Genomic DNA, 121,896 nt, shown 5'->3' on the forward strand with positions numbered 1-121,896 from the left:
GTAAAGCAGCTGAATACTGTTTAATGCTCAATGTATTAAATCCTATTGCTCATAAACCAAACAGTTGTGAATAACAATATGTGTATTGTATTTTTATATTATATATACATTAGAACTAATGCTTAGATTTCAGATTATATTGTTTTCTTTATTTATTTTATTTTATTTTAACCTAATTCAAAATACCTACCAAGAATTTTGGCATGTGACTGAATTCTAAGCAACAATGGAAATGAAGAGAAGGGTTGATCATAAGGATGACCACTAGATGTTGCTAGTTGTCTAGTTTATAAATCTAAGCAGCCATTTTCTCAAAAGTTTGCTTCCCCCTTATCTTCACCAATGTTTTCCAAACACAATATCTAATCCCATGCTGACTGTCAGTAAAATTGGAGTTTATAAAAAGCTAAAATTTGTGACATCCAAGTTTTAAAAAAAATCCTTCTAACTCCCCACTCTTTTTTTCTTTATATTCTAAAAGGTAAGAGATAGTTTATACCTTCCAAACCTAGAATTTAGTTATAATATCTAAAAAGTTATTCTTAATATAATTAAAAATGCATAAGCTGCCTCTTTCCATGCCCATATTAATTTAGATATTTTTACTGTAAGGACTACAAGTGATTCAGTTATGGTAAAATTTGGTCCAACAGGGCACATTTATTCTGGAGCTAGACTGAAAGAGTAACTGTCAAATTTTCAATTACAGACTGTTTCTTTTGCGATATAACCTAGGAGCTGGGGAAGGGCTGGAGCAGAACACTAGGATTCGGGGAAAGAATTTTCGGTTATGTCTGAAATCTGCAGAACTGGATGGGCAAAATTCTGGTAAGGCAGTTTTAATTATTGTTTCCATTAGTCGGGCAGGTTTTCATGTTTAATGTTTTTTGTTGTTGTTGTAGTTTTGTTTTTGTTTTTTTTTTTCTGTTCAAGAGCAATGAAGGAAGCAAAAGTAGTGAGACCCAAGAAAGGAACAGAGAGACTTCACATTACCTCCAGGTCAGTCAAAGGGCATGTTGCAAAGGATCTCTTATCTGAGGACCCCATGGAGAGGGCAGGCCAACTGTGGGAGAGCCATAAAGGTGCCCAGCAAGTGTTGTTGCAAAAACATTCGATGATATCTAGAAGTCACACTTCGTTTTTTGATCATGCATTGTAATGACATATCTATGATTGAACTTCTAATTCTTTTCCTATCCATGCCATACAATGTAAGATATATCAAAGAATTCGTAAAACCTGTAGAATAAGGTGCTTTGTGGAGAAAACTTAAATCAGGCAACACTGTCCTATAAGTTAGCAAAGTCACTATGAAGGGCTGTTAATCTCTAGTAATAAGAATCCACTGTGATAGATCCTTTAGAAAAAGATTTCTTATCAACATTGTAGGAATGAGGGCTGCACTCCACAAAGGAAACCCAGGGTTTTTTTGCAAATTTTGCTTCATAATATTCAAATCTTAAAAAAAAAATTGTAGGAGTAAATGCAGACTTACTGAGTTTTCTCTGAGTCTCACCTTCCCTAATTGTCAAGGAGATGATTTGATAGTATCTGCCACTGAACCAAGTGCAGGCAAACTTCTTATCAGGCAAGAATGTAGGGATACACTATTTCTAACACACATCGAACTCACTCTGGATAGTTGATGGCTTTAGATTATGTCACTTATTAACACCCAGTTTTTTTTTTTGTTTTTTGTTTTTATAATCTAGGCATTGTTTATTTATTTATTTATTTATTTATTTATTTATTTATTTATTTATTTATGACTGTGTTGGGTCTTCGTTTCTGTGCGAGGGCTTTCTCTAGTTGCGGCAAGTGGGGGCCACTCTTCATCGCGGTGCGCGGGCCTCTCACTATCACGGCCTCTCTTGTTGCGGACGGAGCACAGGCTCCAGACGCGCAGGCTCAGCAATTGCGGCTCACGGGCCTAGTCGCTCCATGGCACGTGGGATCTTCCCAGACCAGGGCTCGAACCCGTGTCCCCTGCATTGGCAGGCAGATTCTCAACCACTGCGCCACCAAGGAAGCCCTAACACCCAGTTTTGATAGCACACACATTTCTGGTGTTATATGTTAAGAAGCAGCTTTATGTTGTGTTTATATACTGAATGTTAGGGAGTGATCTTCTAGTTAACCTTGTTTCACTCTTGTGCATTGCCTCATTTGTCATGTCATACTGCTAGCTGTTTTTATTCAAGAGTGCTGTGATCATGTATAGTTCTGTAATCTAAATATTCATATATGAAGATATTTACTCCCAATTACATAGCTGGTTCACTTCATTGTACAGCAGAAACTAAAACAACATTGTAAAGCAACTATACCCCAATTAAAAAAAAAAGAGTTATAAGCAGAAATTGGTAATAAGTGAACTTTTAGAAAATGTCCTTGTAATATTTTGCTTTGGGAGGGAGGGTACATGACTGCTTTTTCACACAGTATTTTCTGCCTATTTTAATTTATAAACACAATATAATATTTTCTGGGTTTTGCTTCCTCAACAATTATTATATTAATAAATTAAAAAATTTAATGATATTTCTGGAGGAAAAATATGAGACCGAAAATGTGTTTTTACATCAAGTAGAAATGATGATTTGAAGTAATAAGAATCTAATGTTACTCATCATTTAAAATGTTGTCAGTAACTGTCAGGGACAAGCTATACACAGTCCATCAGTTCTTCAATAGGCCAACAAAATTACTGGAAGATGCCTATGAATGCTAACCTAAGGGGGAGGATCTTATTAATATTTAGGCAACAGTAAAGTCACTCTAACTGAAAATCAATTTTATTTATGCATGTAATTTTACAGTCTTATAAATGAGGGAGGAACACCATTTGTGGTTATTATATATATGTAAAACCTTTTATGCTTAAAACACAGGAAAAAGCTTACGTAGTATTAGATATGCATCTGGAATGATCTGAAATGCTTTCAAAGTGTATCATATACATAATGGCTAGAATCAGATTTGGGGTATATGCTTATGTGTTTTTCTGTTAGAATGTTAACACTTGTGAGAACTGAGGAAAAAATACAGCATTTAATCTAATAACATCTTAAAAAAACCTGGTTTTATAAAAGTGTAGTAAACCTATGTTTTCCATAATCAAACTTAGACCATGTCTGCTTTCTACAATAAGCCTTACTTTTGGCCAACAAATGCTCAGTTTTAAGCACAAAATTGTTTCTGATCAACTCTGTAAAAACCATTTCTAAAATTATATCTATACAAAGAGTTAGTTTTGGTAGATTTGAAATTTCAGTTAACTAAACCCCTCCTTCTCCTTCCTTCAAGATGTTGTGACTACATCTTTAATTTTGTTTGTAAAGAAAGGAATAGATGAGTACCTGTCAATACTTTGTTGAAGAGAATTGATAATGGTACATCATACTATAGTAGCATTATTACTACAATAATAATTTACATTTTCATTATAAGAATCTCAATTCTTAGAAAAATGTAAAGTTCAACACACCAAATACTTTACCTATTTTTAAATAAAAAAATTGTCCTTTTATACCTCAAAATAGTTAAAATGCATTTTGATTTTTTATTGCTGTTGGGAAAGATGAATGGCAGCTACTTTTTGTTATAGTTTTGTTGTATACATATAATTTTGTTTTGTTATACACACTAAAATTTAGCTGATCCCTTGATCAAAATTGTCTGTTGGTCTGAGAATATCTCATTATGTCAGAATCAACTGAAACAAGGAATGGTAATTCAAATAGATAAGAATTCATAATTGTAAAAACAATGACAGCCATTACTACAATTTATACTTTTCTATGTAAAACTGATGATTTTTTGAAGGATGGTGCTTTGTTTAGTTAAATTTAATCTATCAACATGGTAGAACAGTTTCTTCATATTTTATGCTTAATTTTGTATCATAAAATTACTGTCAATAATTTGTGAATAATTGAACTTGATATTCATAAAATTTAATTTTTAAAATATACACTTAAAGATAGCCCAGTTTAGAACATCCATTATTTGGGGGTAAGTTGGATATTATGTTTCTATTGATTTTCATAGGTATTTCAGAATATTTTTTACTATAGATACACATAGCTGATTTTATCATTTCTGAGTGTATTTCCATGACTAAAGATAGGGACCTAAGGATCTGAAATAGTTCATAAAAATCAAGCTAATCTGAAAATTGAGTCTCGATTCTAGATATGGGCTAACTAATAATTTTCTCATCATTCCGTATAATTCTTTATCTAAGAGGTTCTATATACCTTGTGGTTCAAAGCACATTTCTGGCAGTTCTGCAGAGTCCTGTTACCTTGTGCAGTTTCACAGACCACTTTTAAGGAAAACTAGGAAATATACTAAACGAAAACTTGATTTGTGGTGTTGTTAAGTCCTAGGATATAAAGACCACAGGGTGGTGATATGATATAGGAAGAAACTATATGGCAGTTTGGTTTTTAGAAAGTGTTGTAATTTTTTATTTTCTTTTGTTTTTTAACAGTGTTCTCAGTTGAATAGATTCTTTGTAATAGGATTTTAGTTGGGTATTTTATTATTCAAATGAATCTAAGACTACATCAACTGTTAGCTGATAAACACAAGCTATCTCCAGATTCATGGAGAAGGAAGAGCTCAGAAAGGCCATTCACAAATTAAGAACTTCTGGGCATACTTCGACTTGCATATGCATAGATCTATTTCAAATTAGCATAAGATTTTGAGAACTGAGCTAAAAGTACATCGGATTTCCCGGATCCCAGACTGACTGCTAAATAGGGAACATATCCAGTAGCACTGTGGCATTGCAAAGGCTTCAAAAACCGAGCTGACATTGAAACCATAGCCTACAGAAGATGGGTAGAAATTCACAGTGTGAACTTTACTGGGTAGATTCTCTGCTAAAACAAAAATGTCAACATTCTCCAGGAGATTTAAACAATGCCCAGAGTCTCGTAATGTAACAATCAAGATGTCCAGGACACAATCCAAAATTACTTGGCTTACAAAGAGAGATGAAAATGTCAATTTTCATGGAAAAAGACAATTTACAGAAGCTTAGGATGAGATGATATAGATGTTGGAGTTGTTTGACAGAAACTTTAAAGCAGCTATCATAAAATTGCTCAAACATGTAATCATGAATATTCTTGAAACAAATAGAAATTTTTTAAAGTATTAAAGCAATAGAAGATATGTATAAATAGAAATTTTAACACAGAAATATATAATAATAAAAATAAAATACATGGTAGATGAACTCAGTAGCTGAATGGAATTGAGAGAAGAAAGATAGAGCAATGGAAATTAACCATATGAACAATAGAAAAGAGATTGAAAATTCTATATATCTCTTCCAGAAAATAGAAGAGAGGTAAACACTTTCCAACCCATTTTATAAGTCTATTATTACCCTGATAGTAAAACAAACAAACACACAGAGCAATATTTCTCATAAATTTTGATAGAAAAATCATCAATAAAATATTGGCAAATCAAGTTCAGCAATATATAAAATGAGTAATGCACTGCTATAAAGCGGAGTTTATCCTAATCATACAAAACTGATTTAAAAATCAGTGGATGTAGTCTGCATTTTTAACAATATAAAAAGTAAAATCTGTAAGATTATATCAATGCAAAATAAGCACTTGACAAAATACAAATTCTATCCATGGTTAAAAACTCTCAGAAAACTAGGAAGAGTTGGGAATTTCCTAAATCTGACTAAAAGACATTACAGAAACCCTACAGTTAATATCATACTTAATGATGAAAAGTTGAAAGATTTCCTCCTATGACTGGGGACAAGGTAAGGAAGTTCACTCTCACCACTCCCATTCAAAATTGTACAGAATGCTTAGTGCAATAGAGCAAGAAAAAGAAACAAAAGGCATACTTTTCAGAAAAAGAAATGAAACATTTCTCTTCACAGACAACATGCTTGTCTACATAGAAAATCTCAGAGAATCTACAAACAAATCTAAGAATTAAGTCAGCTTAGTAAGATTGCAGTATACAAGTCTGCACATCAAAATTAATCTTATGTCTATATATTAGCAAAGTACAATTGGAAACAAAAATTAGGAAAAAAAATTAATATGACTGAAAATATTTTATCCCAGATAAAATATTAAGATACAATTCTAACAAACATGTATAAGTCTTCATACTGAAAATTTTAAATTCTAACCAAAAAAAATCAAAGAATTAGAAAACATAGAGTCATGCTGTGTTTATTGTTGAAAGACTCATTTTTGTAAACACGTAAATTCTCCCCAATTTATATAAAAATTTAACACAATGCAATTGAAATCTCAGCAGGATTTTTAATATATAGACAAGTTGATTCACAAATTTATATGGAATAGCAAAGAGAATGTCAAGGGAAGTTGAATAACTAAACAATTTTGGAAAAGAAGAAGAATATATTTAAAGGAATAACATTACCTAGTTTTAAGACTTAGTATTACAAAGTTACAGTTATTAGGACAGTGTGATATAGGTGAAAGGGTAGACAGAGGATGGAACAGAGATTCCAGAAATAGACCCACTGACTCTAGAATAGACCCAATAAAGCCAGCTGACTTTTGACAAAAGAGCCAAAGAAATACTGTGGTCAAAGGATAGTCTTTTAAACAAATGTGTTGGGAAAATTGAACATCTGTATGTTAAAAATCAAACCTTGACATGACAACTTATATAAATATTAACTCAAAGAAAACCATAGACTTAAAAGTAAAATGTAAAATTATAAAACTTTCAAAAGAAAAAATGTAGGAGAAAATCTTTGTAACCTGGAGGTAGGCAACAAGTTCTTAGACTTGACACCAAAATCATAATTCATAAAAGAAAATAATAATAAATTGGATCTCATCAAAATTAAAAAGGTTTACCTTCCAAAAGACAGAATTAAGAAGATGAAAAGGAAGACTAGGAAGAAATGTTGGCAAATCATGTATCTAAAATGTACTTATACCCATCATATATAATAAACTCTCTAAGCTCAACATTTAGAAAACAAACAACCCAACTGAAAATGGGTATAGAACTTGAGACTATTCCATCCAAAGAGGGATATAAGGATGGGAAATAAGCACATAAAACAATATTCAATACAATTTGCCATTAAGAAAATGAAAATAAAAACTATGGTAAATACCACTATACATTTATTAGGATGGTTAAAATATTACTGACAATATCAAGTGTGGATGAGGATGTAGAGGAAGTGGAACTCTGTGGTGAGAATACCAAATAACATAGTTACTGTTATGGGTTGAATTGTGTCTTAACCCCCAGTACCTCTGAAGTTGACCTTATTTGAAATAGGGTTATTGCAAATGTAATTAGTTAAAACCAGGTCTTACTGGACTAGGGTGAGCCCTTAACCCAATATGACTGGTATCGGTATAAGAAGAAGAAATTTGGACACAATTATGCACACATGGAGAAAATCAAGTGAACATGAGAGATGAGGTGATGCATCTATAAGCCAAGGAACACAAAAGATTGCCAGCAAACCTCCAGAAGCTAGGAGAGAGAGGCATGAAACAGATTCTTCTTCACAGCTTCAGAAGGAACCAACCCTGTTGACACCTTGATCGTGAACTTCCAGCCTTCAGAATTGTGAGACAATTAATTTCTGTTGTTTAAGCCACGCAATTGGTGGCACTTTGTTACAATAGCCCTCGTAAACTAAAACAGCCACTCTAGAAACACTTGGACAATTTCTTATAAAATTACACAGATACTTGCCATTGATACTACAATCCCACTCCTGGGCATCTACCATAGAGAAATGAAAATGTATGTTTACACATACATTATGATTGTTTATAACAATCATATAATGGATGATTATTTATAACAGTTCAATCTATAATTGCCAAAACCTGGAAAGAACCCAAATATCTTTCAGTGGGTGAATGGATAAACAAACTGGCACATCCATACAATGGAATACTACTCAGCAAAAAAATAATAAAACACAAGCAGAACAAAAAAACTCAACAACAACAAAACTCCTCAAAGAATTTAGTGAACTACAAAGCCTGAGCGAAAGAGCCAGTATCAAAATATCATGCTGTCTATAGGATTTTCTCAGAAAAATAAAACTATAGTCATGAAGTACAGATCAGTGGTTGCCAGAGATAGAGATGGGGGAAGTGGTCATTATAAAGGGATATCATGAAAGAGTCCTGGGGGTGATGAAAATCTTTTGTGTCCTGACTATAGTTAGTGTTTATATTACTTTATACACGTCTCAAAATTTATAGAACTGTGCACCAAAAGGAAAAAAAGTCAATTTTACTGTATTGTAATTTAAAGATAAAATAGTCTGAGCTGATCTGTATGATTTACAGTAGCATTTAAAAAGGACATATCAAGTCCTCTTGGATTAAAAGAAAAATAGAATAGTGGTGTTGAAGCAAATAATCAATAAACAATCTATAATAAGAAGTAGAAGAGAGTTTTATTTGAGCCAAACTGAGCACCATAGCCTGGGAGATACAGATTCAAGAAGCACCTAAATTGTGCTCCACGGGACCACAAAATGGGGAGGCTTATAAAGGCAAAAATGCAAAGTTACATGAATTGTCAAGAATTAGGATTAGAAGTAAGGGTACTTGTTAAGCAAGGATTGGTTGGGGTCCAAAATTGTTACATAAATACAACAGGAGACCTTGGAACCATAAGGTTGCAGCTGGCAGCTGCTAGCAGATGTTGTTTTGAAAACAGCTGGTGGTGTCCATGAGTTTGACAGAGTTCAGAAAATTTAAGTTCTCAGTGATGCAAGAACATGTCTGAAACCATATCCACAATGGCCACCTGCCTCCATTTTGAATGCCTGGACCACTCTTACTCCATTTTGATTTTTAAATGCATTCTTTTCTTTAATGGTTAAAGCAGATGTACAATGCATGTTTGACAGGCCATACGGCAGGCTGCCTAGCTAACATAAAGTTCAAGCCAAATCATGTATAAGCCAGAATGACTTCCCCATACCTCAGTACACGAAAATTTCTTCCATCAGTGTTATGGACTTGATTTAAAATGAAAGAGGATGTAATCACCAGAACATGTTGGTTGAAAATGCATACAATTTGTATTCATAGACTCCTCATAGATTAAATTATTTTTTAAAAAGTATAATTTCCCAGCTATTAGTATAAAATAAAAAGCTTATTTTTTTCTCTTGGCTAAGTTTTTTAAAGTATGTTTTTTCTTTATTTTTTAATAAATATAATGATATTAATATCTTGGATCAAACTATAAAGAACATGATTTAGTTGATTAAAAGACCATGGGGTGAAAAATAAGAGTAAAATGATCAGAATACAACTTATGTGAATCTGCATAAAATTGACTTGGGAGAGAATTTTGAAATCAAGGATATATATTCAGATTTCATAAACTGAAAAATGGGTATGCTTGATTATAAATAATAAAATGCATGGCAAAAGTCACTATTTCATTTGCCATTTGCATCAACATGAATAGACTTTGGAGGGCATTATGCTAGATGAAATAAGTCAGACAGAGAAAGACAAATACTGTATAATATCACTTATATGTGAATCTAAAAAATACAGCAAACTAATGAATAAAATAAAAAAGAAGCAGACTAACAGACATAGAGAACAAACTGGTGGTTACTGGTGGGGATAGGGAAGGGGAAGGGGCAATATAGAGGTAGGGGATTAAAAAAAGGGTTATTACAGAATTATATGAAATAATGTGTGTGAAATTTTTGAAAATTGTAAAGCAGTATAGAACTTGAAATATCTTTAATTCAATTTTTTAAAAAGTTAAAAAAACTAAAATGAAAAATTTGTTTTTAAAAGTCACTATTTCAAAAGTCAAAGAGAAAGAGAAAAAATTAAAAATTGTTTGTCATAGAAAATGAAGTTTGTATAGAAAAATGCAAAGTGACATTATAACTTGAGTAGAAAATGAAAATTGGCAAAAACAGTCAAATCACAGCAAATAAGATAAAATTTGTCAATAAACACATGAAAATTTATTCAACCTCACTTGTAGTCAGGGAAATGTAAATTATAAGTAAACAAGCAATGGGGTGACATTTTTTCACCAATCAGATATCCCAAATTGGCAAATAATACAAACAATAAATTCATAGGTGATGATACCCAAATTTTAATACATATAAATAAGTACATATATGAAAACATGTCCAACCACACCAATGGAAAATGCAAATTTAAGAAACCCAATGAAATACCATTAATTCACCCACCAGAAAGAATAAAGTTAAAAGAAATAACTAGTTGGGGAAAAATTGTGATGCATTACACTCGTCTATTCAGGTAATATGTAGATAATATTAAGAAACAAACATAAACTATTTTAGCTAGGAATTCTGAAGTGAAACTCATTCTAAAATATCCAAAGCTAAAGCTGTAAGAAAGAGAATATTTATTACAACCCTGTGGTGCCAAAAATTGGATACAACATTAAATGTTCATTAAGTACAGCCCCAGTCACAAAAATATCTTTAAAATATGTATTTCATGGCCTATTTTCCTGCAATATATGCATACATACATACACACACACACACACACACACACACACACACACACACATATGTATTTTCATTTGAGAAGCAGGTCACTAATACCTTTATAGATTTACTAAAGTTGAACGTTTTTTTAATAGTCTCCTACAGAATTCAAAGTTAAGGTAGACTGAAAACGAGAGGGAAACTTGTTTTGAATTATACATTACAAAGATCACTGTGGGTGCTCATAGTGAGGTAATATTACCACTTCTTTTCAACCCATCCTTGGCTAGAACAAATAAATAAGGTACATCTACATGAGCCATGACACTGTGCTGTCAAGTATGAATTAATGGAGGTGGCTGTTTATGAGATGGGCAATAAGTAGACAAATATTTCTTATCCTTGTGCTAAAAACTTATCAAATGTGTACCTATTGTTGACAAATGTTCTTGGGTTACCCTTGCAATAACTTTTTTTTGTAAGTAGTATGTTTTTTTTCTCTTAAAGCTGTTTAATCATACTGGTAACAACTCTTGGAAGTAGTAATTGGAAACACCTAATTATACTGCACTGCTAGCTCTTCTTCCATCATCGCTTATGGCTTCAAGGAGTTTCCTATTTCAGATTGGTAGATAAAGAAAAATGGGCTGAGTTAATTGACCTTTCTGCAAGATATGATGATAACAGTCAAAAGTGGACTTCTGCAGCAACTCAATACATGCAGGGCTATTATAGGCTTAGACACTTCAGGATTAAAGTCTTGGGTCATTCCACAAGGACAAGAATTTTGAATAGGTTTAGAAGAGGTAAGTCACAATTTTCCCCCAACCAGTTCCAATAATGGCTACTATTGAGGATAGGTTTATTTTCTTCCTTGTTTGATTATTTATATATTTGTATCTTTTAAGTGGCTTCTTTTCCATTCCCTATAATTTAATATAAATTTGACCCTAAAATTTTACTGTTGGGTTGTAGAATGTCCAAGGGAAATTTGATTGAACCTAGAAGGGAAGGGAAATGATCATGATGGATACAGAGAGTAAATGACAAAACTTGGGTTCCCCACTTTCTGGATAGAGGAAGAACCTGTATTCATTTGTAGGAAGGATGGTGCCATCACATTTGATGGAACATGCGGTTGATTTTATTGTTGGCATTTGAAAATTAAATAAGGCTAGAAGGATGTTTACATATGCTGAGTTAACAGAAGTGTGGACTGTAACAATTTGCCTATTGTTAGTTCATCATAATCTTTAATCCCTTGGACTGACAGGGAAGACATTTCCTTGATTTACGTGTGAAGGAAAGTTCTGGATACAATTGCAGGATTTGTAAGGTGGAGAAGAAGAAGAAGCAGCCCTAATTCTTCTCTGACAGACGTGGGCAGATATCTGGGCAGGTTGCAGATGAGGTCTGTGTCAGACTCTGGGAATTATCCTATGAAAAACCTGCTTCAAAAATAATTAATTAATTAATTAAATTTAAAAAAGAAGGTATCTGAGAGTATTAAAAATATAGACAAATACTCTATGTTTCAGTCTCCTTATCTGCTGGATTCAGTGGCAGCTTTCCTTGAGCTTTGTTCCTCCAGCCCTAACAATAATTCTGCAATCACCTAATTTTTAGTGTTATATTTCTGCCTGCAACATCTAGAGTGATTACTGTTTTGCTGACCAATTTCTGATTGACAGACACACGTTCCAGATTATACTCTGCCACAAGCATGCAGCCCACATTTTTAGAGAACAGTACCCACTTGTATATGTATGTATAACTTTATGTTATGTAAAAATATCTATTTATGCTATTTAAAATGTTAATTGTTTTTATTCAGCACAGTTTTCGTCTCAGTTAAATGTTGAGATAATCAGTTTTAAATCATAAATCTTAACTTCAATGTCAGTTATGTTATAGTGTTTTAACAAAATCCCCTGTTAGAAACAAATAATGATCAAATTAATACTAGTTTATGATAAGATAATAAATAGATGTTAAGTGAAGAGTTATTCAAAATTATTCTTACACAGAATGGTTTCAATATAAGTATGAAAGAAAGAAAACAGAACAATTGGTATTGTTGTGTAACTCTGGTGTAAGACAGCCTCATAGTTTTTCAAGTGATGGGTCACAGTGCACAGTATGTAAGATTTGCAATAAAAATAAGGTTTCTTATATCTTGCTGCTCTTCATCCCTCCAGTCTAGCACCCATCCACATGATACAAGATGACTTTCACTCATCCAGCATTTACATTTACATTCCAATTGACAGGAATGAAGAAGTGGTCCCTAAAATCTTGAAAGACACGTTTGGAAATTCTACACGTGACTCTGCTCATGTCCCACTCCACGTGTCACAGGGCCATATCTATCTGAAAGGGATGCTGGAAAATGTAATCTTTGTTCAAGGTGTGTGTATGGAGGGGGAAATGATGCAGTGGGTATTATGTGTAAAACTTTATTGAGTTATATTGCTGTGAGATAATGGGGAAGTGAACATGGAGGACAGCTAGAGGTCTTTGCCACCGACTGTACTCCTATCCACTCAAATATTTGTGTCTATCCTTTCCCCACAAGTCTAACACTCTTGCCATTTCCCTCTCCAAGGAAGCCAACCTCAAAATCCTTCTACAACCTGGTTAACCAGTGTTCACAGTTTTTGGGTGCTGTGTGGTCCTGTCAATATGATCCAGGTGAACTCCTCATAGTAGAATTAATGATAAATTAAAAATTTTTTTTTCTCTTCCTACTATGTAATACAACGTATACAATAGAAAGAGCATAACTAATTTAAAACTTTCCTTCTGAAAATGAAAGCATGGAAAGGTCCCAAATTACCTGAGTTTTGGTCACTTTCTATTATAAATTCAAGGCAGAGAGTGCTTCCTATAGCAGAGTTGTAGTCTCTTATACCTCTGCTTACAGGTTGGCTACATTCAGTTTAAATTCCTGTCTCTCTTAGGACTTTGAATCAAAAAAATACCAAAATTCTGAAAATTTCAGTCATGTCTTCTAATGTTGCAACTTTTCTTTGAGCAAGGTTTTTAGTCTATTGTATACCTGTCAATAGTTTATACAAATATTTTGCCAGTGCAGAGCAAGGATCACTAGGTTTCCAGTCTGAAACACCTCAATCTTTCTCACCTTCCCACAAATGCTTATACAAAGTAAAAGCCACAAATTTTGGACTCTTCTTCCTTCCTTCTTTTTTCTTTTTTTTTTTTTAAGAATCATATCAAACATGACCCTCTTTTAATATTAAATACTTGATGATACCTACTTTATAACTAGATATTGAAAGTCACAGAAAATATAAACTACCTACATACAAATTAAAAAACAACAGGATGCTCCAATTGAAACATGAAAGAGAAATGGAAGTAAACGAATATTAATGAAATAACATATTTTAATATATAAATGGTCAACCGCACTATTCCTATAAGTGGAATAATCTAAATAAGGCAGCTACAAGTGTAGACTCACTTGTATGTTTTTAAATGAGGAAAAAAAAAAAAAAGAATGGTTTTCCCATTAATGATGTCATTCTCCAACATGATAAACTATTAATCACCTAACAAAATATCGCAGCAGTCTTCCCTGGAGTTACCTCATAGTGATATTTCTAGAAATTCAGTGAATATTAAAAATGCAAAAATATTCTGTTTAGAAATAAAATGGAATTAAGACCTAGGCTCAGATAATTATAAACAGATTTCTCAACCACATAAGTTGTCAGCAGGACATAGATTGATGACTTTTTTGTTTGTGGTTAACATTCCTCTAATTTGTCTGGAAGACTTTCACCTTGGTCTCCCCCACCCCTCAACGCACACACACTAAATGTTATTAGTGCCCTGTCCTAGAGAAGATTAGCATCTAAGTGAGGAATGAAGTCCTTTCAAAACTATGTGGCTCTAATGTGAGAAGTACTGCCTGACTCTCCTTTCCTGCTGTGTTTTTCCTCTGTGTTCCCATAGTACTCTGCTGATGATAGCATTCATTGTATAAGCCATGTTCACTTATCTGCTTATCAGTATTTCTACACAGACTGAGCTCCAGGTAGCAGGAACAACGTCTTTTTCAATTTTACAGTCATAGTGTCTAGCACAATGCCTAGCTCTTAATAACACTCAGAAAGTGTCAGCTGACTTATTGGAAAACCTAATGAATAAGAAGAATTTACAACATACTGTGTTAGAAGTGAAGTTGGTCATGTCCTCATGTGGGTGTTCCTCAACTAACTCATCCTGTCCAGGTTCTGGTGTTCATCTTTGTAGACACAGAAAGTTAATTTTGTTTCTGTGCACAACATTGGCAGAACTCCAGCAATTCATTTATATTAACCAAGTCAAAGAGAAACTCATTTAAATGAAGGAAGAGTTTTCGTTACTTACAATAGATAACATGGCTGCATACTCATGCTCTCTGGACATGGCATTTTGTCCCTGCAGAGGAAGCTACTGAAGAAACCAAATTGCTCAACAAACATAAAATCTGGGCAGAAGGAGTCAACCATTTGGGCTTAGGGGCTTGGATAATTAAGTTAACTGTTTGGTCTTAGAGGCTTGGGTCGTTCCGATGCATCAAGTCTTTGAAGATACATTAATAAGAGACATTTCTTATTACATTTCTCTGGTCTTATTTGGAATAAGAGACACGCTATTATTTTCTTCCTTTTCCAAAGGTATTTTATGGAATTATACTATGGATGGAATGGGAAAAGTTCCATTTTCTGTTAACATAATACTTCAAAGTAGCATAAACTTTCTTTTTTGTTTTTGACATAATTATATAGTGTACACTTTTGTGGAGTTTCATTCTTTTGCATGAAGCTATTCAGTTTTTCAAACACCATTTTTTGAAGAGGTGGTCTTTTCCCCATTGTACAATCTTGCCTCTTTTATCATAGATTAAGTGACATATGAGTATGGGTTTATTTGTGGGTTCTCTAGTTTGTTACATTGATCTCGGTATCAGTTTTGGGGCCAGTACCATATAGTTTTGATGACTGTAGCTCTGTGGTATAGTTTGAAAACAGGGAGCACCTTTGTTCTTCTTTCTCAAGGTTGCTTTGTCTACCTGGGATCTTTTCTGGTTCCATACAAATTTTAGGATTATTTGTTATAGTTCTGTGAAAAATGCCTTGGGTATTTTAATAGGGACTGCATTGAATCTGTAGATTGCCTTGGGTAGGATAGTCGTTCTGACAATATTGATTCTTCCAATCTCAGAACACCATATATCTTTCCATCTGTTTGTGTCATCTTCAATTTCTTTCATCAGCATCTTATAGTTTTCAGAGCACAGGTCTTGTTACCTCCTTAGGTAGGCTTATGCCTAGGTATTTTATTCTTTTTGATGTGATGGTAAATGGGATTGTTTCCTTAATTTCTCTCTCTGATCTTTTGTTGTTAGAGTATAGAAATGCAACATGAAAGATGATGTTTTTTGCAACACTTTGTAGTAGCAAAAACTGTTATATGGTATTATTGAATATCATAAAGAGCAGCATAAATCATGGCATATATTAAAGAATGCTGACAATCCAGGAAGTTGTACTGTGTATATCTGATATCATTTATTTACCTGCAAGATATATATATATCATGTATGTGTTATATATATATTTTATATATATATATATATATAACACATACATATACAAGAAAGGACTACAAACTGATATATATATATATATATATATATATATATATATATATATATATATATATATATATATATATATTATTAAGATTCCTCTGGGCGAGCATAGTGGAGTAATACTACAATAACTTTTAATTCAATCCTTATTGAAACAATTAAGGCCATCTGAATGAGGCACACTACTGCAGTGTGGAGGATGAATTAGTGGAGATGGCTATTTATGAGGTGAGAATAACTGGGAAAATCTTTCCTATGAAATTGAATGTGGACATCTTGTTGACAAATATACCTGGGTTTCCCTAGTGATAACTCTAATTTGTATTTTTTTTTCCTCTAAAGTCATTTAGTCATAGTGGAAACCACCATGGGAAAGAAGAAGTTCGAACCACCTATTCCTGCTGCATGACTACTTCTCCTCCAGCCCATACCTCCGACCTCATGGAGAGTCTCCCATTTCCGGTTGATGTAGAAAGAGGGGAAAACATCTTTCCACATTGACTGAGTACCTGATAGTTTTGCATGTTGTGCTGGCAAAAACCAGAAACAGACCTCTGTAATCCTCAGGTGTGGACCTGATGGAAAATAGGGGTGGAAAATATTCCAGTGAGAAGAACTTTAAATAATGCATCTGCTTCTTCACTTTGCTTGGAGGGAGAGATGGCCAGAGGTACAGATCTACACTAGTTCATTGTCAGTGGTCAGACACTTGAAAAGGACAGTGGTGGTGAAGGTGGGTTGGGGGAAATCATGCAAAGATTTCAACAATTTAAGTTTCCTCTAAACAAAGCTGATTTGAATATTACTCCGGTTGAAAGATCAAACAGCAAAAAGCAGACATTTCTAAGCCCCCAACAGGGTAATACTCCCTCAGAGTATCACCAGCCTTCCTGGTGGCAAGTGATTTGTAGTACTTTCCTTCCAACATGGAAGGTGCAGGAGTTAATACTCATTGAAATAGAACCATATTCTGTAAGTGCATTTGCTTTCCCCAATTAAAATCTTCTGCCATACCAACTTTGTAGACTTGCTGAATGCTCTAATTATTGTTATAACGTTTCACATTGCATTGTTTCTGATCAAGGTGTTCGTTTTACCAGTACATATCCAGGGGATTCACTGCCTTTACTACACACCCATCACCGGAAGTAACAGACATGATATAAGAGTGAAAGAGCTTATATCCCATTTAAACCTTATCTCATACAGTTAGGGTGATATCCGAGGAGTTACGGTATATAACATGAACCAATTTTAATACGTGGAGACTTTTCTCCCATCAGAATTCTCAACCTGTGAACCAAGCAGTGGAGAATGAAAGTGACTCACTTTTAACTTAACCACTTAACTTTTCCTCTAGTGGGCCACACACACATTCTCCTGTTCTCATGCCTTCAATTTTGTGCTCTACTGATTTAAATGTCTTTGGTCTTTTAAAACTATATTGAACCAAAAGAAGTACTGCTACCCAGTCATTTTGGGCTCCTATATTTTTTAATCACCAAAAAAACCAGATTTTGTATTTCGTAGGTGACTGATGTTCATTATCCAAGGGAGGTAGGATTGCTGGTGTACACAGGGAATGAGGAGAAATCGGTCTGTTTTCCAAGTGACTATCTAGTTAACTTTTTAGTACTTTTATAACTAGTGATAAAAATTAATAGGAGAGTTCTGCAAACCAAAATGGGCAGGACTACTATAGTTCAGAGACTTCAAGAATACAGGTTTGAGTTATTCCACAAGTTAAACAACCAAGACCAGAACTTTGAATGAATATGGAAAAATCAGGTTTTAACTTTCCCATGACCACCTGTAATAATGGCTACTATAGAAACCAGGCAATTTTTTCCTTTCTTGATTATTTATATATTTGTATATTTTAACTGGTTTCTTCCCTATTCTCTCTCGTATTATTTTGTGCAAATTTGACCTAAAATACTAGTGGTTATGTTATAGAATGTCGAAGGAGGAGTTTGATTGAACTTGAAGGGGAAGGCTCATTAATCAGAAATGGGTACAGAGATTGAATGACAAAACTTGGGTTGCCTACCTTCTGGAGAGAGGAAGAACCTATATTCTTTTGTAAGAAGGTTGGGGCCATCATGTTTGATGGAACAGGATGTTGTTTTTATGGGTATTTGAAAGGATAGGATTATGTTTACATATGCTGAGTTGACAAGTGTATGGACTGTACAAATATGTTCCCCGATTTTAGTTCATCATCATCTTTAATCCCTTCGACAGGGGAAGACATTTCCTTGATTCACGTGTGAAGGAAGTTCTGGATACAATTACCTCATGAAGAGGTACTCATGCAGGATTTGTAAGGTGGAAGAGAAGAAGCAGCAGCCCTCCTTCTTCTCTTACAGATGTGGGCAGATATTCGGGCAGGTTGCTGATGAGGTCTGCATCGGACTCTTGGAATTCTCCGATGAAAAACTTATTTCAATATCAAAAGTTACCTTAGGTCATAGGGGGCATTTTTATATTTGCAGCCTCCTGATCATTGGACCTTGAGGTTGTGCTTCCTGGACCCTGACTAATGGCCTCCAAAGATGTCCACACCCTAATCCATGAAACCTGTGAATATATTACCTCGTATACCATAAAAATTAAGATTGCAGATGGAAGTAAGGGGACAGATATCCAGACGGGGAGATTATTCTGGATTATCCCAGTGGGTCCAATCTAACCACATGATGTTTTAAAATCAGAGAACCTTTCCTGGCTGGGTTAGAGAGAGATGTGAGGACAGAGGAAGGATCAGAGAGATGCACAATGAAAAGGACTCCACCTGCCATTGCTGGACTTGAAAATGCTGGACACAACTATTAAAGAAATGATATTGAAATAGTTAGATATTTGCACTTGTAAGACAAATCACACGACTGTGAAAACTACTAATGAAACCTGATAAATGAGTATTTTCCTAATAACTGAAATATCATGGGAAGCATTGCCTTTGGTGACATCATTTTCCAAAATGATAAAAATATACAATTCTGAACAAAAGTATACACATTTTTCCCTTGAAATGTGTGGTCATTATACTTTTGGAAAATTAAGCACATTTTTAAGGTACAAAAATATTTTATATGTATAGACAATTACTCTCTAGACTAAGGAAACATGAAAAGGAAATCAAAAGAAATATAAAATAAATAAATGTATTTTAATATGTCAGTGCTGAAGCACAATCACACCACTTACTTTAAATAAAATCATCTTAATATGACAGCTATAAATGCAGACCCATATACCCATATATATGTTTTTACTAGAAGTAAAAATGCCATCAATGGCTTTTCTATCAGCGATTTCTTTTTTCCAACATTATAAAAACTCATCACTCAACACCATATTGTAACAACCTTCTCTTGAATTACCTCATAGTGGCACATATAGAAAAACAAATGAATATTTAATGTACAACAGATCATTTCTATTTAATGGAATTAAGATCTAGGCCCATCCACTCTGGAAAACAGTATGGAAGTTTCTCAGAAAACTAAAAATAGAATTACCATATGATCTAGCAATCCCACTTCTGGGCATATATCCAGGCAAAGCTGTAATTCAAAAAGATATATACACCCCTATGTTCATAGCAGCACTATTCACAATAGCAAAGATATGGAAACAACCTAAATGTCCATTGACAGAGCAATGGATAAAGAAGATGTGATACATACATACAATGGAGTACTACTCAGCCATAAAAAAGAACAAAATAATGCTATTTGCAGCAACATGGATGCAACTAGAGTTTATCATACTAAGTGAAGTAAGTCAGAAAGAGAAAGACGAATACCATATGATATCACTTATATGTGGAATCTAAAATATGACACAAATGAACCTACCTATGAAGCAGAAACAGAATCATAGACATAGAGAACAGACTAGTGGTTGCCAACAGGGACAGGTTTGGGGGAGGGATGGAGTGGGAGGTTGGGGTTAGCAGATGTAAGCTTTTATATATATATAATGGATTAAAAACAAGGTCCTACTGTATAGCACTGAGAACCATATCCAATATCCTATGATAAACCATAATGAAAAAGAATATATAAAAAAATATGGTATATATATGTATAACTGAATCACTTTGCTGTACAGCAGTAATTAACACAACATTGTAAATCAATTATACTTCAATTTAAAAAAAAAAGAGCTAGGCTCAGAATTGCCTATTTTCAGCTACATGAGTACTTAGCTGAGTATGGATGTAGGATAATTTTTTTGTGTGTGTGATTTCCCTCTATGTCTCTGGAAGTCTTTCACCCTTCCCTCCATACTAAATGACATTAGCATCCCACCCTAGGGAAGAGAAGCACCCTCAGCAAGGACCCCTTCCTTTCAAGCCTATGTAGATATAAATTGGGAATTACTATTGACTTTCCTCTCTTACTAAGATGCTTTTACTCTGTATTGTCAGAAGACTCTGAACTCACATGTATGTAAGCATTTACAACATGAGCCTTGTTCATTTATCTACTTTCCTAAACTGGACTAAGTTCCACCATAGTAAGAACTGTGTCTTTTTCAATTTTTTGTTCCCAGTCACATACACAGTACCTAGCTCATATTAAACACTCAATAAATTTTTGCTTAATTACTGGAAATTGAACAGATGGAAACATTTAAAAACCAATGGATGGAAGTGATCTTGGCCAGTTCCTCAGGCAAAGACTCCTTAGTCCTTGCCCAGGATTTGCTGTTCCTCTTTATGGACACAAAGTTTACTTTGTTTTTATGCCCAGTATTGATTGAACTTAGGCACTTGGTTCACATTAATCAAGCCAAACAAAACAAAACTTTATTTTAAACACAGGATTGATTTATATATTTACAACAGATAAGCCAGCGTGGCTGTATATTCATGCTCTTTAGATGTGACCTTTTGTCCCTGCAGAGAACTCTCCAGAGGAAGTCAAACTCCTCCACGAACAGAGAACCTGGGCAAATAAATAGCTTGAACCCACAGGCTTTTATCATTAAACTAAGGTATTCTGATGCATTCTCATTTCCTTAATGATCAATTAATAAGAAGACTATGACATTTCCCTCTGGCCTTTTTAGAACAGGAGACATACTGATTTCTTTTTTCAAAATTATTCTAAATACAGCTTCTTCTGTTAACACAATTCTTCAAAGTATCATAAGCTTTCTTTTTATTTTTGGCATGTCTTAATTAATTATATATTGTACACTTTTGAGGTGGTGGGACTTTCCAAAATTTTAGGATGACCTCCCCAAATAGAGATCTGATGTATATAAGTTATTTATCATTGGAGGGGGACCTTCAAGATGGTGAGGAGTAAGACCAGGAGATCAGCTTCCTCTCCACAAATACATCAGAAATACATCTACACGTGGAACAACTCCTACAGAACACTTACTGAATGCTGGCAGAAGACCTCAGACTTCCCAAAAGGCAAGAAACTCCCCACGTACCTGGGTAGGGCAAAAGAAAAAAGAAAAAACGGAGACAAAAGAATAGGGACGGGACCTGCACCTGTGGGAGGGAGCTGTGAAGGAGGAAATGTTTCCACACCTTAGGAAGCCCATTCACTGGGGGAGATGGGGGTGGGCGGGTGAGACGCTTCGGAGCCACGGAGGAGAGCACAGCAACAGTGGGGCAGACGGTAAAGCGGACAGTTTCCCGCACGGAGGATCAGTGCTGACCAGCACTCACCAGCCCGAGAGGCTTGTCTGCTCCCCCGCCAGGGCAGGCGGGGTCTGGGAGCTGAGGCTCAGGCTTCGGAGGTCGGATCCCAGGGAGAGGACTGGGGTTGGCTGCGTGAACACAGCCTGAAGGGGGCTAGTGTGCCACAGCTAGCCAGGAGGGAGTCCTGGAGAAAGTCTGGAACTGCCTAAGGGGCAAGAGACCATTGTTTCGGGGTCTGCAAGGAGAGGGGATTCAGAGCACCGCCTAAATGAGCTCCAGAGACAGGTGCAAGCCGTGGCTATCAGCACGGACCCCAGAGACGGGCATGAGACGCTAAGGCTGCTGCTGCCGCCACCAAGAAGCCTGTGAGCAAGCAGGTCACTATCCACACCTCCCCTCCCAGGAGGCTGTGCAGCCCACCACTGCCAGGGTCCCGTGATCCAGGGACAACTTCCCCGGGAGAACACATGGCGCACCTCAGGCTATTGCAACATCATGGCGGCCTCTGACGCCACAGGTTTGCCCCACATTCCAATTATAACTACCATAGCCCTCCCTTCCCCCGGCCTGAATGATCAAGAGCTCCTTAATCAGCCGCTGCTTTAACCCCATCCTGTCTGGGAGGAAAGAGATGCTGAGGGCGACCTATATACAGAGGTGGGGCCAAAAGCAAAGCTGACCCCCAGGAGCTGTGCAAACAAAGAAGAGAAAGGGAAATCTCTCCCAGCAGCCTCAGAAGCAGCAGATTAAACCTCCACAATCAACTTGATGTGCCTGCATCTGTGGAATACCTGAATAGACAACGAATCATCCCAAAATTGTGGTGGTGGACTTTGGGAACAACTATAGACTTGAGGTTTGCTTTCTGCAACTAATTTGTTCCTGGTTTTATGTTTACCTTAGTTTAGCATTTAGAGCTTGTTATCATTGGTACATTTGTTTATTGATTTGGTTGCTCTCTCCCTTTATATATATATAAATTTTTTTTTCCTTTTCTCTTTTTGTGAGTGTGTATGTGTATGCTTCTTTGTGTGGTTTTTGTCTGTATAGCTTTGCTTTTACCATTTGTCCTAGGGTTCTGTCTGTCGGGTATTTTTGTTGTTGTTTTTTAGGATAGTTTTTAGCACTTGTTATCATTGCTGGATTTCTTTTTTGGTTTGTTTGCTCTCTTCTTTCTTTCTTTCTTTTTTTTATTTTTGATAATTTTTTAAATTTTAATAACTATTTATTTTTAATACTTTTCTTTCTTTCTTTCTTTTTTTCCTTTTCTTCTGAGCCATGTGGCTGACAGGGTCTTGATGCTCCGGCCAGGTGTCAGGCCTGAGCCTCTGAGGTGGGAGAGCTGAGTTCAGGATATTGGTCCACCAGAGACCTCCTGGCACCATCTAATATCAAATGGTGAAAGCTCTCCCAGAGATCTCCATTTCAATGCTAAGACCAAGTTCCACTCAACGACGAGCAAGCTACAGTGCTGGACACCTTATGCCAAACAACTAGCAAGACAGGAACACAACCCCACCCATTAGCAGAGAGACTGCCTAAAATCATAATAAGTTCACAGACAGCCCAGAACACACCACCAGACATGGTTCTGCCCACCAGAAAGACAAGATGCAGCATCATCCAGCAGAACACAGGCACTAGTCTCCTCCACCAGGAAGCCTACAAAACCCACTGAACCAACCTTAGCCACTGGGGGCAGATGCCAAAAACAATGGGAAGTACGAACCTGCAGCCTGCGAAAAGGATACCCCAAACACAGTAAGTTAAACAAAATGAGAAGACAGAGAAATACACAGCAGATGAAGGAGCAAGGTAACCCACCAGACCAAACAAATGAAGAGGACATAGGCAGTCTACCTGAAAAAGAATTCAGAGTAATGATAGTAGAGATGATCAAAAATCTTGGAAATAGAATGGAGAAAATGCAAGAAATGTTTAACAAGGACCTAGAAGAACTAAAGAACAAACAAACAATGATAAACAACTCAATAAATGAAATTTAAAATACTCTAGAAGGAATCAATAGCAGAATAAATGAAGCAGAAGAACAGATAAGTGACCTGGAAGATAAAATAGTGGAAATAACTGCCACAGAGCAGAATAAAGAAAAAAGAATGAAAAGAATTGAGGACAGTCTCAGAGACCTCTGGGACAACATTAAACACACCAACATTCTAATTATAGCTGTTCCAGAGGGAGAAGAGAAAAAGAAAGGGTCTGAGAAAATATTTGAAGAGACTATAGTTGAAAACTTCCCTAACATGGGAAAGGAAATACTCAATCAAGTCCAAGAAGCACAGAGAGTCCCATACAGGTTAAATCCAAGGAGAAACATGACAAGACACATAGTAATCAAACTATGAAAAATTAAATAAAAAGAAAAAATATTAAAATCAGCAAGGGAAAAGCAACAAATAACATACAAGGGGATCCCCATAAGGTTAACAGGTGATCTTTCAGCAGAAACTCTGCAAGCCAGAAGGGAGTGGCAGGATACATTCAAAGTGATGAAAGGGAAAAACCTACAACCAAGATAACTCTACCCAGCAAGGATCTCATTCAGATTCAATGGAGAAATTAAAACCTCTACAGACAAGCAAAAGCTAAGAGAATTCAGCACCACCAAACCAGCTTTACAACAAATGCTAAAGGAACTTCTCTAGGCAAGAAACACAAGAGAAGGAAAAGACCTACAAAAACAAACCCCAAACAATTAAGAAAATGGTAATAGGAACATATATATCGATAATTACCTTAAATGTAAATGGATTAAATGCTCCAACCAAAAGACATAGACTGGCTGAATGGATACAAAAACAAGACCCATATATATGCTGTCTACAAGAGACCCACTTCAGACCTAGGGACACATACAGACTGAAACTGAGGGGATGGAAAAAAATATTCCATGCAAATGGAAATCAAAAGAAAGCTGGAGTAGCAATTCTCTTATCAGACAAAATAGACTTTAAAATGAAGACTATTACAAGAGACAAAGAAGGACACTGCATAATGATCAAGGGATCAATCCAAGAAGAAGATATAACAATTGTAAATATTTATGCACCCAACATAGGAGCACTTCAATACATAGGCAAATGCTAAGAGCCACAAAAGGGGAAATCAACAGTAGCACAATCATGGTAGGGGACTTTAACACCCCATTTTCACCAATGGACAGATCATCCAAAGTGAAAATAAATAAGGAAACAAAAACTTTAAATGATACATTAAAATGATGGACTTAATTGATATTTATAGGACATTCCATGCAAAAACAACAGAATACACTTTCTTCTCAAGTGCTCATGGAATACTCTCCAGGATAGATCATATCTCGGATCACAAATCAAGCCTTGGTAAATTTAAGAATATTGAAATAGTATCAAGTATCTTTTCCGACCACAACGCTATGAGACGAGATATCTATTACAGGAAAAAATCTGTAAAAAATACAAACACATGGAGGCTGAATAATACACTACTAAATAACCAAGAGATCACTGAAGAAATCAAAGAGGAAATCAAAAAATACCTAGACACAAATGACAGCAAAAACACGATGACCCAAAACTTATGGGATGCAGCAAAAGCAGTTCTAAGAGGGAAGTTTATAGCAATACAGTCCTACCTCAAGAAACAAGAAACATCTCAGATAAACAACCTAACCTTACACCTAAAGCAATTAGAGAAAGAAGAACAAAAAAAACGCCAAAGTTAGCACAAGGAAAGAAATCATAAAGATCAGATCAGAAATAAATGAAAAAGAAATGAAGGAAACAATAGCAAAGATCAATAAAATTAAAAGCTGGTTCTTTGAGAAGATAAACAAAATTGATAAACCATTAGCCAGACTCATCAAGAAAAAAAGGGAGAAGACTCAAATGAATAGAATTAGATATGAAAAAGGAGAAGTAACAACTGACACTGCAGAAATACAAAGGATCATGAGAGATTACTACAATCAACTATATGCCAATAAAATGGACAACCTGGAAGAAATGGACAAATTCTTAGAAAAGCACAACCCTCCGAGACTGAACCAGGAAGAAATAGAAAATGTAGACAGACTAATCACAAGCACTGAAATTGAAACTATGTTTAAAAATCTTCCAACAAACAAAGGCCCGGTACCAGATGGCTTCACAGGCGAAATCTATCAAACATTTAGGGAAGAACTAACACCGATCTTTCTCAAACTCTTCCAAAATATAGCAGAGGGAGGAACACTCCCAAACTCATTCTACGAGGCCACCATCACCCTGATACAAAAACCAGACAAAGATGTCACAAAGAAAGAAACTACAGGCCAATATTACTGATGAACATAGATGCAAAAATCCTCAATAAAATACTGGCAAACAATATCCAACAGCACATTAAAAGGATCATACACCATGATCAATTGGGGCTTCTCCCAGCAATGCAAAGATTCTTTAATATATGCAAATCAATCAATGTGATACACCATATTAACAAACTGAAGAATAAAAACCATATGATCATCTCAATAGTTGCAGAAAAAGCTTTCAACAAAATTCAACAGTCATTTATGATAAAAACCCTCCAGAAAGTAGGCATAGAGGGAACTTACCTCAACATAATAAAGGCCATAGATGACAAACCCACAGCCAACATCATTCTCAATGGTGAAAAACTGAAACCATTTCCACTAAGGTCAGGAACAAGACAAGGTTGCCCACTCTCACCACTATTATTCAGCATAGTTTTGGAAGCTTTACCTACAGCAATCAGAGAAGAAAAAGAAATAAAGGAATCCAAATTGAAAAAGAAGAAGTAAAACTGTCACTATTTGCAGATGACATGATACTATACATAGAGAATCCTAAAGATGCTACCAAAAAACTACTAGAGCTAATCAATGAATTTGGTAAAGTAGCAGGATACAAAATTAATGCAAGAAATCTCTTGCATTCCCATACACTAATGAAGAAAAATCTGAAAGAGAAATTAAGGAAACACTCCCATTTACCCCTGCAACAAAAAGAATAAAATACCTAGGAATAAACTTACCTAAGGAGACAAAAGACCTGTATGCAGAAAACTATAAGACACTGATGAAAGAAATTAAAGATGATACAAACAGATGGAGAGATACACCATGTTCCTGGATTGGAAGAATCAATATTGTGAAAATGACTATACTACCCAAAGCAATCTACAGCTTCAAAGCAATCCCTATCAAACTACCAATGGCATTTTTCACAGAATTAGAACAAAAAATTTCACAATTTGTATGGAAACACAAAAGACCACGAATAGCCAAAGTGATCTTGAGAAAGAAAAATGGAGCTGGAGGAGTCAAGCTCCTGGACTTCAGAGTATACTACAAAGCTACAGTAATCAAGACAGTATAGTACTGGCACAAAAACAGAAATATAGATCAATGGAACAGGACAGAAAGTCCAGAGATAAGCCCATGCACATATGGTTACCTTATTTTTGATAAAAGAGGCAAGAATATTCAGTGGAGAAAAGATAGCCTCTTCAATAAGTGGTGCTGGGAAAACTGGACAGCTACATGCAAAAGAATGAAATTAGAACACTCCCTAACACCACACACAAAAACTCAAAATGGATTAAAGACCTAAATGTAAGGCCAGACACTATAAAACTCTTAGAGGAAAATATAGGCAGAACACCCTATGACATAAATCACAGCAAAATCCTTTTTGACCCACCTCCTAGAGAAATGGAAATAAAAACACAAATAAACAAATGGGACCTAATGAAACTTAAAAGCTTTCCACAGCAAAGAAACCATAAACAAGACCAAAAGACAACCCTCAGAATGGGAGAAAATATTTGCAAATGAAGCAACTGCCAAAGGATTAATCTCCAAAATATACAAGCAGCTCATGCAGCTCAATATCAAAAAGCAAACAACCCAATCCACAAATGGGCAGAAGACCTAAATAGACATTTCTCCAAAGAAGATATACAGGTTGCCAACAAACACATGAAAGGATGCTCAACATCACTAATCATTAGAGAAATGCAAATCAAAACTACAATGAGGTATCACCTCACACCAGTCAGAATGGCCGTCATCAAAAAAAATCTACAAACAGTAAATGCTGGAGAGGGTGTGGAGATAGGGGAACCCTCTTGCACTGTTGGTGGGAATGTAAACTGATAAAGCCACTATGGAGAATGGTATGGAAGTTCCTTAAAAAACTAAAAAAGGACTACCTTACCACCCAGCAATCCCACTACTGAGCATATACCCTGAGAAAACATAATTCAAAAGGAGTCATGTACCACAATGTTCATTGCAGCTCTATTTACAATAGCTAGGACATGGAAGCAACCTAAATGTCCATCAACAGATGAATGGATAAAGAAGATGTGGCACATATATACAATAGAATATTACTCAGCCATAAAAAGAAACAACATTGAGTTATTTGTAGTGAGGTGGATGGACCTAGAGACTGTCATACAGAGTGAAGTAAGTCAGAAATAGAAGAGCAAATACCATATGCTAACATATATATATGAAACTAAAAAAAAAAAAATGGTTTGGAAGAACCTAGGTGCAGGACAGGAATAAAGACACAGACGTAGAGAATGGACTTGACGACATGGGGAGGGGGAAGGGTGAGCTGGGACGAAGTGAGAGAGTGGCATGGACATTTTTACACTACCAAATGTAAAATAGATAGCTAGTGGGAAGCAGCCACATAGCACAGGGAGATCAGCTCAGTGCTTAGTGACCACCTAGAGGGGTGAGATAGGGAGGATTGGAGGGAGATGCAAGAGAGAGGAAATATGGGGATATATGTATATGTATAGCTGATTCACTTTGTTATACAGCAGAAAGTAGCACACCACTGTAAAGCAATTATACTCCCATAAAGATGTTAAAAAATAAAATAAAATAAAATCCCAAAAAAATAAGAAAAAAAAAGTTATCTATCACTGAGTTTAAGGATCCTTTTCTAATATCACTAATCTTATATGATCAAAGTTATCTACTAAGTCATCAAAAATTACTTGATGACTAACAATTGGTGAAGCATTCTACTGAGTGCTTTCCTTTTCTTCTAACATTCTCCAGTGTTAGACTCCAACAATATTAGCACAGTCTCCTCAAAGGAACTTGAATGATTTTCACATTATGAACACTTGACTGAAGAAAACCTCAGCATTTTGGTCATATGTAGCCTATGGGAGGTCATCCCTTATTTTCTTTGGCTTGACTCTTTTCAGCAAAATATTGTTTTACAAAGTTATGCAGGCCATTCCTTTTCAATCTCACACCTTTCAGTGCTTGTGACATACAGATAGGTTCATTGGTCACAGTCCACATTTCATCTTGTCTTCTAATACTGTCCTACTAAACTTTTTATAAAATTTGCAATACAGTAAAATCCACTCTTTCTCGTGTACAGATAATGGATTTTGACAAATGCATAGAGTCATGTCCCCAACACCACAGTATCATATACAACAATTCTTTCATAGAAATATTACCCCTTGTTACCCTTAGGTAGTCAAACTTTTCTCCAAATCCAATCACTGGCAATGACAGATGTGTTGTTCATCCCATATTTTTGTCTTTTCCATGTCATATGAATGGAATCACACCCCATGTAGCTTTTTAGGTCTTGCCTTTTTTGTTTGTTTGTTTAACAAAATGAACTTGACTCATTTTTGTTGTTTCTGAATCAATAATTTGTTGCTTTTTATTGCTGATTAGAGTTCCATTATGATAAACAATACACACTAGTTTATTCATTCACCTGTTTAACAACTTCTGGATTGTTTTCCATTTTTTGCTATTTTAGCAACTATTAAAGTTGCTATTGATGTATGGGGTTTTTTTTTTTTTGAAATAAGGTAAATTTTCAAATCATTTGGGGAAATATCTAGATAAAAAATCATGTGGTCATATGTAATTCTATGTTTAACTTTATAAGAAACAGACAAACTAGTTTCCAGCAAAGCTCTACTATTTTGCATGTCCGTTAGCAGTGAATGAGAGTTTCTGTTGCTGCCCATTCTGGCCAGCATTTATTACTGTCAGTTTTTTCCCTTCAATATTAACCATTAAAATAGGTGTGTTTTGGTATTTCATTGTGGTTTTAGTTTATAGTTTCCTATTGACAAATTATATTGAGCATCTTTTTATGTGTTCTTTTGTCAACCATATATCTTCTCTGATGAGGTATCTGTTCAAAACTTTTACGCGTGTTTAACTGAATATATTGTTTTCTAAATCTTAAATTTTAAGAGTTCTTTTTTTTTTAAAAGATCTTTATTGAAGTATAATTGCCTTACAATGGTGTGTTAGCTTCTGCTTTATAACCAAGTGAATCAGTTATACATATACAATATGTTCCCATATCTCTTCCCTCTTGCATCTCCCTCCCTCCCACCCTCCCCATCCCACCCCTCTAGGTGGTCACAAAGCACCGAGCTGATCTCCCTGTGCTATGCGGCTGCTTCCCACTAGCTATCTATTTTACATTTGGTAGTGGATATATGTCCATGACACTCTCTCACCCTGTCACATCTCACCCCACCCCCTCCCCATATCCTCGAGTCCATTCTCTAGTAGGTCTGTGTCTTTATTCCCCTCTTGCCACTAGGTTCTTCATGGCCTTTTTTTTTTTTTTTCCTTAGATTCCGTATATATGTGTTAGCATACTGTATTTGTTTTTCTCTTTCTGACTTACTTCACTCTGTATGACAGACTCTAACTCCATCCACCTCATTACAAATACCTCCATTTCATTTCTTTTTATGGCTGAGTAATATTCCATTGTATATATGTGCCACATCTTCTTTATCCATTCATCTGTCGATGGACATTTAGGTTGCTTCCATGTCCTGGCTATTGTAAATAGAGCTGCAATGAACATTTTGGTACATGACTCTTTTTGAACTCTGGTTTTCTCAGGGTATATGCCCAGTAGTGGGATTGCTGGATCATATGGTAGTTCTATTTGTAGTTTTTTAAGGAACCTCCATACTGTTCTCCATAGTGGCTGTATCAATTTACATTCCCACCAACAGTGCAAGAGTGTTCCCTTTCCTCCACACCCTCTACAGCATTTATTGTTTCTAGATTTTTTGATGATGGCCATTCTGACCGGTGTGAGATGATATCTCATTGTAGTTTTGATTTGCATTTCTCTAATGATTAATGATGTTGAGCATTCTTTCATGTGTCTGTTGGCAATCTGTATATCTTCTTTGGAGAAATGTCTATTTAGGTCTTCTGCCCATTTTTGGATTGGGTTGTTTGTTTTTTTGTTATTGAGCTGCATGAGCTGCTTGTAAATCTTGGAGATTAATCCTTTGGCAGTTGCTTCATTTGCAAATATTTTCTCCTGTTCTGATGGTTGTCTTTTGGTCTTGTTTATGGTTTCCTTTGCTGTGCAAAAGCTTTTAAGTTTCATTAGGTCCCATTTGTTTATTTGTGTTCTTATTTCCATTTCTCTGGGTGCTGGGTCAAAAAGACTCTTGCTGTGATGTATGTCATAGAGTGTTCTGCCTATGTTTTCCTCTAAGAGTTTGATAGTGTCTGGCCTTACACTTAGGTGTTTAATCCATTTTGAGTTTATTTTTGTGCATGGTGTCAGGGAGTGTTCTAATTTCATACTTTTACATGTATCTGTCCAATTTTCCCAGCACCACTTATTGAAGAGGCTGTCTTTTCTCCACTGTATATGCTTGCCTCCTTTATCAAAGATAAGGTGACCATATGTGTGTGGGTTTATCTCTGGGCTTTCTATCCTGTTCCATTGATCTATATTTCTGTTTTTGTGCCAGTACCAAACTGTCTTGATTACTGTAGCTTTGTAATATAGTCTGAAGTCAGGGAGCCTGATTCCCCCAGCTCCATTTTTCGTTCTCAAGATTGCTTTGGCTATTCGGGGTCTTTTGTGTTTCCATACAAATTGTGAAATTTTTTGTTCTAGTTCTGTGAAAAATGCCATTGGTAGTTTGATAGGGATTGCATTGAATCTGTAGATTGCTTTGGGTAGTATAGTCATTTTCACAATGTTGATTCTTCCAATCCAGGAACATGGTATATCTCTCCATCTATTTGTATCATCTTTTTTTTTTTTTTTTTTTTTTTAAATTTTATTTATTTATTTATTTATGGCTGTGTTGGGTCTTCGTTTCTGTGTGAGGGCTTTCTCTAGTTGTGGCAAGCGGGGGCCACTCTTCATCACGGTGCGCGGGCCTGCCACGATCGCGGCCTCTCTTGTTGCGGAGCACAGGCTCCAGATGCGCAGGCTCAGTAATTGTGGCTCACGGGCCCAGTTGCTCCACAGCATGTGGGATCCTCCCAGACCAGGGCTCGAACCCATGTCCCCTGCATTGGCAGGCAGACTCTCAACCACTGCGCCACCAGGGAAGCCCCTATTTGTATCATCTTTAATTTCTTTCATCAGTGTCTTATAGTTTTCTGCATACAGATCTTTTGTCTCCTTAGGTAGGTTTATTCCTAGATAAGAGTTCTTTATGTATTCTAGACATAAGACCTACAGTAGCTATGTGATTTGCAAATACTTTCTGTCAGTGACTTATCTTTTTATTCTAACAGTGTCTTTTACTTAGCAAGAATTTTTATTTTGGTAAACCCCAATGTATCTATCTATCTGTCTATTATCTATCTATCTCTCTCTCTCTCTCTCTCTCTCTCTCTCTACATATGTGTGCTTTGTTTTGTTTTGTTTTTAGATTGTGCTTTTTGTGTTATATCTCAAAACATCACTAAAATCAAGGTCATGGAGATGTTTTCTTCTGAAAGTTTTAGTTTTGTAGTTTACATGTAGGTCAATAATCCATTTTGATCTAACTTTTATACAAACTGTGAGGCATATGCCAGGACTTGTATTTTTGCATATGGACATCCATTTATTCCAGCTCCTTTTCCTAAAAATACCCCAACTCAACTGCCTTTGCAGCTTTGTCAAAAATAAGTTGACAGTGTCTGTATGGGTCTATTTCTGGGCTCTCTGTTCTGTTCCACTGACCTATCCTTTAATTAATACTATACTGTCTTGATTAACTGTATAATGTCTTCAAATTGACTAGTCCTCCTACTTCTTTCATTTTTTTTTTGATTTATTTTTATTATTTGAGTTCTTTTGCCTTTCCATATAAATCTTGTAATCAGCTCATCCATGTTTACAATAAAAAAGAAACCTTCCTCGGATGTTAATGTGGGCTGCGTTGAATCTAAATTTCAAATTTAGGAGAACTGACATTTTGGCTAATACTGAATCTTAGACTCAATAAACATATAGCTTATTGCCTATGACTCTTGGATTTGCATTTTTGGTGGTTGCTTTAGGGTTTATACCATGCATAATTAACTTATCCCAGTCAACTTTCAAGTGACTTTTATACCATGTCATGTACAGTATAAGAATCTTAATATATTTCCATTTTCCCCTTCTAGGCATAATATATTTGACTTATATATAAGTTATAAACCTCACAGTACATTGTTACCATTTTTGTTCAAATAGCCAACTATCTTTTCAGGGTTTTACATTTTAAGGAAAAAATCATATTTGTTTGTCCACGCTTGCCATTTACAGTGTTCTTCTCTCTTTTCTGCAGATCCACATCTCCATCAGATATGTTGTTTCTTCTGCCTAAATATCCTTCAACATTTCCAGTACTGTGGATCTGAAGGTGATCAATTCTTTCAGCTAGGGTATGTCTGAAGGATTCTTTATTTTATCTCTTTTAAAAATATTTTTTAGTGGGTGTGTAATTCTAGGTTATTATTTATTTATTTATTTAAAGGTGTTGCACTGTCTTCTTACTTGCATTGTGTGTGTGTGTATAAGGAGAAATCAGCTTATCTTTGTTTTTTTTTTACATATGTCTTTTTATTCTTTCTGCTATTAAGATTTTATCTTAATCACTGGTTTTGAATAATTTCATTATGATATGCCTTGGTGCAGTTTTCTTCATGGTTATTGTATATGGAGCTCATTGAGCTTGTTGGATCTATGGGCTATATTTTTCATCAAATTTGGAAAATTTTCAGCTTTTATTTCGTAAAATAATTTTCTATCTTGCCCCTTCTTCTGGGACTACAATTACATGTATATTATGGCAACTGGAGTTACCCCACAGCTCACTGATGTCCTTTTTTTTTTTTTTTAATTATGTTTTTCTTTGTTTCTTGTAGGTACTTTTGTTGTCATTGTTGTTCTGACTTCAAGTTTACTACTCTTCTGTCAGCCCTATCTAATTGGTTGTTAATATCACCAATAGTTTATCTAATTGGTTGTATATTTATCATTTGTAGTTTTTATCTCTAGGAGTTTGATTTGAGTCTTTTTTATATTTTCTATGTTTCTATGTTTGATGTCATAGTGTGACATCATAGAAAGATACTTGGGCTTTGTCCTTGGTTCCTGACATAGAAATCTTAAAATACTTGGAATTTCTTAAGTGATAAGGTGATAAGATTCTCTTTCATTCTAATGTGATGTTTCTTGGAGGCCTAGATAGTTTAGGATGGGGGATGGTTGCCAGAAAGACCAAGCTTTGGTTAGAAGCTTAGAACATTCAGTCCTATCCAAATGTCAGTTCTTGTGTGATAATTCTAATATAGTTTTCAATTCTGTATTGGTTTTTATTAATTGTTTTATCTCCTAATTTTGGTCATATTTGACTAATTTTGGCATGCAGAAAATTTTTGATTGCATGCCAAACATCTAAAGTTTTTTACTGTTTTGAAGGTTAAGTAAAAATGTATATATTAAATTAAATTAAATATAAAAGCTTTTTCATATTCAAGTCTTACTTATGAAGATATGTTAGACAGTACAACAGCAGTGTTCATTGTAGGGCAAGACCCTTCCATGTACTCTACACAGTGCCCTGTGAGTTATGATATTTTCAAGTCTGCGTTTTGGACACAGACACAATTTCTATCCATATGTAAGCACCAAGCAATAGAATAGAATATAGAATATATAGAATATATATATCATAGAATAATTGTAAAATTACATGAAATAATAATTTTAAAGGGCCTAACAAGTAATCAAAGGTAAACAAATGTTAGTTCTCTTTCCTCCCTACCACTAAGCCACCAAGCCACCAAAAAAAGTGTATTACAGACTGTACTGGATCATAGAGAAGTGTTTAGTTTCATCTTTTAATCTGTCCCAAGAGGAAAAAATGTTTTTATCTTTTACTTTGGGGACACAGGTTAGTGTCACCTGGGAGATACCTTTTACATAGGAATGAAAGTATTGGAGAGTGAGATCACTAAGATGGTGACATAGGCAGTTCCGTCACAAGAAGAACAACTAACATCTATTCAAGAACAAGACAGCAGGGCTTCCCTGGTGGCGCAGTGGTTGAGAATCTGCCTGCCAATGCAGGGGACACGGGTTCGAGCCCTGGTCTGGGAAGATCCCACATGCCACGGAGCAACTGGGCCCGTGAGCCACAACTACTGAGCCTGCGTGTCTGGAGCCTGTGCTCTGCAACAAGAGAGGCCACAAGAGTGAGAGGCCTACGCACCGTGATGAAGAGTGGCCCCTGCTCGCCGCAACTAGAGAAAGCCCTTGCACAGAAACGAAGACCCAACATGGCCAAAAAAATAAAAATAAATAAATTAATAAATTAAAAAAATAAAAAGAACAAGACAGCAGTGAGAGAATCCTAGAACACGGAGGTGAGGTTGAAGCACATCCCTACACGTCAGAGACCAAGACAGATCTAAACAGTGAATTCAGTAAAGTTGAGGGACACAAAAATAACATACAAAAATCAGTAGCATCTCTATTCATTAACAACAAAATTTTAAAAAAAAAGAAATAAAGGAATCAATCGCATTTATAAGAGTATCAAAAAAATAAAATACATAGAAGTAAATTTAACTAAGGAGGTAAAAAATCTCTACTCCAAAAATCAAAAGACGTTGATGAAAGAAATCAAAGAAGACATAAATAAATGGAAAGCTATCCTGTGTTCATGGATTGGAAGAAATGATGCTGTCAAAATGTTGATACTACCAAAAACCATCTATAAATTCAATGTAATCCCTATCAAGATTCCAATGACATTTTTTTCTACAGAAGTAGAAAAAACACTCCTAAAATTTATATGGAGCCACATAATACTGAGAATAGCCAAAAAAGTCCTGAGAAAGAATAACAAAGCAGGAGGTATCACACTTCCTGATTTCAGGCTATAGTCATCAAAACAGTATGGTACTGGCATAAAAACAGAAAAGTGGAACAGAATGGGTAGCCCAGAAATAAGCCCAAACATAATCAGTCAACTAATATCTGACAAGAGAGCCAAGAATACTCAATGGAGAAAAGAAAATGTCTTCAATAAATAGTATTGGGATAACTGAATAAATACATGTGAAAGGATGAAACTGGACCCATATCTTACACACTTACAAAAATTAACTCAAAATGAATTAAAGACTTAAATGTAAGACCTGAAAACATGAAACTCCTAAAAGAAAATATAGGAACAAAGCACACTGATATGAGTCTTGTTAATGATATTTTGAAAATGACACAAAAAGCACAAGCAATAAATTCAAAAATAAACAAGCAAGACTACACCAAACTTAAAACAGAGGAAACCATGAACAAAGTGAAAAGACAACATATTCAATGGGAAAAAAATATTTGCAAACCATGTATCTGATAAGGGGTTAATATCCAAAACATACTAACAACTCATACGACTCAGAGAAAAAATAGATATTTCTCCAAAGAAGATATACAAAAGATCAATAGGTACATAAATAGATGCTCAACATCACAAGTTATTAGGGAAATGCAAATTAAAACTGCAATGAGATATATCACCTCACACCGTTAGAATGTCCATTATCAAAAAGACAAGCGATAACATATGCTGGCGTGGATGTGGAGAAAAGGGAACCCCTGTGCACTGTTGGTGGGACTGTAAATTGGTGCAACCATTACGGAAAAAGGTATGGAGGAGACTCAAAAAATTAAAAATAGAACTCCATATGATCTAGCAATTCTATTTCTGGAAGTATATCCAAAGGGTAACAAAAACACTAACAAAAAGCTATCTGCACCCCCATATTCATAGCAGCATTATTTACAATAGCCAAGACATGGAAATCTAAGCGTCCATTGATTGATGAAAGGTTAAAGAAGTTGTGGTGTACACATACAATGGAATATTATTCAGCCATAAAAAGCAAGGAAATCCTAACATTTGCTACAATATGGATGGACCTTAAGGCATTATGCTAAGTGAAATAAGTCAGAGAAAGACAAATATGATCTCACTTATATGTAGAATCTGAAAAAAAAAAAAACCTTGTAGAAAAAGAGATCATACTTGTGGTTGCCAGAGGAGGCAGCTGGGAGGAGAGGGAGTTGGAGGAAGGTGGTCAGAAAGTACAAACTTCCAGTTATAAGATAAATAGGTACTAGGGGTGTAATGTACAACATGATGACTATAGCTAACACTGCTGTACGATATATTAAAACAAGATATGGAAATATCTGTAGTTATAATACAATTTTCTGTGCAATCTCCCTGGGGACTAATCAATTTAAAAGACCAAATAAGAATGGTAACTCTTACTATGGCCCTTCTCCAACTAGTTACTATTTATTTCATGCTTACTACATTCCAGCACCTTACTTTAGCCCGTTAGAGACATAGTTTTATTCAAACTTTACTATGATCTTAAAATTAATATTGTCATAGTACAGATAATTAAACAGAAGCTGGGAGAGGTTGAGTAATTTGCTTTTTATCACAAAGCTAGTAATAAAGTCTTAATATTCATCTTTCTATCTCTAAAATTCATTTTCTTAATCATTGTTCCAGTTTGCCCTCCTAAACCCCTTATCTACAAAAAAAAAAAAAAAAAACAACTTAATAATGATTTTTTATTTTCAATTGCAAGACTTATTTCAGGCCTTAAAGACCAATTTTACTGTAGGTGACATCTAACACATCTGCTCCTCTCAGTGGTTTATTCAGAAACATAAACTTCACTAAGTACAAAATTTTGAAAAAGTGAATCATGTAAATGTACATTTCAAAATAAACGTTGTACTTGGTAATGAACAAAATTCTTCTAGGCCCAGTATAGACAGTCCAAGGTAAAGTTTATATTGACAATCATCCACTCAAATTTGAAAATTAAGGTTAAAAGTAGAAATAAGTGGAATGAGGTCACCTAGTGCACCAAGTTTCAAATAATGAGAAAATGATTTGTCATCAAAAGGCTTGAAAATATTCCCTGAAATACCTATCTATCATTTGTGTCTTCTCCCCTATGTTTTGTATCATTAGTACTTTGGCTTCTCTTTGACAGCTAGATTAACAATCAAAATAGTTCTCTGATTGTCAAGCAGGAATGTGGAAGGATGTGTTTCATTAACAGAAGGTATGGATTTATGCCTGTGACCAAAGCCAGGCTGAGGAGTAGGCCTAGGAATAACCCAGACCTGGAAGCTGCTGGAATCCTGGTAGACAAGATGAACCCAGAATCAAGAAGTAGATAAATAGTCCAAAGACAGAATATACTAGAGTGAGTACTTGGTTGAAATGAGTTAGCATCTAGAATGAGAAGAAAGATACCAAACTGAAAATTGAGAAAATGCATTCAAGGTTGATTGGAAAGAGAGCTGGTTGGGCTTCAGAACCATCCCTAAGAGAGCTGAGAGGATAGGACAAGATGGCTAATTCAAAACCTCTTTCTCAATTTAAGCAAAGAATCTCCACAAGTAACTTATATGTATTTAACATCATCTACATATATACCCAAACTGAAGTAAATAGTTTCCTTAGCCAATCATTATTTACTTCCTATTTGAGAGGTAAATAAATATAGGACATAGATAATTTGGAACTGAGTTGAATTAAGTGGATTCGTATACAAATATCTGCACACAGAGTGTGTCCCTGATAGAAACTTTCTTGACCGTGATTAGGCCTAAGCTCTCATAGTCCTATGCATTTCCTAGAACCAACATAATGGTTTGTGGGATAAACAGGCTAAATTATATATCCTAAGCCTTAGTCATTTTGCTAACTCCTGCTTCGTGTAGATAGTTAATGATTCCAGATACCTTTCTCTTATTACATTACAGGCATTAACTTCTATGTGCTTGTTATATATTTCCTTGCTGCAATTGAATCTGAGTTTTTGGGGAATTTGCCATACGAAGTAGAGTTAGTATCTCGAGAGGAGTACAGATCTAACTTCTGTTATTCAATTGAGGAATGCCATGCATCTTACCCACAAGCTATGGGTACAGCCAACAGGTTTTATAAGGTAAAATAATGCAATGATATTTTTATACGTGGAATGAATGAAGACACTGAAGGTCTTCTGTTGGGTTTATGACTTAAAAATAGATTAACTTCACATTTATATGCATATGAAATTATAAGTTTAGAGTTTTGTCCCTACCTCCTTGAATTGTTCCTATTAAGTATCCTGAAATGATACTAAATAGTTAATAGCAAATTGGTATAATTGGATTTATAAAAAAGTTTTTTCAGTAGAATTGATGTAATAATTACCAAATTATGTTTGTCTCTGCAAATAGATTAGCATAAATCTTTCTGTATAGCAAACAAGTAAAGTTAAATGACATCTTTAAGTGTCAAAATTTATTCTGAAAATAAATTTCATTTCTAAACAATCAGCTAGATGAGTATTTCACAGTATTCTTCTTCAGGAATTCATGACATTGGTAATTAAATTTATTTTAATTTTATTTTAAAATCTTTTATTGATGCAAATCATATTATTCATTCTATAGTATCTTCAGTCTAGAAAGATGGTTTCCACTATCAGAGGTATTCCCCAGTATGACACAGATGAGGACACAGCAATTCTATATATGTGCGTGGGCCATCAAGATGCCATTGATGTTGCAAAACCAAATTTCAGTGATGTGTAAGATAATTCCTTTATGTGATACAATTAAACTCTCAGTTTCTTTCTGGCATTGTAAAACATAATATGTGTAAGGTTTTGTTTCTTCATATATTCATTACTCATATTGTCCAGAAAATATCAGGAAATAGTCTTTCCATTTTTATTTGCAATTTGTCTAAGTGTCATCTTGTTCATCAGTGAAGTTACACATGAAAAGATGGCTGATTGTTTACAGTTCTTCTGGGAAGAAGTTCCATGCATTCTTTGACAGTATAGTTCATAGTAAAGTAGTTCTTTGTGTCTAATCAAGTTTTTTTTAATGGATGCAATGTTCGATTAATTTCTATTCTTAGATTCTAGATGTTTATATAAGGTAGCTATGCAAATAATGTGGTAAAAGATTCTGGCTGGATTTCAATTTGCAACACCACCCCTTACCTGCAAAACCAAAAATGGTTTAAAGTACATAGTATTAGTATAACTTTTTTTGTATTATCAGTGTTTCCTAGGAGAAGGTCTTATTAAGCAAGATCCATTGTTCAAATGTCAAAAACAGGTTGATCAATGTCTACATACAAGTGAGATATTTTTACATTAAAAAAATAACACTAATAAGTGAAGTCAAGTGACAAAATGTATCAAACCAGAAAATACCCAAATCGCCACAACAATGTTGAAGTAGAAGAAAAGGTTAGAAGGATTACACATTCTGGTTTTAAACTATATTATAAAATTATAGTAATCAAAACAGTAAGGTAATGACATACACAAAGGCAAATAGATCAATGCAAAGAAATAAAGAGCCCAGAAATAAACCCAAACATATATGGTCAACTAATTTACACAAAGGAGGGAAGAATATACATGGGGAAAGGGCAGAACCCTTGATAAATGGTGTTGGGAAAACTGAAGAGCCACATGCCCAAAAAATGAGCTTGGACCATTATTTTACACCATACGCAAAACATAACTCAAGGTTGATTAAAGACTTGAGCATAAGACCTGAAACTGTAAAAGTCCTAAAACAAAACATAGATGGCAGGCTCCTTGATGCTGAATTTGACTCCAAAAGCAAAGGCAACAAAAGCAAATTAAAAAGTGGGACTACATCAAGCTAAAAACTTCTTTACAGCAAAGGAAACCATCAACAAAATGAAAAAGCAACCTAAGGAATGGGAGAAAACATTTGCAAGTCATATATCTGATAAGGAGCTAATATTCAAAATATATAAAGAATTCACACAACTCAGTAGCAAAAAAAAAAAAAAAAAACTGATTAAAAAAAGGGCAGAGGAATTGAATAGACATTTTTCAAAAAGGACATACAACTGGCCAACAGGTACACTAAAAGGTGTTCAGCATCACTAATTATCAAGGAAATGCAAATCAAAAGCATAGTATCACCCCAAAACTGTTAGAATGGCTATCATCAAAACAAAAAAAAAAAGAGAGAGAGAAAGATAACAAGTGTTGGCAAAGATATAGAGAAAAGGGAACCATGGTACGCTGTTGAAGAGAATGTAAATGGGTGCAGCCACTATGGAAAACCGTATGGAGTTTCCTTAAATGATTACAAATAGAACTACTTTATAACCCATCAATTCAAACTACAGTGTATATATCTGAAGGAAACAAAATCACTTTTTTGAACAGATTGAAGACACGTCTGCACCCTCATGTTTACTGCAGCATTATATACAATAGCCAACACGTAGAAACAGCTTAAGTATCCACCAATGGATGAATGGATAAAGAAGATGTGAGATATATAGATATAGATATAGTTATATATGTATCTATCTATCTGTATCTATATAGATATAATTCAGCCATGAAAAAGAAAGAAATCTTGCCGTTTGTGACAACATGGATGGACCTTAGGGCATTATGCTAAGTGAAATAAGTCAGGCAGAGAAAGACAAATGCCATATGATCTTACTTATATGTGGAATCTAAGAATATTGAACTCACAGAAACCAATAATAGATTGGTGATTGTCAGAGGTATGGGTGGGAGGTGGGAAAAGTGGGTGAGGTGGATGAAAGGATAAACTTTTAATTACAAGATAAATAAGCCCTGGGATATAATGCACAGTGACTACAGTTAATAATACTGTATTGTATATTTGAAAGTCACTAAGAGAATAGATCGTAAAATTTCTCATGATAAAAAAATGTTGTAACTATCTAGGTGACGGACAATCACTTCACAATACATACATATATCAAATCGTTATATTGTACACCTTAAGCTAATACAATGTTAAATGTCAATTATATCTCAATAGAACTGGAAAAAAAGAGACACATTTTTAAAGTAAGCAACAAATATGTTAAAAGAAATATGTGATATATATTTACATCTGTATATATAAAGAAATATGGTAATTTAATAAGGAAAATACCAACAGTCCTGTAGAAATCTGTAAAAGATTTGAAAAAGCAATTCACACACAAAAATATGCATGTGGATATTTATGTTTAAAAATGGATGTGATCAAAAATTCAAGACTAGAGTGTTTAAAAGTTTGTGAGAATATATGCATTTTCCATCATTGTTGGAAAAAAATATTGGCAATATTCTTCTAAAATTTAAAATTCCACATACAATATTTTTTATCATTCATATATTATTGTCTCATAGCAAAATACACTCTACAAAACTGTTCACTAATGTAAGATTATTGGGAAAAGAATAAATAGACCAAACTATCATTTAAGTGGTCTTGATATGTGTATTATTATAAATTAATACAAGGTAATTCTATGCTAACTATAAAAAAGAATGCACAGGCTATTATGTACTGATATATTAAGATCAAGTTTTAAAACTCTTTTACAAAATTGTGTATATTTCTATTTGTGTTTATGAAAAGGTTGAATAAATTCATATCACACAACACCCCCCCAGATACACTCACACACACACACACACACACACACACACACACACACATACAATGGAAAAACAGGGAGGGTGAGGGATTTACTTTTCAATATCTACCCTTTGTCTTTTTTACTTCCACATAAAGAATGGAAAAGTCATAGTAGGAAAGGAACCATAATGTTTTTAATAAATTAAGGCAGGTTAAGTTGCTTAATCATTTTTGCTAGGTGGAACAATAAATCAGAGACTTGGCATGCAAAATTTCTTCAGGACAAGTTCTTTACAGGCTTATATACAACTAAGGGAGGGTGTAAAGAATGTAATTTTAATTATTCCCTGTAGCAGCAGAATGACTCACAGTTCTTGGCATAAGAAGACATTTTGTAAGTATGTACCAAATCATTGAAACTACTCTGAAAGATACTAAAAAGCGTACAATTTCCTGTGACTTTGCCTGATATTATATTAAGACTTCCTGCCAAAATTCTTAAATAAGCATGAATGGGATAGTATTTCACAGAGAGTTCTCTCTCTCACGTTGGGATATTTTTCTCTTGGCCACTCAGAAATGTGACCAGAATTATTTAGGGATTCTCTAAGATTTCTTGTGAGATTATTATATTATTATTATAATATGACTGTTAACCATATGGCTAATACTTCCTTGCAATATATTCCTCAAGCATATTATCATAATTCTTATAAAGCAACCTCTATCGTCTTTTGTGTACAAAAGATTGCTGTAACTTGAATAGCCGTTGGAACCTACATTATTTAAAGCTTAGGTTTTCCTAAAGTAATACATTAACTATGAGCATAACCCTCACAATATTCTTATATTTGCTTGTATTCTTATATTTTTTCTCCCCCATTACCCAACACCTTTTTAAGGTGTCGATAGAGACAATGGCATATATTTTTCAAAGGTAAATTTACATCTTTCTCTGTTTAATCAGTTGTTGTTATAAAAATTTGGATATTTTAGATTGTTTCCCCAAGATATCTGGTACTCTTAAAACAATGTTTTGTTAAGTGAAGTTCCAAATTGTGTATTATACCTTATAGTGGTGGCAGAAAGATGAACATAATGTTGACCACACCACATCTCAGTTAATATACTACTTTTCGTAAGTTTCCTGCCCCACAAAAATACTCTTGTTCCATATACCATATATATATACCATATATTTCTTGTTATCAAGATAGTCACCAGCGATCCTTCTTAGGAAATTCTGGTTCCATCTGGCCTGGGAGGATAACAATAACCTAGCCACTGAGGAACAAGTTTTCACAACATATGTGCTCATGTATCATTGTGAAGCAATACCCATGGGCACAACACATGCCAATTCTGGCTCAAAACAGTGTGACTTTGATACCAAAGTGTATGTAAGTTCCTTTTCAATTCATGTTACCCTGGACATGAGGTAACAGAATTATAATAACCCCGTTTTCCAGTGACATTATATCAAGTTTAAGCTTGGGCAATGTTTCTACATGCCGAAGAATGGCAGATTGCCAGCAAATCACTAGGAGCGAGAGGAAAGGCATGGAACAGACTCTTCCTCACAGCCTTCGAAAGGAATCAGTCCTGCCAGCACCTTGATCTTAAGTTTCTAGACTCTAGAATTGTGAGAAAATAAATTCTGTTGTTTAAGCCGCTCAATTTGTGCTATTTTGTTAAGGCAGTCCTCGCAAAATTAATACAATTTCCTAATCCCCAGAACCTGAGAATATGTTACCTTTCATGACAAAAGAGACTTAACAGATGTGATTAATTTAAGGATCTTGAGATAGAGAAATTATCCTGAATTATCAGGTTCAGCCCAGTGTAATCACAAGATCCTTATAAGGGAGATGCAGGAAGCTTAGAGTGAGATGTGATGGTAGATGGGGTGACCGGAGTGAGCGGAGGTTGCAGTGGTGGCAGGAAGGGATCACAAGCTAAGAAATGGAAGTGGCATCTAGAAACCGTAAAAGACAAGGAAATGGATTCTCCCTTCAGATCCTTCAGTGGAATCAGTCCTGCGGACACCTCGAATTTAGGTGAAGCCAATATTTGGACTTCTGACCTCCAGAACGATAATATTTAGAATAAATTTGTGTTGTTTTAAGTTAGTAAGTTTGTAGCAATTTGTTACAGTGCAACAGGAAACTCTGCATGTCCTGGCACAGAGTTGATGATAAGCATACTGCTTCACCAGTTCAGTAATATACAGAGTCCATTTGCTAATTACTTCATCATTTTTCTAGTAACCAAGTGCTACCATTTACTTGGAAGAAAATCCTCTAACGTCTCTGAGTTAACTAGGTCCTGCTGTCTAACACGTCACATCCATTTACCAAGATCACCAGTCCTCTTTAGTGTATAGAGGAGAGTGGTGTTGAAACCACCATGAGTATTGTTTTTACTGAATATTACATCTCCAGAAGATATTTCTTTTTTCTTCCTACCACTACCCTACTCTGTCCCAGTAAAACAAAACCTGGAAAAACACCTATCTTTTTTGTTCCAGGATTCTCTTATATAGTCTTCTGTTTTCATGATCCTTGTCTCACTGAGGTGGGTAATTAAGAATGAGGCAGGTCTGGGGCCAACTCAATCAAAACAAGCCTAGGTTAAGGTTCAAAAGAACCCACATCCCCCAAACCATTGTGCTGAACCCCAAGACTTTCCTAGGAAGCTATATGATTAAGTGCATGAAATGATTTTGTGACAATATAATCTTTTTTAGAAAATTGAACTTAACCGTACAAACTAGTGAGGAAATATGGTTGGAGCAAGAAGACATATGACCGGCAGACAATTTTTAGTATTTAACATAATTTGATACAGTCTACAGATTAGAAGAAAAGTAAATGAAAGTGGTCAAATAATAAGTGTATGTTTTTCCTTTCCTTGTGGTTGACATCAAAGTGTGTTCACTAGTTCTTTTATTTTTCCATAAAATGCTATGTATATGTTCTGTTCCACTGAACAAATGCTACTCTTATAATCAATTCTTTTATTCCTTAAGTCTTTACAGAAAAATTGGAAGCCAATTTACAGGTATGATTGGCTCCATAAATATGTTGCACTGAAATACATATCCAAAGATAGGCATCTATAGATATATGGCTTTCCCCAGTGTAAATTGAGAAATCCTAAAAAATCTAACTGTATATAAAAGACATAAAACAGATAAGAAATATCAGGAAAGTGAAATATAAATGGGGATAGTGATGGGTTGTGGATAATATTTTTATCATGAATGTTTAAAAATTTATATTATATAAATATCACATAATAACATATTTTTGTTCACTTAACCAGCCAGTCTTGAAAATTCTACTTATGCTCAGTAAGGGGATTTGGACTGTATTCTTGAGGGAGAAGACCAGAAACAACTGGAGTCCTTGCTTTCATCTTCAAGAGCCCATTCCGTGGAACCACTGCTAAGAAATAGAGTCATGGCCCCAGAAAACTCTAAAAGGGATCTAAACAATATATGAGGTGAAAGAACTCAAAGGCCTCATTGTCCTTTAGGCTGAAATTCACAAACCTATTCTATCTACTTCCTCATTTCTAACTAATTGACCAATAAAGCTCAACAGGGACTACACAAAAAATCAAATGGTAACATAAAGATACAAGAATTCCCATTTATAAATAACGGCATCATTTCAAAATTCACCTAGTATTACTTTAAATATTTTGTACTAACGTACGCAGAATTCCTTACCATTCCTTAACACTTTTCTGGCAAGCATTTAGTGTTCCAAAAATGGGAGCTCACTTGTTAAAGGGGCTCCATCAGCAGCTTTAAGCGTATGCTTAACAAGGGTTAGAGGTCCCCTGTATAAGTCAATCTAATTTGCTTCTGAAAATTTCTCTCTTTCTTAGTTAGATTTTTGGATTTCAGCAACATTTCTGGACTTGTAATTACTAAAGTTTTGTAGATCATGTGATTCATGTTTAAAGCAGTTAGAAAAGTTATCACTTTCTTTCCAAATCTCTCTCCTAACCATCAAGATTCTATATCATCCACTTAATCTCTATCTAGAATATCTTTTATGCACAAAAGTCTTCTTTTAAGTAGGCTTCAGAATATCCACTTTGTCTGCCATACTGTTTTTCTTAACGTTGGCAGTGTCCTGATAAAGGAAAAAAATTACCCTCCTGACTGTCCCTATAGGAGTTGTTGGTTTCAAGTCTAGCAAGAAAGATTTATGGGGTGGGGCCTTTTGCTCTTGAATAATTCAGAGCTAGCATTCTAAGATAAAAATGCTACCAATAGTACCCAAACACTAAAAACTTGCCTCTTTTATGAATGTTGTTATACCAAGATCTGTCACCACAGTCCCTGAGAATAAAGTACTTGGGAACTCTATTCCAGATGTTCAAATCTTATGGGTTTCAGAAATTCTGCTTCTGCCTATTACAAAGATACTCCGACTGGACTGCCACCTGCATAAACAACTGAAAACTAGGATAAAATATATAAAATTTATTTCCAGACATGGGAAAGTAATCAGAAGAGGGCAGTAATGATTTAGACCCAAGGAAACAAATCTAATGAGCCCTATAATAGCCATGGTTTTCTGCCATTTGGTAAGTTCAGGAAGAAAAACCCCAAAGACTCCAGAGTTTATGTTGACTTGAGGAGAAAAAGATTGGACTTTAGGGAAGTTGAAGCTATCAGAATTTGCAAAGTATAATGCCAGGAAAAAAGGGAAGCATGCATAGAAAGAACTGCAGAAATTTGCACAGAGTTGTCCTCCAATCTTTAAGTTAAATAGCAATCTGCGTATGTATAGAATGCAACTCTAAAAGGCCAAAGAAAAAACAATTACTGGGGGTGCTTAAGCCTTCAAATTCCCCAAGTTCATAGAAGGACAGCATTCACTCAAGTTTCCTCCAACCATATGGAAAAGATCTTGTTGAATAAGAAGAACATTCATTAGACACCCAATAAATGTGTTTTTAGTAGTAAGGATAACTATTCCCAAGTAAAGGTGGCTCTAGAATTGCTCCCAGGAAAACTGGTTTTTTTTTAATTGAAAATAGTTGACATATAATATTAGGTTAGTCTCAGGTGGATTGCATAGTGATTTGACATTTGTATATATTATGAAATGATCACCGCAATAAGTCTAGTAAATATCTGTTCTCATTCAAAGTTATTACAATATTATTGACCATATTTTTATGCTGTATGTTATATCCTCATGGCATATTTATTTTATAACTGGAAGTTTGTACCTCTAATCCCCTTCACCTATTTTGCCCACCGTACCCCCAGCAATCATCTGTTCCCTGTATCTATGAGTCCATGGAAAACAGTATAGAGCTTTCTCAAAAATTAAAAGTAGAACTGACATGTGATCCAGCAATTTCACTTCTGGGTATTTACCCAAAGAAAACAAAAACAATTCAAAAAGATATATGCACTTCAGTGTTTATTTCAGCATTATTTACAATAGCCAAGATATGGAAGCAACCTTAGTGTCCATTGACAGATAAATACACAAAAAAGAAAGACACACACACACACACACACACACAAACACACACACAGAAATATTACTCAGTCATAAAAAAGAATGAAATCTTACTGTTTGCAACAAGATGGATGGACTAGAGGGCATCCTGTTAAGTGAAACGAGTCAGAGGAAGACAAATACTGTATGATCTCACTTTTATATGGATCCTAAAAACAAAACAAATGAACAAAAAAAACAAAATGAAAACACACTCATAGATACAGAAAGCAAATTGGTATCTGCCAGAGAGGAGAGTGTAGGGGGTTGTGTGAAATAGATAAAGGGGATTAAGAGGTTCAAACTTCCCGTTATGAAATAAATAAGTCACAGGGATGTAATATACAGCATAAGGAATATGGCCAATAATATTGTAAAAACTTTGTATGGAAACAGATCGTTACTAGAGTTATCATGGTGACCATTTCATAATGTATTTAAACGGTAAATCACTGTGTTGTACAGCTGAAACTAACAATATTGTACATCAACTATGTTTCATCAAAAATAAAAAGAAATTTGAAAGGAATATCAAAACTGTATCTGTAAAATTCACAAATATTTGGAAATTAAACAATAAAGGAACAAATAATTCATAAATAAAAGAAGATATGACAAAGAACATTTTTAAAAATTTACTAAATGAAAATAAAAATTTGACAGTCCAAAATTAGTGGAATGCTACTAAAGCAGTGCTTCAAAGGAAATTTATATTTTTTAATAGTTATATTGGAAAAAGAAATGGGGTCAAAAGCACTAATCATTTTCAACGTTAAGAATCAAGAAAAAGAAGACAAAAATAAACTCAAAGTACAATGAGAGGAAAAAAATAATGAGCAGAAATCAAGGAAATAGAAAATAGAAAAGAAGAATAAAGATCAACAAAACCAGTATCAAGTTTTTTAAAAATATGAGGAAAATTGATCTAGCTAGACAGATAAACAAAGAAGACATAAATTATCAATATCAAAATTTTATGAAGGAACATCACTACATACCCTATAGATGTTAAAAAGATAATAAGGAAATATTATGAGCAAAATGATGCTAATAAATTTGGCAACCTAAGTAAAATAGATTCATGAAAAGATACCATTTACCAAAACTGATTCGAGCAGATGTAGAAAAATGAATAACACTATTATTTATTAAAAATTTTGAATGCTTGATGTAATAACTTCCTTCAAACAGGATAGATGGCTTTACTGGTTGCCTCTGTCCTTCTAGGCTGCTATAACAAAAATGCCATAGACTGACTGACTTAAACAGCAAGCATTTACTTCTCAGTTTTGGAGGCTGGGAAGTCCAACCTCAGGGTGCTGAGAGATTCAGTGTCTAGTGAGAACCAGCTACCTGGTTCATAGAAGGCCATCTTGTCTCTGTGTCCACACATGGCAAAAGGAGGAAGAAAGAACAAAAGAGCTCTCTGGGGTATCTTTTATAAGGGCACTAATCTTATTCATGACGATTCCACTCTCATGACCTAAACATCTCACAAGGCCCTCTCTTCCTATTATCATCAAATTGGGGGTTAGGATATCAACATATGAATTTGGGGGGAGGGGGACACAAACTTTCAGTCCATAACATTTCATCCCTGGCCTCCCAAATTTATGTCTTTCTTACATGAAAATTGTATTCATTCCATTCCAACAGCCCCAGAAGTCTTAACTCATTTCCACATCGTTCTAAAGTCTAAGTCCAAAGTCTCATTTAAATCCAATATGGATGGGACTCAAGGTACGATTCATCCTGAGGCAACTTCTTCTCTAGCTATGAACCTATGAAACCAAAGAAATGATGTATCTTCTAAGACAGAACAGGCATAAAATAGGTATTCCCATTCCAAAAGGGAGGAATAGGAAAAAGAAAGTGGTAACTGGTCCCAAGTAAGTCCAAAGCCTAAAACCTAAAAGGGCAAACAACATGAAATCGTAAGGCTTTTTGATTTGATTCTTTGCCCTCTGTACTCTCTGGAGGGTCAACATTACCCCAACAGCTCAGGCAGGGGTCCCTGCTTATTGATCACTTATTGAAAATAATTTTTTTGATTTATAGGGCAGAGGTGGTGATGGAAGTTAATCTTGTAGGCATTTTTTTTATCTGCGTAAGTAACAGCATAAAACTGGGGAGCCTGCAAACTGAAACCACTGCCTTTGAGAACAGTGTATTTGCATACTTTTTTCAGAATACATCTGTTAATCTGAATTTGAATTGCACATTAGTGCAGGAGAAAAAGACAATTAGGATGCAGTGTTTGAAGATTTCTTGCCCTCCAAAAATAAATTCTGTCTCTGTCTGCTTCTTACTTATAGATATCCTTAAAATCATTAATTAAGTTTGGGGTTAGGAAAGATTTACAATTCATGTGAATCTGCTTTGACAGTTATATTCTTTGTGTTAACACATTCATAATAAGAGAAATGCAAATTAAGTACATACTGGCATACCATTTCTCTACTCTGAAATTAGCAAAGTGAGAAAACATGAAATCTTTAGTACTGGTAGCAGGGTAAAGCAGTACAAGACTCACAGAAGAATCTGGCCATATATAACAAAGCAACATTTATTCTCACTTTAAAAAAGCCTTTTTATTTTGCTATGATTATAGATTCATAGGAAAGTGCAAAAAAATGTACAGGGAGATCTCAGTCACCCATCACCTAAACTCCCTCAATGTTAAGATTTTACATTATCAAAACCAGGATATTAACATTGTTTCAATCCATACAGCTTGTTCAGATTTCATCAGTTACAGCTGTACCCATTTGTGTACCTGCGTGTGTGTGTATCTCTGCAAATTTATCACATGCGTAGCTTTGTGCAATTACTACCACAATTAATATACTTAACTGTACCATCATCACAAGACTCCATCCTTCTACCTCTTCACATCCCCACTCACCTTATCCCTTCTCCTGCCCAAACCCTTGGCAATGACCAACCCATTCTTCATGACTATACTTATGTTATTTCACAAATATTATCAATATATAAATGGAACCATGTAATATGTTTTCTTTGAGACTGGCTTTTTTACTCAGAATAATTTTCTTGAGACTCATTCAAGTTGCTTGTTCATCAGTAGTTTGTTCCTTTTTATTGCTGAATAGTATTCTTTGACATAGATGTACAGTTTGTTTATACATCTATCCATTAATGCTACTTGGGTTTCTGGCTGTTACAAATAAAGCTGCAATAAATATCTGTGTACAAATTTTCTGCATGAAAATAAGTTATCATTTCCCTGGGATGTATACCTAAGAGGTTAATTGCTGAGTCGTATGGTAAATCCATTTTTAGTATTAAAAGGAATGGTCAAACTATTTTACAGAGTCGTTTTGCCATTTTACATTCCTGTCAGCAACATATGAATGATCCAGTTCTTACATCCTAACTAGCATTTGTGTTATCGCCACTTTTTATTTTAGCCATTTTGATAGGCATGTAATGATATCTTATTGTGTTTTTAATTTCAATTTCCTCAATAGTTAATGATGTTAAACATTTATTCATGTGCTTATTTGACATCCATATCTCTTCTTACCTAAAATGTCCTTTTATGCTTTTTGCCCATTTTTTAAAATTAAAAAAATTTTTTTTGAAGTAGAGTTGATTTACAATGTTGTGTTAATTACTGCTATACAGCAAAGTGATTCAGTTATACATGTATATACATTCTTTTTTTATATATATTCTTTTCTACTATCCTTTATCATAGGATATTGAATGTAACTCCCTGTGCTATACAGCAGGACCTTGTTGTTTATCCATTCTACATATAAAAGCTTACATCTACTCACCCCAACCCCCTCCCCCTTGGCAACCACCAGTCTGTTCTCTATGTCCAGTGATTCTGTTTCCGTTTTATAGATAAGTTCATTTGTGTCATACTTTATATTCCACGACATCATATGGTATTTGTCTTTCTCTTTCTGACTTACTCCACTTAATGTGATAATCTCTAGTTGCATCCATGTTGCTGCCAATGGCATTATTTTGTTCTTTTTTATGGCTGAGTAGTATCCATTGTATATATGTACCACATCTTCTTTATCCATTCATCTGTTGATGGACATTTAGGTTGTTTCCATGTCTTGGCTATTGTAGCTTCTTTTGACCATCTTTAACTGGATGTGTTGTTTATTGTTGAGTTTTGAGAATTCTTTATATAGTCTAGATATAATTCCTTTTTAGATATGTGGTTTGCAGATATTTTCTCTCAGTCTGTAGCTTAGCTTGTCTTCATAATAGAATCTTTCACAGAGAAAAATTTGAAAATTTTATGTTCAATTTTTCAATTTTCCTTTTATGGCTTATTCATTCTCTCAACAGAATCTTTCAGAGAACATTTGTGGGGTTTTTGCTGAGTCCAATTTATCAAATTTCCTTTTATGAATTTTCACTTTTAAGTGCTTTTGAAGTCAAGTCTAAGAACTCTGCCTAGTCCCAGATCCCAAACATTTTATCCTATGTTTTTCTAGAAGCTTTATAGTTTTGTTTTACATTTATGTCCCTGATATACTTTTGAGTAGATTTTTGTAGAAGGTGTGTAGACTAAATCAAGGTTTATTTATTTGTCTGTGGATGTCCAGTTTTTCCAGCACCATTTATTCAAAAAGCTATACCTCCTTTATTTAATTGCTTTTGCAACTTTGTCAAAAATTGTGCATAATTTGTGTAGATTTATTTCTAGTCTCCCTATTCTGTCCCATTGATCTATGTGTCTATTCTACCAATAGTACCACACTGTCATGATTCCTGTGGCTATGTAGGACGCCAAGATGAATGATTCTTCCCAATTTATTCTTCTAGTTCAAAATAGTTTTTAGTTATTATAGGTTCTTTCCCTTTCTGTAAAAATTTTAGAGTAAGATTGCTTATATCTCGTAAAAAAAAAAAACACGTAGATTTTGATATGTTGGTAACAATTATATTAAACTTACAGATAAATTTAGGAAAAACTGACATCTTTACTATATTGAGTTTTCCAAACCACAAACATGGTATGTCTCCACAAGCATTTAGGTTTTCTTTGATTTCTTTCATCATGTAGATTTTTTTTACATGTTTTCTTAGATTCAAACCTAAGTATTTCATTTTCTTTGGAGCGATTGTAAATGGTATTTAAAAAAATTGGTTTCCACTTATTAATATATAGAAATGCTATTGATTTTTGTTTGTTAATCTTGTATCCTGGATAATTTTCTTGTTGTCCTTCTGTTATTAGTTTCTAGCTTGATTTCACTGTGGCCAGAAAACATACTCTCTATGATTTCAATTCTTTTAAGTTTGTGAAGGTTTATTTTATGTTCAGGATGTGTTCTATCTTTGTGACTGTTCCACAGGCACTTGAAAATAATCTGTATGTTGCTGCTATTGGGTGGAATGTACTATAAATGTCTATTAGATCCTCAAGCATTTATATGTTGGCTGTTTTAAAATCTTTGACAGATAATTCCAACATCTGATTTGCCTTGGTATTGACACTGATTGTAATTTCTCATGAAAATAGTGGTTTTTCTGGTTCTTAGCATATCTGGTGACTTCTACTGTGTCTTAGACATTTTGGTTATTATGTTAGAAGATTCTAAGTCCTATATAAATCTTCCATTTTAGCAGGGAATAGCCCTGTTTAGGTTAAGCATATGAATCTTGTCTACTCTTGTAGTCTTTAATCTTAATGACAGTTTTCTCAGCTCTTACAACGATATTCTGGTCTGGTGGTTCTTCTGGTGCTGTTGGGCTCCCACTCAATCTCTGCTGGTGCCATCTGTAAGGTAGAGGTCACTTCCCTGAGGCACCTATAGTCACTGAGTGACCATCTAGGTGGGGGCAGAAACTGCAGGTGTGGAGGCCATAGAGACACAGGACTTCATGCTACTGGCCTTTTGGAGGGTAGGACTGTACATTCGTGCCTTGGCTGTGGAGCGGAAATTGAAATGGAATGGAATTTCCTCCTGCCATTGTGGCCAAAAAAATCGAAATGACCACTCATAGGATATTGGTGGAAAAAACTATTGAACATCTGCACGGAGCAATGCTAAGTAGTTAGCAAAAAAAAAATTAAATAAAAAATATCTCTATGAGGACATATAGAGGAATTTCCCAGGGAAAAAAACTAAGTGAAAAAAATCAGGAAAGCAAAGAATAAACATAATATTCTACATTTTGTAGAAGAAGTATGGGATAAATAAGAGATAGATACAATAATATGGAGATAGATAAATAGATAGACAGATAAATATAGATGTAATATAGATATATTCATTTAAAAAAAAAACAGAGAAAGGATAAACCAGAAACTATTTAATTGGTTACCCATGATGTGTGAGCAAAAATGGGTTGGGAAGGGGTAGGGAAAGAAATAAAAATTTGCGTATATATTTTCTCACAGTTTTGATATTTAAAATGTTAATAATCTATGTTAAAAATAAAATTAAATGAAGACAAGTTAAAAACATAAAACTGAATCCTAACATATACAAATTAACCTAATAGCATATCAAAGCGATAACACATACTCAGGCTTCACACATACAAATATTGCCTTTGATTACACCGCTAGAAGGTTACACCAATAGAAGCAGGTTAATTACAATTTTTATATTATCTTTATTCAATTTTACATTAGAGATTATAACTAAAGTGCAAGAATCCTAATTTTGTGCCTGTAGTCTGTGATGTAGTAAACCACCTCATGTCCTGGAAGATTATAAATGATGTCCTTAAGTAATTTTTCGGTTACTTCTGTTTCAGTGTCAGCACACATTTAGATCATTATGTCATCCCTCTATACAAAGCATCAAGTTTATTTTCTCAGGTAAATTTGAAGACATTTCAACAGATTAAATGATAGAAGACACGTTGGATTTAACAAAGAAAATGTGGGTGAAAATATTTATTACATGTTTACTGATAGTTAACTAAGAAAAAATATTGTCAAATAAACTTTCAGTGGATTTCACTTCCAGGTTATATTAAATTTTTGCATAAATTAGAAGTGGTTAACAGTTGATTGCCAAACTTTCTTGGTGCTGTGTCTTTACCCAAGACAAATAACATGGACATCAAGTTCCATTTTAAGAATTGTGGAACGGTGGCCAAGATGGCAGAGTAGAGGACCCTGAGCTCACCTCCTCCCAAAGGCACACCAAAATTGCAACTATTTACAGAATAATTATTGATGAGAAAGACCAGAAGACTAGCAGAAAAAATCTCCTACAACTAAAGATTACAGAAGGAACCACAGTAAGACAGGTAGGAGAGGCAGAGGTAAGGTACACTTAAGACTCATACCCCGGGGTGGGGTCTGGGCAAGATGGCGGAAGAGTAAGACACGGAGATCACCTTCCTTCCCACAGATACAGTAGAAATACATCTACACGTGGAACTGCTCCTACAGAACACCCACTGAACGCTGGCAGAAGACGTCAGACCTCCCAAAAGGCAAGAAAATCCCCCCGTACTTGGGTAGGGCAAAAGAAAAAAGAAAAAACAGAGACAAAAGAATAGGGACGGGACCTGCGCCAGTGGAGGGAGCCGTGAAGGAGGAAAGGTTTCCACACACTAGGAAGCCCCTTCGCGGGCGGAGACTGCGGGTGCCGGAGGAGGGAAGCTTCGGAGCCACGGAGGAGAGCGCAGCCACAGGGGTGCGGAGGGCAAAGCGGAGAGATTCCCGCACGGAGGATCGGCGCCAACCAGCACTCACCAGCCCGAGAGGCTTGTCTGCTCACCCGCCGGGGCGGGCGGGGCTGGGAGCTGAGGCTCGGGCTTCGGTCCAATCACAGGGAGAGGACTGGGGTTGGCAGCGTGAACACAGCCTGAAGGGGCTAGTGCGCCACAGCTGCCGGGAGGGAGTCCGGGAAAAAGTCTGCAGCTGCCGAAGAGGCAAGAGACTTTTTCTTGCCTCTTTGTTTCACGGCGCGCAAGGAGAGGGGATTCAGAGCGCCGCCTAAATGAGCTCCAGAGACGGGCATGAGCCGCAGCTTTCAGCGCGGATCCCACAGCAACAGGGGCGCAGAGGGAAAAACGGAGAGATTCCCGCACAGAGGCTCGGTGCTGAGCAGCACTCAGCAGCCCGAGAGGCTTGTCTGCTCACCCGCCAGGGCGGGCGGGGGTTGGGAGCTGAGGCTCGGGCTTAGGTCGGATCGCAGGGAGAGGACTGGGGTTGGCGGCGTGAACACAGCCTGAAGGGGTTAGCGCACCACAGCTGGCCAGGAGGGAGCCCGGGAAAAAGTCTGCAGCTGCCGAAGAGGCAAGAGACTTTTTCTTGCCTCTTTGTTTCGCGGTGCGCAAGGAGAGGGGATTCAGAGCGCCGCCTAAACGAACTCCAGAGATGGGCGCGAGCCGCGGTTATCAGCGCGCACCCCAGAGGCGGGCATGAGACGCTAAGGCTGCTACTGCTGCCACCAAGAAGCCTGTGTGCAAGCACAGGTCACTCTCCACATCGCCCCTCCCAGAAGCTGGTGCAGCCCGCCACTGCCAGGGCCCCGTGATCCAGGGAAAACTTACCCGGGAGAATGCACGGCGGCGCCTCAGGCTGGTGCAACGTCACGCCGGCCTCTGCCGCCGCAGGCTCGCCCCGCCTCCTCCGTACCGCTCCCTCCCCCCGGCCTGAGTGAGCCAGAGCCCCCGAAGCAGCTGCTCCTTTAACCCCGTCCTGTCTGGGCGGGGGAAAAGACGCCCTCAGGCGACCTACACGCAGAGGCGGGGCCAAATCCAAAGCTGAACCCCGGGAGCTGTGCGAACAAAGAAAAGAAAGGGAAATCTCTCCCAGCAGCCTCAGAAGCAGCGGATTAAAGCTCCACAAACAACTTGATGTGCCTGCATCTGTTGAACACCTGAATAGACAACGAATCATCCCAAATTCAGGAGGTGGACTTTGGGAGCAGGATATATTAATTTTTCCCCTTTTCCTTTTTTTGTGAGTGTATATGTGTATGCTTCTGGGTGAGATTTTGTCTGTATAGCTTTGCTTTCACCATTAGTCCTAGGGTTAGGTCCGTCCGTTTTTTTTGTCTTTTTTTTTTTTACTTAAAAAAATTTTTTTCCAATAAATGTTTTCTTACTAATTTTTTCCTCATTTTCTATTTTTAAAAATTAAAAAAAAATTTTTAATAAGTTTTTTCATATTTTTTATTTTAAAAAATTAAAAAATTTTTTCTTAATAAATTTTTTCTTAATTTTTTTCTTATTTTTTATAATAAAAAATTAATAAATCTATTTTTAAAAATTAAAAAATGTTTTCTTAATAAATTTATTCTTAATAATTTTTTTCATATTTTTTATTATAATAGCTTTATTTTATTTTATTTTATCCTCTTTCTTTCTTTCTTTCTTTCTTTCTATTTTTTCTCCCTTTTATTCTGAGCCATGTGGATGAAAGGCTCTTGGTGCTCCAGCCAGGCATCAGGGCTGTGCCTCTGAGGTGGGAGAGCCAACTTCAGGACACTGGTCCACAAGAGACCTCCCAGCTCCACGTAATACCAAACGGCGTAAATCTCTCAGAGATCTCCATCTCAACATCAAGACCCAGCTTCACTCAACGACCAGCAAGCTACAGTGCTGGACACCCTATGCCAAACAACTAGCAAGACAGGAACACAGCCCCATCCATTAGCAGAGAGGCTGCCTAAAATCATAATAAGGCCACAGACACCCCAAAATACACCACCAGATGTGGACGTGCCCACCAGAAAGACAAGATCCAGCCTCATCCACCAGAACTCAGGCACTAGTTCCCTCCACCAGGAAGCCTACACAACCCACTGAACCAACCTTAGCCACTGGGGACAGATACCAAAAACAACGGGAACTACGAACCTGCAGCCTGTGAAAAGGAGACCCCAAACACAGTAAGATAAGCAAAATGAGACGACAGAAAAACACACAGCAGATGAAGGAGCAGGGTCAAAACACACCAGACTTAACAAATGAAGAGGAAATAGGTAGTCTACCTGAAAAAGAATTCAGAACAATGATAGTAAGGATGATCCAAAATCTTGGAAATAGAATAGACAAAATGCAAGAAACATTTAACAAGGACGTAGAAGAACTAAAGAGGAACCAAGCAATGATGAAAAACACAATAAATGAAATTAAAAATACTCTAGATGGGATCAATAGCAGAATAACTGAGGCAGAAGAACGGATAAGTGACCTGGAAGATAAAATGGTGGAAATAACTACTGCAGAGCAGGATAAAGAAAAAAGAATGAAAAGAACTGAGGACAGTCTCAGAGACCTCTGGGACAACATTAAACGCACCAACATTCGAATTATAGGGGTCCCAGAAGAAGAAGAGAAAAAGAAAGGGACTGAGAAAATATTTGAAGAGATTATAGTTGAAAACTTCCCTAATATGGGAAAGGAAATAGTTAATCAAGTCCTGGAAGCACAGAGAGTCCCATACAGGATAAACCCAAGGAGAAACACGCCAAGACACATATTAATCAAACTATCAAAAATTAAATATAAAGAAAACATATTAAAAGCAGCAAGGGAAAAACAACACATAACACACAAGGGAATCCCCATAAGGTTAACAGCTGATCTTTCAGCAGAAACTCTGCACTCAGAAGGGAGTGGCAGAACATATTTAAAGTGATGAAAGGGAAAAACCTACAACCAAGATTACTCTACCCAGCAAGGATCTCATTCAGATTTGATGGAGAAATTAAAACCTGTACAGACAAGCAAAAGCTGAGAAAGTTCAGCACCACCAAACCAGCTTTACAACAAATGCTAAAGGAACTTCTCTAGGTAGGAAACACAAGAGAAGGAAAAGACCTACAATAACAAACCCCAAACAATTAAGAAAATGGGAATAGGAACATACATATTGATAATTACCTTAAATGTAAATGGATTAAGTGCTCCAACCAAAAGACATAGACTGGCTGAATGGATACAAAAACAAGACATGTATATATGCTGTCTACAAGAGACCCACTTCAGACCTAGAGACACATACACACTGAAAGTGAGGGGATGGAAAAAGATATTCCATGCAAATGGAAATCAAAAGAAAGCGGGAGTAGCAATTCTCATATCGGACAAAATGGACTTTAAAATAAAGACTATTACAAGAGACAAAGAAGGACACTATATAATGATCAAGGGATCGATCCAAGAGGAAGGTATAACAATTGAAAATATTTATGCACCCAACATAGGAGCACCTCAATACATAAGGCAAATACTAACAGCCATAAAAGGGGAAATCGACAGTAACACAATCATAGTAGGGGACTTTAACACCCCACTTTCACCAATGGACAGATCATCCAAAATGAAAATAAATAAGGAAACACAAGCTTTAAATGATACATTAAACATGATGGACTTAATTGATATTTATAGGACATTCCACCCAAAAACAACAGAATACACATTTTTCTCAAGTGCTCATGGAACATTCTCCAGGATAGATCATATCTTGGGTCACAAATCAAGCCTTGGTAAATTTAAGAAAATTGAAATCGTATCAAGTATCTTTTCCGACCACAACGCTATGAGACTAGATATCAATTACAGGAAAAGATCTGTAAAAAATACAAACACATGGAGGCTACACAATACACTACTTAATAACGAAGTGATCACTGAAGAAATCAAAGGGGAAATCAAAAAATACCTAGAAACAAATGACAATGGAGACACGATGACCCAAAACCTATGGGATGCAGCAAAAGCAGTTCTAAGAGGGAAGTTTATAGCTATACAAGCCTACATCAAGAAACAGGAAACATCTCGAATAAACAACCTAACCTTGCACCTAAAGCAATTAGAGAAAGAAGAGCAAAAAAACCCCAAAGCTAGCAGAAGGAAAGAAATCATAAAGATCAGATCAGAAATAAATGAAAAAGAAATGAAGGAAACAATAGCAAAAATCAATGAAACTAAAAGCTAGTTCTTCGAGAAGATAAATAAAATTGATAAACCATTAGCCAGACTCATCAAGAGAAAAAGGGAGAAGACTCAAATCAATAGAATTAGAAATGAAAAAGGAGAAGTAACCACTGACACTGCAGAAATACAAACGATCATGAGAGATTACTACAAGCAACTCTATGTCAATAAAATGGACAACCTGGAAGAAGTGGACAGATTCTTAGACGTGCACAACTTGCCGAGACTGAACCAGGAAGAAATAGAAAATATAAACAGACCAATCACAAGCACTGAAATTGAAACTGTGATTAAAAATCTTCCAACAAACAAAAGCCCAGGACCAGATGGCTTCACAGGCGAATTCTATCAAACATTTAGGGAAGAGCTAACACCTATCCTTCTCAAACTCTTCCAAAATATTGCAGAGGGAGGAACACTCCCCAACTCATTCTATGAGGCCACCATCACCCTGATACCAAAACCAGACAAAGATGTCACAAAGAAAGAAAACTACAGGCCAATATCACTGATGAACATAGATGCAAAAATCCTCAACAAAATACTCGCAAACAGAATCCAACAGCACATTAAAAGGATCATACACCATGATCAAGTGGGGCTTATCCCAGGAATGCAAGGATTCTTCAATATACGCAAATCAATCAACGTGATACACCATATTAACAAATTGAAGGACAAAAACCATATGATCATCTCAATAGAGGCAGAGAAAGCTTTCGACAAAATTCAACACCCATTTATGATAAAAGCCCTGCAGAAAGTAGGCATAGAGGGAACTTTCCTCAACATAATAAAGGCCATATAGGACAAACCCACAGCCAACATTGTCCTCAGTGGTGAAAAACTGAAACCATTTCCACTAAGATCCGGAACAAGACAAGGTTGCCCACTCTCACCACTATTATTCAACATAGTTTTGGAAGTGTTAGCCACAGCAATCAGAGAAGACAAAGAAATAAAAGGAATCCAAATCGGAAAAGAAGAAGTAAAGCTGTCACTGTTTGCAGATGACATGATACTATACATAGAGAATCCTAAAGATGCTACCAGAAAACTACTAGAACTAATCAATGAATTTGGTAAAGTAGCAGGATACAAAATTAATGCACAGAAATCTCTTGCATTCCTATATACTAATAATGAAATATCTGAAAGTGAAATTAAGAAAACACTCCCGTTTACCATTGCAACAAAAAGAATAAAATATCTAGGAATAAACCTACCTAAGGAGACAAAAGACCTGTATACAGAAAATTATAGGACACTGATGAAAGAAATTAAAGATGATACAAATAGATGGGGAGATGTACATTGTTCTTGGATTGGAAGAATCAACGTTGTGAAAATGACTCTACTACCCAAAGCAATCTACAGATTCAATGCAATCCCTATCAAACTACCAATGGCATTTTTCACAGAACTAGAACAAAAAATTTCACAATTTGTATGGAAACACAAAAAACCCCGAATAGCCAAAGCAATCTTGAGAACGAAAAATGGAGCTGGGGGAATCAGGCTCCCTGACTTCAGACTATATTACAAAGCTACAGTAATCAAGACAGTTTGGTACCGGTACAAAAACAGAAATATAGATCAATGGAACAGGATAGAAAGCCCAGAGATAAACCCACGCACATATGGTCACCTTGTCTTTGATAAAGGAGGCAAGCATATACAGTGGAGAAAAGACAGCCTCTTCAATAAGTGGTGCTGGGAAAATTGGACAGATACATGTAAAAGTATGAAATTAGAACACTCCCTGACACCATGCACCAAAATAAACTCAAAATGGATTAAAGACCTAAGTGTAAGGCCAGACACTATCAAACTCTTAGAGGAAAACATAGGCAGAACACTCTTTGACATACATCACAGCAAGATCCTTTTTGACCCAGCTCCTAGAGAAATGGAAATAAAAACACACATAAACAAATGGGACCTAATCAAACTTAAAAGCTTTTGCACAGCAAAGGAAACCATAAACAAGACCAAAAGACAGCCCTCAGAACGGGAGAAAATATTTGCAAATGAAGCAACTGACAAAGGATTAATCTCCAAGATTTACAAGCAGCTCATGCAGCTCAATAACAAAAAAACGAACAACCCAATCCAAAAATGGGCAGAAGACCTAAATAGACATTTCTCCAAAGAAGATATACAGATGGGCTACAGACACATGAAAGAATGCTCAACATCATTAATCATTAGAGAAATGCAAATCAAAACTACAATGAGATATCATCTCACACTGGTCAGAATGGCCATCATCAAAAAATCTAGAAACAATAAATGCTGGAGAGGGTGTGGAGAAAAGGGAACACTCTTGCACTGTTGGTGGGAATGTAAATTGATACAGCCACTATGGAGAACAGTATGGATGTTCCTTAAAAAACTAAAAATAGAACTACCATACAACCCAGCAATCCCACTACTGGGCATATACCCTGAGAAAACCATAGTTCAAAAAGAGTCATGTACCAAAATGTTCATTGCAGCTCTATTTACAATAGCTAGGACATGGAAGCAACGTAAGTGTCCATCATCGGATGAATGGATAAAGAAGATGTGGCACATATATACAATGGAGTATTACTCAGCCATAAAAAGAAATGAAATGGAGGTATTTGTAATGAGGTGGATGGAGTTAGAGTCTGTCATACAGAGTGAAGTAAGTCAGAAAGAGAAAAACAAATACAGTATGCTAACACATATATATGGAATCTAAGGAGAAAAAAAAAAAAAAGGTCATGAAGAATCTAGTGGCAAGACGGGAATAAAGACACAGACCTACTAGAGAATGGACTTGAGGATATGGGGAGGGGGAGGGGTGAGATGTGACAGGGTGAGAGAGTGTCATGGACATATATACACAGCCAAACGTAAAATAGCTAGTGGGAAGCAGCCGCATAGCACAGGGAGATCAGCTCGGTGCTTTGTGACCACCTAGAGGGTTGGGATAGGGAGGGTGGGAGGGAGGGAGACGCAAGAGGGAAGAGATATGGGGATATATGTGTATGTATAACTGATTCACTTTGTTATAAAGCAGAAACTAACCCACCATTGTAAAGCAATTATACTCCAATAAAGATGTTTAAAAAAAAAAAAAAAAAAGACTCATACCCCGGGGTGGGAAACCCACAAATGGGAGAATAATTCTAATTGTAGAGGTTCTTCCCAAGAAATAAGGGGTCCAAGCCCCCCTGGGCTCCCCAGCCCAGGGGTTCTCTACCAGGAAGATAAGCCCCAAGAACATTTGGCTTCGAAGGCCAGCGATGCTTACTTTCAGGAGAGTCAGAGGGCTGTGGGAAATAGAGACTCCACTTTTAAAGGGCACTCACAAAATCTCACATGCTCCAGGACCCAGGACATAAGCAGTAATTCAGAAGGAGCCTGGGTCAGACCTATCTGTTGATCCTGAAGAGCCTCCCGGAGAGGGAGGAGGCAACTGGAGCTCACCCTGGAAATGTAGACACTAGCGGCAGCCATTTTTGGTGTCCTACCATGAGGACACTGGTGCTGGCAAGCTCAGGGGAATCTTCCCTCTAGGTTATTAGCATTTGACCTGGCTCCACCCATCAGCCTGTCAAGATGCCTCAGGCCAAACAACTAGCCAGGGAGAGAAACAGCCCCCCACCAGAAGCAGGCTGACTAAAGACCCCTGAGCCCACAGCTGCCCTGGGGTCCGGCCCTATCCTCAGTAATCCTTTATTGCACATCTCAAAGGCAAGAATCTTTACTATCTTTCTCACCATGGCAGGCCAGGGCTGTTGCAGAACCAGGAATAAGGTCATTGCTCAGTATCCATCAAATTAGGTCTGAAGGTTGGGAATGATTTTCTGATAAAGAGTTTTCTAGCAACTCATTGAGATTGGAATAAACACATAAGCACATGCATACAGGGAAGGGCTGGGCCTGCCTGGGTCCATGGCCTGCATGTTCCCAATCATGGCCCATAATTCTGGCCATAGTACTGGGGTTCTGAGTGGACCATCTCCTGTGCATCACTCCTGAATCTTCTTGGCTGCAATTTTGAAGGCAGCCACTACTGCTAGAATGATTTCCATTCAGGCTTTGATCTGCTTTCTGCAGGTGCATCCTGTAGCTTAATTTCAGTCGCACCTTTTACTTCTCACCTACTACCCTGGGCATGTGTGCCTCTGCTACTACCTGGGATACCTGGAAGAACCCACTTAGCACACACACCTGTGTAACCAGAATTGCTGGAGAGTTTCTACCTTTTGGGTCTAAAGGACCTGTGACTAAAGGACAATGAGAGAAAATCCTTCTTATTTCCACCCCTCAAGGTTAGTGATTCTTTCATAATGTTCCTTATCAGCCTCAAGACAACATTTAGCACCCATATCCTCACTGGAGGCAAGGCAATTATCTTTCCTTGTATTAGCTTTTCTTCCTTTCCTTTTTTTCCTTCCTCATTTTCTTTTACACTATAAGCCCCAAATAAACTACCTGCACAGAAGCCTTTGGCTCAGGTCCTGTTAATGTGGAATTGGGGTTGACAGTTCTGACATACAAGTCAGGGCTTGCACATGGACTGAAGTTTAAAAGAGATATGATGAAGCCCCCAAAATCATTAAAATGTCTTCCAAATTCTACCTAAAATTGTTTACTTTATCATTTTATATTGCTGAAATCCCACCAATTAGAGATTAATTTGGATAAACAGCCATCCTTTAAAATACAAGTACTTGTGGAAAGAACATGCAATTTACTATTATAGTTAATGTGAGAAACAAATAGAGACAGAAATAAATTTAAGAAGAAACCACCTCTCCCTAAAAATTTTAAAGACTGATACATAATCAACATTATTTATTTGGGAGATGAATAGCAAGGGAAGTACCCTGTTATCTCTGGCAAGGTATATCTTTATCTTCACCCTATCTTTAGCCAGGGAAGAGACCTGAAAGCATATGATTGGAAGAAGTATAAAAAAATTGTAACTTCCTCCTCCATTTCCCAATAAAAGTTCTGTCATAATCTCAGTCTCCAGGTTAAACATCATGGCTTTTAATCTTTCCTGGGCCTGTGTAATAATAGGCTGTACTTTTGATTCTTTAGGAAGAATATCCAATATCTCAGATGTGTATCCCCCTCTGTGGAAAGAGTCCTGATCAGTTCAGTGACTACAAGGTAGAAAATGGAAAATACATCATTAATGTCTGGAATTACCTTGAGAGACTGGGGACATATAAAATCCTATTGAACAAGACAGGCAAGTATTTTGAAAAATTTGCACCAGAAAATGAACAAAATATTTTATGGGGACTGCCTGTGCATCACGGGTGGCAGTACAGGTAAGAATGACTCTCTTTTTCATTACAATGACTCTTTAATTTTGCTGTAAGTTAATTAGGAAGTAGTACCTTGTATATATAACACCACTTTTTTGAAAGTTGATTTTTTTTTTCTCTCTTTCCCCTTCCTACTCCTTTTCCAACTATCTTTTTTCCTACTCCTCCTCTCTATTTTTGTCCTCATTTTTTCCTAATCTCTCTTCATCAAGCCTTTATGGAATGTCTGTATGGTTGTTCTACTAGGTGATGTCCAAGAGAACTGTGTGCAATAATAAACATTTTCTGTATTTGCACTGTCAGTGTGAGAGCAGGAGCCATATGTTCTTACATGCAGCTATTGGACACTTGTAATGGCTAATACTTCTGCAGAACTGAATTCTTAATTTTATTTAATTTCAATTAATTTTAAATTTAATAGCCGCAAATGGCTAGTGATTACCACATTCACTGAGGCACAGCATATTAGACCTGGTTTATTCAATATCAACAACTATTAATTGAGGTGCTACTATATACCAAGCCTAGTCTTAAGCACTGGGGAGTACATTCAGGAAAGAAACAGTTAAGGCAATATACATTAAATTCACAAGGGTGTATAAGATTAGTTTGCATCACCTAATGTTTAAATGTGATTAAGTAATCATGTAGATTGAAGTAAAAAAAGAAGCAAAAACGTCTGTGGTAGAACCTTTCTTTCATGTGTTCTTTACCTGAAAATAGCATCTACACTCAGGAATGAAAGTAGAGATTTGTTTTGGAACAAAAATATCCTAAGTCCTAAGCTATCTTGTTCTGGCTAACAATGGCATTCAAGAAATAAGGAAACTTTACCATCAACTCCCAGAAAATAGTGTTGGAAGAAAGGAATCAATGAGAAAATGTGTGCTGTTGGAGAAAAGATAAGGGAGGAGACTCTGAAAATTCTGATCTGTGATAACATCCCAAGCTGGCATTAAAACCGAGCTTGTTAGGGAGTCTCCTAACACCCAGCATAATTCCTATTCTTAGCCTATCCTTGGCATGGAGAAAAGGAATATCTGACCTCCTGAGACATGGTTCAGGAAGAGCACAAACCTTAAGGTCCACTGTAAACAATAAGCAACTCCCCCAAAAGTGACACATGCTTACTCCCAGGAAAGTTTTCTACTCTGAGTCCAGAAATGAGCAAACAGCAAGGTAGAATGCCGGACTGGATACTTTAAAAAAATTTCATTTTCATTCAAGAACACAATAAAAGGAATTCCTCTCTTTTTTAAGTGGCTGATTTTACTTAGTTCTTAATTGAGTTGAACTCTATGATATAACTAGAGAAAAATCTTAACAGGATTAAAAATTATAAAAGGCTCCATAAAAGTATTTCACCAACAGTATGCTAAGTCTCAAAGATAAGATAAGGACTATAATCACAAGAGTAAATTAAAAAAGAGAGTGACAACCATGGGCTGAGATTATCATAAGAAGAAAGTAGGACCAAGGAGCTTGGTGAAGGCCTTGAGGGAATAATATCACAGAGATGGCAATGACAGCAGGTTGTATCAGGAGTAAGATTAACACGCTGGCAGGAGAACTGGAATGTGAAACAGAGTAGTGAGTGGTAAATTTGGGAAGATCAGTTAGTGCTTGTTTAAGAAATGTCTTTAAATTCAGACTAAGGAGTCTTAATTGGGCTCCTAAGCAATATGTTTGAGTTTAATAATGCTTGCACAATACTTAGGCCTTCTGAATGTTTGTTTCTTGCTTGCTTAGCAGAGTTTTTTTTTATAGTTTTATTAATATATAATAAGAATACAATAAGCTGCCCATTTAAAAATGTATTCACCGATAAGTTTGAAATATGTATATAGCTTTGAACCCATCACCACAGAAAATGACCATATGCGTTACTCCAAAAACTTTGTTTTCCCCTTTGTATTCTCATCGTCAAGAACTTCCCTACCCCTTATGTCCACTCTCTCCCTGCCCTCCAAGCCACTAACTTCTCACCTCACCCTGCTCCCCAACTTCACAGGCACCACTGATCTGCTTTCTATCACTGCAGATTAGACAACGTTACCTAGAGTTTCATTTAAACAGTTGTGTACTCATTTTTGTCTGGTGTATTTCAATTGTCATAATTATTTTGAGATTCAGCAATCTACTTACATATGTCAATATTCATTTCTTTTTATTGCTTAGCAGAAATTTCAATTGGAAAAATGCTGGAATTGGAAAGAGAATATTGAGGGTCTGAGGCAGGATAATGCCTTCCCTTAAAGGACTTCCAACATAGTTAAGAAGAAAAGTTAGAAATGATACAATCAGAGGAAAATAAAAGGTCAATGCATAAAATACTGGATAAAAGTGAGAGTGTTGTGAGCTGGAAAAGTCTGGGAATAGAATAAGATTGGAAATGAATCTTGAAAAAAAGAGTAAATGTTGATAGATTAAAAAAGAAAAGTAATCCACAAATAAAGAAATAGAATGAGCTAAAGGACAGAGTTTGAAATTAGCATGGCATAATATAATTGGAAAATAGGGTAAGTTCATGGCAGAAATTTTAGTTTGAATAGTAAAAAATATAGCATTAATTTCATTCTTGAAAAAATGGGTACCAAAAAAACAGGTTTTGGTCAAGGTTATTGAGAATGATGTATTTCTTTCCATCAGAAACCAAGAAAAAAATTCTTCAGAGGAAAAATCAACAGGAGGTGAGCACAGTTTGGCTATAAAGGAGGAGAAAGTGCTAAAAGATGGCGGGAAGAGTAGTGGAACTCTTCTGACAAAAAGTGGAAAGTTCATGAAGCAGTGTCAAGAAAGACCTTTCCTGGGTGTAATGTCTCATGTCAGAGGGAAAGTGCACAGATTGGAAACCTATTAAGCTCACATTTGAGTAACAAGGAGGGGTGGAGGGAGAACTGGCAGGAAGTTTTTATCTAAAGTCCATATGTTATGAAGATCATAGGCATTGGAAATCATCTGAAGTGTTATATCATCACAAAGGTCTGGTGGCAAACTTCCAACAAGCCTGATTCAGATATCTTGGGAAAGCTGTCTCTTTAGATGCCATCTGCTTCAATTCCAGGAAATCTTTACTTTCAGGTCACCAGATGATGTGCAGGTCCAGTCAGGGTCTGGTGATTTCTTTAGCTGTGTCATGTGAATCAAAGAGTCTTTTCCTGGAGTTTGATAGCGCAAGTGTTGGTTAACAGTACCTGACAGGGGCCTTTCCAGTGAGGCTGAAGAGAGTTCTTCTAGAAGTGTCTTTTCCAATAGACAAAATTTCCTGGTAGCAAAGTGTAACTCTTAATGCCTTCATCTCCCAAGAGCACACTGTGAGAAGATTGCTTTACCGAAGCATTGTTATTTTTAATAGAAACAATTATGCCTTTGCAATATATAAGTATGTCCTTTTTCATCAGCTATGGGCCAAAAGAAGCAGGAATCAAGTGCATTAGGTATCCCATGACTATCTCAAAAGTTGAGAGTTTGTGAGTTCCGAAAGGATCTCACAGCAATGCTTTTGGGCAAGGTATTTGGAGGGCATCTACAAATTTTGCCAGTTGAGTCTTAATAATGCGTTAGTGGAGACTTCCCTGGTGGCGTAGTGGTTAAGAATCCGTCTGCCAATGCAGGGGACATGGGTTCGAGCCCTGGTCCGGGAAGATCCCACATGCCTTGGAACAACAAAGCCCATACGCCACAACTACTGAGCCTGCACTCTAGAGCCTGCGAGCCACAACTACTGAGCCTGCATGCCACAGCTACTGAAGCCGCATGCCTAGAGCCCGTGCTCCACAACAAGAGAAGCCACTGCAATGAGAAGCCCGCGGACCGCAACGAAGAGTAGCGCCCTGCTCGCCATAATTAGAGAAAGCGGACCAGCAACAAAGACCCAATGTGGTGAAAAATAAATAAATAAAATTTAAAAATAATAATAATCATGCATTAGTGCATTCAACTAAACCAGAGGGTTAAAGATGATAAGCGCAGTGAAATAGTTATAAAACTGGCCAAACAGCACAGACTTAAAGTACTTGGCCAGTAAAATGAGTTCTTCAATCACTATGAAGTTTTAGAGGACTTCCCCAGGTAGGGATAATCTTTTCCAAAAGGACTTTTACCACGGAAGAGGCAGTAGGCTGTTTACAAGGGAGGGATTCAGTCTGATGTGAAAATATAGAGATTGTAACTAAAACATTTTTACCCATGAGACAAAGGAAGTTGTATGAAATCCATTTTTCCAGACTTCGGTCCGTTAGGCAGTTTAAAATGTCTAGGAGCAGTACGAACAGGCTTCTCTGCGTTGTACTTCAGATAAGTGGGACAAGTGAGACAGGCACTTTTTGTGGCCTTATTAATGTTTCTCTCCCAATACTGATTCATGAAGGCTATCATTTTGACAGTGGTGAAAGGTGGGAATTTTAGAGTCTCCAGTGGGACTGGGTTGTTGTTTGGTCAAACCAGAGCTTTCCTTTTTTTTACCAAACCAACAACTGTTAAATTTACAATCTTGTTTTTCCTGTCCTGAGGCCAACTGTTGGGCTTCTCTAGCCAGTTTTTCTAAGTTACCATTTGGGGGCCCTTTGGAACATGACAGAGGTTTGGCTGCTAATGCTACCTTTAAGGGCAGCATTCCTTGTGGAAATATTGGCAGGGTGATTTTACTTAGCTAACAGAATCAAGTTTAGAATGCCCTGGAATCTTTTTTTTTTTTTTTTTAGAGAGAGAATGTTTTGCTTATCTCTTTTACATTTTATTTATTTATTTATTTATGGCTGTGTTGGGTCTTAGTTTCTGCGCGAGGGCTTTCTCCAGCTGTGGCAAGTGGGGGCCACTCTTCATCGCGGTGCGCGGGCCTCTCACTATCGCGACCTCTCTTGTTGCGGAGCACAGGCTCCAGACGCGCAGGCTCAGTAATTGCGGCTCACGGGCCCAGCCGCTCCGCGGCATGTGGGATCTTCCCAGACCAGGGCTCGAACCCGTGTCCCCTGCATTGGCAGGCAGATTCTCAACTGCTGCACCACCAGGGAAGCCCCTGCCCTGGAATCTTAATAATAGCTAAAGTTGCAGGTAAAAGTATTGCATTCAATAATTACTGAATATAGAGGCCATTTTAAATTTTATTTCCACAGAACGTAATTCCTCAAAGCCCCGTCACTGAGAATCAGAAGGACACTGGAAAGCCTGATTAGAAGACTGAAGGCTCATAAAACACTTAAATTTATAATAATCTCTTTCCAATGTCCTGGCTTATTGCAATAATAAATGAAACTGGGAGGATTTTGTTTCATTTAAGAGCCTTCATTTCCTGGAGTTGAAGATTAAGAATTTTGGCAGTCTTCCTTTGAGGTGATTCATCTAGAGTATGAGACAGCTGGTTTGCCAGATTAACTGACTCTAGAGTAGACCTAGTTTCCTATTCCATCCTGGTCCTTTTTACTATAAGGGAAAGGTCCCAGTTCAATTCATGAATAAACATAGAGTTAAAAACTACCCAGGTGGAATCAACAACTAAAGGAAGGCCAGAATTTTCTTTAAAATCAACCTGAAGTTGGTTGTAATTGTCATGAACATGTTCATCAGATTTTTGTGTGCAAGCCTGAATTTTGTTCCAATCAACAGGTTTTGGAAAAGCCCTAGAAATTGCTTGATGAAGTCACCTAGAGATAGCTTGAGCCTGATCATATAGTAAGTTAGTGGGCTGATCTCCCAGTTGTCATTCTAGAGATCTTTCAGGATTTCCCTATTAGCAGGTTTTATGCAATGCTGAGCCTGGCCTTCACCAACAAGCATATGAACTAGCTAATATAAGTCAGAGAAACCAGTCTGGTAAGTTTGAATGACAATATTAAATTCCTTAGCAAATCTGTGAAGATCTCCAGTTATTTGGGGAAAATCTTTGACAATGACTTGCAGTTCAAATTTAGTGCAGGGAATATAAGAAATTAAGGGTTTGCTCTCTGGATCCTCAGAAGGCTTAATTTTAAAGGGACAGATTCTGACAAGTTCAGAGGAAAAGGGAATGGGCAGAATTTCAGAGAAAGGGGAAGTTGGGTGAGAGTTAGCATGGGGGAATTGAGGATATAGAAGAGGTGTGTGTGGGTGGTGTAGAAGGAAGGGGGATGATGGCATCAGAGGTGGAGTCTGGCCAGGGCGAGCTGGGAAAAGAGACATGTGGTGCTGAAGGAGCAACCACGGGAGAAGAGCGTGAGGATTTGGGAGACATTTTATCTTTTTTTAACTGTTTGTCTCAGTTCATCTTAAAATCTTAATTTGCAAAGATACAATTTTAGACTCCCAATAATATTGGGAAGCCTCAAGATACCAATTGAAATAAGCATTTCACTCAGTTCTGGAAATTTTTAAGCTATTGTAGTCCAATTTGGTTTTAAGAAAATTGTTTAGAGATTTCAAAAATTCCCCATAATGGCCATTGATATTTTTAATTGTTGTTTGGCCAGGTTGATCCATTTAGTTGCAGATGTGCACGAGGAAGGACCACTGTTTTTAAATATAAAATTGGCTGGAGTCCGGGGGCAGGGCGGGGGGCACTCTCAAAATTCTTAGGTAACTGGGATCCCATTTCTCAGAGGTTTTTCTTTAGAGTGAAAGTGAGGTAGGAGGTAGACGGGCCCCAGGGCTGAGCAGCTGGGGTTTGTCAAGTGGAGTAAATCAGAGCTTTGTTTTCCCTGACACTCCAAGGACAAAATTAGTGGCGGGAGCTGAGCCCTGCTGGAGCAAAGAGATAAGACGACCACATCTATCACTCCTGAGGTCAAGGAAACCTTCCCAACTGCACATGTACAGGAAGGCTCCTTGGGGGGGTCAAAAAAGGAGGGAGCACCATCCCATAGTAGGTGTTTTAAAGCCCCCCGTAAGCCTCTGCTGGAATCCATCTTGGCAAAAAGATGTGTGCAAATATTGCATAGGGCCCTAAGATAGGTCAGATATGAGAAAAGAAAGGAGATAATTGGGCAGAGGAGAACAAAGTCTCAGAAGAACTGCCCCTACGTAAATGATCTGACTTTCTCTTTACTGTGCCCCTCCTCATTAAGGAGGACACCCACACCATTTCTCTCCAGGTGTGTATTCCTGTTTTGCTTCTGTCTAAATAAACTCTTTCTCTGTGTGCTCTCCCACATGTTGTGCTGTGTCTCTATTAATAAACGTTGTACCTGTTTTTGCAGTTTTTGCCTCCTTGAAATATTCTTGCTTTCAAATGGGGGCAAGAGCCAGGGCAACTTTGCTTCTAGCCTCTAGCCCCTGGTGGTCTAGCAGATAGGATTCCTGGTTTTCATCCAGGCTACTCAGATTCAATTCCAGGGCAGGGAACTAAGATCTTGTTTCAAGACCACTAACTGCTGTCTCTCTGAGATCAAAGAACAATTTTCAAACAGCTTGAACAGCTTACAGCTCAAACAACTTGCAAGCCTAATACCAGCCAATGTTAAAAAACAGCTTGGTCCCAGAGAAGCCAGGCCAAAAGCCTTTTCAGCCAATTTCCAGAAAATAACCCCTTCCAAAGGAATAAGTCAAAGGCTAAAAAACCAACACGATTTCAGTGAAGCAAGGGATTCTTTCCCCTGTCCCAAAAGAATGGGTCTAAGGCATTTCAGCCTGCTTCAGTTGAAACAGTCTAACCTCAAAATCAGACCAAAATGCCAAACAGGTACTTGCATATAGAACAAGGACTTAACCAGAAAGACGAAACTTAAAATAGATCCCAAATAAAGCCTACAGAGCATCAAATGCAAAGAGATCATGAGCTCAGATCTAGGAGAAAGACATACCTTCAAACTCCAGGGTCACTGAGAAAGCAGTGAGTGATAATGGGGTCAGTTGTGTGTACCACACCTGTTTGCTCCCAAGCCGGGAGCCTTTGAGGATCTTCTCTGGTCCCTGCATGGACCGCCAAAATGTTGGCCAAATAAACAAATAAATAAACAGCCAAATATTTCTCTAGGGAATATGGGTTTTTTCAGGATCAGCAGAGAATTGCAGTTTAGGGTCTGCAACCATGGAAAACAACATGCAAGTGCCCGCATGGCAAGGGAAGGAGCACACTTTTATAGAAGAAAAAGGAAGTTGGGAGGGCTATAGTAAACAAAGAGTCCATGGCTTTTCATTGGCTGAATCCCTGTGAGGAAAGAAAAGGAGTTTTTCTTCTTCCTGTTGGGATCTGCTATCATTGCAAGGTGTGAGATCTCTCCATTCTGGTCTCCCAAATTTTAATTTAATTTAATCTAATTTAATTTAATTTGGGTTTCTGTGGGGGTTTTTTTAAATAAATAAATTTATTTATTTATTTTTGGCTGCGTTGGGTCTTTGTTGCTGCGCATGGGCTTTTCTCTAGTTGCAGCGAACAGGGGCTACTCTTCGTTGCAGTGCGCGGGCTTCTCATTGCGGTGGCTTCTCTTGTTGCAGAGCATAGGCTCTAGGCGCGCGGGCTTCAGTAGTTGTGGCTCGCGGGCTCTAGAATGCAGGCTCAGTAGTTGTGGCGCATGGGCTTAGTTGCTCCGCGGCATGTGGGATCTTCCTGGACCAGGGCTCAAACCCATGTCCCCTGCATTGGCAGGCAGATTCTCAACCACTGCGCCACCAGGGAAGCCCTGGGTTTCTGTTTGTTAATTTTTTTACAACAGTGATGGGAAAGCTGACACAATTCTTTAAAAGAAAAATATTTTGTGCATTTCTGTAAACCTAATGTATCTAGTATATCTACAGCTTAAAAATGAGCCTTGTAAACCCAGCCCTTGATCCTTTCTCTTTAGCTGATCCCACCCAAAGGGCAGACTGTGGCCATGAATCGGGGGATCATCTATGTATCTCTGTGGACAGTTGGTGGGCTGGTGAGTTTAAGGTAACAATCAAAACTCAAATTGATGACCTTTCCTCAAAGAATCAATTCAATCTAGAATCCCAATAATAGAAACAAAAATAGAAATGAGAACTACTGCTTTTACAAAAAAAAAAGAAAAATCTCTTTGACCCAAATATTGTGAATGTTCTGACATGAGGTTTTAGACAGTATTTTAAAAATTAGTAGTTAATTTATCCAATTATGAAAATATCAATTAGAGAAAGCTAGTAACCTCAAAACTTGCTTTAAATACATAGGACAAAAGTAGGAATTTGTAATACATTAATAACTTTTTGTTTATACAGACCTTAATTATTATCTCTCTGCAATACCCTTCCTTGCTGTTGTTGATTCTGACATAATGGGAATATCATCAGACAATGTCACCTTTCTGCCACCATCCGAGGATCAGATGAATTTTTGTTATAATGTTTCTAGCTGTTATTCATCCTTTCCAGATACAATGAAAAAATGGAATAAATTTTACCAGGTTTTTGTGGGGTTTTTTTTTAGGGTTTTAAGTAATACTCTCCGAGAGTAGTCAGATAAATTTTGAATAATATTTAATGTAAGATTTTTTTATGCATTGAACAGTATGTTCCTAAGGAATAAAGTTCTAGTATCTAAGTCTTTATTAGGATGACAACAATATTAATATGAGTAGATTACTGCATGACATCATATCTCATTAGCACCCACATTAATATTAAGACTGCCCTATCCATTCTTTTCACACCAAATAAATTATATTCAAAACCTGTAGAAATTATGTCTTCATAGTGCATGTTCATCACATTTTCAGGTCAAGTGAGCAGTAAACTCTATAAATACTACTAGGGAATAGATTGCAGTGAATTTGATCAGCTTATTTCAACTCACTTTATAAACCATCACCTGCACTGACTAAAATGATAATTTGACAATCAGAATCAAATGTTGATGTCCAAAGTGAAGTGTCATGGGTGAGAGAGTAAATGACCAAAGATCAGGTTTCCCTTTAGAGAACTTGTTCATTATACTGCATATGATTAGGTGAAAATACTCTTATACCTCCTCCCATTTCTCCCATTTCTGACTTTTAAAACTTTGTGGAAAGTTCATTGCATAGCAAGAGAAAAACAAATAAATGAAATACTACAGTATAAAATTCTGAGCATTTCAAAATCATATGGTTTATTTCTTTCAAATGGATTCAGTAATACTAGTAATTAATATAGTTAATATTAAGCTCTTTGGGGAGAATTAAGCATTAAGTCTTTTATACTTTAACTCTTAAATATTCTCCCCTCATTTAGAATATTGAAAAATTATATTTATAAATAGAATTGATTTTCAGAAAGAGAGATTGTTATAATTGCTTAAATATTAATAAGATTTTCCTTCTTGGATAGCAGGTAAAGTCATATTCTAGTAACTTTGATGACCTCTTGAAGTACTTATGGGTTGCAGATGTCTCATCCTTGAAGGTTGCTCGTAAAAAATTTCACAATAGGGCTTCCCTGGTGGCGCAGTGGTTGAGAGTCCGCCTGCCAATGCGGGGGACACGGGTTCGAGCCCTGGTCTGGGAAGATCCCACATGCCGCTAGAGCACCTGGGCCCGTGAGCCACAGTTACTGAGCCTGCGCGTCTGGAGCCTGTGCTCCGCAACAAGAGAGGCCATGATAGTGAGAGGCCCGTGCACCGCGATGAAGAGTGGCCCCTGCTAGCCGCAACTAGAGAAAGCCCTGGCACAGAAACGAAGACCCAACACAGCCAAGGATAAATAAATTAATTAATTAAAAAAAAAAATTCACAATAGGTAAGAATGGATCTAAAGTTATTTTTTTAATCTTACACTATCTATCTTACACTATCTTTTTCACTGAAATCTTTTTCAATTTACCTGTATGTCAACCATTGGGAAGTATTATGATAAAGATAAAACTGATAAAACATTTTACTGGATAAAACTTGAAAGTATTTTATAAGTAGGTATATTTCCAGACCAGGTGATACAGATAATACAGATATAACATTATTCATTACAAATTAAAAATTAAAATTTCTTTGTCAATAAGAAGAGAAAATGGAATGTAAATTGGTGCAACCGCTATAGAAAACAGTATGGAGAGTCCTCAAAATATTAAAAATAGAACTACCATATTATCCAGCAATTTTACTTCTGGGTATTTTTCTGAAAAAAAAAAATGAAAACACTAATTTGAAAAAAATATATGCACCCCTCATGTTCATTGCAGCATTATTTACACTAGCCAAGACATGGAAACAACCTAAGTGTCCACCGACAGATGAATGGATAAAGAAAATGTGGTATATATACACAATGGGATATTATTCAGCCATAAAGAAGAAGGAAATTTTGCCATTTACAACAACATGGATGGACTTTGAGGGCATTACTCTAAGTGAAATAAGTCAGACAGAGAAAAACAAATACTGTGTGACCTCACTTATGTGTAGAATCTTAAAAACAAAACAAAACAAAAACAAAAGTCCCAAAAAACAAAAACCAAGCTCATAGACACAAAGAACAGATTGGTGGTTGCCAGAGGCGGGAGGTAGGTGAAATGCAGGAAAGGGTCAAAATGTACAAATTTCTAGTTATAAAATAAATGTCATGAAGACATAATGTACAGCATGGTGACTATAGTTAATGGTACTGTATTGCGTATATGAAAGTTTCTAAGAGGGTAGATATTAAAAGTTCTCATCACAAGAAAAAAATTTGTAACTGTGTAGGGTGACTAATGTTAACTAGACTTGCGGTGATCATTTTGCAATATACACAAATATCAAATCATTATGTTGTACACCTGAAGAAAAAAAAAGAGAAAAATTGTCTGTCTAGTATATATCATTAGGAAAAAATATCAAACTACCTGAAAAGCAGGAAAAATTCTCCATAGGTTATTTCATTTTTCAGTGGTTACCTGAAATGAAAATCATGTGTCCTTAAAGAGATATCCAAATCCAGCAGAAATTGCTAATCCTCTTTGATTTATATCTTTACATTTTGAAACAATGAGAGTTGGTCACATTCCAGAGTTTATGCAAGTAGAGCATGTTTTATGAAAAAGGCAAAACATTTGACTAAAAGTACATATTTTCTGGGATGATAATTTCCAGATTTAAATTCTAAGAAAATCTCTTCAAAATTTCAAATCTAGGGGCTAAATCAATACCACATTTTTACAGTCTGTAATCTAAAAAGTAGAATAATGTAGTTTTGAAGAAATTAGCTGTTTTATAAGTTCAGTTGGCAAAGTTCTGAGTAGACTAATTCTAAATGCATACTCCCCCTCACTTGTCTATTAGGTTACAGCATTACTCTAAACAAGAAGCAGAGTTTGAAAGCAGCAGGGCTTTGTTTGTGGATTATTTAGCTCCACCCCTCTTCCCTTCAGCTTTGATTAGAACATATGAACTCCAGAAGGGCCTGCCAACACAAATGCTTGTTAGTGGGAATAAAGCCCCCTTCATCAGTGACTTTACAGGCTTTCAGAACACAGTCCTGCTTGGTCTAAATTTTCTCCACAAAGTGTATAAGTATACAGGTAAGTGACACAGAGACTTTATTTTTTTGTAAATTCTATATGTTGTGTTGATTTCATAGGTAGTGAAATACCACTAGAATCATAATTATAAATCATTACAACAGATCGTCTAAAGAAAAAATGTTAACTTCCTGTACGTAGCTGTTTCAAAGTTTTCACAATAACTTTTGTGGGCTTTTTTTTTTTTTTTTTTAATTTATTTTTGGCTGTGTTGGGTCTTCGTTGCTGCGTGCAGGCTTTCTCTAGTTGTGGCGAGCAGGGGCTACTCTTCGTTGCCGTGCACAAGCTTCTCAGTGCAGTGGCTTCTCTTGTTGTGGAGCACGGGCTCTAGGCACATGGGCTTCAGTAGTTGCAGCACATGGGCTCAGTAGTTGCAGTGCATGGGCTCTAGGGCATGAGGGCTTCAGTAGTTGTGGCACGTGGGCTCAGTAGTTGTGGTGCACAGGCTTAGTTGCTCCATGGCACATGTGATCTTCCTGGACCAAGGATCGAACCTGGGTCCCCTGCATTGGCAGGTGGATTCTGAACCACTGAGCCACCAGGGAAGTCTTCTTTGTGGGCTTATGATGGGTTTCATTTAATGGGACATATTATAGGCCCTCTCTTACTTAGCATGTCCTCTCTTCTGGGGTCTTTGCACAAAAACAGCAGATCAGTACCACCACATTTTAGTTTGACAAGGAGATAAGAGGAATCTCTATTTCTTTCTTGGATAAGTTTTGCTATTTTATTTTATTTTACTTTGTTTTAAAATGAAAAACATAATAAATATAATAATGATACTTGCCATGACTAACAGAACCATAAAATAATTGTGTTATGTGAACTTTCTTCAGCCAGTTCTACAGATTATAAACATAAAGAAAAAATCTGACCCCCTAAATTTCTGGTTTTGGAGGAGGTATATTTCTCCAAAATTTCCAAATCCTAGGCTTCCTAATAGTGGAAAACAGAAGAAATCACATAATGGTAAATTTGAAAATTACTGTATCATTCAATTTCCCAGATACTATTTATCATTTACCCTTGTTCTATTGACGAAAAAAAAAATATATATATATATTTATATATATATATTTATATATATATGCACATATATCTAATTTCTATTCCCTAAAGCCAAATTCAGAAATAAGATATGAGTCAAAATAAAAATGAATGCATTGTAAATTTAAAATTGTGTATGCATTACTTAGGGTAACACGATATTTGAATAAATAAACTTTGAATTATAATGGCAAAACTCAATAGGATTCTATTTCTCCCTCGCATAATGATTCAGGATGTTTACTCAATTGAAAGGAGGCTTTCTTCCATGGTAATTCAGGGACTTAGGATCCTTCAATCTGTGGCTCCATCAATCTTTACAGCTTCACCATTGTATGCTCACTACAAAAATCAAAGGAATTAGAGAGCTTAAAGAGAGACCCCCTTTTAAAGGCCTAGGACTAGAAGAGACAAGCATAACTTTATCTCACATACCTTTGGCAAAAATACAGCCCCACTGGATGGAGGATGGGAGGGACTTGGGAAAGTTCATTCTTGTCTGAGCCCCACTGATAGGAGAAACAAAATCTGTTGAATTGCTGGTCATCTTTGCCACATTGTCAGATACAGAAAGTAAAATCCAGGCCAAGATGATTTAACAAACTTGAACTTCCCAGTATGTAAAGAATGAGGGATCAGATGAATGGTTAGAGTTTATTTCATTTAAAAATTATAAGATTTCTAAATTTTTGTAAGCTCTACTTTTACTAAAATTAGCTTTGGATTTGTTAAGGAGTTTTGAATTCACTGCAGGCTACAATAAAAAAGAAAAAGATGCAGAAAAGAAACAGTAGGGCTTCCCTGGTGGCGAAGTGGTTGAGAATCTGCCTGCCAATGCAGGAGACACGGGTTCGAGCCCTGGTCTGGGAAGATCCCACATGCCACGGAGCAACTAGGCCCGTGAGCCACAACTACTGACCCTGCGCGTCAGGAGCCTGTGCTCCTCAACAAGAGAGGCCGCGATAGTGAGAGGCCCGCGCACCGCGATCAAGAGTGGCCCCCACTTGCCACAACTAGAGAAAGCCCTCGTGCAGAAACGAAGACCCAACACAGCCATAAATAAAAAAAAAAAAAAAAAAAAAAAGATGCAGCTTTAAAAAAAACTAGTCTTAAAAAAAAAAAAAAAAGAAACAGTAAATTGGAACATAGTTAAACAAGTTACCTTGCTTCCTCACTTCCTCTAGTAATTGCATGCTCCCACTGATGCTCAGAATTCAGAAACTGTGCTGAAAACCTTGGCAGATATTTTTAGTTAATTCAAGCATAGACAAAATAATAATAAATAGAGTATCATTAATCAAAATATTTTTACAGTTGAACATGTCTGGTTCATAGTTAACATATATTAAACTTTTTAACATAATATTCAACTACATTTTTTGTTATAAAAAAATTTAAGATTTTTCTTTACACTAGCAACTGCACTAAATTTTCTTGTATTTTAGCCTTTATGCCATGATATTTTTGTGACTTTAAGTCTCCATTACTTTGGCATTAAAAAAAAAAATTATTTATTTACCTTAACCAAACTTGGGAAAAGTCATGCAAGGGAAAGTTTAGTCTGCAGATTATACCACTTGCTTGTGTGGCTGCCCTGCCTCACTCTTAGTGTGGAAAAATATGGGGAAAAGAGTGATTCCTGACTCCTGAGACTTTGATGTGTAAGTTCTAACCAATTCCAGTCAAGGACCTCCTGTAGAAGAATTAGGGGTAGGGTGAGAGTCCAGGGGTGTCAATGGAAATAACTGCTCATAAAATAGAGTAATGGGAAATAAATATGATTTTCCCAACAGAGAACTAATAGAAGAAAAAAGGGCAGTAGCTCAAGCTCAAGGCTTCTGTATCCTCTTTCTTGTTCATTAACTGATCAATCCATTCTGACACATTTGGTCTACCCAAAATTCACAACCGTTACTACTTTTTTCTATTTCCTAATAACATTTCATTTTATGACTATTATTTTCCTTATTTTTAAAATATATTCAATATATGTCTGTTATTTAAAATTCAAACACTACAGAAAGTTATTAAATGCAAATAAAACTTACCTTCTCCATCATCATCACTTAACCTCCATACCATGATTTCTTGCCTGATATATATACTTACATATATTTAAGTTTTGGGCCCACTTCTACAAAAATAATTGTATGAACTAGTGAATATAAATAAATGAATAAATTATTTGATAAAAACTCTGTATTTGCATAAAAGAGATTAAATGTATGGCACTGTTCTATGCTATATATTTTTAATTAATCATGTATATTTTAGATATTAGCAAGTCAACAAATATTAACAGACATCATTCTCTTTAAATAATACATAACTTTCCACTGAATAGATTTATATTCCTTCCAATTTTAAGCAATGCAAAGTGACATTTGATGTCTACTTTCATTAATTTAATTTGCTGGAATGGTGACAGATTAAATTACTGGGAATGAATTTATGATCAGGTATTGCCAAATGGCAACGAAAGAGTGTGGTATGGATTATGTTCTTGTCAAAATAAAGACAAAAACAAAAAAAAACCCCACACAAATTGTGTATTAAGGTTCATATTTCTGCATAGACACCAAAAATGAGTATTAGCAAACTTTAAAATCTGCAATAGTCTAATATGCAAAAAACATCACTTCACTTTTTTATGGGTCTTATTCTTTTAATCACTGCTGTATCCACTATTCTCTTCAGTTACTTACGTATCTTATAAATTTGAATATGAAGGCATAACATAATTTTAAAGAGCAAAACATGTTTTATTTTACATTTATACATTTAAAATGTATGTGAAAACATGCTAATTTTATACTAATTGAAATTGAAATGAATTTTGTTAAATTGAATTTTGTTTTAAATAATTTCATCTTTTGGGATCAAAGTTAAAATTTTACCTACAACTTTTTTTTTTTTAAATAAATTCATTTATTTTTTAATATTTGGCTGCGTTGGGTCTTCGTTGCTGTGCGTGGGCTTTCTCTAGTTGCGGCAAGCGGGGGCTACTTTCGTTGCGGTGTGCGGGCTTCTCGTTGTGGTGACTTCTCTTGTTGCGGAGCACGGGCTCGGTAGTTGTGGCACAGGGGCCTAGTTGCTCCGTGGCATGTGGGATCTTCCCGGACCAGGGCTCGAACCCGTGTCCCCTGCATTGGCAGGCGGACTCTTAACCACTGCGCCACCAGGGAAGTCCCTACCTACAACTTTTAAATGTCTTTAAATTTTCTAGGAAAACTGTCTCTCATATGGAAAATTTTAATGAAGTTAAAAGTTACAAGAAAACTGTTTATAGAGATTTTGGAATTCATTCATTGTTTTAACTAAATGCTCCTGGAAATTTATAATAAAATAAAAATCCACAATGATAAATTTTCAAGGAACAGTGTTCTCCAATAATAACTAAGATGTTAACTGTCCAGTATAGATTCAGTTGAATAACTGGCAAATGCTGATAAGTTAATAAAGGTAATAAAAACCTGATTGGACTTTTGGAATATTATTCTACTTAAATTAATTTCATGAAATTTAGAGGAATATATTTTCATGGACAGTAGTCAAGAGGCAGAATATTTTAAATGAAAATCTGAATAGTGAATTTGAATTTCTAAAATGCTTAAAAATGAACTATTGGTTTAGAATGTATTACCTGATTTAGCAATGTTCTCTCTGAAAAAATTTAAAAATTATGTTCAGAATTTTTTAGTTCATATTTTATGGGATACTTCATTTTTATGGAATACTTCAGGGTCACAGAGGGCAACATTTCTCTCCTTTAAGAAGAGATAATACACAAGAAGGTGGCTCTGCCTCCTGCTAGTCCTCTTGGTGACTTTCCTTCTAAAGCTTTTATGAAGGCTGCTTACACAAGATTACATAGGGCTCCATCCACAGGCACAGTATACCCACTAGCAAACTATTTGGAAAAATAAAATAAATAAATTGAGCTTGGTGAAATAACATTGGCATTAACATCAGAAAGACTAGAGTTTGTAGCTAAGCTCTTGTCATTTTCCAATTGGTGTCAGCTAGTTAAACCTAGAGCAACTAATCAAATTTCCCTGTACCTCAATATTCCTGTTGAAAAAAATTAAGATTATAGACATAAAGAAGATTAATGAAGAGTCTACAAGATTTTTGTTATAAAGGTTGACTAGTTCAATAACCAGATGGTAGTGAGCATTCAGTATAATACATACAACACAGTAATTGTGGCACAGAGTACATACGTTTGATTAACAAGACACTTAATTATATCAAAAATCAATTATGGGCTTCCCTGGTGGCGCAGTGGTTGAGAATCTGCCTGCTAATGCAGGGGACACAGGTTCGAGCCCTGGTCTGGGAAGATCCCACATGCCGCGGAGCAACTAGGCCCGTGAGCCACAACTACTGAGCCTGCGCTCCGCAACAAGAGAGGCCGCGATAGTGAGAGGCCCGCGCACCGCGATGAAGAGTGGCCCCCGCTTGCCACAACTAGAGAAAGCCCTCGCACGGAAACAAAGACCCAACACAGCCATAAATAAATTAATTAATTAATTTTTAAAAAAATCAATTATTACTAAAGTGTAAACTCCAGGAATCTAGAACCATGAAATATACCCATGGTGAACTCCAGCAACTCTACCATTCATAGAAATCTTCATTTGCTAATATTTTAAACCATTTGTATTAGTTTCATTTTGCTGCTGTAACAAATTATCACAAACTTGGAGGCTTTAAAACAACACAAATTGCATTGCAGCGCTGGAGATCACAAGTCTGAAATTGGTTTCTCTGGCCAAAAATCAAGGTGTTAACAGGACTGAGTTTCTTCTGGAAGGTATAGGGGAGAATCACCTCTCTTTTTTGCAATTTCTGGAAGGTGTCCATTCCTTTGTTCATGGCCTCTTCTTGCATCCTCAAAGCCAGTACCATGCATCTTCAAACCTCTCTCTGATTCTGATCTTCCTGCATTCCTTTTTTTACTTATAAGGACCATCATGATTAGAATGAATTCACGCAAATAATCCAGGGTAGTCTCTCGTCTCAAGATCCTAATTTAACCACATCTGCAAATCTCTTTCACCATCTAAGTCAACATATTCATGTATTCTTGGGGTTCAGACATGGATATCTTTTCAGAACCATTATTTCTGCTACCACAGCATTCATAAGATTCTCTCTGTATTATATGTATTCAAGGATAGATATGAGAAAATGGCACTGTTGCAGTGCAATAAACACATGATAAGTTTCATCATCACAAAGTAATATACTATGTTTTTTCTACTGATGGCTTTAATACAATAGGAACTGTTCTATTTCATATCAGAAATGGTGGTTGGTAGTATCTTGATTAGTAATTATATTACAAATTTAAAATTAGAGTAATTTAGTTTCATGGAGTGAAATAGCTAGAGTAAATTAAGGAAAAACGCTGGAGGATTTCTGTGGAGTACAAGAATGCTACTGCATTGAAACAGTGGGATGAAAGAGCAAATGATTGTCATTGGATATCAAAACTAACAGCTAAAAAAAATCATCAGGTACCAAATAAAGTACTTTTTATATTTCTTGAGCTTTAGGAGAACTCATTTCCGTTTATCACTGTGCATTGTATTTTTTCTTCCCTTGCTATATATAAACTGGCTTCCTTTACTCTATTTGCACATGACTCATTATTTCTGCCCAAAGCTCTAGAGCCTACATCAGTTTACAAGTTACAGGCTCGCAGCCCATAATGAACTGACCTATCCTTGTCAAAACACAAATTGCCTAGAGATAAATTTTGTTTGGTGAAATGTACCCTCTGTATTGGTTTTCCTGTTAGTTTTGCACGCAGGCTACAGTGAGCCGTGAACAAAGACTAATACAGTAACAGAGTAAAAATAATTGGCAATTGATCCATTTTATGAAGAGAATGAGTGGGCTGTGTTCAGAAAGGAACATATGGACTGAACATTTAATAAACAAACTATACACAGATGCCCACCCTCACCTGAGGTTCAGATCAAATAATGAAAAACTCTGAAGTGATTTATTGGTTCAGATAAATTATTTTTTAAACTTCACAATAATGATTAAGTTTATGGGATATATATATATATATATATAGTCTAAAAAATTTATAAAAGGTAACTCCAAAAATGCTTTCCATGTTTTTAGTGTTCTCATATTTGCACTATAGCTTCAGGAAATAAAACTTAAGTAGAAAATTTTAGAGACTAGAATTCTTACCATATGACTCTCTTAATTATCTTGTCTTTCTTATATTATGTTTATCTTTATCTCTATCTTCTGTTTACACCATATAATTGGGTCTTGATTTTTTTTATCCAGAGAAAAAACAATCATAATTCTGCCAACTGATGAATGTTGCTTGCCACCCGGTTCTATAAGAATTGAGTCAGTCATTAGCCACTGCAGTCACTGACCTACAATACACCCTAGAAAGAATTCAGGGTGCAGATCAAGAACAAGGCACTCCGTGCTCTGGGAAAACTGGAAGAACAGACCTTCAGATAGTTAGACATTTTCAGGAGAAGATTTTATGAACCCAGGTTCTCACATCTTCCCATACTTAGAAAAGCACTTAAATCATTAACTGAGATATCTGTCTCCCATGATGAGCAGTAACCTCTACCAAAATATGTGCTTGATTGCAAGTACCCCTTCACCAAAATCACATATATACTGGCCTCCCCACCTATCTCTTCAAAAAAGTTCCTCAGAGTTATTTGAGAGGTTGTCTCCTGGGCTATAGCCCTCAGTATGTCCCCAAATAAAACTGAACTCACAGCTCTCATGCTGTGCATTTTTATTTCAGGTGACAGCCCTTAACTTTTATGATTAGGCCATTTGTATTTAACATAATTTAAAATCTTTGGATTAAATCTACCAACCACAAAGAGGCATGTTTCTTTGTAATCACATTTACCTCTTTTTGCCTTTTTTGCAGAGAATTTTTTATGATTTCATTTTATCTCTACTATTTGCTTACTTCATATAACTTTAGAAATACAAATTATTTAAAATAATAAATCAGTTGTTCTAAGGACTACAGCATACAACCATAATTCATTAGTCTATCAAGTAATATTGTGTTACCTCATGTGTGGTACTAGAATATTCTAATTTGTTCTCTTCTTTGTGCTATGGTCATAATTTTACTTATATGATACAAACAAATTGCTATCATTTTTCTTTAAATGTTAATTGTCTTTTAGGGAAATTACTAATAAGCATGCAAAATTTATATTTGCTTTTTTAAATCATATCTAGCAGTCTTCATTATTTTTTTAGCTTCTGTCTGGTATCAAATTTCTTGTGTCTGAAGAACATCTTTAATATCTTTTTAATGCAGCCCTGCAGGTAATGAATTCTCTGTTTTGTTGTTGATAGTGGTATTGGTCACAGTAGTGGTGATGGTGGCATTTATTTTCATTTTGTTTTACTGAAAAAGCCTTTATTTCTCATTCATCTGTATTTTTTTGGCACACAGATTTCAATCTATAGTAATCTGTATAGTTTCTGAAGAGATGTCTCTTGGAATCTTTATTCTTCTGCATGTAATTTGTCTCTCTGGTGTCCTTTAATATGTTCTCTTTATCTTCGAATTCCATCAGTTTAAATATGATGTGTCTAGGTGTGTGCTGGGGAGATACTTATCCTCCTTGGTGTCCTCTATGATTCTTAGCTCTGTGTATTGATCTCTTTTATTATTTTTGGAAAATTCTCCAGCAATATCTTTTCAAATATTACTGCTCCATTCTCTCTTCTTTCTCCTTAGAAGATTCCAGTTATACAAATGATAGATTGCTTGATATTATTGTACAGATCCTTTATTCTCTGTTTTGATTTTTCACTCTTTCTTCTCTTTTGTTTCACTTTGAGTAATTTCTGCTGAGCTATCTTTGAGTTCATTAATTTTTCCTTAACTGTATGGAGTCTGCTGATGAGTCTATTAAAGGCATTTTTGAACCTCTATCACCGTGTGTGTGGTTTTCTTTAAAAATTACTAATATTTCCCTTTGATTCTTTTCCATAATTTTTTAATGCCTCTGTTGAAATTGCCCATTTATTTATGTTGTTGTCTACTTCTTCCCCTAAAACCTTTAATGTCTTAAACATAGTTCATTTAAATTCCCTGCCAGATAGTTTCATCTGAATCATGTATGATTCTGTGTCTACTAATTGTTCTTGTCTCTTGACAGTGGGTTATTTCTTCTTATTTTTTGTGTGTGACCCATAATTTTTGGTTGAAATCTAAACAACAGTGTAGAACAAGAGAAACCAGGGTAAAAAAGTGTTTATGCTAGGAAGTAGGCAGGCCTCTTATTCTGATAGGCTTTAAATTTGGAGGGAGTGAGCAAATGTAGCCAAGATTTGACCTGATTTGTGTTTTTCCTCAGGGAGATAAGGACTAAGTAAGGAAACAGAGCCATTCGATCTTACCAAATGTTACAGAATTTAGGAGACTTAATGTATCAATGAGTCACTAATTCAGGAAGCTTTTGATTGACTGACTGAAATAAACACTTATTGAATGCTATAGTGTGGTTCTAATTATGAATTTGGGGGGAAAAGAAATAATACATGATTCCTTATTTGGAGTGATTTATGGTTTAACAGAGAAGGCAGAGTAAATGGAAGGCAGTTTGTATTTTTAATACATTTTATGCATCAGCAATTTTATCTCATTTAATAACCACAAAAAGTTTATTCATTCAAAAAAAACTTATTTGTACCTACTCTATGAGAGATACTGTCCCAGGCCCTCATTGTATAGTAGCAGAAAAAGTAGACAGAAATCTGTGACCTCAAGGAGGTTATATTCTCATCAGTTAGTTGGATAATAAGCAAACCTGATAGTCTTAGTAAATAGTACTGCTAAGGGGAAAAAATTTAGGGAAAAGTGATAAGGAGTGCTAGAAGATATTGATAATGAAAAATGTTGCCTGCCATATCAGTAAACAAAGGATTCTGCAGCCATCAAGCTACTACAGCAAGACCCCCACCCCCACCCCCGCCACCTTGAGTCCTGAGGGAACTCAGGCTGGAGGAAAATAGACTGCCCGCTGCCAAGGCCTCAGCCACTGCAGCCACTCCCAACAGCGCACACTCAGGGGACTCAGGGTGGGAAAGTATCAGGGCAGGATACTTCCTCTATATGGCTGAGGTGCATAACAAAGGAATGATTTCAATGAGCCTAGACTCTTGCATCTTCCCATACATAGAAAAATGCTAAATTCTTTTTTTTTTAATTAATTAATTTATTTATTTATTTTTGGCTGTGTTGGGTCTTCGTTTCTGTGCGAGGGCTTTCTCTAGTTGTGGCAAGCGGGGGCCACTCTTCATCGCGGTGCGCGGGCCTCTCACTATCGTGGTCTCTCTTGTTGCGGAGCACAGGCTCCAGATGCGCAGGCCCAGTAGTTGTGGCTCACGGGCCCAGTTGCTCCGCGGCATGTGGGATCCTCCCAGACCAGGGTTCGAACCCGTGTCCCCTGCCTTGGCAGGCAGATTCTCAACCACTGCGCCACCAGGGAAGCCCAAAAATGCTAAATTCTTTAACTTGAGATATCTGGTTTTCTTTGATTGACAGTAATCTTTTGAAGTACCAACTTCCTGGTCTTTGTTGCAAAAAACTCTATATCCTGGCTCCTCCCTTACCTCTTTGGAGCAGTCTTTCAGAGCTATTTGAGAGGCTGTGTCCCGGGCTTAAGTCCTCAGTTTTGTCCACCAAAGAAAACATAATTCTCAACTTTTAGGTTGTGCATTTTTTTTCAGCCGACATTGAGCACCTTAAATGTTAAAAGGTTCATCAGTGATATCTTGCTAAGAAAGAGGTATTTCAGCCAAGATATGAAGGAGGAGAGGGAAGGAGCCTTGAGGGTATCTGGAGTAAGACTACTCCAGGCAAAGAGGAAGAGCAACCACAAAGTTTGAAAGTTGGGAGTAGGCCTGGTGTGCTCTTGGAAGAGCAGAAAGGCCATTAAACAAGGAGAAAAGAAGTAGGAGATATAATCAGAGTGATAATGGGTTTGGGAGGCCAACGTTTAGGACTCAGGTATATGAGGGCAGATTATGTAGGCTCTTGTAGCTCACCATAAGGACTATTTTTTTTTTTTAACTTGGAAGGAAATGGAGAATATAGAGAAGGCTTCTGAGCAGAGGAGTGACCAAACTAGCTTCTCAGTTGAGACTGTACTGTAGAGGTAATGTGAAATCAGTAAGGAGGCTATTGTGATCATCCAGAGGACATATGGTGTTATCTTGGACCATAATAGAAATGGTAATAAGTGATTGTATTCTGGATATACTTTGAGTATAGTGCCAACATGATTTGTCAATGGATTGAGTATGAGGTATGAAAGGAAGAAAGATGTTATAAATGACTCCAAATTTGTCCCCTTTCTTTCCCTTCCCTTCACTAACTTTCCTGAATAATTCACACAAAATCTAATAGGTAAACAGGGCAAGATAGGAGTTGGGGATAGAAGGGGAGTCAGGGTGACCCAGCATGGAGGTCCAGAGCCCAAGAAAGGTGAAAAAGGTGCACCCACAAAGAGGAGGCCCAGGTGTAGGAAAACAGAATTTAAACCCGGCTAGAGGGAATTCCCTGGTGGTCCAGTTGTTAAGACTCCGCGCTCCCAATGCAGGGGCCAGGGTTCCATCCCTCGTCTGGGAACGAGATCCCGCATGCAGCAACTAAAAGCCTGCATGCTGCAGCTAAATACTTGGCACAGCCAAATGAATAAATATTAAAAACACACACACACACACACACACACAAAAATTACCATTAAAAAAAGAAAAAGAAAAAGAAACGGCTAGAAAGACATTCCCTGAGAGGAAAGACCCAACATTGGGAGCCAGAGCCCTAACAATTTGCAGAGGGATTCACTGATAGAGGCTATATAGAATGGAACACTGGAGCCCAAATAGGGTGAGGAGGGCATCCATACAGAAGAGAGGTTGTGGCATAGATGAAAGATTGACTTATGTACAGAAAAATTAAATAAATGCGTATTTCAAAGTAATGGAAGACAAACGTTTTTTCACTGTTAGAGAGTTACAAACATGAAAAGTGTGAAAACTAAAATAACCCCTGTGCTGTTGGATTAGAATTGGAGGTATTGGTGTGAACTCAGGATTTTCAATATAAATAGATTAAAGGTAGGTAGGTAGGTAGGCAGATAGGTAGATAGAAAGATAGATAGATATAGAGGTGAATATATTTTATTATTTATTTTAATAGTCCATTATCCTAGTATTCGTCAGTGGAAGTCCCTTTTGACATATATATCCATTTATTTTTAAACACTTCATTGTTTTCTGGAATTACAAGGTATTTCAAGCTCATCTTTTCCTTTACCTGCCTCAACCCTAGAATCAGCCATTTCTCAAAGGCATCCTTCTTCGTTTATTGGAAAATGGTGTTTTGAAGTCAGGATCTGAGTGGTTGATATGTTCATTATTTTGGGGATATCCAAGCTCACAGACCCTCTCCGTAGACACATATGCCTACTTTTTACTTCATTCATAACAGCAACTATTTGTTTCCCAGAAAGAAGACTGTCTGTCTTACTAGACTGTCTGTTGCAAACCTTGAAATGTGGCTCATTTTATATTGCAGTTGAGAACAAATGACTATTTTCTGCAATATATTTATTCCGATTTTTAAAAAATTTTAAAGTTAGTGTCAACATCAGCACTGCAAAGCTGGTTTCTTGAATATTAACTGAAATTATCTTTAAACATGTGCTGTTTTCTTACTGGCCCCATAAAACATGTAAATGTGTGATTATAAGTATATTTTCTATTTATGATACTTTTTAAAAATTTACATTAAGCAAAATAAAACTTCCCTGGTTATTAATAGAGTGAACTATGAATAATGAAGAAATTTTCTAGATCATCATGTGGACTAAGTATGCTGCCTGCCGTATCAGTAAACAAAGGATGTCACAGCCATCAGTGATTGCAGCCAACCTGATGGTGAGCCCTGAGGGAACTCGGGATGGAAACAAAGAATGCCTGCAATCTAGCAGTCATCAGACTGCAGCCACCCCCAGCAGTGCAGCTTGACGAAACTCAGGATGAGAAAACACAGGGTACTGGCCCCACATAGCTGAGGTGTATGTACACCAAAGGAATGATTTCAGTGAGCTCAGACTCTTGCATCTTCCCACACATAAAAAAGCGCTAAATTCCTTAACTTGAGATATCTGGTTTTCTTTAATTAACAACAATCTTTTGACGTTCCAACTACCTGCCCTTTGTTGCAAGAACTCCTATATATCCTGGTTCCCCCCTTGTCTCCTCAGAACAGTTTTCTCAACATTATCTAAGATGCTGTCTCCCAGGCTTGAAGTCCTAAGAATGTCTGCCAAATAAAACATACCTCTCAACTTTTAGGTTATGCATTTTTTTTCAGTCGACAATCACTAGATGGTAGTATATAACCTATTAAATATAGTATATTCCCTTTTTTTTGCTATTCTCTGTTATTTACCCTCCTCACCTACCCGACAGATTTTCTTGGTCTGCCTTTTTGCTTGCTGAGATGGAGTCAAAGCCTGTGTTCCCGGGGCACTGGAATTTGTTGATTTTTCTCTTTTTACTGGGAGTTATTTTGTCTTTTTAGCATTGTCTGTCTTCAAGTAATATTGAGGGTTTGGTTTTGTGCAGACATTTCATAAATGGACAGTTACTTCACATTTTTGGGGTAGAAGATTTTGGGAGAGTGTTTACTGCACTGCCTCTGTTGTCTACAGCAACCAGGAAATTCTCTGTGTGCTTTTGGATTCAATAAAAATTTAATCATGGTCTTGGCTCATCAAAGATGTTTTTACTGCACCAACAATACAATGCATGTCATTGATCTTTGAGCACAATTATTGTATGCTAACTTTTGTGGATGCCTACTACTCATTTGGAAGAGTCCTAGTCACTTTATATCGATGTTTTTATTGACTTCTCAAAATAATTCTGCAAGTAGGTTTTATAATCTCATTTTAACAATAAACTGAGGCACGGAGGGGGTTAGAAAAATAGCCCAAGTTCACCCTGGAAAACAATAGAGCTGAGATTTAAACTATATCTTTTCTACTCTGATGCCCATATTATTGAAATCAATTTATCTAATTTCTTTTTCTACCCGTTAGTGGGTAGAATTAGTCTATGGATGAGTCCTGGTGATAGGGACAGAGTAAAGGAACAAAGTAGGTAATTAAATAGTTAATCCTGCTAGGGGATTGTAAGTGCAGAAGAAAGTATGGGAGACCCCTGTATGTTAATGGTAACTCAAGACAGCAGGTTTGCTTAACCACAAAGCCAAGCAGGCTTGCATAGCAACAAAACCATGCAACAGAAGCCTGAGACATGCCCCCAAACAATAAAACAATGGTTGCATGAGACCCACATCCTGCCCAGTGAGCTCAGCAATTTAATGATTATAGGGCACACCCCTCTGCACACACTAAAAACAAAAATATAAGGAAAAGGTGACATTATACTAAAACCTGAGATGATTAACCATTTTTAGCATATGTTACCGTCTTTTTGCTCATTTCCATTCCTCCATGACAGTCCCAGCTTGACCACATAGGGACAAGAAAACTCCCCTGCCTGAAGTGGAGGAGGACCCGATGACGTCTCCTCAAGAATGAGGAAGAAGGTGGTCTTTTTCCCCTCCCCACTTTTCCTTTGATTATAGAAGTGTAGCCCACTAAGTTCTCAGGGCACAGCACCAGCACCCTTTCGCTAGCCTGCTTGTAAGCCTCACAAGTTTCCTATTCTAATAAATCACTTATTTATCACTTTGCCTCTCAATGAATTCTTTCTTCGCTGAGCCATAAAGAACTGGAGCTCCTTGGAGCCCCATGAAACTGACCTACTTTGTTCCTTTACTCTGTCCCTATCACTGGGAAAACCTTTATATGAAAGCTTCATGTGGCTCTACAAGTCACCACCTCCTGGCCAGTGGATACTGTCTCCTATGAGAGCAACCTTGAGAAATTTGATCCTTAAGCTTTCATTATCAAGTGTGGACTAAAGGAGGGGAAATTTACCTAATTGCTGTACACTTGTCAGTGAAAGCACACACAAAAAAACCCTAACAAACTAATTATATATTCTATTTGCCAAGTCAGTTTTATGAGTTTTAAAACTTTAATTGAATGTCAGTACTTCATTTTAAAATGTTCTGGACTTTGATTATAATTCAGCAAGACATATTGCTCTAAATTTCATGAAATCGGGTTACATAGGATAACAACAGAAGAGCCATACAAGTTTATTGTCTGTTTATTAATTTCATAGTGATTTGTGATAGCTTAATACAATTTTCTTTAGATCCTAAACACTTTAAGTGTTAATGAATTCAAAAATCAAGAATTACTAATTGAGCAAAATAATCATTGCATTAAGTTGAATTTAAAGTTAGGAATGCACGGACAAAATCCTAACAAATGAGCATAAGTCAAAAACACCAAAAACAAGAAAACTATATGATTATGATAGCGTTAAATTTTGAAATTACTGTTGCTCAATTTGTTAGAATTGTTCATTTTAATTCATTAATCATTTCCAGAAACGTTGGATTAAAGATTGCAAGGATTGCTTCAAAAATCTTTAGCGCTAGCTTCTTTGCAACCTGTGTCTTCATTAAAATTTTCCATATAGTCAAAGATAGTGAATCTGGGAAAAATATAAAATAATTACATGTAAATTTAAATGTATACCCATTTGCTAAAATGTTTATTTTAAATAAAATTCTATGTATTTGGATACAAATATATATGTACATGAAAATTATACACGTAAAGTTTTTAAATTTAAAATTAATTGACCAGATCTTCATACAAAAATCAGTAAGAAATATAAGCAATTAACCAGAAAACTGGGAAAAGCACACAAACACAAAGAATTGTAAATTCATATAAGAGTGAAGTAGCACTTTCTACATTACACACAAATTATAGAAATTGCTATATGATAGTAGGCTGGAGAAAATAAGAACCTTAATTCATAGTTTTATAACAAAAATGTAAACTCTGAAAATTTTTTTGAATACCATTTGGCAATATATGACCCATCAACTTGAATACATTTCCTTTCTACACATTTATTGGTAAAATAATAAATTATGGCAAGAAGTATATACATAAAATGCCATTGTTCCATTATTGCTACCAGCTTATAACAGAAAATAATGTCCACAGTTATGGTATATTCATTAAATGAAACACTACATATCATTTAAACAGAGTGGGTTGGATCAATATGTCCTGATACAGAAAAAGCTCCATGAAGATTTTCTAGTAAAAAGTATAGTGCAGAGCAGTGAGTATGATTTCATTTGTACGGACAACATAGGTTTTATTTATTCATTTATTTGCACTGTTTTAAGTATTTTTTAAAATCCAATAAATTTGCACCAAGGACTGATTTTTTAAAATTAGGTGGAAGACCAAGAGATACAAGTGAAGAAAGATGGTAAAGAAGACTTTTATTTTCATTTGATGTGTCACTTAGACTTTTAAAGTTTGAATATATTAAATATACTTAAAAATAAATCAGTAAAATGTACAGTAATTAAAGTGCATTTTAAATAAAGAGAAAATAAGTTAGAGTTTTAAAAACAGTTTTTGAAAAGAAGAAATATTTTAGGTTACATCTGTTACTGTACAAGAGGTAACAGTTTGGCAGTATCCAGAATACTTGGTCCCAGGTATACTTCTTTTTCTTCCTAGGCTCTTTGGGGATAGGAGGATCATGCTTAATTTCCATTAAGAGCTATTTTCATGAACATCCTTTGCTCCTTTCCATGGAGATAAAGCATGTTCCCTGATTAATGGGTGTGAGCCTTCAGTTCATGCTTTTCAATTGGCTAGAGTTAATCTACTAAAGTCCTAAGATCCAGGAATAGCTCTTTTTCTCTTTTTTTCTATCTAGACTAGTGAGGAAGTGATACTAGGATACTGACCTATTCTGCAAACTTTCCCTTGGGTGCCCTTTCCCAGGTCTAGAGTAGGGGTATGTAGTAGGGAGAACATTGTTGCTGCATGTCTAAATCATATTCTTCAATTGTTTTCCAGCATTAAAGCTGAGGTTCCATTCACTCATTCCTTTGCTTGTCTTGACTGGTTTTGATTTTGGATAGGGGCAAAAAAAATGTGATCTTTGGTACTGCACAATTACCAGTACTCATTCCTTGAGGGATTTAACTCATATATATAACACTAGTCATTACTTATATTGGAGGCTGCGAAAGCTAATGTCCACAGAGACTAGGAAGGTAACATAAATGTTTGAGATTAGATAAATATAGAAAATTAGTAGTGGGAGTTGTGCATTGTGCAGCTGTGCACCCAAGGATTGCTGTGTCCATGGGACGCTGTTCACTGGGGCCAAGTGTTTGCAGACCTGGCCATGTGAAAACCCATGGAGGGAATTCAGGGATCCTGGAATTTCACCTTAAGATAAATCTGGGGTGGAGATGAAGAGGGAGAATAATAAAGAGAAAATAAAAAAGAAAATTAGTAGTGATGGTAGCTATAAAAACTATTTCAAGGAGAGGCAGTTCCTACTCAACTTCAGGAACTTGGTGACATGCAGAAATATGGGCCCACCATACCCTGCATTATAATGTTTTTAGTAGAGTCTCAGAAATTTAGATTCTTTTCATGAAATTTATCATTATTATATTTTCACAAATAATTTGATATCTTAAATATCTATATTTGTAGACCAAACGAAAATGCCTTGATCCATTATGGGGCCAGTGGTTTGCAAACTCTAATAATCTCCAAAATACTCTTCAATCCTAGATGTTTCATTATTGATTTTCTCCTTGGATGATCTATCTATTGATATGTTGAAGTCCCCTAGTATTATTTTTTTGCTATTTATTTCTCCCTTCAGATCTGTTAATACGTGCTTTATATATTTAGGTCCTCCTATGTTGGGTGCATAAATATTTACAAATGTTATATCCTCCTGTGGAATTGAACCTTTATTATTATATACTGATCCTCTTTGTCTCTTCTTACAATGTTTGTCTTAAAGTCTATTTTTTCTGATATAAGTATAGCTACCTGAGCTTTCTTTTGGTTTCCATTTGCATGGGGTATCTTTTTCCAACCCTTCACTTTCAGTCTGAGTTTCCTTAAAGCTGAGGTGAGTCTCTGTAGGCAGCATACAGTTGGGTCTTACCTTTTTTCCATTCAGCCATTCTATGTCTTTTGATTGGAGAATTTAGTCCATTGACAGTTAAAGTAATTATTGATAGGTATGGACTTATTGCCATTTTGTTCATTGTTTTCTGGTTGTTTTATAATTCCTTTGTGCTTTTCTTCTTCTCTTGCTCTCTTTCTATGTGATTGATGATTTTCTGTAGGGTATGCTTAGATTCCTTTCTCTTTACCTTTTTTTGTATCTACTATAGATTTTTGCTTTGTGGTTACCATGAGACTTACATAAAATATGTTATATTTATAACAGTCTACTTTAAGCCTACAACTTAAGTTTGAAGATATTCTAAAGTTCTACATTTTTACTCTCATGCCCCACCCCCCAAGTTTTATGTTCTCAGTGTCACAATTGACATCTCTTGTCTTATGTACCCATTAACAAGTAATTGTAGTTATAGTTATTTTTACTCTTTAGTCTTTTAATCTTCATACTAGATTCATAAATGATTAACCCACCACCATTACAACATTAGATTATTCTGAATTTAACTGTATTTTACCTTTATCAATGAGACATATTTTACATGTTTTCCTGTTACTAATTAGCACCCTTTTGTTTCAGCTTTAAAAAGTCCCTTTAACATTTCTTATAAGGCTGCTTCATGGTACTGAACTCCAGCTTGTGCTTTTCTTCAAAAAGCTGCCTTCAATTCTGACAAACAGCTTTGCCAGGTAGAGCGTTCTGATTTGGCAGGTTTCTTCTTTCAGCGCTTTGAATATATTGTGCCACTCCCTCTGGCCTGCAAAGCTCCTGCTGAAAAACCTGCTGACAGTCTTATGGAGGTTCCTTTCTACATAATAAGTTGCTTTTCTTCTGTTATTTTTAAGAGTCTGTCCTTGTCTTTAACTTTTGATAATTTAATTATAATGTGTCTTGGTGTGGGTCTCCTTAGGTTCATTTTATTTGGAACTTAAGCTATCTTTACTCTGTTTAATTTTTTTTTTTTTTTTTTGGTCACACTGGGATCTTAGTTCTCTGACCAGGGGTCGAATCCATGCCCCCAGCAGATCAGTGGAAGTGCAGAGTCCTAACCACTGGACCACCAGGGAATTCCGTGCTTCTTTAGTTGGATGAATTTCAAGGCCTTGTCTTTGAGTTCGTTGATCCTTTCTTCCACTTCAACAGTCTGTTGTTGAACCCCTCTATTGAATTTTTCAGTTCAGTTATTGTATTCTTCAGTTCTGTGATTTCTGTCTGGTATTTTCTCTCTGTCAAATTTTTTTTTAAATTAATTTATTTATTTATTTTTGGCTGTGTTGGGTCTTCGTTTCTGTGCAAGGGCTTTCTCTAGTTGCGGCAAGCGGGGGCCACTCTTCATCGCGGTGTGCGGGCCTCTCACTATCACGGCCTCTCTTGTTGCAGAGCACAGGCTCCAGACGCTCAGGCTCAGTAGTTGTGGCTCACGGGCCCAGTTGCTCCGCGGCATGTGGGATCTTCCCAGACCAGGGCTCGAACCCGTGTCCCCCGCATTGGCAGGCAGATTCTCAACCACTGCGCCACCAGGGAAGCCCAAATTTTTTTACTTTTACTTTTTTACTTTACAATGTTCATGCATTGTTCTCCTGACCTCAGTGAGCATTTCATGACCAATATTTTGAACTCTTTATCAGGTAATCACTTATCTCTGTTTCATTAGGGTTTTCTTCTGAGGTGTTACCTTGTTCTTTCATTTGGAACATATTCCTTTTTTCTTCACATTTCTTGACTTTCTGTGTCAATTTCTATGCATTGTATAATACAGCCATCCCTCCCTGTCTTGAAGGAGTGGCCTTGTATAGGACATGAAATTTATCATTTAACCCTGACCCAGCTCTTGGTTGTTTCTCTATCTTTGTGATTGTCTAAGCAAATTTTTTGTTGTTCTTAGTGTCTTGCAGTAATTGAGGGTGTGCCAAGACCTGTCAGTGTCCCAAAGGGGAGGATCTCAGGTAGCACCTAGATGTAGGCTGATTGTAAGCTGGATCCTCAGGCAATAGCTTTTGTTTGTTACAGTCCTGTGGAATCCATGAACTTAAACTCTGCTGGAGAGCGCAGCCAGGCACTCAAGGGGTAGCCCCTGCATGGCAGCTGTAAAAAAGTGGGGCACCAAATGTGTGCACAAGTTCCTTTTGAGGATATATCAGCAATCTGGAGTGAGACAGAGGAAGAGTGTGAAGATGGCACCCAGTGGGTTTCCAGTCTCTGGAGAATATTGTAGCCAGCCCCTTGATGTGCATTAAGTTAGAAGACTGCTGTTCATTCTGCAGCTATTAAGATAAGCAAATAGGCCTCTTTCATGGAAAGACCGGGCCCATTTCAGTCTGCTGCCTCTGCTTTGGGCTCTGAGGGGCTTGCCACAGTGAGTTTGCACAAGCCCTTTGAGAAGTATCTCTTAGTTCACTTTAGCCTCCTGGGTCTCATGGATGCAATACCTGTTGCCTTTCAAAGCTAGATGTTTTGGCAGCCCATCTCTCAGGTGGAAGTCTTAAAAGCTGAGATGCCAGATCCAAACCCTTCACTACTCAGGGAGAATCTGGGAGTTGTAAGATCCCTCCGAGGCATGTGTCACTGTGCCAGGGGTGGGGTTTATAACACAGATTCTCCTTCCTGTTTCAATGTGGGATTTTTTTCTCATTCACCTGATGTGTAGGAGTCACTCAGCTAGTTTCTGGATTCTTTCCAGAAGGAATTGTTTTGTATGTAGCCCTAGATTAAGTGTGTCTATTGAAAGAGGTAAGCTCAGGAGCCTCCTATGTTGCTATCTGAATTGAAGCTTTTGAGATGCCCAAGCTCATTTTCTCCCACTTCTTCACACATCACACTTCAGCAAACAGTTGTCCCCATTCAAAGAAAGGAGGATGAGACAATGACCTTCTTGGTCAGGATGGGGGCAGTGAAGGGGTCAGCTGGCCTCAGCCTTGAAACGTAAAGTTTAATAAGTTTTTAAAGCACTTTTAATTTCATTACCTTGAATCTAGCTTCTGACAGTTTTGAACCTTCACTCAGTCTTCATTGTTTATTTTCAATATCACCCATGAAAAAAACAAAAAACCTATGCAAGCTTTCTTTTCTTACTATTTATTTATTACCTAATATTATTTCTCAGCTTTAATATGAGTTCTTTAGTGTTAGAATATGTGTAGTCAAGGATTAAAAGCTGATGCCACTGAAGATGGAGAGGTTGTTGAGAATTTTACATAATTAGAAATTAAAAAACTCCTCCATGCCAATTCTTATCATCAGTGAAAATGTTAAAGAGCTAACTTGAGGCCTGAAAAGTTTGATTTTACTTATTTATTCAAATGAATTTAACTCAGGTTCCTTGTGAAGAACATCATAAAATACTTCTGGAGACTAAAAAGTGTTAAATGATACTTTGAAAGTATTTTTGTGAATGTAAATATGTATTTCTATTGAATTAATTTAAAATGTTCAGTTTTAAATGTCACTATTTGTATTTTAATTATGCTTTGCTTTCAATATATGTTTTCCCTATCCTCTGCTTATTTGGAAATTCCAAGGCCTTTGGCACTGTTACTGAAGTCTGAGTGTCAGTGGGAATGTGGAGAGTGGTTGGCCATGAGAATAATGGATAGATAATAGTAAATGCCTTATTATGTGATACCTAAACAGTTATGCTATCAAGGTTTATTTTTTTTTAAATCAGTAGTTTTCAATATTTAATCACCAATTTTTTTCTTGTGAGAGTAACTCAAAACCACATATTAAATCCAAAGCTAAATTTCAATAAAATTGAATCTTTTAATAAAATATTGTAGTATGGGCCTTCCAAGCTTTCAAGGACTTTCAACTCTTGACTTAGTTCTTTACCCTTTACATCTTAACAGGGAAGAGCCAGCTTATACCATCCAGGCCTAGAATGCAATTATACTATGTAATAATTTGGCAGAGATGGCTAGGCAGCTCCTAAAATTCATGCATCTCCTTTCATGGTGTAGATTTGTCACACAAGAGTGGTTCCTGGGCAACAATTTAATTCCTTAGCCCTCTTTGCATCCAGATATGGGACAATGTGACTATTTCATACCAGTAGAGTATGAGATGAAGTGAGAGAAATATCCAGGCTTTCTCCAACACTATAGTGTCTTTCTGCTGGTGAAATGTGACTAATGTAGAGGTCAGGGTCTGGAAGAACCACAGATGTAAGGATCTTCAGTCTGCTACTCATTGTGTGAAGGAAAGCTGCCACGGACTGAGAACACTGCCCTGGAACCATTACTGGAGCAAGAAAAGACTTCAGTTGCATGAAGCCCCTAAAACGTTTGGGTTTTTTTACTCTACTTAATGCAAATAAGAGTTCAAAAACTTATAGCTTAATGTTTACTTGGCTTTTATGTCTTTTAAATCTTTCAGATTCATTTTTTTGTTTTTAAAATACTAATATTTTAATTATGTTTTAAGTTTGGTTCACTGCATAAGAGCATGTCTGGAAAATTAGGATGATGTAGTAATTCAAACTTGCAATTAAAGATTTCTTCTGGTTTTCACTCTGCTAGGAAACCTTACAATTGAGAGGCTGAAGCAGAATACTTCTGCCATGACTACTAAGGCTGGATGGAGGGAACTCACATAAGTCAGTTTGCTAGTTTTCTCATTAATCACGGCAGGTTTTCTTTTTTTTTTTTTTCTAAATCTGAGAGTGTTATTAAGGTTTTTCTTTAAAAAAATACTATAACAACAACAACAAAAAAGAATATATCTGGGTTTGTAGATGAATAAAGTACACGAAGTAGTCTGGTAGCCTCATGGGTAAATAAGGACCTGTATGGTCAGGCCCCATAAGATGGCTGCTCTTTTGCTGTCTGTATATGCCTTGCTCCACCCGGCACTGCCTTACCCTTAATTTATGTGCATGATTGCCTCCCCCTCCTAAGCTGAAACTTTAATCAGTAACTACCTTTGTGATCAGCTCAACCCTCAGCTAATGATTGTTCTGCAGTCCTCGGACCAGAACGGCTCCAGTATGTTGGGTACTCAACAGGAAAGAGCGGTCCTCGCAAGTTTCCAACTCAAAGAGCTGAGGGGAGGCATATTCCAACAATCCCCCTGGAAACCAAGGAGCCCTTCTGATGTCACGTCCCTTATAACTGATAGCCTCCTCCTCCCCTGTGTAGGGAAGGTTGTTACTGTGTCCTGCCGGCTATTGGCTGTACCACCGTGGGGTGTGGCTCCAGGACCTTTGCCTCTGACTTCGTAAGATTTCTTGTGCAGTAAATGGCTGAAGTCTCTGTAGCTGACATGGCTGGGCTGTTGCAAGGATTGCAGGACTGTGGGGTGCAGTCTAACAGGACCCATAAGAAAGGACAAGCCATGAATGCAAAGACCAAAATGTGTGTAATGGATACCCTTAAGAAACCATGACCTTCTTTGAGAGTGTGTGCTTTAACAACATATATCTCTGATAATCATTATTTCTTCCTTTATCTGTTCAACGCAATATTGATTTTCTTTAAGGTATTGTTTATAAGGCCTTTACCTGTAGCGTTATCCACTTCGTGAAGAAGATTTAGACCAAGCAGGACTGTGTTCTGAAAGTCAGTAAAGTCACAGATGAAGGGGGCTTTATCCCCATCAACAAGCACTCGTGGTGGCAGGCCCTTCTGGAACTCAGATATTCGAATAAAGGTTGTAGGAAAGCAGGCTGCAGCTAAATAGTCCAAAGCCACACACCAATCTCTTCCAAAATCTGCTTCTGGTTTAGAATAATATTCTAACCTAAAAGACAAGTGGAAACATGTACAATTATAATTACTCCACTCAGAATTTCAGCCTCGTCATTTTCTAGGAAAGATCACCTTCTGCCAACAAACTAAGAATGTAGTTTTTAGTTCTAGAATGTGATGGCTTGAGTGCCTGCCTTTGAAGATATAAGTAATTAAAATTTTAAATTTGGAAAGGACCATCCCATCAGTTGTTTATATTTTATTTTGAGTTTTTTTTTAATCTCTATTAACCAGATACCTTATACCTTGGGAATCATATAACCAGGTGTTAGACTATGACTAAGTAGTAGAAATGTGAGATAAAAATCAAAGTTTCCAAGATAAAGTCTCTGCTAGACTCAGACATCCTTAGTAAAACTGTTGATTTCCTGGGGTCAGGAGACCCCTAAAACACTGAGCATCTTAGAGAGACAGATGTCTGATTTTCTGGTCTGATTTTCTGAATACATGGGTTTTTTTCTAGTGGAGGAAATCTGCTGGGAAACCAAACTCTCACTTATTTGGGGAACAAGTTATTACAGTGGAAAGGTTACGGTGTAGTAATTCGTTTTATAACTATATAATTCATGGCTCCTGTCCCCACCCACTGCTGAACAACTTGCAGGTTTTGAACAAAGTTGTTCCCCCTGAAACACTGTCTAGTCCCTGCTTTGCTCACCAGCTACATCCTCTTTTAAGTCTCATCATAGGTGTCACCTCCTTCACAAAGTTTGCCATCCCACCTGAGGTGGAATCAACTACTTCCTACTCCACTATATTCCCAAAGCACTCTATTACTCATATATTTAAAAGTTTGTTTTCTCGTTAGATTATATTCAATTTTCTAGTAATTAGGTTATATTCTAATTTTTCTGTTTCCAAAGTACATACGTAGGATCTATTAAACAGAAAACATTTGCATCATGTTTGTCAATGTTAAGCAAATCATAACATAACCCAGAGAAGAAACCTTGCTGTGTTTCGCTCACATGCACACAGGCTCCTTCCTGCCTCTAACACCCAGAAGTGGAAGACTGCATACAGTGTGCTCTTAATGAGAGAAGAGTTTAGTATGGATTCACAGTTGACTATTTTTAGTCACATCACAGCTGATTATGAAGTAAGGATTAAAGGAAATGTGAATTCATAAGGATTTTGACCAATAGCCACGTAGCCCTAGTAACAATGGATTAAACAAATTGCAAGGGAGTCAGCAACACTAGGGAAGGGAGAAAGGGATGTGGGCACCAGATCAAGACACAGAGGCCATAGGAGCACAAGTGAAATTCAATGGAAGCCTTTCACATTATTCTATTGAATGTGCTATTGAACAATTCAACCAATAAGTCAGTTAAAATATGTCCAAGCAAAAAGAAAAATACACCTTAAAAGGCTCATTTTAATTTAAAATATATTTTAAAACATGAAATATATACATGTACCAGCCAATCTGAGGATCCAGGACCACAGAGTTTTATTTAAGTATATGTAGACTACACAGGGTTCAGTATTGTCTCATGTAAAGAAACAACTCCTAGTATTTATTTTTACCTAAAGAAAGTAACTCATGAGGTTTTAAGGAAGTTCCCCAGGCTGTACAGATTGTAAACATGGCCTCAATTCTTCAATACTCTCTATGTCCCTGTTTTTTGGCATGTCATCTTCCAGTGCCCCTTCCCCAGATGCATACTACCATGTATAAAATAGATAAACAAGGATTTACTGTATAGCACAGGGGACTATATTCAATATCTTGTAATAAACTATAATGGAAAAGAATAAAAAAGAATATAGATACATATGTATGTATATGCACATATACATGTATATAAATATATATATGTACATATACATGTATATAAATATATATATATTTATATACATATATGTATAAAACCAAATTACCTTGCTGTATACCTAAAACTAACACAATATTGTCAATCAACTATACTTCAATTAAAAATTTAAAAATATGTATTAGCCCACTTGACACAGCATAAGCTTAAAATGCATTTTCACACTTGGTTTCTCTCTCTTGCTATTCTGTCATCACAGTGGAGAACACCCAGTCTTGCCTGATGGAGAACGAGAGACAAGTGGAGCAGAGCTGAGCTTTCCCACTCACCCCTGCGGGGCTGGTAAAAATCAGCCAACATGACATGAGCCCAGGAAAGATCCACAGAGCTGCCCAGTTAAGCCTCAGGCACGTGAGCAATCAACGCTTACTGTCCTATGAGGCTGAGGGTTAATGGCTGTTGATTGTGCCTCACCTTCTTGTGAGAAAAACTGGATGCAATACAGGGCCACGCATCTAATTAATTGCAGAGTCAGGACTGAAACCCTAGCAACTTGGCTTTAAAGCTCATGTTCTTTACAACTGCCCTCTACTGCCTCTTGTGATGATAATAGTTACTTTACATTGACTGCTTCTCATGTGACAGTGGTATGTTAAGCCTGATGCATATATAGACTTAATCCCCGAAATTACCCTATGTAGTATGTACTGTCATTATTACAAGTTCAAAGATGAGAAAACTTGAGTTTGTCACTGTTTGGATTGACCAATTTAATACCTAGTTGTTGAAACCAATAGGTAAAGGAGGACATATGCTGTGAATCTGCTAATCAGGTGATTTATTTACCTTATTGGATGATGGAGTTCATGAGACAGACAACAACCAGTGGAATATGAGGTACCCAACATTCTTGCCTGGATTTACAAATTTGCTTGTATAATGCCAATGAGCCCTGATTTTTGTTGTTGTTGTTCCTGTTTTATACTATACCCAGATTTCTAGCCCATACTTCACTCTTGGGGATTGACTCCACCCCCTAAATAGCGTCTGTAATCATTGATTTTATGCACCAACTTGACTGGGCCACAGGGTGCCCAGATATTTGGTCAAACATTATTTTGGGTATTTCTGTGAGGGTATTTTTGGAAGATATTACCATATAAATCTGTAGGCGGAGTAAAGAAACTTGCCCTCTATAATGTGGATAGGCTTCCTCCAATCAGTTGAAAGCCTGACTAGAACAAAAAATTAATCTTTCAGTGAGTAAGAGAGAATTCTCTTGGCTGAGGCCTTCAAACTGAGACATAGGCTCTTCCTGGTTCTATAGCAGCTGCAGCCTTTTTACTTGAACTGGACATTGGCTTTGCAAATTATAGATTTGCCACCCTCCATAGTCATAGGAGCCAGTTCCTTACAAAAAATCTATATCTATCTATCATGTATCTATAAATCCATCATCTCCTATTGGGTCTGTCTCTGTGAAGAACACTAACTAATACAGTGCTGTTCACATCTTAACACAAATCATTCTTACACTCTCACATCTAGGTGTATAATACTTCTAAGTGTACCTGTGGAGTGGCTTGATAATCTTCTAGGCTATTTTGTATGCAAACCCTGATGCTACTGAATTTTCTTCCCCAAGTATGTAGCTACCATATTATGTGTCTATGATCAAAAAAAAACAGTGATAATTTCTTTTCTTTTTTTTTTTTAATAGAGAGAAATTGGTTGTATGTTTTTTTGGTTGGGTGGGTGGTTGGTTGGTACAAGATTTTTCTTCTCAAATTTTTGCCCCTTCTTCATAAAACAATTTTTAAGCCTGACCATACTAAAATAATCACACATCATCATTAAAATCCCCAATGATTAAATATAATATTTAATAGGAAGATTGATATTAGAAAACGAATAAAAAGGCATAAATAAGCTGAAAAATTATTTGCCATATTAAGTAGAAATAACTTGGGATCCATTCTTACCTATCTTCAAAAATTTTGTAAGCATCTTTCAAGGCTGAGAGATGTGCATCCCACAAGTACTTCAACAAGTCATCAAAGCTACTAGAAGGTGACTGCAAACGCTATAGTAGAGAGAAGAAATTTATTCATATTTGAGCAACTATAACAATTCTTCTCTACAATTTAATTTTGTTCACATTTACAATTTAACAATATTCTACATGACAGGAAAGTTTTGTTTCTATGGATTAATTTTTGTAAGCCATTAGTGACTAACACTCTGTAAAGACTATAATAATTATCTATTATTAGTAGTAATACTGAGTGCATCTATAAGAGACGAACTGCATGTGTTTTCCCAAAAGTCAGTATTTTATACTGACCAAGAGAACTTTACTTTTTGTTTATCAGTTGTTTTTCTGCTACCATAGTTGAAATTACCACAAAAGTTTAACATTAAGAAAAGTGGGAAATTACCAGAATATTTAATTTAATCACATCTTTAAAAATGAACTAATAATCTATAGAACAAGTAAATTTATCTTTTAGCATTGATTTTGGTTCATGACTGTGCTTAACCAATGTAGTTTATTTTGGTCACTGAATATTTGGTTTTGATTGCCACATAATTGTTTAGTTATACCTATTTGTGACCGCTTATCAAATCACTTGAAATAAGTTAATTGACTATTCTAAAACCAACTCCATAATCATATTTCTCCCAAGTGTTATTGCTCAGTTGACTTGAAGGTTCAATTTACCAGAATAATCCTTTCATTCAGTGAGATATCCTATGTGCTCTCACATTTATGTATGGCTTATTTAGGGTGAGAAGAGTGGATAGATTTTCTGTTTCAGAGGGTGTAAATGACATGTAATGCCCTGCTGTAATGTAATGATATTAATATAACTGGCATAAAATTTTACATTTTTATAGCATATAATGCACACAAAAACCTAAACGGAAAGCATTACACAAAAAAAAGAAAAAGAAATTCTCTTACCACCTCCTAAGAAAGTAAATTATAAAACTTAATAAAGGTACCTTGTAAAGGGCATTCCACTTGTTCATCGTCTTAGGAAAGGATGACTGACAACTAGAAATATTAAGACAAAACTTTGTCTGGTCCTTCGGCGGTGGCAAAAGCAGGACTTGATCTGATGATATCCCCATTATGCCAGAATCAACCGCAGCAAGGAAGGGTAGTGCACATAGAAAGTAATTTATATCTGTAATTGCAAAATACTTATTATTACCACAAGCACTAACAAATGTGATAGAGGATATTTTAAAGTAATCTGTAAATCATTAAGCAAAAACTCACAGATCCAGAAACATGAAAAAAAGTCACTGCAAAATATTAAAAATCTCCCTAAGGATCATATACATAACTTTAACATGTTTCTGTTAATAACTCTACAATTGGAAATGAATATGGGTTAAAATAGTCGACTACAATATTTTAAAACAAAAAGTAATTTTAATGAATTTGGTACCATTCATTTTTCAAAGCATTATGTAAAAATGGAAGAAATATATCTACTTGTGCACAGAATGATACAACACCTCTAGCTGAGGTTTTACCATGAAATGTGATTTTTTTCTAAATTATCTTAATATGGTTATAGTATTGATATTTTGTATTTTATTTAACCAAGTTTAATGTGCAACCATGATGTCACAAAGTCCTTGTCTTACATTAGGTCTTTAAAGCAAAAATGTTGGGTAAGTGTTGGCAATAGATCTTTGGATAATTAAATTAACACTGAATTAAGATTTTTTAAATTTCTCTCTAAATGGAACCTATTCCAGCAAATTTAGACATCATGATATAGTTGACTGTAAAGCTTGTTGTACTGATTCCCACTGGTGATGCAGAACATTTTTCATCATAGACATGTATTTTGAATGCAGTCCTACGCCCCAGGGTAGCAGGCTTATACTCCAAACTATGGAGTCCATGTGAGACAAAAGAAGCCTGAATTCTAGATCTGTAGTCGTGACTATTTGTGAGTCTTTGGAAAGACTCCACTGGTATCCTATGAGAAAAATAGGTAAAGGTGTATATGATGTGTGTCACTGCAAGAAAGTGAAATTTAATGTGACCTTGTTTCTAATTATTGGGAAATATGTCTAAGAAAGCGTGTGTAAATTAATTTCACTACTAAAATACAAAATAAAGTTAAAGAATTAGAAACTACCTTCTAATTATTTTAGTATTAAATATCTGACAGAGGCCTTAGATTACTGATTGATAGAACGATTTGTGGTAGATTAATCTCTGACATTTTATGAGTTTCAAAGTTAAACACATTTTATCTGAGCAAAATGAGAAGAAAGCATTATTTTCTTGTCCTCTCCTTTCTCATCCTTCCTCGTCCTTGGAGACTCCTCTGGCTAGTGGGACCTCCCATCTAACTGCCAATGCTGGTCGTTCAAAGGCCATCGTCCTTTGCTGTTCCTCAATTCAGTCCCCGTGTGAAATATGTCCGAAGGAATCATTATTGAAATTGTGGCCATAAATCCTAGAATGTGACATAAAGGCCACCAAGTACATGATGAAGTAAATTCCTTTTTACAGAGAAATAGCGCTGTTTTTGTTTTGTCTCTGTCCCTCAGATTTTAGGTTGAATATTTTCTTTGCAGGAAGGTTATTACCTATTTTGCTATTAAATGAACATACCAGCCCACCAACTGTCCACAGAGATGCACAAACGATCTCCAGATTCATAGCCACAGTCTGTCCTTCGGCTGGGATCAACTAATCTGCCTAGAAGAGAGAGGATGCATGGATTATTTATTATGCACATTTTGAAGATGGTAATAATTGTCCCTTACCTAGGCGCAGTTTGTTTGCAAAGATGCACAAACATTTCTCTTCTGATGACTTGTGTTTATCTTCCTATCACTCTTTACCCTTCATTTCCCATCTCAGAACCAAGTTCTATTCCTTCATCTAACATCACCGCAGTATTCCACTTTTGGGTTATCTGTTTTGAATATTATTTGCTTTTGTGATTATTCTCCTTTTCCTAACCTAATCGTTCTCAAAGCAATGATTGATAAAGAACCTGTTAATGCTGTTAACCTGCATGAATGTTACAAGTGTGAGTTTTCCTAATTGATTATTCCTCAGGCTGCACACGCACACGCGCGTGCACACACACCTGCACTCAGTCACATATACCTATGCCATGCTATTTCCAGGCTCTGTTCTGTAGCTCAATTTTCCATATTATTAAATCAGAATAGAATTTCTGGTGGTGGACCTAGGCATTGATATTTTTAAAAACTAGGTGGTTGTTTTCAACGTGCAGCTACACACGAGAACCTCTGCTTTTGTTCATTCTTTTATTCCCTAGTAGATTTTGTTTCTTTTTCCACAGTGAAATTCTGTCCACATTTCAAATCTCAGTTCAAATGCATTTTTTTTTCTGATTACTCCAGCTGACTCCACTGTGTCCCTTGTTTTGCACTTTAATTTTTAACAAAGGGTTGTTATTTATTGTTCTCTGTTTAATTTCTAATACCTTTCCTGTTTCAATTGTGTTGTAAGGTCTTTGACGGCAGGGAAACTGTCTGCAATACTTACTTACCCGCACCCCACAGCTGCTTTTAGAAAATGCCGGAGACATATAAGCCCATCATTAGATGAGTTTAGTCAGGCTTGATCATAATATGTGAATGTAATGAAAGAATAAGAAAAGCATTCAGCCTCCATCTACCGCTGGCCCCCAGGCCCCGGAGTCTGGCGTGCCTCCCATGGTGGGCTATGTGCTAATGATTTCTCCTGGATCTCTATCTTTTTGACTCTGAGGAAAGCCAGATAAATAGGAGTTGGTTTGAGTCTCAAGACATCACCTGACAAAAGTGGATGAATTGCCAACTTCAGTAGCTCCTGTATGTGACTCCTCCTCAGATCTTAGACAAACCTTAATCTTCTCCCTATATTTTTTCCAGCAGAACAGAACAAATTTCCTTATTGGTGGTGTTATCAGTATGGAGTGAATGAGGTACCACTCTGTTTCTTGAGCTTCTCCGTCAGCCAAAATATCTTATAATTTGTGAGTCTTTGGCCCAAACATATCTTCTAACTAAACACTAGAATGTATTTTATTTTTGAAAGGAATCAATCTTTTGCAGAGAAACATCCTCATGAAGAAGGTGCCACTCCTGCTTCTCTCCATCTCCATGTATAGGTTATCATAGTTAGAACTTTAAGAAATTCAAACTAATTTGACATCACCTTCTGCTTTTAATCCATATCTCCTTGACTGTTTTGTTCATCCCAGTGCTTAGAATAGAGTCTGGCACCTAGTAGGAGTTCCATAAATATTTGTAGAATGCCCAATAGGTTGGATATGAAGTCTTTTTGTGTTTGGCAACTATGCCATATGCCCCATTGCAGTTTCTAGTCAAAACAGGCAACACAGAAAGATTGATGGAGGAGAAGGAGAAGCAGTAGAAAAATAAGGGTTATGAGGGGAAAAGAGGAAAAAGAAAAGAATCAATTTTCAAAGACATGCTATGGTGTATACAGAGTTCCATTTCCCAATTACAACATGGTTATATTGGAAGATCATTAGAATAAAAACAAGGGTCATTCTTACCTGTAGTATATTGCCAGCCATGCTGCAAAGGCAATCCCCATAAAAAATTTTGTTCATTATCTGGTGCAAATTTTTCAAAATAACTGGCTGTTTTGTTCATGAGGATTTTATACATCCCCATTCTCTTAGAATATACCCAGGGATCAATAACATACTTTCCATTCTCCACCCTGTAGTCACTGAACTGACCAGGACTCTCACTCCACAGTGGGGGATACAGATCTGAGAGACTGAAAGCTCCTGCTAAAGAAACAGAAATGCAACCAACTAGTGCACAGGCCCAAGGAGGAAGGAAAGCCATCACGCCAGAGCTGGGGGTGGAGATTGTGGCAGAGCTTTTATTGGGACGTGGAGGAAGAAGTCATGGTATTTGCTTATATCCTAGCAAATCAAATCTCTGTTCTTTTTCCTGGAGATGATAGTCCTTCCCTGGGAAAGTCTTACCAGTGAAAACAAGCTGCTTCCCCAGGTAAAGAGAACAAACTAGAGGATACCAGAAGGGAGAGAGAAGGGAAGGGGGGCAATTCGAGGTAGGGAATTAAGAGGTACAAACTACTATGTATAAAATAAATAATCAACAAGATCATATTATACAGCACAATATATATCTATATATATAAAAATATATAGCTATTATTTTGTAATAAATTTAAATTGGGTATAATCTATAAAAATGTTGAATCACTATGTTGTATACCTGAAACTAATATAATATTGTACATCAACTATACTTCAATTTTAAAAAAGGAAATGAAAAAAATGGGGGGCTTCCCTTGTTTAATAACATCATCAATATGTTATTCACATGACAGTTGAAAAAAGCTGTTGAAAATTTTAATGTTGAATGAGTCAATATTTTAAACACTTTTAGGAAACTGCTACTATATTTACATTGTCCTTTAATGCCTATGAAGTTAAGCACACTCCTACACATCTGTCTTGACCTTATTCATCTAGAAATATAAAGACATGGAATTTACTTGTCTTTGCAGAAAAGAGTTTACATAGCAAACCTGAGATTGCTATTATAAGAAAAACCTGCTGGCAAGGTTGACCCTTGGCTGGCATTTGTGTACTTGGCTCTCAAAGTTCCCAATCTACAGCTAAGTGACAAGGTGATTAACTGTACCTAGACTGTGCAAACAATAAGGTATGTGTGAAACACCTGCTTCCTTGTAGAGTCTGGAATTTTCATATGTGACCAGCCCCCTAGTAAGCCAGAGGATGCCTATGTGACTAGACCCCCATAAACATCTTGGGCACTGAGCTTTTAATGGGCATCCCTGGGTGGAAACATCACACATATGTTGCTGCACGTTTGTTGCTGTGGGGAAAGTGTGCCCTGTGTGACCTCTCACCGGAGGGAGAGAGCATACCTGGAAACCTACACGTGCATTCCTCTAGACTCTGCCTGTGTCTTTTCCCTTAGGGTTCAGCTGCATATCCTACTACATCACTGTAGAGAATCTTATCCATGAGTATAACTACGTGCTGAGTCCTGTGAGTACTTCTAGAGAATGTTTGATCATAGGTCCCTGATGGAAAACCTTCAGATGAGCATTAGTTTATCTCTCACCAAAGACTAAGAAAAAACTTTTTATACGTTTAGTTAGTATATTTATTGAATATGAAAACTGCTAGCTCCCATACTGAATCACATATCTCTAGATTCCAGAGGGAAAGACAGTCTAACCGATTCTAATTTCAGGTGTAATTTTCAACTAATATAAAAAAAATTCCTGGTGATTACAATTTCATTATAAAGGAATGGAATCCTCTAAAAGGGCTGAGTTTTCTCCATGCAAAAGCTATTCAACAGTGTTTTGGGGGGGGGGGCAATGTACGTGAAATTGATATATTGGCTAACATATAAAATAGTTGAATTTTGGAACTCCTGCATCAGAACCTAAAGAATAGCTTAGGTTAGGATGGCCTATAATATTATAGATAAAACTACAGACACCTTCCAGGAGTTCCCGAGCCTAAATTATGATTTAAAAATATATCACATATGATATTAGAGTACTTCCGTCTCAAAAAGAAGCTTTAATATATTGCACAGTAAATATGAATGTTGATATACTAGGATTTATGAAAAATATATGAAAGATCCACTTAATAGAAGTTTCTGTTGCAAGGGAGAAGCTTGAAGTGTGCCTGTGTATCCAATAGGCCAAGCCAGTTCGTTGGCTAAAATTCCTAGTTAATTTCCAATTTTTCTTCTTCCTTAGAATTTTAGTTAGGAACATGGACAACCAGAATTAAGACTACATTTCCAGTATCCCTGGCCCAAGGAACCACGTTACTAATGGCTGGCCACTGGAACATAAATGGAAATGGTGCCCCCATGTCCCTTAAAAGAAGAAGACATGCCACTTCCTTATCCCTTCATCTGTGTTGTGGTTTGGATTGTGAAAGTGATGGCTAAAATTCCATCTCGACACTTAAGGACAATGATACTATCTTGGGAATGGTAGAATGCAAGGTAGATCCCCGAGCACTGTGGAGCCATACTTTCATCCTTCTTCTATTCCCCAGCCTTGGTCGAAGAGTAGAAAGATTTAGAGTGTTTTGTATGCAAAGCACATGGCTTTATGCTCACATATGAAGAGTCCTAGTAATCAATAAAATTCTTTGAACTGTCAGAAACAGAAGGTATAGTCAACGTTTCTAAAATAAAGTATCCCTACTCCAATAAAAATTAATTTAAAAAAACAAATAAAATAAAATAAGGTATCCCTAAATATTTAACTGGTTTATACTTAAGAGCATGTAAAATATTTTTATAGTTAATATTTTAATTACACGTGATATATTTATACAAGTGTAATAGTATAGCAGATAGGCTATATTTTTCCTGATTAAATATTCCTTGGTTATACTTTTTTGTCTGAAATGGGTTATTATTAACTCCTTCGTAAAATTATCTTTATTCCCTCTACTATGGAATGAAATATAAAGGGAAAGAAGCAAAAACCAAAACCAAAATAAAAAAAGACAAAACACCAAAACTGCATCTTCATTGGAACAAGGACATGGATATACTTGAAAATTATACACTAGAAACATATTTAAAACAAAGATGTACCCTGAACTCCTTGACCTGGTATGCAGGTTAAACATTAACTTTTTGGGAGATCTAGAGCCACAAGAGGAGAATATCACTAGACACCCTGTTTGAAACCCCAGAAGAGAAGAAAGTGCGAGATAAATCACATCTACACATGATTTTGATTACCTAACTCTTACCCTTTGATTGAGGGCACTGTCCCTACAATCTCCACCAGCTTTCTACAAGACTTATTGGTTATCTCTTTAAATTTTCCATTTTTAAAAAATTACCTAATTCTAAGAGCTATCACTCCATTTCTGGAACACTGCAAAGTTAGGGTACTGCTGTCCCGAATTCTTGTCCCTCCTGATCCAATCCATCTTATGCAGTGCATTCAGAATAAGATCTCATGGCACTGTTTTGATCTTGTTATGACACCATTCAAGATATTACTATAAACCCTGCTCTCCACTTAACCAAGTCCAGACTACAATGTTTTGATCACCTGTCAGCTTTTCAACCTTATCCAACTATCTTCATTACAGAGAAATACCTCATCCACTGTCCCTTTGAATAATCCATTTGTGGTTTTCACACTTTATGTTTGATTGTAGCTTTCTCCTTCTCATCTCCACTTTACCCTATTGTACTTTTTTCAGTCAGCTCAAGTTCTATTCTCAAAAATCTTCCATGATTCAGCACATTGCTTTGCATGCAATAGATACACTTTCAGTGGACTTAATTTCATTTGCCTTTAAGAAATGAGATGTATTCTGAATATATTCTGAATAGGCCAATGTAAAAAGAGTTCAGTTACTCTGAAGAGTACAGTACGTAATGTTTCTTTTTTTCCTCTGGATACTTTCAGGAGTTTTCTTTGTTTTCAGCAGTTTGCATATAATATGCTAATGATTTTTTAAAATTTATGCATCCTGTTTGGTGTTTTCTGTACTTCATGGGTTTGTAGTTTTATGTGTCATTAATTTTGGAAAATTCTGAGTCATTAGTATTTCAAATATTTCTTCTGCCCCATTCTCTTTTTTCTTTTCTATTTTTCCCTATCTTTTATTCATTTATGTTTTGGTAATTTCTATTCACCTATTTTCAAGTTCACCAATTTTTTTTTTGCCTCAGCAAAGTATATTAATGAGATATTGATATACCTTTCATAGACATTCCTCATCTCTGTTAACATTTCCATTTCTTATTTCTTAAGGTTTCTATCCTTTTGCTGAAATTAGCTGTATGATCTTGTATGTTGACCACCTCTTCCATTAGGGACTTTAACATATCAATCTTCGATATCTGAGTCTGGTGCTAATTTCTTTCCAGCTTGGAAGTACATTCATTTCTTTGACTTCATATGCTTCAAAAAAAAATTTGAGCATGGCAACGTACCAAAAAGGAATAATAAACATTAATTTTTTTTTGTACAAAGACAGGCTACATTGAATTCTGAGCTATTGGAACTTAGGTCATCTAGGTGCAGAAGTGCTCTTCACCCTCCTCTTGTTCTAGTTTTAGGCCTTCTGCCATGTATTTCCTTTTCCCCATGTTTACACAATTTTTATCTTACCTTCTCCCAGTGTCCTGAGAGTGACAGTTTGTTGCCGTATTATTCCCACACACAGAGATTAGGACTTCTGTTTCATAAAAGAATAAGAGAGAAGGGGCCAGAAGGAGTTTTTTGTCCCTCCTCCAGAAGCAGCTACTCCCCCTCTCTGCTTGCACATGGAGGAATCTTTCTCAAGACTCTCTGTGGTCTTCCTTGTAAGAAATAATATTGTTTTTTGCTGAAGTCCATGGGAGGTGAAAGGAAAGAGGAATCTGAAAGGTGACTCCCAGATATTTGGCTTGGCCTGAGACACGTACAGGTAGAATCCCCAAGGCCACTATATATCCATCCAGTCTTAGGCGAGAGGTTTAACTCTTTCCAGACTCATCCTTGGAATGGAAGACTTGAACTTAAGTCTTTTTTGCAGCTTCAGTGTGTTCTTGCCTTGAGATTACCTAAACCACAATAACTCAGAATTCAATGCAACTCACCTTTGTACAAAGGTAGATTAATATTTATTATGCCTTTTTGATATATTGCCAGTTCTAAGTTGCCAGGTCATTGAGTTGATTTATTTCTGTACAGTGATGCTTTGACTGTCCTTTCTTTATTATCCAAACAAAAATTTTTCCCAAGGTCTTCACATCCTTTGTTGATCACAATCAACAGCTAGAGACATGTCATTCTGTCAGAAAAATGAGATTTTGGGGGGATAGCTGTAGCAAATATTCTCAAGCACAAATAGTTTCCTTCAAAATACTTGAACCTAGACTCACCTTTCTTTTGCTACACTGAATCCTCTCTGAGCTTTTTCCATTGTGTCCTCTGCTCCATTTTATTTTATTTTATTTATTTATTTTTTAATATCTTTATTGGAGTATAATTGCTTTACATTGTTGTGTTAGTTGCTGCTGTATAACAAAGTGAACCAGCTATAGGTATACATATATCCCATATCCCCTCCCTCTTGCGTCTCCCTCCCACCCTCCCTATCCCACCCCTCTAGGTGGTCACAAAGCACCAAGCTGATCTCCCTGTGCTATGCAGCTGCTTCCCACTAGCTATCTATTTTACATTTGGTAGTTGCTCCATTTTAAATAATTGACAAATATAATCCTCACCCTCTTCATAGACATTCCCTCCATTTCCATTGCTTTGTCTTTACTGACACTTGTCTTTCCTTCAACACTTGTCTTCCATGGAGAATAGTTCCTGGGCATCCTTATTCACTTACAGCTCGTAACTACCAGGCAGACTCACCAAGATGGAAACTACCCCACTGAACACCCTATTGACACATTCCTATAACATCATCATTTCATTTACTTTCACTTCCATTTCTCCATTCTTTTGGTGATTGCTGTGGATTTTTAACAATAATTCTTCCTTGTTTAAATGTTCTATTTAAAACCTTACCTGGGCTTCCCTGGTGGCACAGTGGATGAGAATCTGCCTGCCAATGCAGGGACACGGGTTCAAGCCCTGGTCTGGGAAGATCCCACATGCCACGGAGCAACTAGGCCCGTGAGCCACAACTGCTGAGCCTGCGCGTCTGGAGTCTGTGCTCCGCAACAAGAGAGGCCGCGATAGTGAGAGGCCCGCACACCGCGATGAAGAGTGGCCCCCGCTTGCCACAACTAGAGAAAGCCCTCGCAGAGAAACGAAGACCCACCCAACACAGCCATAAATAAATAAATAAATAAACCCAAAGTTTAAAAAAAACAAAAAACCTTACCTGTTGTGTTTCTCCTTATTTTCTATCATTCATTATGTCAAAATGAATTCTCAGAATTAGACACTCCAGTAGAAACAGGAATATTTTCCTTGATAGTTTTGACACTCACCCTCTTGTGATAAAGCAGGTCCATAATCCTGTATGGATAATATCACTGTGTTAGATATAATGGCCACAAAATCTGTGCAGTTCCACCCATGAAGGGATAGAGTGTATTTCTCCACTTCAACTGAGATGATTGGTGATTTGCTTTGCCCACAGAATGTAGTGAAAGTGATGCTGAGCAACTTGCCAGCCTAGACATTAAGATGCCTTGCTGTTTCTGCTCTTGCCCTTTTAGAAAGCACACACCATGTGAACAAGCTCAATCTAGCTTGCTGAAGAGGTACATGGTGGAGAATCAGATGACAGGAAGCCAATCACCAAAGTTGAGGTTGTTCTATATCATACAGCTTCAATCCAGCCCAGAGATTACTAAAAAATCACATTAGTGAGCCAAGGCAAGAGCAACAGAAAATCTGCCAGCAGAGCCTAACCCAAACTGCTGACCTATAGACGGTGAGTTCATGCATGAATGTTGTTATAAGCTGCTAAGTTTGGGGGTGATTTGTAGCATAGCAATAGACAAATGATACAAATACACTAGTAATTTAGAATGCAAAAGTTTTTCAGGTTTTAGAAAGGTAAGTAAGTTTAAGAATATAAAAAATCATGATACATTCTAAAAACTTGCAGAGAGAAACATAATAATCGAATGACTTAGATATTCCACCAGTAACTGCAAAAAGACAATGGAGTAGAATTTTCAAAGCATTGAAGGAAAAAAACCTTAGATCCGAGGATTTTATATCCTATCAAACTGTCATTTACATTTCAGGACATAAGAAAATATATGCATTAAATAACCTCAAGTAGAGTCTGAGCCAAATCCCATAATCAAACACATTAAAGTTTATTCAATGCAACCTGAGGCCTTAGATTTCAGAAGACTGAATGAGTTTTGAATGAAGTATTCTAAACAAGAGAAAGAAGTCTAAGAGATCTTGCAAGAGATCTATGAAGTTTATGCAGTCAAATGAGTAAAACTAAACACCTTGATAAAATTTCTTTTTGTCTTAGAAAAATACCAGATGTAAAGTACATGTATTGTAAAATCGAGGGTAGTCATCAGTTAGATCCATTCAACTATGACTTGCTTAATAGGTAATGAACTGTAACTTGCTTTCACTGATCAAGCTCACTCTTTTTTGTTTTTACAAAAACTTAGACGTCCTCCAAGCATCACACAGCCTAAACAATAAGATGTTTATCTGAGCTGTTTTTCAGGAACTTGGAATCAGCTGTGTCCAGTTTGAGCTTGAGTCGGTTAAGACTGGTTGGGACACCAACCTTCCAACTGGGCAATTGTAGTTCATCAGCCCTGGTAGTCTGGAAGAGGAAAGGTGAGGATGTGACCTCCAGAAGTTAATTCATCTCCTGTTTTCTTTAGCTACTTCTAAACAGGGGCCTTTTATACTGCCCTGATTTTCTTCCTTAAAAAGCAGCAGGCAATGTGGTCGTTTTATTTATTTTTTTCTCACTGCCTGGCTGCATCCTGTTCCAGGTGAAAGCCACCCCCACCTTCACACAGTCACTTCAGGGATTTCTCTAATTTTCTATTTTTTTCTTGGTGCTTTTCCTATGGGCTAATCTTGGAGGAGGGAATCAGGAATTATTCTAAATCGGCATTTTGATAGAAAGAGGAAACAAAACTGAAATCCAATTAGAACTTTCTCCAGTTTTCCTCCATGTCATTCTATATTACCACTCTTGCTCAATTATGTTTCTTAAATATATTTTTATAATTGGGATTTCTGGATCCAAGGATATGAACATTTTTAAGGCTTTTGATACATACTGCCAAATTGAGATGAAAAATTTACAATAATTTACGATATAGCTGCTAATGACAGTCTATTTTCCCAGTCTAGGGCTAACACTGGACTGATAGTATCTACATTTTTTTTTCTGATTTGATAAGTCATAGTTTTAATTTTAAGCTTTTTCCTTGTGATGATAAATATTTTTATAAATTTATTAGACATCTGTATTTCTTTATTATTGCATTTTCCCATCACATCTTTTGCCCACTTTTTCTTTAGGTGTAATACCTTTTCCTTATTGAATTAATAGTATTAATTTATGAATTAATTAATATTAATTTCTAATTAATAAATTTAAAAGTAGTAATATTACTTGATAATTTGTCTGCTTCTTCAGATTTATCTCTACAACTCTCTATCAACAAAATACATATGGCAACATCGAGAATGTCTAATACTTTGAAATGTCCTTCATCTTAAATAGAAACATATTTTTTAATGTTTTTTAATATTTTCACTTTTTAAAACATTTGTTCATGTTCTATAAATAGATTTTACCAATTACCTATTAAGTCTTAATTTATAAAATATATATGAATTGACCCGTTGGAAATATTCTCTGCTTGACTTTGAAATTGAGCATAGATTTTTTTTTCTCTTGCTTAAATTAATTGTAACTTTACCTTACATTATTATGTTCCATCATTTTCTATACACCCTACTGCCCAGGCAACAGTGCCTCATTGTATTTTGCCCTAGCTTTTCCTTGTGTCACAGGAAATGCTTCCATGGCCTGTTGTAGTGTTCACAGTTTCATAGCCTGCACTACCTGAAATATCTTGTTGATGTGAGGAACTATTATATGGAGAACAATTTATTCTGCTTGTTTACTGGTGCCTCAAGCATAGGGTAGTGCATGGCACATTTTCAGACCAGGATTATTTAAATGTTAAGTATAAAATGACAAACTTTTCAGATCTTTCACTGATTACACCCAGGCTGCTATGTTACTCTGAGTCCTTATCCTTTCTGCATTCTCAGACCCCCACTTTCTATCACCTCTGATTATCAGCTGTCCTTTCCCAGCTGTACTGTATTTATTACTTTTAATTTTTTTGTCACTTCTACTATAAGCTGGCACTACACTTAAACTCTCATTTTAAAATATACCACTCTATGTTTGTTTCTTTATTGTGTTGATGGTTTCCTTTTTTAAAGTCATCCCACCTGTTCTTCAGCTTCAGTGGGGCTCAGTTTTTATAAAAAATCTGCAAAAAAGAGCCATCTTTGTTTCTGGTTCAGTAACTTCTCTACAACCTTTGGTTTATTTTCTCATTTTTCCTACTGTCATTACTGCTCAAACTCAGAAGACTATATGGTGGGTCATAAATAATATTGAGAGCACAATGTCATTGATGTCTGGTAGAGGTCTGAATACGTGCATAACCTTATTTTAGAAGTGATTATTTTTCAGCTTTTGCATCAGTAAAAGAGTGTGCTATTTGCTCTGAATTACCCAAGATCTCAAAATAGTTTCAAATTACTCCATCTGCAGAGGGTACTTATTTCAACTAAATCCTGCCCAAAATGCCTTTTTCGTGCATAAGGCCTAAGTAAAAATGCCTTTATTTTAAAATTATTACAGCTGTGATTGGACCTTACTACACCTACCTATGAGTCAGAAAATAAATTATTTTGTAGAGAAATAAGCTGTTAGCATCTATTTGAAATTAAACTTTTCTTTCTTGAAAGAAGTAGGATGGCAAAGGGTCCTCACCTCCCTACTTGCCCAGAGATAGTCATTGGTTCTGCCAGAGTAGCCAGGAGGCCTTCCTTTCCATATCAGTGAATGCCAAGAAGCCGTCTGACCTTTATGAGTTGTGTAATTCCATACTATGGATGATTTATCTTATTGCTGGATGTCTCCTCATCCAGTAATCATTCTTTCTGTTCCCAGTGAGAAGCGTGACTGCTGCCTCAGGCTCATCTCCTTAGCCTCGTTCACACCACACCATGTTGGAAGGGCCCTTGATGAGGTTTCCTCCAGAACTTGCAGTCAGTTTTCCTGAAGTGTTAGAGAGGGCTCTCCTTCTGAGTTTCTTTGGTTGTCCAGGTCTATCTGAATGTTTCAATAGACCTTAAAAACATAAAAGTTAGGGAAAGCAAGAATTATGGCATGTGACTTCCTATTGCTATGCTTTTCTTTTCCAAACACACATTGGGGTAAGTAAAAAAAAGGCTACAGGATTTTTACTTTTTCTATATTGTGTGCTGTTATATCCTAGATAACATGGCAAAGGAGGTGTCCTTTTTACACTACTTAGCAACTCAATGAACAGAGGTGATCAAGGCACTTCGTATATAAAAATGAAGGAGTTCTGCTTAAGTAGAAGCCATGGGAGAATATCACTCTCATACTGAGAAAAAAAGTCATGTAATATTCAAAATCATAAATTTATTTCAGTCCATTGGAGAAATGCAATCAAAGGCAAAAAGGTGAGCTGAATTCTAGAGAACATCAAGCCCTTCCAAGGACAGATGAGACCTAAGAAGTTTTGCTTTTGGCAGAGCATAGGGAAAGAGGTGGTAGCCATAATATGGGTAAGAGGAAAGCAACTGAAATTCTAACAAATTCTTAAAAGCTGTGTATGGACTAATATGACAGTTTAGAATCCCTGAGATCCCAAGACATGATAGGAATACAGATTTACTCAGCAGCTCTTTTTCCTGAGCTGCATCATATGGCTCATGAAAAAGATTTGGTACAGGTCAGGAGACCTGCAGGAGTTCCCTCCATAGATGATTGCTGCTAAGAGACAGGTGCAATATTTGGACCATTCTCTCATATGAAACAAAAAGCTCTCTGATGCTTCAGGAGGACAGAAAACCCTATTGTTTCCTGGTCCCAGGTAAAGGTTACTTGCTGCTGAGGGAGAAACAGAAGTAAAGGACATTTGCTACTGCAAGGGGCAGAAGCCTCCTCATATCCAAGATGCTGTACTGATACCAAGGAAAGGACCACTGCTGCTGGAGAGAGGCAGTAAACTCACTCCCATATGAGACACCCACCAGAATGTAAGTGGTGCAGCCACTATGGAAAACGATATGGAGTTTCTTCAAAATGTTACAATAGACTTACCACATGATCCAGGCAAAGGAGGCAAGAATATGCAATGGACAAAAGGTAGTCTCTTCAACAAGTGGTGCTGGGAAAACTCGACACATGTAAAAGAATGAAATTAGAACATTCTCTAACACTATATACAAAAATAAATTCAAAATGGATTGAAGACCTAAATGTAAGACCAGATACTATTAAACTCCTAGAGGAAAACATAGGCAGAACACTCTTTGACATAAATTGCAGCAGAAATGTTTTAGATCTGTCTCCTAGAGTAATGGAAATAAAAATAAAAATAAACAAATGGAACCTAATTAAACTTAAAAGCTTTTGCAAAGCAAAGGAAACCATAAACAAAATGAAAAGACAGCCTGCAGAATGGGAGAAAATATTTGCAAACAATGCTACCAACAAGGG

General features: G+C 36.4%; 3 protein-coding genes across 3 annotated transcripts in view; 2 read left to right on the forward strand and 1 right to left on the reverse strand.

The window, feature by feature from the left end:
- The window catches only part of THEMIS (thymocyte selection associated), a 185,276-nt gene extending 183,599 nt beyond the window's left edge, over positions 1-1,677 (forward strand). Inside the window, exon 6 of the mRNA XM_082406176.1 lies at positions 1-1,677. This exon is cut by the window's left edge and continues 11,392 nt beyond it. The gene's annotated coding sequence lies outside the window, so the exon portion shown is untranslated.
- Positions 1,678-62,110: 60,433 nt separating this feature from the next.
- LOC309635207 (protein LEG1 homolog) lies at positions 62,111-83,350 on the forward strand. The gene is given in 9 exon segments (XM_082406078.1): positions 62,111-65,222; positions 65,224-65,412; positions 68,059-68,221; positions 74,105-74,240; positions 74,557-74,788; positions 75,201-75,213; positions 75,643-75,798; positions 77,541-77,805; positions 82,070-83,350. Coding segments are annotated over 9 exon segments (1,362 nt in total). The 5' UTR covers positions 62,111-65,118; the 3' UTR covers positions 82,174-83,350.
- A 4,726-nt stretch (positions 83,351-88,076) lies between these two features.
- On the reverse strand, positions 88,077-121,222 carry LOC309635252 (protein LEG1 homolog). Its single transcript, XM_082406239.1, has 7 exons — positions 116,492-121,222; positions 110,155-116,172; positions 108,228-108,314; positions 106,589-106,773; positions 105,565-105,665; positions 101,561-101,799; positions 88,077-93,528 (listed from the first exon to the last, which is right to left on the reverse strand). The coding sequence occupies exons 2-7, from the start codon at positions 110,453-110,455 to the stop codon at positions 93,395-93,397; spliced, it is 1,047 nt and encodes a 348-aa protein (XP_082262365.1). The 5' UTR covers positions 110,456-116,172; positions 116,492-121,222; the 3' UTR covers positions 88,077-93,394.
- Positions 121,223-121,896: the final 674 nt, after the last annotated feature.

The sequence above is a fragment of the Balaenoptera borealis genome (assembly GCF_965194805.1).
Source record: "Balaenoptera borealis genome assembly, chromosome: 9".
In the NCBI taxonomy this organism is placed as follows: domain Eukaryota; kingdom Metazoa; phylum Chordata; class Mammalia; order Artiodactyla; family Balaenopteridae; genus Balaenoptera; species Balaenoptera borealis.

Excerpts from the sequence above, each read along its gene's own strand:
- LOC309635252 (XM_082406239.1), bottom strand. The coding sequence starts at position 110,455 with ATGGCTTTCCTTCCTCCTTGGGCCTGTGCACTAGTTGGTTGCATTTCT. Across the intron at positions 106,774-108,227 it reads TGTGGACAGTTGGTGGGCTG|ATATAAATTACTTTCTATGT; the intron begins GTATGTTCATTT and ends TTGCAATTACAG. Across the intron at positions 93,529-101,560 it reads CGAAGTGGATAACGCTACAG|ATTCACTATCTTTGACTATA; the intron begins GTAAAGGCCTTA and ends TATTTTTCCCAG.